Genomic DNA, 119,911 nt, shown 5'->3' on the forward strand with positions numbered 1-119,911 from the left:
TCTGGCCAGGCCAGAGGTCCACCTCGCAAGGACGAGCTCAGCGTGGACCCACGTGGGGCCGAAGGGCACAGTGGTCCTCAGCTGCCCCAGGCCCACCTGGCAGCGCTGGGGTTGGTAGGCACGTGGCTGCGGACCCCCGTCCTCTGGCCTGGCCGGGGGCAAAGGTGGGAAGAGCAGGAGCTGGCATGGGGCACGAGGGGTTTGGACTTGGGGTCCTTCCATCCTCCCAACGTCAACCAACGCCCCCATCAAGCTGAAGAGACACCATGTTTGTCAGGGGTGTGAATGAGATGGGTGGTGGGGACCTCCGCCGGGCACCCCGGCTGCTGTCCGGTACCGGGTGGGCGGTGGGGACCTCCGCCGAGCACCCCGGCTGCTGCCCGGTGCCGGGTGGGCGATGGGGACCTGCCCGGGCGTGGCGGGGGAGCCCCGGGGCTGGTACCCTCCTCCCCGCACGCCGGGTACCCCGGGCGGCGCCCAGGGGGCGCCCCGCCGCAACGCCCTCCGGTGCCGGTGCCGGGGCGGGGCCGGGGAGCGCGGCGCCCAATGGCGCGGCGGGGGCGGGGCTGGCGGTGCGGGAACACCGGGGAGGTGACGGCGAGGCCCCGCCCTTCCCGCGGCTCGCGGGCGCCAGCGGCGAAGATGGCAGAGGGGCGCTGAGCTCCGCGCCGCCGCCCCCCCCCCCCCCCTCCTCCCCCCTCTCCCCGCACTGGTTGGGTGGCTCCGTCGGGGGAGGGCGGTGATTCCCGCTCCGCGTCCGTGCAGGGAGGGCAGCGCCGGCGCCTCTCCGCGGAGCCGCGTGTGATGGTGCGGGCATGGCGCGGCAGCCGGCGGCCGCGGCGCTGCTGAGGCGGGGGGCGGCTGGTCCCGGCCCCGGCGGCGGCGGCGGCAGCCAGCGGGGGCTGCCCCGCTCTCCCGGGCGGCGCTGAGGGAAGGAGGGAGCGGCTCGGCTCGGCTCGGTTCGCCGCCATGCTGCCCGGGGTGGGGGTGTTCGGCACCGGCCTGACGGCGCGGGTGATCGTGCCGCTGCTGAAGGCGGAGGGCTTCGCCGTCAAGGCGCTGTGGGGCCGCACGCCCGAGGAGGCGGAGGAGCTGGCCAAGGAGATGAGCGTCCCCTTCTACACCAGCCGCATCGACGAGGTGCTGCTGCACCAGGACGTCGACCTGGTCTGCGTCAACCTGCCGCCGCCGCTCACCCGGCAGGTCGCCGTCAAGACGCTGGGTGAGTGGGGGGGGACGGGGGGACACGCACGGGGGGCTTCGGGCTCGCCTCGGGTTTTCCCTCAGCTCCGCTGCCCGGTTCGTTGGGGAGGGGGCGGCGGGGGACGGCGCTGCCGCAGCCCGGTGTGGCTTCCCGCCCCCCGGCGTGGGCCCCGGCAGCAGGCAGCCCATCACACCCCGCCCCGGGCAGGGGACGGGGGAACGGGGATTAACAGGAGGGAGGAGTCGTGCTGCCGGCGGGGAGCGGGGCATCGCCAGGGGCACCGGCTCGGCCTCCGGCCCCGGGGAGGGCGGCGGGAAACACGGACAGCGCAGGAAACGGCTTTTTACACCCGAGACCGCAACGGAGATCGCGTAGGAAAGGGAGGGAGGGAGGGAGCGAGGCAGCTGGTAATGGCATAGAGTCAGAGCATGGTTTGGGTCGGAAGGGACCTTAAAGATTATCTGGTTCCATCCCCCTGCCATGAGCAGGGACATCTTCCACCAGACCAGGTTACTCAGAGCTCCATCCAACCTAGCCTTGAACACTGCCAGGGATGGAGCGCCCGCAGCTTCTCTGGGCAACCTGTGCCAGTGCCTCAGCACCCTCATGGTGAAGAATTTCTTCAGCCTCTAAAATCAGGCCATTAAGGAAACGCAGGCAGTGCCCCAAGAACCGTAAGCGTGGTGAAGGCGTCTGTCCGCACGCCTCGCTCGGTGCTGCTGTCTGTGCTTGGAAATGCCGGTCTCTGCGCCGGAGCGCTCGCTTGCCTGCTACCACACGCTTTGGACTTTTTCCTCAAGATACAGCGCTTACGCCAGAAGCCCAACTTGCTTGCCAGGACGGCGTGCGAGTGGATTTGCAGTGCAGAAATATGCATTCCACAAAACATAAAAACCAGGCAGTACGGAGGTAACCAAGTTTTGTGTTTCACACCTGAATTTGGTGACGATCGTGTGCGTTTCCCAGTGATGCTCTTCCAATGGGTGCTGCTCTCGGAAGTGCCACGGCTTGCCCGTGCTCCCGGAGGTAGAGAGAGTCCCACGGGGCTGCAGGCAAGCACGAGATGTCTGGTGGAAGAGCAAAATCTCTGAAATAATAAACACGCACCACTGGTGTGATTTTATTTTCTTTTTTATTCCAGGGGGGTTGAAGTAATATTATGCTTTGTCCCTTTCTGAATATTCGCAACTAAAGAAGAAAAAAAAGCTGTTCCTGAACATGTGCTGAATTTGTGAATGATGCTGACATTTGATGTAGCTGAGATGTTAGTGATAACTTGCTGATGCAATCTGCTAGCAACAGACTGGAGGAAAAAAAAATGTTTTCTCCCTGTTGATTGGTACCGTACCATTCTCAGTTCCCTTTCACCTCTAGTTAATTTGGTTTCCTCTCATTCCCCGGTGTTAGTTACTTGCATGTTGCAGTGGTAGTAAAATGCCTGCGAAAACACATGGAGTGATAAGTAGGGATTAAGCATGTTACCAGGTGATAATGTTCAACATGATAATTTTTTTTAACATATTACTTAAAGGATTGTTATTTACAGAAATATCTCTTGGACTATAAATAACTCTTCCCCAGTTATTTCGGAGTTAAACTTTTACTGTTTGGTTGTTGTTTTTGTGCTGTTTGTTTTTTCTGTTTTGTTGTTTGTTTTTTCATTCAGGCATTGGATCTGTAACAGTGAGAATTCCTGCGTGTTGGTACAGGTGCAAACAGGGGGCTAGAGCAGGGGTTCCTGAACTGCTGAGAGCAACACCTCCCTGCTGGCAGCTCCTGCTCCTGGCCTGCTTGTGCTTCGTGGCTTGGGAGATGCTGTACCAGGGAGTGGTTATTTTGCTTTTATCACTGGATTTTTCTGTTTTGAGGGGAGGAGTGGAACTGCGTCTGGCTGGGGGTTTCAAAATCCTCTGGTAAGCAGGGGCAATGTTGTATAGAATGAGGAAAGCAGAAGATGGAAAAACGTTCCTTACTATGATAAGGAAAGGATGAGAGTCTTCCTTTTTTCAACTCGATTTTTTTGTGGGTGTGGTTTGTTTTTCTGTCTTGAGGTTTCATGCTAGAAGCAGTAGGCAGCAGCTAGCGATAGGACATAGACAGGGATACCAGTGGTTTTGCTCATTGATGGAGGCTTCAGGAGGTCTAAACATGATGCCCTGCACTGCAGCAGAAAAGGCTGAGAAAGATGCGAGCCATGTCTGGCTTCCATGTGAGAGGAGGCGTATCTGGCCTGGGAAGAGACAGGGACCAAATTTCTTTTCTACCTGTATTTTAGTTTCAGTTGGCTGGTTGCCCAAAGCTGCGTTTTCATTTGGGGAGGTTTCATTATTAAAAAGTAAAAGCCTGGGGGGAAGAAGCAGTTGGCGGCATTTCTGTTCCCTGTCTAGAGCTGTGTTTACACTCTGAATTTGCAGCGCGTTGAAATCCACTCCTGCCTGTTCGCGATGCGGACTCCGGAGGTGGAGGTGGGGTGGAACAGGTGTCCCTGCAGCTCTGTTTGACTCGGACCACGCGGTGGGAAAAACTCAGTTGCTTTTTTTTCACCGGTATGTCTGACATGTAAATGTATTGCTGCTTTAAGCATAATTTTGGCGTGGTGGCCCATCAACCACCATTAAAACACCAACGTGTGAATACACACCCCAGCGGAGGAAGTCCCCAGACTGTGGCTTCCTGGAAGCTGGCGGGGGGGGGGTGGGGGGTGGGGGGGGTGGGGAGGAGAAAATGGGAGAAATGCAGCTTTAAACTTGCCCTGTTAACTTTTCCTCTGCTGCGCATCTCTGTTAGAAACAGGGTCCTGAGCTGGGTCTGACTCTGCGTGGCAGTTTTCATAGGCGTTAGGCCGACATTGGGAAGTCTCTGGAACAGACCAAGTTCATGAGTGAGATGAAAACTAGGCTGGTCTGTGTGGTGACCAAAAGCACGAATAAAACCCGTGGCACTTTACGCGAAGTATGCTGATGGCCTCTGTCCCTTCTGTGTGAAAGGAATCAAATTCCCTGTTCGCTTCTACAAAACGGAGCTGATCGACCCGCTCCCTTTCCTGCCTCCGGTCTGTCCCGCTCGCTTAGGAGCTCTTTTGTTTATTGCTGTTTGTACTCATTCCCTGTAGTTGCGGCCACTGGGCGCTTGCATCATGCAAAACGCATGTCCTGACTGACTTTCTGCTTGGTGGTCAAGCAAGATCAATGGTTGAATATTTGGGTAAGCACAGAAAACACTCCAATATTGAATAAGGGTGTTTTCCCTTCTTACTGAGCTGAAAAGTTTGGCATGTGTGCTAGAAGTGGTCTGCTTTTCCTCTGGCCGCATGTGCTGGCAGTACAGTCTGCGCACAGAGGTGTGTTTGCGTACAGGGACAAAGCATGTCACCGGAGTTCCTGTTTGTGGTCAGCATCAGAAGAGTTGCTGGTACAGACAGTGTGACCCTCCACCTAGTTAAAAATTGTCCATGCGTGAGTTTTCACAGTATAATCCCTTCCCCCTTGTTCAATACAAGATGACATTCTTCAGATCCTGAGTGAAATGGCTGCCCACTGTGACTAAATAGCTGCCGCATCAGGTGAAGTGATTCACTGCAGGTGGTGCCGGGAGGTCCTTGATGCCATTTCATGTCTAAGCTGAAGGGGAAGCCAGAGCTATTTCTCAGTTTCTGGTCCTGTTCATGCTTGACTCAAGTCAGCTCGGCTAAAGAGTGTGGCCAGCAGGACGAGGGAGGTTCTCCTTCCCCTCTACACTGCCCTGGTGAGGCCCCATCTGGAGTACTGTGTCCAGTTCTGGGCTCCCCAGTTCAAGAAAGATGAGTAGCTACTGGAGAGAGTCCAGCGGAGGGCTATGAGGATGGTGAGGGGACAGGAACATCTCCCCTACGAGGAGAGGCTGAGGGAGCTGGGCTTGTTCAGCCTGAAGAAGAGAAGGCTGAGAGGGGACCTAATAAATGCTTACAAATATCTGAAGGGTGGGTGTCAGGAGGATGGGGCCAAGCTCTTTTCAGTGGTGCCCAGCGACAGGACAAGGGGCAATGGGCACAAACTGAGGCACAGGAAGTTCCGTCTGAACATGAGGAAGAACTTCTTCCCTCTGAGGGTGACGGAGCACTGGAACAGGCTGCCCAGGGAGGTTGTGGAGTCTCCTTCTCTGGAGATATTCAAGACCCGCCTGGACAAGGTCCTGTGCAGCCTGCTGTAGTTGACCCTGCTTCGGCAGGGGGGTTGGACTAGATGACCCACAGAGGTCCCTTCCAATCCCTAACATTCTGTGATTCTGTGATTTCTGAGGTTCACAGAAGTGTTTCTGGGGAGCAAATGTTCTGCCTTTGGGAAGAGTCAAGTGGCAGATGTTTTGTAAAGCATGTCCCTGGAGATGTTTCCCTTAATTCTGTTTACAGTGGTTTTGCTTACTCTTTAATCTTAAGGACAGGGACGCTGAACTGTGTGCTGAATATTCACTGCACATGTTCACAACCATGTCTACATAGTATTACTTTATTAAATGTTTATATTGTAGTAGCGGCACGTAGTAGGAGTCCCTTCTGCCTGGGGACTATACAGAGTATGACTTTCCCAGCCCTCCAGAGTCTGTTCCTCTTAAGGAGCACTTAAATTTGTTTGCTGACCAGTGCTACTTCTGTATTTGATTGTGGTCATGAGGGAGCATCTTTATTTAGAGTGGAATATGAACTGTACTGCTCAGATCCTTACCTTCCCACCCCTTCCCGGGAAGCACTGGCATCACAGAGACATGCAGTACAGGCCCGCTCTCCAGAATATGTTTGTGAGAACTCCTTGTTAAAGCACTGGCAATGCTATCGCTGGATCTACCTCTGAAGTGGGAGGAACATCAGCTGCAGATTCACAGATTTGATGCAATCTTTAATTTCTGCATTCCTCTGCATTCGTGCAAATCGGGCAGTGGTTACAGAATTGTAGCAGTGGATAGAACTTGGTCCAGAGTTTGTAAAGTGATTAGGATCCTTTGGGATGAGATGGTCTATTAAGGGAAAACATTATCATGATTATTTATTATTAATGGCAATGTAATATTTGTCCTGCAATATTGAGTTTAAATTTGACCTAACAGCAGTGACTTTCAGCAGAACATGCTCTTGTACTTGGAAGGCAGATGACTTTGCAGCATATTAAATGTGAATTACGGTCATCTTACTGCAAAAGAAAAAGTGAGATGAAGTGCTGCCTGTCTTCAATCAGCAGAACTAGCAAAGGCTATGATGCCTTTTTTTGCACAAATTAGAAAGTCCGTGCAAAGAGCCTGCTGGCAGTCGGCTGAAAGTGTTCTTCCTACGTGAGTGATGATGGTATATCACAGAAAATGGTGCCTAGGTCTTCCATCTACTTTTCTCTCTCAGTACCGCAGACCTTGAATTCCAGTATTGTTCCTGTAAAATGCCTACAGAGATACTGTGGGATTTGGCCTCAGACAGTTAAGGTAAAGAGCACTGTTCAGATACTGTTTAAAAAACAAAAAACCCCAGACACCACCACCCCCCGTTTCCTTTCTGGCCTTTAAATCAAAGGCATGTTTTAATTTTTCCGAATTGTCCTTTTCTGTCTGAAAGCGACTGCCAGTTCTGTTGTTGAGGTGGTAGGGTGGCTTGGGAGCCCAGTATGGGTCAGACTTGGGATACTGGGGCACTGAGCTCATAGTGTGATGACGCACCCAAATTTGCCTAGACTCAGAAACAGAAAGTTGCGATTGGAGTGGTTTTGTTAAACCGTGTTAGGCATGAAGACCACCACTGCGATCCTGTATCCAGTTGGGTCAGTTAGTGTTGCTGCAGTTTCCTGCGTACTGTTTTAGAACAGAATGCCCGGCCTTGGGTTTCCCAAAAGGCTGCAAAGACGAGCTGCTGTGTTGCTGTCTCTGGACCAGCGTGGGCAGCTGAAGCGGGACAGGCTGGACCTTTCGAGGACTGCTGCAGGTCTAGTCTTGTGCCCACTCAACTGAAGGCCACAGAGATGTGGAAAGCGGCATCGCTCAAGGTTGGGAAGCTGCCATCCTCTGTCAGAAGTTACCACGGCTGAAAACAAATGTGTGCTCAAGCCCTCAGCTGCCCTGCTTCTCCCTGTGATTTAAATGGCAAAATGTGGCGCTGGAGTATGGATGGCCTCCTTCCATCCTCTCAGCTGCTGGCAGCTTGGACCTTCGGCGCAGGAGCAGCAAAGGAAGTGAGAGGGGTGCTGGCCTCTGCCACTGCCGGTGTTTGATCTGTCACACTTTGTTAGGCAGAGCCCATAGTTAGGGTGGTGATATTTTGATGAGAGATCTGGCTGTCTTCTGAATACATGAGTCAGAGGTGCTCTTACATTTTTTTAATCTTTATGTAGGCAAGTCCTTATGGCCTGTATCTGTTTTGCTGCACTTTGAACACTATGCTTCTTGCACTATTCTGGTCTTAAGTTGGTGTTAGCAATGGTGGCAAATACAACACAGATTTTTTTGTACCATCTGTGGTACTGGAAAAACTCAGCTATTCAAAGACTGGCGCACACTAGCACTGATTCCAGCACAGGTCCTTCCAAAGCATCCTTGTCGGTGTTGACAATGATGCACTGGCATTCGCAGTGCCCTAATGTCTTAATTTGGTGTTGAAAATGGCTGAAAGAGGTAAATAGCTCTTAGGCATGGCTTCTGGTGTGGCTGACGAAGGTTTGACTAATGTGGTGTTAACTAGGAAAGGGCTGGGAAAAATCACCTCCCTTGAACAAAGCAGGCGTTACGGCATTACTGCTAAAGGTGTAGGAATAAGTGTCTAGCCTCATGGCTGTGATGGTGAGGATCACCTCTTGTATTTCTCTTGCTAGCACAGTTGGTAGAGTGGATATCACGTGGACAGCATCTTGTGAAACTTTTTTTTTTTGGTTAAAATGGCACAACTGTGCCGTGGATGCTGTTACACACACAGAAAATGTGTAGCATAGCTTTCTTCTAAGAGAAGAGAGAAGGTCCTGATAAAAAGGTGTATTTATACTGTTAAAGCTGTGCCCAGGCTAAGTATTGCAATTATGCAACTTCTGGAGTAAACTACTGCATCCTGATAACATGAGAAACAGCAGAAAGCAGATCTTTTATTCTTCTTCTTTTTTTTGCACAGCTTTATGCCATCATTCCAGCAGGCGGTGGCCACTGTAACGCCTGCTGTGTGCTGAACTGCCTGATCCCTCTTCAGCAGACCTTCCCTCCCTGACTTTCTGTCTTGCTGCTGGGTTTGGGGATTTGTGCTGCCGAGTGCGTGGTGTAGGTAAGGGGCAGTGGACTTTGAGTGGGAGCTCTGCAGGTGAAGGACTTGCGTCCTGCTTCTGTTCTTCCAGGCTTTGGAAGAACATTAAATAATAGAGGAGTTAAGGAAGAGTGTGTAGACAAATGTAGAGGAAGGAAAATACTCTGGGCAAATAAAATCACTAGATTTTCAAGCTTCCCACTGTTGCCTCTTTTCTCTCTCTCCCCCCCTGCCCTCCCCCCCCCCAAGCCCTCTCATGCCTGAGATAGATTGACACTACACGACAGAGAGATTTGGTGTATAACTCCAGACATGGATAGTTGAGCACAGCACCTGACAGAGGCAGGGCAAAAACTCTGCGAGATGCTAAATACGTCGTTCTGTCCGCTTTTGTTTGAGAGCTAGGTAAATTGCGTTGAAGCATATTACAACTTGCTGTCCTTCTCTTTGTACGTGCTGTAGATTTTGCCTGTTTAGCAATAGTAGTGGCAAAGCACTGGAGATGAAAATGGAGTTAAATTTCTGGGATGACCAAGACTGATGACTTTCACAGGCCACTGCAATGCAACTACACCCTTCACTGTTAATATCAGCTTGCCACAGTATTATCCAGAGTTGCTAGGAATTGTTTTGGTTTCCTCAAACCACCAAAGCAGAAGCATTTACGCCACTGCTTTTTGTTTATTATTCGTATAATAAACTCTTAGCTCAGAAGAGTGAGCTGTCAAAAGTCAGGAGCTTAATTTACAAGGTCAGCGTTCATGCAGGTAAGAAAAAATGACTTCAGGTCTTAAGTCTTGATTTAAACAAATTGATTTAAATGGCCATGTAATTAAACAGGAACAATCCCTTGTGTAGGTTCCCTAAATTGATTTGAGGCCTGGTCTGCACATAGATTTTTGTACCAGTGTAATTATGACTGCAAGGCGTATGATTTCTTTAATGTAATAATTGCTGCGTGGCCATTAGATGTCCAGCTGGTGTGACTGCTGGCATGAACGCTGTTCTGCTGGCATAGTGGCATCTGTATTTGATACAGGTTATTCCCACTCCTGTGCAGGCGTAAATTGTCGGTTGCATATATATTTAGAGCGTTCAGCTGGTGTAAATGTGTCCACGTTACCAGTGTAGTCCAGCTCTAGATGTATTGGTACAGCTGTTCTCTGCATAAAGCTGGTTGATGTCTTAATTTAGGTGGCTTGTTGTTGTGGACACTGGAAGGAATCCAGCGTGGCTTCTGGGTCACTGAGTTTGGAGGCCTTTAGCCAAAAGTCCTCCAAAAGTCTAAAGAGCTTTTCTGTGCTTGTTCAGGAGCTGGCTATGCTGAAAGTGTGGTGGTGAAGAGCAGAGGAGGCTGGGCCTTGCTGTGCTGCGCAGCCAGCACTGACCACCAGTGTCGGGCAAGCCCCGTGCACCTGGCAAGTGGAAGTGTAATTATCCTTGAGCACCAGGGATGCCCCTTACAGCCGCACTGCGCTTCCAGGTGGTGGGACTGGCAGCCAGGACAGCATAAACACCAGGTCTTATTAATACACAAGTCTGACCCACGGAGTAACAGGAGTTTTAGGGCATTGTGGAGGATGAGTTTACCTCCTGTTTTCCTTTGGAAAGAGATAATGGCATCCTTCATTTTAGCCCAGCCAGGGCTAATGATGAAAGCTATTATTTATCAGGTCTAACTCCTAAGTGTGGTGAAGAGCACAGAAAATGAGAACACGGTGTGAGGAGCTGGGCTGGTAGTAATACAAGAATAAGCATAATGATTTAACACAGGGAGTAAAATTACTTTTGTTGTTTGCTATGGTGCTAGAGTTTAACCTCAGGGTGAAAACCGGGTGCTTTCAATTCCATCGCAGCAGCAATCAGCACTTTAGTGAAGCAGATGGAGGTGAAAAAAAGGTAGCAGCTTTGTTTTGCATTCTGATGTTTCCATGGCTTTGATCAGCAATAAAGACCCTTGTTTTGGCACTTCCTTGCAGTGAATGTTTGGCAGTCTTCAGCTCTTCCATCTGGCCATTTTTTGCCAGGAAATGCCCAGAAGGGAGGTCGTCGTTGAATTAAATACTGTCTCTAGGGTACTGGGCTTCACATGGCTAATGAGAAGCCTTAATATAGAGAGCTTTTTCAGAATCCGAATAGAGTCAAGCAAGGAGAGAGAACTACAAAATAGTAGTTACCCTTGCTGTGCTGGAGTCATGCGTCTTAAAAAGGTGAAACTGAAGGCTAGACTGAGCACTCGGAATTCTTTCTCTTGGTGTCTATACATATGCATCACATATAGTTCCATACATGTATAAAAATTAAAAAAAACATTAAGGTGAAAAATACAGAAATTAAAAATTCCTGGAAGTCCCTCCCCTTCCTTCACTTCCTCAGGCCATAAAAGACAATACAGCTGTTACTGTTTCAGGTGGCGGTAGGAAAGGGGAGAGAGAATAGCTCTGAGAACATCTGAAACAGTTGCAGCCAAGCTTGTGCACATTAAAATAAATTCCAGAAACATGCCTGAAAGATGCATGTAAAAGCTCGCATTCTGATCTGCTTGGTCCACTGTAAGCGCAAGTAAAGCTCTACTGGATCAAAGGAAACGGTTGAAATCTATGGTGAAGTTACTGAGAACACATTGCAGCCCGAAAGAAAATCTAACCGCGCCCCAGGGAGAGGAGCCTGGCCTTGCAGATCTGTGTCCTCTCGGCAAAGGCATCTCTGTCAACCGAGGCAATGATTGGTGGGAGTCCTGGGACATGGCTGGACAAACCTTTGCTTACTTCAGTAGTCTCCTTGAAGACAAAATCCCCAGTTCCTTACAGGGAGTATTTGTCAGGCACAGTAATTCATGTAGGTAGGAGTTTGCTTGCAAACAGCTTTCATACCAGTTCATCAAAAAGATCCAAGGATACAGCTACATCTGTGCAATTCCACAGCTCAATACAGTTATGCTTCTATAACAGGTTACGGCAGCATGTCTGCAGCAATAAAAATAAGATGGGAAACATTTGAAGCAGAGGTGCTTTGAAACATTAGCCATAGCCTACAAAAATCTATGGCTAAATGAGTGAGACGGAGCTTGCGGAACTGTTTTGTGACTTGCTTTGAAGGAAGTTGACAATTCAGCGTTGTGAAAGATGCTTTGTCGTTAAACAGTGTGAGATGCCCTGATAAAGACTCGTTTCTCGGGCGGAGCGCTAAGGAGCACTCCCTGAGACTGGTTTGTGGATACAGCATTATCCAAATACATGACAGTGTCCTGAATTTTGTAGCCTTGGTTAATAGGCGGGACTCACTCTTCATCTTGCTGACAAATTCTGCTTTAAAATCTGTGCCGTGAGATGTGTGGTTTGCAGGGGTGACATCTTTGCTCAACTAGCCAATGTAAGTTTGGACGTGGTCTGTCACTGTTGGCATAGCTGGAGAGAACTGTGGACCTGAAATGTAATTCTGGCTATATTTTTTACTGGACTCCACCATCTAGCCATCAGGAAAAAATATTTAGATGCATGATATGCCTAAAATGAGGAGAGTCTACGTTCACAAGCCATCTTGCTTTGATCTCGTAAATGCGGATCTGTTTGGTTGTGAGATTCGATGCTAACCAGCAGACTTATTTATGCCTTTGGTTATAGTGCTGTCTCGCAGCTCTTTGCATAAATTTAATTGTGTTGGTACTGTGGTTGTCATTGTTTGAAGTTGCAGATTTGTTCATGTAGGTGAAGGTGATCCTTCCCAAGGCCTGATGTGCACAGATGTTTTGGCAGCTGTGGAGACCACAGCTGCTGCCATCTGCATGCAGAGCAAGCTGACCCCTCATGTGTCGGGTGGGGACAAAATTGTTGTGTTGTACCCTTGGGGTGTGTTTGAGACTCCTGCCTGCTCTAAGCAAGAGTGGCACGATGGGAATAAGCTTGAGGATTTCTATCCCAAGCTTTCATTCTCCGTAACAGAGATTGTGTGTTTTAATTGGGTTGCACTTACCTGCCTGCCTGAAGCTGCTTTCATCTTGCAGGGTTCCCAAAGGGACAGACTGGGGATGGGGGAGCACAGGGGGATTAAGAGACTTGCTAAAGTTTGTGTGGGGAAACTGATGACAGGGACAGAAGCTGAGTCCTCTGGTGCCTGCTCTTCTCTTTCACCACGAGTCCCGCTGTGGCTGAGTGCTGTTGACCGGATGGTGATGGTGACAAACGCATCTGAGCTGCTGGAGGAGGACCGATCTCTGTCACTCCACGCGGGGCTTTTCCCCAGATGGTTGTGCAGGTGGTCTAAAACCAGGGTGGGAAGAGGAGAGTGGGGACAGTGCAGGGAAACCCGATTCCCTGTTGAAAATAAGCTCTATGCTCCTCTTGTTGGTGTTCATGTTTAACGTGTGCGGGGCAGCTTGTGAAGGAATTGCAAGGACTCCTTGTCCTTGTTTTTGCCAACAAGGCAATTGTTGGAGGGGCTCCCTTCTGTGGGGGAGATTGGTGGCTGGGATTGTGATCCGTGGCTGTGTCGAGTTTGGGGATTGTATCTGGCGTTGAAGTTTCTGTGAGTTATTAATGTCAGTAATCATCTTTCCAGTATTGGAGCTTTATTTAGCAGATGCTACCAAAAAAAAAAAAAATCTTATTAAGCCAGCTTGCTATGAGCAGTGATGGCTCAGCAGCTGGGAGACTTGTGTGTTAATTTTTAATGAAGTATGAAGTTTCTCTTTAGTATATGTTATGGCCCTCAGCGCACTGGGAAATCCCTTGCTTTAGCAAGCGGGCAGGGCCTTTCTGGGCTGCCTGGAGTAACTGCCTTTTGGGAAGATGGACAGTAGCATACACACGTGTAACGTTGGTTGCAGATACAACCTTGAGCATCAGCTTAAGCCAACGTGAGCAGGTTCAGATTTGCAGCTGCTGTTAGGAGGTGCTCAAATGTAAAAAGATACTTAATTTCAGGTCTGGGCACTTTTTCAGCCCTGTGAAGTGCTTGCCTAGGGCCTGCTGCGTTGGGCAGAATCATCCGAGAGCACTGGGTGAAAGCGAGTAGGGTGCTGGTAGTTGCTGGAACTGTCATGTGTCATCTCAGCGTGATCGTGCTTCTAAGGAATTTGTGCTGGATGGAATTGCACTGTATGGGGCCATGTGCAATGTCTTTCCCTTTCTGGCTACATCCGCATTTTAGTGCATCAGTAAATACTGAAGTATGTGAAAACCTTTCCTTTCCTTGGTGCTCAGAAGAAAATTGTGGGGTGATGCTCCAACTGCTGAATCGGATTTTGGCAAATCGTTAAAGGTTCTCTTGGAGAGTCTTAAATGTAATGCAACATGTGTAATATTAACTGGCCTTGTGAGCTCTTTGTTGTAATGAACAAGGGGTGGATTTTGAGGCTTTTGCTTGCTTTGGTGAGGAATTACTCTGACATCTCCCTTTGCTGAAAAGGGCACATGAAAGAATTAACAGCACAGGAGATGCTTCTGCTGTAAGGTTAATTTAATAACATAGAAGTATAAGAAACTGGTTTTTTTACTCCTGAAGAATATGTTTTACCAAGGCACTAAGGACATGGCTTTGGCCCTGTATTGGAGAAAAACTGTGTGTTTTCAGAGTCCTCCTAACAGATAGTACCAGCACTGATAAAGTTTCCTTGTTGCCAGTGTTAGGTGTTTGCACCACAGCTCTGGACCAGGGCAAGAATGATGGATATTTCTAGGTTTTTATAACTGTCTGTCTAGTCTAAGTACACTAGCCTAAATTCCATGTGGATTATGTGGTGCTTACAGCTGGGAACTCTGGAGTGTAGGAACCAAGCAGATCAAATGGATTATACTCTCGTGATTGTAATGAGTGTAAATATGTGTATGTATTCTTTGTCTGTATGTCAGAAATCTCTAGAATAACCTTTGGATGGGCTTGTGCTGCAGCAATAGGCTTGTGAGGTTTCTACAACTGTTAATGCAGGAAAAACAGACTATCATGTTCTTCAAATCCTGCCAGCAAATAAAAATACATGGATTTACAACTGAGTATTGTTCACAGAATACATATCTCTAGTAATAAAATTACCTTTTCAGTCTCTCCCTTCTGTCTTTTTCTCTCTGTTCTTTTATTTCTGGGCTTGCCTGGCACTGTAAAGCCTGTTAGGGCCTGAAACTAATATTGGGGAAATTAAATGTGGGTAACTGTGCTACTTCAATTTGCTCGCAGCAAACAGTGGATGCAGTTTTGTTAAAAAAAAAAAAAAAAAAAAAAAAAAGAGGCCACAGAGAAAGACAAACAGAAAATTACCTTCAGACTGAGACAGACTCTGTAGCTCTGACTGGAGAACTGTGTACCACGAGCCTCTGTTCTGGTTTAATGCAGCTGTGCTGTCCCAGTCTGTAAACCTGTAATTACAGGACTGAGAGATGGAGTGATGTGGACAGTAGTTAGGATATTAATTAAAATACCATGGATTATGTGGGGAACAATATGCCTTACGTGCTTTATTTAAAGGAACTGAAGAATAATTCATTCAAAATGCCGTGAGTTGTCAATCTTGGGTCTGGTTTCATCTTCTTTTGAATGTTCAAGCAACTGTGAATTGCTTCACAGGGTGCAAGACAGTGGAAATTCGGGGCCCTAAGTCAGAACAAGGTATTTATAATCAAATATTTGCTAGGATTAAACTACTGTCAACTGGTCTGTTGCATTTCAGATGTGTAAGCCAGAAAAAAAGACATTGTGGAGTAATCTGAGATTTACCTCTACATTTCCTAGAAGAAATGAATCTTTTGTATTCATGCGGCATCTCCCTGTATGCTCATGCAGCTCAAACTCTTTCCCACAAAAATACAGATACAGTTTGTCTTCTTCATTCCTCCTTGGGATTAAATTACACAGAGGTGAAGCAGGCGAACAACACTTTGGGCAGCTGGGGACTGGAGTCCGTGTGTCTCTGGTTCCCAGTTTCCCAGATCCTATAGCCCTAAACACAGCTGTGAAAATCCTTTTCTCTTGTGCTTTTTCACATCTCGCCCAAAAAGTTTTACAGTGACAAGGAAAACTTTCAACGCCGTTGATAGCTACGGGTTTTGGAGTCCATTGATTTGAAGCTCACCCAACAGTGGTGAGTGATTGGAGGCAGCGTTGGGCTCTTCCAGAACGCAACACGTCATTTGGGCTAGGAGAGGAGGGGGGAGGTGGATGTGTTGTTGCCAGACCTCACCTTGGGCATGTTGCATACCGTTGTCCTCGTGGGCTGCCTTGGTACAGCAGTGGGTGTTTTGGGTAAAGCGGAGGAAGGAGGTTATCTACCTGGGCAGGGCAGGGCCGTGTGATGGCTCATCCCTCTCTCCGTTGGTGAAAAGCGGTGGAATAGATGCAGTTGTCCTGCTCATGAGTGCAGGGATGACACTTACTTGGTGGGAGGCACCCGGGAAGACTCAAGCAGATTTGCCTTCAAGATCAAGTGCTGAAAGATCCGTAGACCCAAAGAACTCACTGACTCTGAAATTTTTGGTCATTCAAAATCTTCTAAATTTGGGCCACAAGAGTCTGATCAGTATTAGGAGTGTGCCAGGGCTCCCAGGCATGACTCTAAATTAACTTCCATGTACGTAAAACGTGAAGATTTGAAAGCCTTCTGATGTGCTACTGGCAGAAAGTCCTCTGTTTGAAGTTGCTTTCTGTCCGGCAGTTACTGTTTTGACCAGAGCTCCCTAAGGAACTTGTCTTCTACTGAACGCAGCAGTACAAGAAATGGAAAGCCAAACTCATTCGCTTGTGTTGCCTTAGAACTTCCACAAGATCGAAAAAAAAGTGTCTAGACCAAGTTTTTTTTAAACAAATACTTTTTCCTTTTTGTGCTGTGGAGTTTGCTTAATGGCTGATGCCCGGTTGCCCGGTTTCATCTTGGAGCAGTTTTTATGGCTAAGCTGTAAATACTGAGAGTGGGGAGAAAGTGGAATTCACGATGGAAATGTGCAGCAGGCCATAGCTGTGCCACGCTGCCACGGCCATCTGCCCAGCAGCAAGCTTTAGGCAAATCGGAGAATATCGTACTGCTGTCTGCGTGGCTGGTTTTCTGACCTTGTTTGGCTTGTTACCTTCATTTGGAAGCAGCACCAAAAAAAGGCGACGTGTGAGGGGAGGAGTAACCTGAGCTGTTGCGTGACTGAAGTCCTGGATTAGGGGTAGAAACCACCAAGGCTTCCCTCTGCCTGGCTTTGCAGGAGCCAGGTGCTTGCTGCAGGTTCCTTGAACATAACCGCAGTGTGGCAAGCCGTGCCCAGCCTTGTGCGAAGCCTCGTGTCGAAAAGGTGGAGCGTTCTTCGCTGTTTCTTGTCTTTGAAAATGCACACTTGAAAACGCCAGATAACATTTGCCTGGAAGAGGAGGATGTGTTTCAGTGCAATGATAAGAGGGGAGGGGCTGCTCTTGGGGGGCCTGAGCGTGAGACACCTCCCTCGTTAGAAATGGGGGGAAAAAAATAGAAGCATACACAAAGTGGAAAGGCACCTGTGATGCTGATGAATTTGTCCTGAAAAAAACAGCTGAATAAAGGCCGGCAGGGGAGGGGATGGGAGAGAGCCGGAGCAGGAGGGAGCGGGTGTTTAATGCAGCGGGCTTGCCAGGAGCGGAAGGGGAAGGAGGGTGTAGCTGGGTGGTTGCAGCTGCATCTCGCCAGCTCCCTGCCCGCTCTCCCTGTTGCCAGCCATGGGCTGCATTCCCCATCTCCCTCCCGCTGCCGGGCTGTGGACCGCTTCCCCAGAAAGGACGGGCAGCGGTCAGCCCCGGGATGTGCTGCGGGGGCTGCCATGGTGGTGGGGGGTCCCCGGCAGCGGGGTGCAGCTGGGAGGAGGGGGCCGAGGCAGGACCTGCAGGAAGGTGTGCGTGGCACCGGGGAAGGGTGAACCTGGGGACGGGCGGGTGCTGGATGGGGGGAAGGAAGACGACGTTGACTGCAGTGGGAGCTGTAACATCTCCACCAGTGAATTAATGAACCTTCCTTGGAAGTGAAAGTGCTCACCATACAGTTTGGTGGTAGAGAAGGTTAAACAGAGAAGTGTGTTCCCTGTACTGTCTCTTCTTCAAGGACGCAGTCAAGGCACTCTCTGTGTGGAGACGAACTTCATAAACCAAGACTCTTGAGTAGAGAAATAAAGCAACGTGTCTGGCACCACTGACTCCACACTGAGTTACCAAGCAGTATTCTGGTCAGGCAGAAAACGCTTTGGGGTCCAAATGCAGCAGCTTACCGAGTACATTGCTGTAATGGTGAAATATGGAAAGTTAGCCTTCCTTTAGAAGAACAAGAAGGCAAAGAGGTCAAGCATGGTTACAGGTTTTTGTTTATTAAACAGAGGTGGTGATTAGCTGTTTCAGCAGCAATAAGCTGTGAGACACTTGGTCAGAGCCTCATTCAGTAACTTCAGCAGTTTGTGCCAAACACAGTAAAATCTGTTTGAAGTGACCTGTGGTGTGTCTGTGTGTGGCATAGCCTCGTGTACTTTCAAGTATGTGAGTTGTCTCCTTCCCAAGTCGGTTGCTGAAAAACACTGTACCCAGGCAGCTGGTGCCACCTAGCCTGAATTCAGCCTGTGTGTAGAAAATGGGTAAAAGTCTGTTTAAAAATCTGGACTTTGATGATTTTTTGGGGGGAGGGCCTCCAGGACAAAGCTTTCTTCGCGTGCTCTGGGAAGGGAACAGCACTGGTCAGAGCTCCGTCAGGGCTTGCTCTCGATTGCTACGCTCATCTCTGTCGCAACCCTGCCATCTGCCTTGTTTTGCTGATGCCACCCAACTCCTCTTAGTGAGGGCCTGAAAGGGTGGGTGTGTGTCAGCCTGACCTGCACTACGATGCTGTCTGGTTTGGCAGTGGTTGGCATGCAGTGTACTTCAGCTGTGCAGCAAGCATTATGGTTAGACGGGCTCAAACTTTTTTGCTGTCACGTTTGAGTGGAGTTAAATGCCCCGATGGTAAACAGATGCTCTTGACAACATCCCTGCAGCCTTTGTCGTTGTTGAGACACAGGCCAAACATTCCTAGTGTGTACAGTACTTGAGTGGACTCTTGGCAGCCCCAGGAGCCCCCAGCCGGTGGCTTGTAGGCTCTGCCAGGTGGAGAGGGAGAGCAAACCAAGTGGTGCTTTCGTCTGTTCAGTGTTGTTTCTTCTGGGTCAGACAAGGCTAAAGGTTATTTGTTGGCTACATGAACAGGCCTCGTATCTGGAGGGGGAGGAGGGGGGAAGAAGAAGGATGTTTAGGTCCTAATGAATCCTTCTTGAAGCTCTTGTTTATTATCAGTCTCCGAAGTGGGAATGCATGACAGAATTCCTCTGCTTTCTCCTTTCCTGGGGCAGTATTTCTGCTTTGTGAATTAAAGGGTATGGCTTCAACCAAAAAATAGCAACAGAAACGCAGCTGTGAGGATGAGTGATGCTTCACCCCAAGAAGGGTTAAAGGTACAGTACAGCGGTGTTGCTCAGCCTGAGGTCTGTGAGATAAGAGAGTCTGCAGATATATACCTTCCTTGAAGTGCAGGCAATCCATCTGCAAGGGGGAGAAATGCACTGAGGTAATATTTCAGGCTTGGCTTAATGTTTGTATGGCTGCAGATGACACAAATGCAGGACCAATGCACAAGACAGCTCCTCTTTCACCCCACCTCCAGAAAAGCCTGGTGGTCCTTGGATTAAAAATTGTTAAGAATGTTTTGCTTGTATGTTTTAGATAATTGTTGTCCATCTCTCGCCCAGTTCACAGCCCACACTGGCATGTTTCTGAATGCTGGGCTTGAAACGGAGAGCTAAGGGAGCTTGACTTGCTTGACTTGGCCCAATGAACAGCTTAGCCTTTTCCTAACATGGCTATTTCTAGAGTTTGCATGACTTTGTATAGTTGAGCTATGTTTTTATTCTCTGGGCTTCTTTTTATGCAAGTTTTTTCTGATGTGAAATGTTTTGGATCAGATGAGATTTAAAAGGAGGAGTTGACACTGCATTTTGAGGCTTGCTTCTGCTATTGCATTGGCTTACTGATTTCATATCCCCTGGGGTCAAACCTCTGGGCTGAGAGCCAGTATTTAAAAAGATTTTTTTGCAGGGTGGAGGAGTATTTTGTAATTTCACCCCCTACGAGTTCACCCTCTCCCTCTTGCACTGCTTGTTCATTATTTCAGATTCCACCTCTACAACATGGAAGAAAAGGCAGTTTTAACCCTTATTGTGATACTTCTGCTTAGAAGGCATTGATGATACTACATGCAGCTTGATCTCCTCCTGACTAATTTTTGAATTGCTAGTACATCCCTGTATGCTGTTAAGCCATCTTTGAACCTCACTGTGTCGCAGCAGTATGCATGAGGAGTAAATCTACTGAAGTCAGTCAAATAGTACCAGCGTGAAACTGGAGCGACCAGAAAATCATGTCTCCTTTCTTCTGGATTATGTATAGCAGAGAGGAGTGAAAGCCTCAAGTCAGCGGAGAGAATTTCGAAGGCAGGTTTTTGATTTACCTACCAAAGAGACTGGCCAAGTATACTGAAAATAATTTCAGAGACCACAAGCTGATTTGAAGTGGGTCCCTGGAGTTGCATAAACAGACAGTGCATTATTCATGAGGTAGCTGAGCGTTTGCACTCCTCCAGCGGACTGGGACATACAGAAATATGCTTGCTTGCTTCACCTGGTTGACTGGGCCTGCTGGGAAGAGTCTACTCTTTGCAGAGTGAAGCAAAGAGCAGGGAAGGCTTCTGGTATAATTAGGCTGATTTGCACTGTGACTCAGGAGTGGTTATGGGAAGCCCATATGAATTCACTTATGACTTGTTAATGCCGTGTTTGTCAAGCAGCAGTCAATGGGGATCAAAAGTCTGAGGCACACAAAAGCACTGCAAAAAGGAAAGACTGCCTAGGCACAAGCGTACCTGTGTGCTAACCCCACGGGCACAAAGGCATCTCATCCTTGTACCTCCTGTATCTCACTCTCAGAGAACAAAAATAACAGTAACTTTCATTAGAAGCTGTTGATCGTGTCCTCCTTCAGTGTGTTTCTGAATCACAACCTTGTACAAAGCATACCTCACCCAGCAGGAATTCAGCAAATCCAGTAACAGGCTTATGACGCTGGATCTGGTGTGGTGTTCCAGCTCAGCTGACTGTAACCTGGCCCGAGAGCAGAGGGCTGTCCTTTGTGCCCATAGCTATGACGTTCATATGGGATGTGTTTGTGGGTGTAGTGCATGGTTTCTTCTTAAAGTGTCTTGTCACAAGGAAGTTAAGTAGACACAGAAACATGGACTTGGAGCACTTGAGGTGGCCACGAAAAAAAGGTACTGATTGGTGGCCATTGCTATTTCCCTTATGCTGTGTTTGTCATTCCTGCAAGTTCCGCTTGTGACTACTTCCTCGGTAGCTGGATTCCTCTCTGATTTGAATCCAGCAACAATGCCAAAATGACATTTTCTTCCTTTCCCATCTTTCACTGCTTACCGTCTGAGCACGGGGACTACAACAGTTGTAATGTTAATGTACCATGAGCGAAACCTAGTAAAAGCACTGTGATCAGGCAGAGAGCAGATCAATTCCTGTCACTTGAATGTACTCTACCAAGTTTTATTTAGGGTTACTTGTGTAGCCGTGGATATTTTAGCTGGCACAGATGTGCAATAATGTTCTTAGTCCCAGGACTGCCCTTTCTTGTAATAGTCACAGTCCATTACAAAGAAATTAGAGTGTTCTGTTAGAGTGAGCTGGCACATTCATGGCATGCTAGAATAACTGGTCATATTGCGTCTTTGGAATAAGCTGCTGTGAATTCGTCATGAAAACAACTACTCAGGTTTGGGTTTGTCTCTGACAGACAGACTCTCTTATTGTGTCATACGTTCATAGCCATATGAGACAGATACAGGTATTGAGGTCATCTACCCCATCTCCTGCACAGAGCAGAGTTGTTTTCCCTACAGTGTATTTTTGTGATCTATCTAATATTAAATATTTTCCGTGGTGGGGATTCCACCACCTTCCTCAGAAGGCTGTAGTTCACATTGATCTCTCTGCTCGAGGAGGTACCTTTTGTAGTCAGGCTATATTGTCCTTCCTTAATTCACTCACTTTATTTCCGTGTAACTCCAACTTTTTAATACCTTAATGAGTTCCCTTCAATCCTTCGTGTCCCATTCTTCAGATTCACATCCACTTCTATTAGAGATTTCTGCATTGGTGTGTCATACCTGTCTTTCAGTGTGATTGATGAAATGATCTCAGTTTACTAATGACTTGCATAATGTTTTGAACTGCATTCAGATGCCATTAAAATGGGTCAAAGGGTTAGACTATCAGCTTAGGAAAGCTTGGAGCTGGATAATTCCCCAATCTGTTTCCGATTTAAGCCCTATCCAAATGGTGTAGTAAAAAGCATAAAAGCTGCTGGTGTGTTGCTGTGGTCGCAGTCTGTCTTCCGGTGTGTGGTCAGACAACCCATCAGAGGATCTAAAGCTGTGTTTAAAGCCTGCAGAGGCAATGCTGAATGTGTCAGCAGTTGCTGTTGTAGAGCTGGATGGATCAGAGACACCTGTTTCCTCGGACCTTTTGTAACGCCTGTGTTGCCGAGGGGTGATGTTCTCACGCTGTGCCGCTACAAGCAGCCTGTGGGTTGTGATGTGCTTTCACACTGTGCTGTATGAAGGTGGTCTGCGCGATGGTGCTGGATCTGGCATGCCTGTTGATCACAGCCGTGTCAGACAGGTAGACAGTAGCTGTGATGTTTCTTTCTCAGCTCTTCAGTGAGCAGCTCAGTCTATTCATTGCAAGCCTGCCAGCAGCTCTTGCCATCCAAGTGGGTGACGTTCTAGCAGTATTTGAGAGCCGGCGGAAAAGGGTGATGATCAGATGCAGCCAGTTAAAAACTAGCATATGCTTTACAGGAGCATTTGTTCTGTATCCTGAGCTGAAGCTGGAATTTCACAGCATCAAGGCAGAACAGTCTCAAGCGGGGAAGATCGTGGCCTTTTGGAAAGCATACTTAAATATTGCACTGAGAGGGCACATAAGCTCTACATTAAGAAATTCAAGGATTTTGCGATGTCAGGAGACCCAGGGGTGAACGCAACCGTTTGAGCGTAGAGATTTTGCTAGTGAACATGTTGAGGGTGTTACAGAAGTACAGCTGGAGTGGGTGGGATTATGTTAAAAGTTAGTATGCCAGTATTAGACCCTAGGGATGTATAGGTGTACTCCCTAGGTTGTAGCGACACATTATAAAACATATGTAAGGTTATAGCTGAGGTGCCACCCCATGGGAGGGCAGGTTGCCTCAGAAGAACCCCTCTCGGATGCTCTGCTGAGCTTTGTGGGACAGTCTCTTCTGTCTCTGGAATGTGCTGTGGGAGACCAATCTCATGACTTAACAAAGTTAGGGTACCCATCCTGTGTCAGTGATCTCAGCTGGCAACTGTCTTCCTCTCAGAAGGGCGACCGAGGGCTGCGTGAGTGTGGAAATTGAAACCCCTGTTCTTTTGGGTATTTGGTCCCTTCTGTATCGGATGCAGTGATGTGAGTGCTGTGGCAGAAACTGTAGCTGCTGTTCTGTTCAGGAGCAGGATATGAGTCTCTGGGGATGTCGGTCTTGTGCTTCCACCGGCCTCAAATTCACAGAACAGTAAAATGCAGTTGTTGTATTATGAGACCCAAATGTAATACATGAAGAATGTGTGGCACATTAAACCCGTCTGGTTCATACAGAAACTCATGTATAATTCACAGTCTTTGTAAATATGTCAGCTTAATTCCTCTCTGGCACCTATCAGCAAGGCTCTGTCTCCCTAGGGTTAGTCAGACCTGACAGCTTCTGAAAGTGGACCCTGAATTGTGTGGCAAATGGTGCTGAACTCTGAGTATTACTGAGTAACAACTGGTTTTGAATCCAGAAAAAAAACCAAAAACGGTTTCATTGTAAGAATTTAAGTTCTTCGTTGTCTCCTTAGTGCAACTTTAAATTTTCATCCTTGTTATGATGGAAAAACCCTTTACTTTCTTAGCAGAGCAGGGTTACATCTAGGCATGCACAGCAACACCAAGCTTTGGTTATCCTTCTCTGACATTACATGTCATTTCTTGAAGTTGGTGGATTGATGTTGTTAGCCATCTGATAGCCCTTTCAGACATTTATTTGTAGCTTAATTAATGTGTGTGATATTTTCCTTCAGACTGTAGCTTATGTGCAGGCTTCTGAGTAGCGGTCACTTGCTAATATATGACAGTACAGAAGGCACAGAAATGTACCACGCCGCAAGGCTCTGGGTGACTGGTTTAGTGCGTGTCCTTTGTATTAACTGAATTGCCTGTACTCTGTGGACAAATTGAGCTGCACTTACGTAAAGCCAGTGAGAGTGCATGAACTTGTGTGTTTGGCGCTTGCAAGCGCTCTTGTTAAGTGACAGCATTGGTCTTTTAAGTAGTCCGTGGAAAGCAGCAGCTTGGTTCAGTCACTGCTACTCAGAAAAAATCAAGTCCCAAATGTACCCTAGGTACTATGAAAATAATGTTAGATAACAACATGTTTTATATAAAATAATGTTAAGTAACAACACGTTTTATTCTGGCTCAGAGACGCTGAGAATTTTGAGCTGTTGGGAGGTAAATTGATAAAACACACTGGTCCGCAGGATGCTAATGTAGCCTGGGCTGGAGCCAACATCTGTAGAAGTCTAAAGGAATTGTCCAGTGGATTTAGCCTGCTTTGGACTGGGTCTTTGGATGAGATTTTCAGAAGCAGTGCGCAGCGCTCAACTCCAGTGGGGGCGGAGAACTCGGCGCTGAGCTTTGCTGGCCTACTGGATTTAACACAGTCTTTGAGTGATTTAAAAGCACTGAGGGGAGGAAAAATAATCTGCATTTTGAAGCCAGATACCGTATGTATTCTCTCAAGAGCTGTTTTTACAAGTGACTTAAACTCAGTTATAAAGCTCTCTTTACCACGTGGCTGATGTGAATTATTTTCCTGCCCGCAGATGTGCCAAACCAGGGGCAGTGAAAGGTGAGTCCGCACTGCTGAGCACAGCGTTTGGCTGGAGCTGGGAGCTCTCGTGGGGCAATTTAATGGCTGCCTTATGAGAGGGGAGCTGGAGCAAGACATTTTAACACCCGGAAGCCCTCCTTAAACTCGATTCCTTTTCCTAAGCTCTGGTTTCTTCTGCTGTCTTCAGGCTGCCATTTATCACATCTTAGCAACCGGTGGAAGTTGTGTGGCTGCCGTCATACCCTGTTGTAGGGTTTCATGGTAGTTCTGTGTTCTCTTTTGAATTCCTGTAATTCCTCTCATTGGGAAACAAAACAAAACCTATCTGTAATAAAAACAAGAACAAGTCTTCCTGCAAATACAACAGCACAAAAGCTGGCTGTGCTTTACCACTGAGGCTATCTGAACCAAGCAGCCTTTCCCGTATCACCTTCAAAGCCCTTGATTTAAGGAAGGGCAGTGATTACTCAATGATTAAGGATAATGGCTATTTACTTTTGGAAACAATGGACTTGATGAACCACCAAAAATGACCTAATTTTCAGAAGTGAATTTGCCTTGGAGCAAACTAGCTGGGTTTGGGATGAAAGTGTGTACATTATCTTCATGAGGTGGTAAAAGTTGTTTTGAGATAAATCACAATGATTTTTTTTTTGTCATCTTGAGGACTGATGTGGCCCCAAGCATGGAAATGTCAGGCTAGAAAACAATACTAGCATTTAAAGTAATGAGCACAGAATGAAAAAAAATTTTTGAAACCTTATAGTGATAAACTCTCAGGCTTGCCTGGCAGCTTGCTAGGTTTTCGTGTGATCACCTACATATGCTAAATGTATAGCTTTGTTTGGTCTGCAGTAGGATTTTACCAGGTATTCACAGAATGGTAGGGTTGGAGGGGACATCTGTGGATCATCTAGTCCAACCCCCCTGCCGAAGCAGGGTCACCTACAGCAGGCTGCACAGGACCTTGTCCAGGTGGGTCTTGAATACCGCCAGAGAAGGAAACTCCACAACCTCCCTGGGCAGCCTATTCCAGTGCTCCATCACCCTCAGAGGGAAGAAGTTCTTCCTCATGTTCAGACGGAACTTCCTATGCTTCAATTTGTGCCCGTTGCCCCTTGTCCTGTCACTGGGCACCACTGAAAAGAGTCTGTGTGGAAAACTGCTCCTCCTGTTTCATAGAATCACAGAACAATTTGGGTTGGAAGGGACCATTAAAGATCACCTAGTCCAACCCTCCTACCATTGGCAGGGACATTGTTCACCAGACCAGGTTGCTCAAAGCGCCATCCAACCTGGCCTTGAACACTTCCAGGGAGGGGACATCCACGTTTAGATGTTTAGACATGTCCACTTAGGTTACAGTGTAGGTAAAACGTGCTGGGACCTGTGTAGGCAAGGATAATAGAGAGGGTATTACTGTACCAATTAATATATTCTTGAAAGATATGGAATACTGGTGGACTTGCTATGTGAGCTGGGTTGAATTATAAACTGGAGGTGGTGGTGGTGGGGTAGCAGAATTATTCCCCTTCTTGTCTCAGTTCTCCTGATAGTCCTTCTGACCTATGTGCCTCTGGAGCTTGAGAGGTATGTGTGGTATCTACAGCCTGAAACAGTGACTACTGCTCTGTTGTAAGCAATTTTTGCATATATATGGATTTATTTCTCAGGGTGTAGTCTGAGATTCACTCCTGACTTCAAGACTGGGAGTAGACTCCTCTCAGGTGAAGAAAGTGTTTGGCCTTTCAGAAGAGGTCTTGTCAGGGTGCGTATCAGAGGTGCAGATATGCATGGCAGAGATGCTGGATGACAGGATCCCGCTGCTGTTCATGATGGTTGCTGTGAAATAATCACTGACAGCTGCATATGAACCTAGTGAAGAAATACTAAAACTATGCAACGGCAAGCAGAAAATCACACAAGATGATCAGAACTGGGCAAAAAAACCCAGACTTTTGAGCCTATGTAGGTGATTCTTTGTAGGCAAGTGACTTGTCAAAAGCCTTATGTGAAAGCACCACAAAAATGGATGTAATCAGGGTATTCCAGGTTTTACGTGCATTTGATAAAATGGGGTGGCTATGCCTTTCACTTTAGCAATTTAGGTTTGCAAGTTTAAGCCTTTTGCATTTTAGGATACCCTAAGCTTGCCTTTTGATGCCCATCTGTCTTCCTCTTGCCTGCGCATGCTTTGCTTTCTCCCCACAGATAACTCCAGATGCATTGCTTGTCAGAGGCAGACAGACATGCTATCATTGCCTGCTGTTGGGCCTCTACTAGAGTACACAGACCCTATATGGTATGTTAATGATATAATGGCAAGAACTGGTATAATATGATATTTGTGGTTTCTGTTTGAAGCAGAAGCCTCCATCAGTACCAATATTTAGCTGTGTAGGGTGACTTGTATTGGAATGTTTTGTTCTTAGATTCTTTGCTTGTTCGCAGGTTTTTTTGCATAAAATGCCCAGTGATTTTACTGGTAGTATATGAGGGTATGAATCTCATTTATGCTGCTGTACTTCCTTCTACTATAAAAATACTTTAAAATGCTTCAATAGTAGGTATATAAATGTTTTAAAGCTGTTTTATACTTAAGGGGATGGAGTGAAGTGGCCTCTGAGCTCTTAAGAATCAAGCTCATAATACTTAATATCTCTGAAGCGGGTTGTACTATTGGCATCCAATAATATGTTCCGATTTATAGGGAATCTGTTCTTCAGTTTGCATTGCAAGCTTAACTTCTGTCAGTAAACTTATTGTATAGGGACATGCTCGTCATTCAGTGCTTGTAGCCTGAATGAGTGAAGCGTCCCCACTTCTGCTGCTGTCTTTGCCCTCCAGGAGACATGTGAAAGGCTTTGGCAGAGCCCATGTTTGGTTTTTTTTTGTAGTTCAATTTTAGATTATTTCAGCATTTATTACCCTTCCTGCTACTGCTTAGTTCAAGTGGAATTACGCAATTCAGCTTGTCTTCTTACAGTGGATGGACTTCTATCACACACGTGGTGTCTCCCACATGCTGATGAACTTCAGCAGATAAAGGATTATTCTTTCCTGGTTAAACACAAGAATTAGATGTTTAATAATACGTATATTGACAGTTTCATTTCACACATAGTTTCCTAAGGGCCTCATGCTGAATCAAAGGCATGATTCTAAACTACAATATGGCTGATTTGGTTGACAAAAAAGCATTGTATAAAAGCAATAACTTTGATCCCTCTCTAGAAAATACAAATGTGTATGTGTATACAAAAAGGGAGGGTATCATCCTTTAAGAATTGTATGCACTTCTGGAGTATATTTTAAACTGTTTTCCTGTAAATGCTTTGTGCAGTTATGGTGGTTGAAGGTGATCTAAGGGCTATGGAAAGACACAGTATCTTCTATTTGATCAACTGATCAAGTCGGGCAAAAAACCCAAGCTTTTAAGCACACGAACCTTTTTTGGTCTTTTATTTTATTTGAGTGTTACAGGAGCCTTAACAAGTGAGACAGATAATGCTGAAACTTCAGCAGACTTTGTATTCTTTCGTTTTATTTTGCATTCTGGGCAGTGAACCATGCTAAAGCTCTTTCCACTTCACTGGTGCACACCGGAAAAGTGTAAATGGGAGCTTATGTAGTTTTGAGCAAACACTGCAGAAAGCTTCCCTTCTGACCCTTTTTACTATTCAGGTTTTGGCCAATGCTGGTAAGTCACCTAAAAGGCTGGTTAATCTGTACTTGGTTTAATGTCTGGACAAGCAGAAATTTCTTGTTGATGATTGGTTATGCTTTTGACATATGTACCATTGCCTCGTTGTAGGACCTTCTTGTACTGTAGGTTTGACCACATCTGAGTGTGGTTCCATCCTGTCAACAGGTTGCAGAAGACAAAGACGACTTTCTCTATACTTCAGGCAGGAGAAATGGCTCTCACATCTCAAGCATTCTGGACCATAGCAACAGAGGGCCCAGGCTGGCAAGTACAAAAGATGGGAGCCCAACAAGAACAGGAACAAAAACAGCATTAGTTTTTCTGCCCTGGCAGCTCAAAACTGTCCCCAAATAGAAGGATGTCTAGTTGGTGCCCTGCGTGCCCCAACCTAGCCAGGCTGGCCATCAGCTGCAGTGAAGCTGCAGTAGCACAGGCATCAGCACACCCTGTGCGAAGTCACCAGGCGTCCTTTGGTCTGTGACAGCCCGTGCTGCTGTGATTTCATTGCTGTTGCTGCTAGAGTAAAACTCACTCAAGTGTGGCAGCGCGTGCAGCATAGTCTGCTTGCAGTATAGACATGACTTTTGGAGAACAGTAGTAAGGTGCTGTCCCCACAGGTATGAGGGAAACATCAAGCATGACTTGCATGACTCCAGAATGTGTTACAACTGCTCACACTTAAAATGGGGACAAAACTTAGAGTAAGGTAGATTAAAGGTGGGAATCCCCATGCAGGCTTTCTTGGTTATTCTCATTCAGGGTGGTGATGCCATATGATGATATTATATATGGGTTTGACTCAATGGGCTAAACTCAGGCTTGATTTTTGTTTAAGCTGTTATGAAACCTGAAATGGTTATACTAACAGAAACAATACTGCTGCAGTTGTATGGTTATAAAGATGGTTTACACCACTGTAGTTTCTTTGTGTAAGAAGAGTGGAATAAACTATGCTAAAATAAAGCATTATATAGATATAATTATTTTCACAACAGACAGACTGGGGAATCTGTGACTGTTTGGGCAAGATTTTAAGAATGACTCCAGAGTTTAGACAATAGTTGTTTTCTGTCTCTGTGGGTGTCTACTAATAAACTAATTTGGGATACTTGTCTTCTAAAATATTTATCTTGCTCTAAAATTTCAGATTTACATTCAAATAGCAAAAGTAGTGGTGTATTTTGTTTGCTTGCTTTTAACTCTTGGCTCTTTTGGTATGCAGGCTGCTTGTAGCCAGAAGAAGCAAAGATGCATGTGGGCCATGTATTAGATCTGCACTGTGTTAACCATACGTTACATGGTACATACGTACAACACATGTTGTTACATGTTACCATCCCATAGTCTGTATGTGTCACATGAGCAGGACTCCGCTGTGCTAGGCACTGTATCAGCACAGAGCAGAAAGCTGATTCTGTTTGAGTGTTCATCTTAGTAGAAATCAATACATAACAGATGGATGTAGATGGTACGTGGGGGAAGTGCAGAGATGACAAGGGCGTAATATTTTTCACAAGCCAGACGTCAGTTCTGATATAGGTGGCACTGAAAAGTGGAGGAGATGAGCAGTAACGGTAGGAAAGGCGGGATGAAGGAAAGCATGAAAACGTTTGTTGGAAAATCTGATAGTTGGGTGATAGCGGAAGGCTTCACAGGACGATCAGAAGCAGAAATCGATGCCTCGGCAGCAAGTGAGGAATGATAGATAGGGTGAGGGTAAGTGATGGGAAGTCTTGAAACCAAAGATAAGCTTATGCTAAAAGCCTTGAATCTGAAGATAAGTTTAATGCAAGAATGTGTGGAGAGAGCTGGTGAAGATGGTGGTGAGTGAGGTGATAATGACAGGCTTGGACTGTGGCCTTTGCTGAACCCTTCTGGGTGGGAGAAACCAAGCTTCTCTTTATTGGGACTGGGGAAAATGATGTTTGAGTCCCTGAGATGTTCAATGCTGGATGCTTGAGAAAGTAAGAACTGCACAGACGCCATGTAAAAAGAACATGCAGGACGTCCTGTCTACCCCTCTGTGTTGACAAAGGCTCAGATAAGTTGTGAATTGAAAGTTCATTTTGTGTTACTAACTACTCTGCTTGCAGGTAGCTCTGTTTGGGAACAACAGATCCGTTTTTCTATTTAGCTAAACCCTTTTCAAGTGAATCTGCAAAGAGGCATGTTTCTGATGTGGAAGAAAAGTGTCCTCAAGCAGAGCTGAGGAAATCGGGAGAAGCTGTTAGGATGAGATCTGTCTCAGCAAGACCTTCAGCATAGTCCAGACGTGTAGACCTAAAAGAAGTGCATGTCCAAGATGACAGCTAGTGATACGGGGCTGAGCTGTGTTGTCCCCAGGATGAAAAGCAAGAGGAGATGAAATTTGATGGGAAGTGAAACATTCCCTTTTACCATGTTGTGCTTGAGCTGAAGGCTGGATGCTGTGGATGTGCTGTCCAACAGACGGGCCAAGAATTTCCCGAGTGCTGAAAGTGAGAAGCCTGGAAATAGTCGTACATCTGTGTGTCATCAGTTCATATACAGTTGAAACTGCTGATAAAATCAGCCAGAGATAAGATGCAGAGGGGGAAGAAAAGCTGTTCAGAATATTGTATGTAACAGCACCACAGAACATGGAAGAGTGTGTTACGGAGGTCATGAATAAAGCAGGAGAAATCAGGTTCGTGCAAGAGTCATACAAATTATGGCTTTTACAGGTCTTGAGAGACAACCTGAACAGTTGTATTAATACTGTTGTAGTATTGTAAGGTCACATTAGTGATGCTGGACGCTGTGTGATTAATACTGTTACAATGTTTGTGTAATAAGGAATATAAGCAATCAATGGTTATATTAGCATTCGAATCTTGGCAAACCATTGAATTAACATTGTGTGTGACAATAACGAGACAAGAACCTTATATGATCAGTAATTGCTCAGTTCCAACACTTCTCACTGCTACCCAGTTACGGAAGAGTGCAATGTTGTTTTGTTGTGTGTTTTTTTTTTTTTAATTCTGAACGATTTCAACAGTAACAAAAATGGGTTTGATATTGTAGATTGATTTTGTTTGTTTGTTTGGGTTTTTTTGTTCCCCTGGCCTCCTAAACTAAATATTTTGGGGAGGGGGTTCAGGAACTAAACAGTGGCTAATGGGGCACTTTTCGTTCTGATTATGTTGCAGATGCCTTGCAAGTAGCTGAAGTTTTTGATTGCCAAAACATCAAAGGAGAAGAAAGGCGGGTAGGAGCAAGGAAAGCTTTTTGCTGAAGACTGAGACATATGTACCTTTTTCACAATGTAAAACCTTGAACGTTTTTGCTGATAGCAGACTTCTGAGGAAATGCAATTTTAGTGTAAAAGCCATATTTCATACTGAAGAAGTAAATAAGCAGATTTTTTGAAAAACGATTTTCAATCAGCCTACACCCAGTTAAAGTACAAGCTTGGCTCTACTTCTGTTTTCAACCTAAGTAGTGTGGTGGTGGTGATGTCTGACACTGTCTGCAGGAAAGGGCTTGTATCTTCATACGGGACGCTGAACAGGGTGCAGCAGCAAGACTTACACTGGGCTTTTCCTGGAGGCTGAGGACTATGAGTGACATAAAAGAGCACAGGTGGCCTAGCAAAGAATTAGGGGCCTTGTGTGGGAGCTGTTGTGTAACAGCAGAAATGTAAGACCATTCTGGGCTGTGGTGGGGAATCCGTGATATTCACTGTGTCCATGGAGAAACCCGGGCCACGTGGCTCAGTTAGCTGTATGGGACCACTGAGGACTCCTCACTGGTATGGCAACATGAGGATTTTTTGGTAGATGGTCCCTATTTACCACTTGTCTTGAAGTTTAAACAATTTTCAGGGTGCGTCTGTGGTGTTTTTACCCTAAATGTTTTTGCCTTGTTGGAGGCAAACCAACCTCCTGCTGGAATGACTGAAGGGTAAAAAAAAAACGCCAAACCACTGTCAAGGAAATAATTGCTGTGATTCCCTCCTTTCTGAGCCTCTTCCCCTATGTTTTCTGCTATCTTGTGTTTAGGAATCCTGCCCACTCCTGCAGTCAGTGGGAGTTTCTGCCCTTAAGAAGTGAGCAGTATAGCACTGTTTTGTTACCCTGTGATTTCATTAAATATTAAACTTTCCAAGAAGTGAATAACCTGTTAGTCAAATATAAACTATAAACATGGCTTGATTCACTATTCTGCTTGTCTGTTTCATGCAAAGCAGGCATAAAGCTGCTGCCATTTTGACAGGATAGCAGTCCGTGCTCTGCTTGATCCATGTCCTGGTATGTGGACCAGTACAATATATAGTATAATCCGGTTGTTAAAGATGGATATGGATGAGTTCCTGAAACAAGGCTGGAGTAGAAACAGAGGATCCATACTTGGAGATCAACAGAGCATATCAAAGTTATTAGATGATGCTTTGCACAAGGAACCTCTCGTCTTACATGATCCCATATTTGCTGCTGGATTTTTGCCTTGGTTTTGCAAGAGTGATCAAGCTCCATTAGGTGTATTAATACCAAATTAGGAATGCTAATGCTAGGTTACCTTACTGCTGTTTGTAATGGGCTTGGTGTAGTTCAGTGTGATCACTGGTGCCCACAGGTGTGACACTTTGATTCTTGTTTTCCTTCCTCTTTCTAATAACCTTTGCCATGTTCTTCCTCTTAGCCTGCTACATCAAACAGACAGATCATGGTTGTAGGGATTCTGGCTGTTTTCTCTCAGAGTACAGAGAATTGTGTTCTAGTTTATTTTTGGTTTTTAAAGGTAAAAAGAAAGGGAAGTGGCTGAATGCTGTTCCCTTTACTGGAGACATGTTCTTGTCTGAGCAAAAAGGTTTGCGGTCCTTTTGAGAAACATTCAGATTGAGTTTGTAGGACTTGCTCCTGGGAATTTATTCTGCAGCTAGATCTTCTCTGCCTCTATAAACCTTACAGAAAGTACTTCTAAACAACTGATTATCACAGAAATTCCTGACTGGTCAAGAAGCAGGAGGGAATTAGCTTTGGGAGAACAGATATTGATCTGTGAAAGCAGAATAATTGCAACAAGCAGTAATTAGTGAAATCACTCTATACTAACTGCCCTTGCATATTTATTATACTGCAGTTGTTGGCAATTTCCCATGTAGTTCTGTCACTAATCTACCATTAATAATGTAGTCTAAACCCATTGGTAGCAAACTAGTCCAGTCATTAACTTTCAGCATCCATTGTTCAGCCTTACTCAACAGTGCCGTGGTAACTTGCTGTTAGTCAAGCTTTTGTGAAACTTTGGCAGTGATTCCTGTGGACTACGGCGGTGGCACCACGTTACGTCCCAAGATTCTCTGAGTCACGTTAAGATTCAGGAAACAACCATATAAATAGAGCTCTCCAAATAGTACCTTTACATCATCATCATGTGTTTCCAGTTGGGGAATGAATACTTCCTCATTCCAGTGGTGATATCACTTTTCCAGACCCTCTCTAAAACTAAATATAGTCATAGAAAGTGTCTCTGCGCATATAAACTAACGTCGTTGAGTCACTCTAAGACCTTCAAGAATTGGAGAGGATAAGCTGTTTCATTCATCACTGACTGTAAGGCAGGATGGCTTCATTGTAATTAGTAAAAAAGGGGAGATACGTTTTTAAAGTTAAAGTGTAAGCTTGGACATCAGTGGTTCTGTTACATATGGACTGGCCTTGCCCAGATGATTCTGTCTGTCTGTCTGTTGGTCCTGAGACTTACAGAATGCTGCCCATTGCTGGGACATCTGGGTACCTTCCGCCTGGAGGAAGTTGCAGAGTCCCCAGGCAGTTTTGTGGCATTTCTGGTATCTTCCATGTCTACAAGCAAAGCTCTATTGACAGTCTCATTTGCTTTTGAAGGGAATAGTGAGGAAGAAGAGGGATCCTTTGGGCATGATTTTTTTTATGATTGCTGAACATGTGCACTCATTTCATTACTCAAAACTCCTGAAGCAACTGTGCTGCAGGCTTCCATGGTAGGCTCTCAAATTCAGAATCATCAAAAATCAGTGGCCACTGCTGAAAGTGGTGAATTCTAACTTTACAGTTTCCCATTCGTTTTAAAAGAGGTATTGGGTAGGAATAAGTGGTATTATAGATAGAATTAAAAATAAGATATGATCAAGTGTTTGCACCCTGTACAAAAGTCAGCAGCATTTATTAAATCAAAAGAACTATGAAGGCTCACGGTAATGAGCAATTCTCCCAACACCTGACCCTTCCATGGTTATAACTGCACATTCCTCTTAGTTCTTCTGTTGTTACTGACCATGATGGAGTCTTGCTAGCTGTTCTTACACTGCAGTTCAATCTCAGAAGGCAAACAATAACCACTGTACACAGACATCACTTCAAACTGAAGGGATGGTTCCCTTCCAATCTTTATATGTAGAAATAAAGAAAGAAAATCACTGTTTAGGCCTGCAATTTGCCAGATGGCCAATCAATCTCAATCCACCTGTAAGCCTCAAAGGGAGCAGCTTTTCCTTCCAGCATGCCTTGCAGTCCCCTTAGGCAATGGATCCCGAGTGAAGGCAGAGGTCCCAGAGGAGTGGTGCTGGGAGTCTAGCTGATCAGTGGCGTTTGGGATAGCAAGCCAGGCAGGGTGGGATGTACCACCAAAAACAAGTTTTCTAATCAGATGAATTGCAGAAAATCACTGTTCTAAGGTTTTTGTCTATACTAGAGGGTTGCACTCTTCTAATTGTATGGTCGGATATTTTGGATCTACGGAAGTGGAAGGCCGCTTCTGAAGTGTTGCACCTTAGCTTGCAGGTGTAAGGACAAATACTTGTGGGAAAAACAACGGGCAGGTGATGCTGAAGTCTTTCCAGCAACAACCAAATGCATCTTGCAGTTACAATTCACGCTTTGGTGAACTGCATTCAGTATGAATCCTTCTCATAATTCATTTGGCTGGCAAATACATATTTTGCAAAGCATATATTTTGATATATGAGGGCATTTCTAATCTCTTTTTTTTTTTCACAGACAGTGGGAGCTCAATCACCAATTTCTAAAATGCTGGCTTTTCAGTTCTGGAAGGTGCCACTTGTCAAGCAGCACAAAGAAGTGCTGCCCATGCTGGCTGAGCCAAGGAAGGGAGTTGTACGCTTGCTGTTGTTATGGGGAAGTTTGTGGGTAGGTAAATGGTAGTTTTCCAAACCAGAATTTGGCATGGTAAAACTAATTTATTCTTCCCCCGAAACAAAAAACCTGTAGAATTGTTACCGCACGTAGTGATTTGTTCTCTCTGAAATCCAGCAGGAAACAAATTGGGAAAAAGCAAACACAGCAGTGTCTTTGCCTGCAGTTCCTGCTTCTCGCTTGCAGAAGCCTTACCAGTGTTTGTGTGTTATCTGGGTGTTGAAGTGAAAATGTCTTCCTCCCCAGCCTTCAGGTTACCCTCACCCTAACAACAACCAGTCTTTGCACTGCCTGAGAAGATCTGCTCTGTGTGAGGCATCAGCTTAGCCCTTCAGGTGCGGAGAGACTGGAAAAGCTTCTTGTGAATGGCCAAGAAATACTGTGCTATAGTAACTAAACAGGGACATGAACGCTGGTGTAAATTCAGCATTGATGTGTCTCCCAGAGAATAAATTTTTATTGTTTCCTTGCCAATGTCCTGCCCTCCAGCCCAGGTAACGCCATAAGCAACTAGCTGCTTTAGGCAGATGTCTGACCTGTATCCAGAAGGGATTCGGGGAGGCTGACGTTCATGTCTTCTGTCTTGTTAAGCTAAACCAGACTGCGCTTAGAGCTTTTGCGTTTTAGCTTGTGGCATTCCCCCTGGTACTCGCCTTCTCTGTCTCCAAGGCGTCACTCATAAAAGGAGACAGCATCTGGTGTGAGCTCAGGGAACACAAATATTTAGGACTCTTATAGTTATCCCTGTTTCTTTTGGTGTGTGTTTGTTCTTTGGAAGCTTTCGTAGGATGCAGGGACTGGCAGGATGTAGAAGCATATGATGTGGTTAGCCCTGGGTTACGGGATCCTTTGTAAAGCGTTTTAGCCTCGAGCGGCATTCATTCTCTTGCCTCCTCTGGCTGTAAGAAGCAGGGAGATTTGCCACAGACCAGGCCAGATTCAGGTCAGTGATCTAAACAAGTTTGTTTTTATTTTCCTGTGCATCCACAGGTTCCTTTAAAGGCCAAAACAACTGCATTTGAAGTGTGTAAATATATATATTCCTTTCTCTGAGAGCTGATGACCTTATTGGGCACAAAGACAGGCCAGGAGGAAATTGTAAGTTAAACAAAATCAGTTAAATTTTAGCACAGAAACACATATCCTGATGCTGAAAGAAAGAAATAGCAGGAAACTTTCCAGCCATTCTTGTGGCCTAGTTTTATCATCAGAACATTTTTGGGGAAGCGCATTCGGAAGAGTCTGTGAAGCAAAGCAGAACTAAATTACTTATCGCCTCGTATCCATGCAGACAATACGTGCTAAATCATCAGGCGATATCTTCTGTCTGTATTTCCAACTAGAGCAGCCTCAGCGTGAGCCCTTCATGCTTCCAGCAAAAGACTTCTGCGAGCAAACCACAGAACAAAACAGCTAAAGAGCCCCTTTCTTCATGCAGCTTTTGGAGAAAATCTTTTGTTTAAACAAAAGGAACAGAGCAGTAGTGCCTGGAAGGACTCAGGCTTCCTGCTGAGATGTAAATCGCTTTTGATTCTGCCTGGGAGATATATTCTGGGAACAGAAATGAGCGAGTTGAGAAGCTGGGAGATGGAAAGAGTGGTTGATGACAACCTTTACATGGTGTGAGAGGCTCTTTCCACCCTGACAGTGCTCCAAAGGGAAGGTGGGTCTCATCCTGTTACGAAGGGGCATGATCTTCTTGGAATTGAGTCAAGTTGGGAAAAACAAGTTAAAAGGCATGCTCTTGGCTGGTGTTTTTGGGTTACCAGCTATTATACTTGCACTGTGTTAGCACATGGGAGCTCAGTGTGAACTCAGTGTATCCTGTGTAGCTCCTTCCTTGGATGGATCACAATCTTACTTGTCCCATTTCTTTGTTGTTTTTAAGATGGCTTTCTTGCCAATGTTGCTGTGTGAAAACCTTGCACGAGCTTTTTGGAGACAGCCTGATAATGCATGCAGTGGCCTCAGGTGCAGAAACAGCAAATGGGAGGAACAAAAAGAAAGGGGAAAGATTTTGTTTGATCTTTTTTTTTTTTGGCTTTTTTTCTCCCCAAGTATGGCACAGATGGTTTCAGCTACCGATCATGATGACAGCAGTGGATCACCATGTCTTCAGGCAGAAGCGGTAACCTTCTGTATGAAGGAATTTCTAAAACCTGGGCTTTCACAGCAGTCCTCCTGCCCACGGTCCTCTGGTGTGGGCAGCTGCCAGTCAGGGCAGGATTTTGTAGGCAAGCCCCAGCGTGTGTGGTGCTGGTTCCCTGTTGATGCTGCGTGACTGGTGGGTGCATCCGTGCTAGCCCTGCTGTAGTCAATGTAGGTAGTAACATGAACAAAGACATAGTAGCGTGGGCTTCATTCAGCCTGGTGTAGCAGGTAGTGCATATAAGCCCAGGCACCTAAGTAGGCTTGTACCCTGGTGGCTACCGGTGATGAAGCCTGCTATGACTTCTTCAGCTGGCAAGTTCAAAGCCTGCGTGGAGGTGGCTGTGTGAAGCCTGGTTACGCGTGCTGTGTAGGCACACCAAGAGGATGGTGCCTGCACAGGAGGGTGCAGGTGTGGTGGTGGTAGAGAGAGGCTACAGCAGTAGTAATTGAAGAGGCAGTGGAAAGTCTCTCTACTGTTCTACCTCACCTACCAGATAGGATAAAACTAACTGAAGAACAACTGTGTTTACTGCGAAGAGACCTCCCATGGATATATTTTGGAAACCGTGATGTTTCTCTGCCTAGAGCAAAGTAAAAAAACTTTTAAATGTAAACATTAAGAGGGGACAGGGTGCTGTCCCCTCTTTTCACTTTATTCTCTTGTAATAGTTGGCTAATTTTCTTACTGACAATATGAAGCTACAGTAGACCTTTAGGGTAAATCAGGAGTAATCCCAAGGAAGTCATTGGTGTTTCTCTGGTGTCCAAGGATCTTAGGGAGCCGTAGGGGCTAATTATTATGTTTCTTTATTCATTCTTCCTGTAAGACACGAAAACAACTACAATCCAAAAATCATGGAGGTTTAAGATGCCGCAAACTAGGATGAATCAGAGTTTTCAAGTTTTGTAGGTCACGCTCTTCTCACTGCTGATTCGGAAGTCCATCTTGTTCTTTGCTGAGGCTAGGGATCTTACCAAATTGGACAGTGAAGTTCATCCTGAACAGTCAGCTTCACATGAATGTTCATATGACCAAATGACACGTGGAGCTGAAGTTTTAAGACCTATTTAGTACATAGGCAGAAAACAAGAAGTAAGACTCAAGGTGGATTTTTTTCCTAATATTTAAGCTGAAGTTCACTTGACGTGGTCTTTTGCAGTCAACTGGACGCCTGCTGACCTATTTCTGCCCCCCAACAGTGTGCCAAAAAGATGAGATACAGATGAGCCTGCTGTAGGTGACCCTGCTTCGGCAGGAGGGTTGGACTAGACGACTCACAGAGGTCCCTTCCAACCCCTACCATTCTGTGATTCTGTGATTCAAGATAGCTAAAGCAAGAGTGAGAAGAGCCAAACTAAATTCTTTCTGTTACTGACGTCAGTCATCACTAGAAGGCCACTAAACATAGAGTAGCTCCTTTATAGGGTGGAGAATGTTAGCTTCATACAGTGCATGTACAAAGGCTTTGCGTGCCAGATGATTATTACAATAGCAAAACAACAATGATGGAGTCGGCGAGGGAACTGCTCCTCCACGTCCTCTGACATCTGTTGAAGTCCCTGCTCAGTGTCCTTCTGCTCTTACTGTTCAGAGCATGTGAGCTGTAGGCCTGGCAGGCATGTTTGTAATTAATGTTTCCAGCGTCATTCTGATGCTGCTTGCTGTGCCACGGAGAACATGTGTTCCCGTGAAGCCGGGCTGTCATGTGGACCGCTCAAGGGTAGCGCTGAACTTTCATCAGGCTACTGCATTATAACCCGGTCTCTCTGCAGAATGATGAAATCAAGCCTGGGTGGAGGAGCGGGTGAGCTGAGATTCTTAGGGTAAAAGCAGATATGAAAAGGGAAGGGCATCAGCGTGTCAGAGGGACCCGCAAAGGGAATTTACCAGGGTTCTTATTGCTGTGAAAGTGGAATAACTGCAAATATATAGTTGTATGAAAGAGTGCTCATCTGCCAGGGAGTTCATTCCCCTGGGACAGGGTAAACAGAAAGACTGTTTATAGCCTTTTTGATGAATATTGGCTGCTGCCATTTTTGGATGCCTGTTATGGGAGACTTTTAGAGCACCCACAGCTGCAAGTGAGGTAATGGACAGTATAGAAATCAATCCCAAATTAAGTCCCCCAAACTACTAGTCACCTAGCAATTGGGCATAAAAAGATAAGGTAAATGCCTAACTGGGTCACACCAAGGTTCACATCTGGCCCTGGATTCTTCTCCAACAGCACCCAAAGAGTGTGCGCAGGAGCCAGGCCCCTGTCTGCAGTCTGCTCCCTTGCACTTTCCTGCATCTGCCACTCTAGGAGGAGCATCCTTGCCTGTTTTCTGTACGGTTTGTTTATGGACCAGTTGTCCTTGGATTTGTCTAATCCCTTTTTGAACCTGCTGATGCTGTCTGCCTGTCACAGATGTTACGGGTCATCACTGTGTCAACACATTCCAGAAATTCACTACAGACTCAGTAGAAATGTACCTTTTATTGATTTTAAATTATTTACTTTTAGTTTCAGTGAGTGCCACCCACATCTAATAATACTGAGTTTAGTGAAAAACAGTTGCATGAGTACCTTATCCACAGGCTTCATAATTTTGTAAACTTTGGTCATATCCCTTGTCAGACTTTCCCTATTTAAGCTGAAGACTCCCAGCCTTTTCAGTCTCTACTGGTAAAGCAGCTCTTCTGTCCCCTTAATTATTGCAGTTGCCTGTCTATGGTACCTTTTCAGCGTCCACTTTGTTGTTCTTTAAATGTAGAAACCAGAAATGCCCCCAGTGCTCGGGAGGCCTGCAGGCTTTGTGCAGATTGAACTTGAAGATGGAGCCAAAGCCCTGCAGAATTCACCGTGCACAAGAACCATCACAGCTGCCAGTTTGAATGTTCGCTGATCACGGAGATGGAAATATATTTGTAAAACACTAAAATTATAACAGCAGTTTGTAATATATTTGACATTTTGTACCATACGTATGAATGGCACATTACAGAAAAACAGAGATAGGGCAGGTCGAAATAACGTAGCACTGCCTCACGCTTTGTGAACAAAATGGTTTAACATATGGTCCCAACCCTGTGAGCGTCTCCAGCTGTGATGCTGCCAAGAACAATGTCATGAATCTGCAGAGCCCGTTCGTGGTAGTAAGCAAGCAGCATGGTTGCCTCTGAACCCACGATGCTTAGGTGTGTACATGCATATGTGCATGTATAGGTAACAGGGGGGGTTTTTTTAAGCCTTGTTGTAATTTGCCAGTGGAAGTGTCAGTGCTTTAAAAAGGCAGACTGAAGGTTGGCTTAATTTCACGGAAAGACTGCAGGAATTTCCCTTTTGTGTACAGAATTGATAGCTGTACTGAGATAATGTTTTACACAGTTTAGGATTAGGAATAGATCTGAAGGTCCCTAAACTTGACCATATCGGTAAGGATTTTTAAATCTGGTGATCTGTTTCATAGTAAGAATTATTTTTGCCAGGCTTTGTTGTGCCATTGTTCCCCTGCAGATGGCCTGAAGGAGTGATTTTGTATAGTAAGGACTATCACTTTTTTGGCGTTGCCCACTGGAACAGTGAAGGAATACCCCGTGTCCTTGCTGTGTGATCAGCTTCGTGTGAGTTTTAACCCCTACATCCTCTGAATGTTGTTTGCATGCTTTGAACCTGGTTAATTGTGTCTTGGTTTTGGTAGGTGGTTTCTTGAAGGCCTTAGAGACCACTGCTCTTGCCAGAGATCAGCTGTGAAGTTTTACCCTTTTGACTTATGCTCCAACGATACCCATGTTTTTTACTGTAAGTTATAAATAATTGACTGTATCAAGTTTGATTTACTAATTAGCAAGGAGAAAACTGAAAGAAGCATTACGTGTGAAAGGCATTGTATTTCTTGTTGACATTCTCAACCCTTTGTGCGTAGGGAGAAGTGACAGTATATATCAATATTTAGTTTGAATTTCAAAGTTTTCTGTCAAGGTGATGGGAGAAGTAATTTACGGATCAATGTTTTGTCCAGTAAACTTTGTCTTATGAATCTGATTTCAAGTGTTTCAAAAAGAGCAGCACATTTTCTAGGATAAATATGGTGTACTTTGGCACATCTTCCATTCATTTTTCTGCAATTTCCCACTTCATTATGAATGATAATCCTTCCAAAAAGCTGCAGTGGCTTTGCTGTGCAGCTGCACTCCGTGTATAAGCAGTTTGGCTGCCTTCCCAAAATGGCACATTTCAACCATGACTGTCATAAAAGCTGCTACCAAGGATTCTAACCATACTGATAGACTTGTGTTTGGACCAGCTTCATTATATTTTGAAGTCAGGTCATATTCAAGAATACTCCTGGCCCCTGGCTACACGGTACAGTAACACTCTGAAATGTCATCTCGTGGGACATCAGCTGTCATTTTTGAGTCATTGAGAAATAAGTTTGATGATATCTACCCAGTCCTTGGTGAAACATTTGCTCATAGGACCATCTGCCCCTTTAATAGAGTTGTCATTTCAGCATCGCTTCAATTTCTGCAGCAGCTGCCCCTTGATAATAAGTCAAATGCGGGGATGTCACAGAGGAGAACAACAGAGCCTGACTGCAGTGCTGTCATTGCCTTCAGCTCGCTCTGCCAGTACATCATCTCCCTAGTTAATGAAATCCTCTTTCTTTGCTTGGTCGGCCCTTCAGATTTCTTCTTGAGCTGTCTCCAGCCAGAGAGGCAAGTCCTGCGGTAGGTCAGACTGGATGCCTTTTTCATGGCCTCCACTTACAGCGAGCACCTTTCTGTGCCTGCTGAGATGTGTTTTTAGCTTGTCTTGGCTAACTCAAATTAACACATTGGCAAAGATATGGGAATTTACTGTTTGCCATGGATTAGCATTTTGAAGTTCTCTTTTTAGGCTTGAGTTTGAACTGATAATCTCGGTTTATTATTAGACTTTCCAGACATCTGCCTTTCAGCGGTTCAAGTGAGCATCCTACAGAACCGCTGCAAATCCACTTTCTGTCCAGTTCGTTGCACTCCAGCACTACTGAGCCCCGCAGTGACCCCCACAGGGCGTGAGGGACTGGGGCTAAGGCTGTGTGCTTTGGGACATAGGCATCTTGTAGGCTGTTTCGCCTGAGTGGAAAAAACAGCGTTTTTATAAACAGTGCCCAGTGTGAGTGACTTTCAACAATGCTTCTCTTACAGGTGTCCTCTGTTACCAGGCGCAAGTGTGCCAAATGAGGCGTTATGAAATAATACAGTGTAGGAGGGGTTGTTCCACTAATTTGCCCATTAGCCTGAAATCTGGGAGGTGCAAATTAACACATCTGTCCTGCTGCTGATTTTCTGCCTCCTTTATACTGGAGGTCTGTCTCAATTAACTGTAGATGATCTCTGTTTAGGCATCTGGTCTAAAAGATATGTATCTAATCTCAACTGCTTACCAAGGCTCTTTGTATGTGGTGGAAACGTAGGCACCATCCTAAAATGTGTGCCTAAATTAGATAGCCTCCTGGCAGTGTATGTTCCTGTTTATTGAGTCCAGAGAAAACCCAGATTATTAGTTTAGACTAAATGCTTAACTTCGTGATGGCAGAAAGGAGCAGAAATGAGTCCAGAGCTTCTAGTCACTCTATGCCTCTCTTTACAGGCTGTACAAATCATTAATGATTATCTGCTGTTTTGCACGATGTTGTGGTTGGTAATGATGAAAGTGCCCAGAGATTTTGTAACTAAGCTATGCAGAAGGGAAACCTGCCCCCGTGTAGGTGGAGGTGACCCAAAAGAAATGACAGTGGCTTCTTTTCAGTGGGCTGTAAGAAGAGAACCATTATTCTCTTCCCAGACAGCTAACTTTATAAAAATTATAAAGTCAAGAGCATAAGCAGCTTTTGTGGCAATAATGACTCCATTTTCTGCTCCCCTATAGTTGAAGTCCTTCACAGGTTTGTGTGTGTGTACTATCTGATCACAAATCGTGTGCTTCCTACTTCCACCCAAGTTTTGGGAGTAAATGAATCCCCCGTTGGTGGTTTTTTTTCTTCGTTCTGTAGTTTTTTCTCTTCTCTGATTAAAGTGCTTCTTTGAGGACCAAGAGGATAAATTACAACAGGGATGGTCTCTTGATTCTCTGATGGTGATTTAGGTGCAGATGGACTCTAGGTACCTCTTCCTCTGATTTCTCATTGTTTTTTTTTCTTTCCCCCCATTCCTCCGTAGAGTCACATGGAAGGCTCTGAGGAGGTCTGCTCTGTGCACGTTGTTGGGTTGCTTTGCTGAGGATTTCTGGCTGCTTTTGGGTCATCTTCCAGGTAGAAGGAGGGTAACAACTGCTTTTCTGGTTGGAGCACTCACTGTGTGTTAATAGAATAGTTAGGCAAGAGTGCCGCATGCACCCTGCCCTTTTGGGATTGTAATAACAATGTATGAGGATCCTCACATACCTGTCTTCTGGGGTTTTGTGAAAAAGACACTGGTGTCTTTCTGTCTTTGAGAAGTGTGGCCAAGTTCATTGGGCCTGGCCGTCAGGGAGCTGGGTATCTACCTGGTCAGAGCTGGCTGTGTGTCCTGCACAGGGGTGGGAGTCATGAGGCTCTCAGACTTCATGTTTGGTCTCATTCAGCCCAGCAAAGTAGGGATGAAGGCATACCGCCAGGTGGTTTAGCTCAGTACTTGCCACTGAAAGGAGTATGAAGGCACTATTCACTATTCACTCTTCCGTCTGAACATGAGGAAGAACTTCTTCCCTCTGAGGGTGACGGAGCACTGGAACAGGCTGCCCAGGGAGGTTGTGGAGTCTCCTTCTCTGGAGATATTCAAGACCCGCCTGGACAAGGTCCTGCGCAGCCTACTGTAGGTGACCCTGCTTCGGCAGGGGGGTTGGACTAGATGACCCACAGAGGTCCCTTCCAACCCGTACTATTCTGTGATTCTGTGATTCTGTGACTATAGCATTGCCTGACGGGTTTTGGCTGTGTGCTTCACTCTACCTGACAACCTGCGAAGACTTCAAGGAACTCACCATGCATGATGACTCGTGTGCCGGATAAGACCTGCTTAGTCACAAGTAGTTGGATTTTCCTTCTACATCAGATTCGTATTGGTTTGGCAGAAACTGACCCACCAGAGCCAGATGCTGTATTCACTCACACACCTGAGGCACTATTTGAGAACAGCTTCACTGGTCTGGAGAAAACCAGGCTGTTTCTTTTAGTGTGAGACCCAGTGTGGAATGATGAGTGGATTTTTGCTTGCTCTATTCTGCTCTACTTTCATCACAAAAACTGTTTTGTTAAAAATTTCCAGTTTGGTTGTAAAAGCCACCCAAGGACTCAGACTTGTGTATCTGCACACTTCTAACCCCAGCAGGGCATGACTTTGGGTAATGGGAACTGCTGGAAACATTTTCCCACTCCTTTGTGTCTGCACTTATTGAGGAAACTGGGGAATGAAGTTAAGAGTTCAAGTGCTTTTCCATAGAAACTTGCTACGCTGGCTTTTGGTTGTGATACAGATATGTCACTTCCCACCAGGCAGTTTGCGTGCTGTGCTGTCCTTGATCCCCTGAGCGGTACTGCCTTCCTCACTGTGAACGGGAGATGTGACACTTCTCGTTTACTCTGAAGTATGTTCCTGGGGGCACATCTCCACCATGTGCTACGTGATGAGAAGGGAAGAGCGTTTTGCCTTGTAGGTGCACATTATGCTCGTGCCGCAAGAGCTGCCTTTAAAGAGGCTGACAGATGTTGTGGCACTCGCACAGCTGGGGTTGTTCTGAAGCTGTGTGTAATGCATGTGAGACCTTCTCCAGGTGTATTACCGTTAAATGTTTTGCACTTTATCTTCCTCAAGAGAACTCCCCTGTGCAAAACAAAACCCCATGGCATGCAGGATAAGTTGGCCATCTGACCTGTGTTGAAGAAAGTTCTACATTTTTTAACTCATTCCCCTTTGCATCTCACTCAGACAGACGCTAATGTCCATTATTAAGGGACACTTTAGACTCCTTGTTTTCATTAAAGTTGTTGATTATGACCTGGTCTGATCTCAGACAGCGTACCTGTACCACCACTACCTTTATCTGCTTCACTGTATTTTGTTATAAGTGCTGGGTCTTTGTCTGGGGCAGGGAGCTGGTGAGTGTGAACTCTAAGCCCTGAGGCTTCCTCCTGTTTTGCTGACTGAATGCTCACAGGATTCTGGTGTTTGGCCACAGACTGAAACGCCCTGTGGCCTGCCATGACCCTGTAACTGCAGAAATCAGCCCTAGAATTTGGCTTCTGATTGTCATTTTTTGTTTTATTTTTTTATTGTATTCCTAATGCAGTGATATATAGGGAGACAAGAGTTTCTGGAAGAGGATTTAGGTCACGCTGAAAGAAACTGCTATTAAATTCCATTGATTTTGTTTTATATAACTGGGACTCTTCTTTGAAGTCCTCCTTCTTCAAATATTTAGTGACACTTTTTCCTCTTTAGCTCAAGGGTCAGTGTCTCCTATTGGCCAATTGTGTGGGTTCCCTTGCCAGCAATACAGAGGTTGCCAGTTGTTTCTTGTCATCTTACCAGGCTTGGCTTTCCACCATGTCTGTAAGCAGTGCTGGAGTATCATATCCAGATGATGGTTCAGCTCCCCACAGCTAGACACTCTCACTGGCTTCCTCTAACAAGCTTTTCTTTGCTGGCTGGGATACTTCTAAGCCCTCCTTGTGTTACTCGAGATGGGTCAGGGAAGGCCATGTGTTCGCATAGCTTTCGGTTTCCTGCTTGTATAGCTCATCTCTTCTCTGCTCGGCACCTTGTGTATTGACCAGCACCCCTGCAATCTGAATCTAAATCCCTTCCTGGTCAGAACAACTGCATTTTCTAGAAGAGTGGAACATCACTTGTGTGTGTCCCTGTCCCGTTGCCCCGCTTTTATTTCTGTGTGTGTATGTCCCGAGATGTGCACTTTATCATCACAGCACATTCTGCGTGTAGTACATTGTACCTGCAAAGGTAAATACGTGCATTGCTGAGCAGCCATAGCTTTTAAGTCATGGGCAGTTTGGATATGTCCTTGAGCTGGAGTCAGACAGTTCTGTGAACAGCAGAACTAATGAAATGTAATTTTCACTTTTTTTCCCTGTGTGGGATTACTGAACACACACAAAAAGTCATCAGGAGACAGATGGTCAAACATACTGGCTTACAAACAAATGTAAAAAATGTGTGATGCCATGAGCTTTGTTTCCTTGTGAAATTCGCGTAATAATGATTCTGTGGCCAGTCCCATCTCACTCCATCTTCAGGGGAAAAAAAAAATACGGAGAATTGAACCTCTGAAGCGCTCTTATGGTCAGGATAGTTTGCAGGTTGCTTGAAAGCTGTTAGGAAATGGGAGCTTTATCGCCTCTCCTGTACTATTCTGTTAGTTTCTTTAGTCTTTGATTCATATCTTCATTGGCTAACCCTGAAGGATTTGAATGAATAAAACTTTACTATAAAATCTGGCATATAACTTAACAATAGATACAGAAATATTTTACCCCAGTTGTTCTTAAAAGGACTGGTAAGTTTAAAAAACAAACAGACTCCAAAAAAAACAAACAAAAACCCCAAAAATGGAGCTGGGGCTGACTTCACCGGTCCTAATGCTCCACCATGAAAAAGGGCCCAGTGTAATGATTTATGAGACCTGAGTTTCATGTAGTTAAAGCGTGCCTAGAAGCCCAGCATTGTAGTGGTGATATTTAATTGTATGCCAAGGAGCTTGTATGCATTGATAGGATCTGGCTTCCAGGACAAACCGTTGTTTGGAGCATGTTCTCGGGGTGAGCAAGGCACACCAAGGGGTTCCTCAGGAGTCCCTGCCCACGCACGTCTCCTCTGGGCCTTTCAGAGGCGTTCAGGTGGCAGAGACAGAGCCGCAATCTTTCTGTGCTCCGCTCGCTAATGCAGCAGAAAAGCTTTGTCCCCTTCCTACGCCCACGTACATCTGCATGCACCAAAGTGTTGAGTGAAGGCTTTAGCCTGTCTTGACTGGCTGCACAGAAGCCGTACATAGCCAGAATTCATGTTTGTATGCATGGGATTTCTCCTTGTCACTACTTCTGATCCCACTGTGAAGTGACAGTGGAGAGGGCAAATGGGGACAAGCAGTTCATGCGGAGGGAAGTGAAGAGAAGAAGCTGTGGGTGATTTTGTGTGGAAAATTAAATTAAACCCTAGCGAGGCAGCTGGAGCAGGGTTTTGCCCAAGCAGGGGGCAGCCAGCCCCTCCTGCTCCCTTGCCCCTGTGATGCCGAGAGTCTTGTTCTCCCTGAGGACACTTTCAGCATGTTATGCAGAGGTGGTCTTCCCTGCGGGCTTTGGTGGAAATGCCAGATAAGTTGCAGTGGCTGTTCGTGACGAATGGATAGCCACAGATGAGACGGGGAATGTCCAGCCTCTCTTTGCTAAAACTGCCCAATCCTGTTGAAATGTTTTGTAGGGAGAAAAAGCCCAGCACTGAAGACAGGACTTCATTGTGTAATTCCTTTGGGGGAAATAAAAAGTGTTTCCAGTGCAGATCCAGTCCCCTGAAGGGACTGCAGATTAATGACGAAGAAGCCTTAGCTGAATTCAGTCGGTGGGAAGTCTTCTCTGGTCATACAAGAAGACAGTCAAAGTTGTTTCAGTTTTAATTGGATATGGTATTACTCTTCCTTTCCTTTCCTAAGGAGCGCTAGGGACTCCTGCCCTTGCAGCCTGGCTGTGAGGTTGTATTGGTGTTCTGTGGCTGACACAGATATCTGGTACTTGGACCTGAGTGTCAGCCTGCGTGGAAACATTCCTGCAGCAAAGCTGTGCCAGGCTGCCTGTGCCTGACTCACTGACATGATCGCCCTTTTGCAACGTGGGCGTACCCCGTGCTCCTCGTACTGCTACATGCCAAGGTCTTTTCCAGCCGGTTAGGGCAACTGGGGGTGAACTTGTGTACTGTGGAGGCCCTTTGGGGAAGGGTGTTGGAGCATGGCTGTGAATGTTATCTCTCTGGACTTTAGTAAGACCTTTGACACCGAATGGGTGTACTCTTTGCTGGATAAAGAACTGACTGAATGGCCGAGCCCAGAGAGTGGTGGTGAATGGAGTTAAATCCAGCTGGCGGCTGGTCATGAGTGGTGTTCCCCAGGGCTTAGTTTTGGGTCTGGTTTTGTTTAATATCTTTATCAATGATCTGGATGAGGGAATTGAGTGCTCCCTCAGTAAGCTTGTGGATGACACCAAGTTGGGCGGGAGTGTCAATCTGCTTGAGGGTAGGAAGGCTCTGCAGAGGGATCTGGACAGGCTGGATCGATGGGCCAAGGCCAATTGTATGGGGTTCAACAAGGCCAAGTGCCGGGTCCTGCACTTGGGGTCACAACAACCCCATGCAATGCTACAGCCTTGGGCGTGAGTGGCTGGAAAGCTGACTGGCAGAAAAAGATCTTGGGGTGCTGATTGACAGCCTACTGAACATGAGCCAGCAGTGTGCCCAGGTGGCCAAGAAGGCCAACGGCATCCTGGCTTGTATCGGGAATAGTGTGGCCAGCAGGAGTAGGGAGGGGATCGTGCCCCTGTACTCGGCACTGGTGAGGCCGCACCTGGAGTACTGTGTCCAGTTTTGGGCCCCTCACTACAAGAAGGACATTGAGGGGCTGGAGCATGTCCAGAGAAGGGCAGCGAGGCTGGTGAAGGGTCTAGAGAACAAGTCTTATGAGGAGCAGCTGAGGGAACTGGGTCTGTTTAGTCTGGAGAAGAGGAGGGTGAGGGGGGACCTTATTGCTCTCTACAACTACCTGAAAGGAGGTTGTAGTGAGGTGGGTGTTGGTCTCTTCTCCCAGGTAACTAGCGATAGGACGAGAGGCAATGGCCTCAAGTTGCATCAGGAAAGGTTCAGATTGGGCATTAGGAAAAATTTCTTTACTGAAAGAGTGGTCAGGCTTTGGAATAGGCTGCCCAGGGAGGTGGTGGAGTCACCATCCTTGGAGGTGTTCAAAAAACATGTAGATGTGGCACTTCAGGACATGGTTAAGTAGGCATGGTGGTGTTGGGTTGGACTTGATGATCATAGAATCATAGAAAGTTTTGGGTTGGAAGGGACCCCTAGAGGTCATCTAGTCCAATCCCCCCGCAGCGAGCAGGGACACTGCTAACTAGATCAGGTTGCTCAGAGCCCTGTCCAACCTGGTCTTGAATGTTTCCAGGGATGGGGCCTCCACTACCTCTCTGGGCAACTCGCTCCAGTGTTTCACCACCCTCATTGTCAAGGATTTCTTCCTTATATCTAGCCTAAACCTACCCTGTTTTAGTTTAAAACCATTACCCCTCGTCCTGTCACTGTTGTCTCTACTGAAAAGATTGTCCCCATCTTTCCTATAGGCTCCCTTTAAGTACTGAAAGGCTGCAATCAAGTCTCCCCGCAGCCTTCTCTTCTCCAGGCTGAACAAGCCCAACTCTCTCAGCCTGTCCTCATAGGAGAGGTGCTCCAGCCCTCGGATCATTTTTGTAGCCCTCCTTTGGACCCACTCCAACAGTTCCATGTCCTTCTTGTGCTGAGGGCTCCAGAGGTGAATGTAGGTTATCTTAGAGGTCTTTTCCAACCTTAATGATTCTGTGATTCTATAGTCCGATGCCTTTGCCATTCTGGCTCAGAGGACAGTGGAGTTGAGACTCTAACCAGCGTCACCAAGCCATATTGTCCCACCACATGCTTCCATGCCTGAGTAAACAGGTTGTTCCTGATGAAGGAGGAGAGGGTTGAGATTAAAACTCCTTACAGTATGCAGTGGAGGTAGCTATAGCTGCCCCCTTGGACAATCAAAGGGATGCTCCATACTCTGAGGTTTTGACATCCTCCTATAAGTAGTGAGGCATGCTTGGTTCCCACCTATTAGGTACCTGATCAGAAGGCTTTTTCTGTCATGCTTCTTGGGAGCACAAATTGCAGTGCTTCTGTCTGTGCACAAGAGTATCTCTTTATAAAGCAAGCCAGGGGCAAGCAGGACGCAGTGGATTGGGGATGTTTTGAGGCAGGAGCCACCAACGTTGTCTGGTATATTCACTGTAGAGAAAGCAGTAACATTGTTTTTAGAGACTATTTGGGCTGGAGGGAATGAACCCCTTGCATCTAGCAAGTAGAAAAGAAACCTGAAAGATACTGTGTTTTCATGCAGTTAGATGGGGAGAACTGGGCAGGAGAGCTCTGCGCTCTCAGTTTCTGCAGGCACCCTCCATCCTCCAAATGGGATCCCCTTCATAATCCCAGTGCTTGGCAGAACAGCATAAGCAAGTGGATAAAAATCACATAACTTTAAAGTTTTGCTAAGCTAAGGTAGCAACAACATGGCTGTTTACATATCTGCATGGGAGTAGCCATTAATCAGACTGTGCACGAGGCTTGTTTGTTTCCTCCTAGGAAGGGCTGCTTTCACACTAATAATTGCCTCCGTGTGAGAGCTGGAGGTGCGCTGCTCTGTCCTTGTCACTGGGAAACAATGTGCTGGAAGCCTAAGCCTGTGGTAGATACGTGCTGTGAATGACAGGTCTTGCTTGCCTCCTTTTAGCTTTTTTCAGTGATTAATGAAATTGTTGGAGGCTTTTTGAGAGAAAAAAAAAAAAATCCTGCTTAAAACTTTTCCTTTCCTCCAGTAGGTCCTTTCGTAATTTTCTATATTCAGTGTAATGTTGTCACCTTTGGAGAACCAGCTTCTTTCTTGCCTCCTTCCATTTGCTGAAGCTAATGTTTCGTTGCCTACCCTCAGATTTTGCTGGGCATCTGACTCGCCTAGGGACCAGATGTGGGTGAATGAAGACATGTTGCAGCCCCGTATTTCGTCTGGATGTGTTCATTGCTGCTTGTGCTTTGGAGGGTTATTTTCATGGCAATGAAAGCTCTTCAGTGAGGCAGTGCACACGCACACTGGAAATGTTTGCTTTCTGTAAATGAAGGGATGCATTAGAGGCTTTTCTGAAATAGAAGCAGAAGAGCAAGAGATCAGCTGGAGATGGCATCGCTTCCTCTCAGCAGAATATTGTGACCAGGTGACCAGATCTTTGTGTTTTGTCAGTTCTCACTGTGGCAGGGATGATTTTAGATGAGCCAAAACAACGGTGACAACAGAAGCCCCGAACCATACAGCTGGGAAGCAAAATAGTCTCTGTAGACTTGGGAGGGCCAGTTTTGTTGAGAACAAACACCACAGATTTTTTCCAAAGGATAGCCCAACTGGATGTGACTCAGAAGGGAACCGTCCAAATTTCTGTGAAGGCCAGTTTCTTTGTGGTGTCACAGAGCCAGCTGAAACCTGCAGTATTGTAAAAACACTGGCGTCAGCACAGGCGTGTGCTTTGTTCACCCTCAAGTGTTGTAGTGTTAAAAATAGTTTTATTAAAGGGAAACCACGCCTGTAGCATAACAGTAAAGTTAAGGCTTGTCCAAGGTAAAGAAATTTGCGTTGCTGTGATGACATCCTATAGAAATGGAAAACTCCTCTCAGATGTGCTGCTGTAGTGCAAAACGGAGCTTGCAGCAGGGAGGCTGTTCCAGTGCGTTGCCACATTTTCTGTCCTTTCAGGACTCAAGGACAAATACTAGCTGCATGATTTAGAAAAAGCATTTTTTGAAACTAAAAACATTTGCAGCAAGCAAAAACTCGCTTAAGGAATCTAAATATCCAGTCAGCGTACAAAATGCATGCAGTCATTGGGCAGCACACGTATGAAATCCCTAAAGATCAAGCAACCTGTTGTCTCCTGGTACTCTGAGCTTCTGGAGATGTGAGCAGCTTGCTACAGCCTCTGCTGTCACACCACCCAGCCCCGGCAGCCCGACAGTCTCTCTGTTCAGATCCACCAAGTTGTGTCTCTTCCAAGGTAGCAGTGCCGATGATGCAAGCAGCACTCAGTACGCACATAACCAAGCTACTCTGGCTGTATTTCCCATGGCAAAGAATCATGACCTTGCCCGTACATTCTCTCATCATCTTTAAGAAGATGGAGACCTATATGCGGGTACTTGCTCAAAAAAGCGAAGGGAAGGAACACGTTTTGAGGGTGGTGAGGCACTGGAACAGGCTGCCCAGAGACGCTGTGGATGCCCCCTCCCTGGCAGTGTTCAAGGCCAGGTCGGATGGAGCTCTGAGCAACCTGGTCTAGTGGAAGGTGTCCCTGCCCATGGCGGGGGGGTTGGAACCAGATGATCTTTAAGGCCCCCTCCAACCCAAACCATTCTATGATTCTATGATGTGCCCTTGGAAGGTAGGGACACATTCAGAAAAATAGCTCAGGTGGTCCAAGTCCTGAAAAACTAACTTTTGACTTGTTTGGAACTTCCCTTGACTTCTGCCTTGGGGGCCAAGCTGGTTATTGCAATGTCCCTGACAGAAAGGCATAGGTTGGTGGGGCAACGCAGCATTTGGTAGGACATGCTTACTGCTGCATTAGAAACACCCCTTCAGTGCATACTACTACTTGTAAAAAGTTCACTGGTAGGCTGATAAGCCTGGGAAACCAAAAAGTTCACGGTCAGGACACTGATGTGGTGCAGGGCACGGCAGCGTGAGCATACAGCACGAGCCTTGAGCCCAGGGCTGGCTGCTGGGCGCTGCCTTTGGCCCGGCCGCCATGCTGCGAGGGCCCTCCGGAGGGCTTGCATGACTGACTGCCTTCTCTCCACACAGGCCTGTTGCTGCTGATGGGTATAACCACGGCCAGGTGGTGTTTCTGTCACATTTTTAAGGAGTTGTTGTCTCAGGACCCTCTCCGGTTCTCTCTACAGGCTGGTGTACGGTGAAATAGCCCGGGATAAATCCAGCCTAAAGCTGATATTTCCCCCTGCCTGCATGGCATCTGCAGTCAAGTGTGTGAAGGCAGGAGAACAAGAGCCTTGTGGGTTTGCTACACGCAAAGTCTCTGGGAAATCTCTGCCCTTGGGTAGTTAGACCAGCACTCCTACTGCTGAGGTCTGGTCTGTGGCTGCCAGCTAAATGGCAATTGCTTTTAACCCAAAAAGCTGAGATACTCCAACAGTCTGCTAAGTGCACGTATGGCTTGCTGTAAAGAAAAGTGGAAATGATGGCAAAATTGGATGGAGAAGCTGAAAGGATGGCGAAATTCCTGCACATGCAGAAAGGTTACGAGGGGAAGAAGAGGTTAGATAACGATTGCTGCTTTTGCCACTTTGACAATATCTGTACCAGGAGAAATCATTGAACTTCTTGACTCCTGTTTCCTCTGTCTTCATAATGGGAGGACGGTACCTGCTTGGCTTCATCAAGTGCTTTGAGATCTGTGGGTGAACCATGATCCATAACTGACCCGTGGCTGCTTTCAGTAATACTGTGGTTACTTGTTGGCTATCCTTGTTCCCTGCAAAGGGATAGTCAGACCCCCAATTTCTGCTGTGACAGGTACAGGTGCAAACTCACAGCTGAGGTGGAAGTAGGTGATGGCACTGAAGGGTCAAAAAGCTCAGGTCCGACATATCCTAGGGAGCCTTCTGTTTGACATACGGGGATTCCCAGTTTGATTTTAATTAGGCTGGGGTCCTAAATGGAAGGGGGAAGAAAGAGGATGGCTTTAATAAATTTACCCCATTCCTAAGCAGCAACAAATGTATGTGTTTGGAATCAGCCCCTCAATGCACAAGACCTGAGTGGCACCCTTGTGTTGCTGGCCACAGAGGGGTCCTCTCAGATGGCCTGTGAGCTTGTGCTCCTTGGCTGGAGTGCAGAGCAAAGCTCTTGCCTAAATCCACACCGACGCAGTCCAATCTGGGTTTCTAATCGTGAAACTTCATCCAGACTGAAGCACATCACAAATAATGCTGACCTCCCAAGGAACGGCCTGTCTGACCTGCATGGAAATTAGTCCTGGTGTAAGATCTGGGACATGATGTTTTACTTAGAGTTGCAGTGGTGTGGCTTCTAATGTGGCTGGTTATGCTGGAATATGGATGACCTACAGAAATGAGCCAAACCACTATAAAGTACTTTTTTATCAGTAAAGCCATATGTGTGCTTGGGGGTGGGGATGGTATGTTTTGTAGTGCATCATTATGAAATAATAAATGAACTGTGTGTAGACATGGACTGAAAAAATGAAGAATCCCAGGCTAGCTTTCCTTCTGTACTTACTGAAGTGTCTTTTGGGTTATTAAAACCCTGGGCTAGATTAAATGATTTTAAAGATACAAGCTTGTTGTTATGAAGCCGCTTGAGATATTGTATGATGTGACTGCAGAGCTATGCAAATTGGAGTCGTTTCCATTTGACATATGGACTGTAATTATTGAAAGCTTTCTTCAAATTTATTTTTTATGTCTGCTGTAGTTAATTCACAATCTCCTTTCAACACTGGCAATTATAATTATTTGCCAAGAGCAAATCCTTGCTAACAAAAATCCAGTTTTCTTTAGCCTGCAGCTTTTCTTTTGATTTCATGATGAGGTACTGTTAATCAGAGGAACCAGTGCTGGCTTCAGAGTATCCAACAGGGCAGAAAAACACTGCACTCAGAAAAAGAAATGCAATTAATTAGCCGAAGCTTCTTTCTAGCATCCCAGCCCTAGGCCTCCTGAGCTGCCTTGTTTGAGTGGAGAGATGCTCTGCGAGAATATCAGTCAGAGTTAACATCTCAATTGGACTTACAGTGAAAACTGTGCCCACTGTGACATTTCTCCTCATGAGTTCTTGCTCGTTCTTCTTCTGTAGGGCCTACAAGTAGAAAATAGAGTGTTTGGGGAAAACAGTGTTATTAGGCTGAACAAAAAAAATCTTTCTAGAGGTGTTTTGCATAAGAATCTGAGCCAAATCTGTGACTGAAATGCAGTAGTTGAAGAGCCTCGCTGCATGCTTTCGTTCAGAAATGAAGCAATTCTTATACGCTTGAAAATGCCTTATCCTTTCTGCCCTGCTTTTCCTTGGAGATAAGCGTGTTATGCAGCTTCTGAAAGGAAATGTAAGTGCAAATGCTTTCTAAGAATTACTGACCTACTTTACAGGTGTTTTATTCTTGGTTGAATCAGATATGCACCTGCAAGAGTGTAGGTAGATGGATAAAAATTACATTTCTTTCACCCACCGCGGCACAGGTCAAGTGCAGGAGAGCTCTCCCCTTTAAGTTTTTACCCCTGGAATATTCCTTCAGGTTCTCCTGGGGCTTCAAAGGGATGAGGTCCTAACATAGCCTTACAGCGAGCTTAGAGCAGCGTAAGGTACGGCAACCTGGGCTGCACTTCTCCCGTAGCAGAAGGTCTGTCTGAAGGTGGCACAGTGAGAAGAGCTACCCACGCTGACCTGTCTTTCCAGTCCAGGTATCCAGCATGTAGCTGGTAAAACAAAGCCTGTTGCGAAGAAGGGCTTGTTTTCTATTGAGTACTTGTGGAGCATCTAGCACAAGAGCGCCCTGGGATTACAGTACAAATGAATCAAAACCAGGTTTTGAGGCTGACGAAGAACATGTCAAGTTGGGCTACCATGATTGACTAGATCCCACCTACCAAACATAATGGGGAAATGTTCCAGCGTTGACATGTTTTCAAGCATATTTTCGGTGGTGCGGAAGAGTCCTGGAGTCTCCGTTGGAGTAAGCCATGGAGAAGCAGAGTGAAATATGGCTTCAGCTGCTTACTCTGGTGTAGCTGCGTCTTGTCCAGTGCACGCTTAGCCAGGCTGAGCGTGAATGGCATTTTCCACGAAACCCTTGCGGGAGGATTAGCCTGCGGATTGACTGCAGACAGGGCAATCTGGCATCCAGGCAGATTGTACCCGATGAGTTACTGCTGTCTGAGTCAGCTGGTTGGGCTGCTGCTGAGTCCTTGGCTCTTGTGTAAGCTGTGCATTCTGGGGAGTAATTAATCAAGCATCCATCTTTCTTATGGACCCAGGTTGGAGCCAGGGAAGCGCAATGTCAGCGTCTCACTTAGAATTGCTGATTCACTTCAATTCATTGTCACTACTGCTTTTCAGAATGGGTTTGTGGCTCCTCTTTAGTGGCACTCTCTGTCAGGAATAAAATATTAACTGGGAAAGTATACCAAAGGCTACTACCTTTTTTGAGGGGGCTTTAAATTTACCTAGAGGTTTCTTGAGAACCTGGTAATTAGGAAGTAGTGTTGGCTGAAAAGTTAACAAAAGTGCAGTTAAACCACAGCTTGCTTATCATCTCTTTGCTGTTGTTCCATTGACTCTGTTGCTCAAAGAGCCAAACCAATGGCCAGTGTGACTCCTTTCATTAAGCGGGTAAATTTGACCTGAAGCTTGCTAAGGCACGATGCCGACTCCCCTGAAAACTCCATTATCAAAATTCTCATTAACTTCAAAACGAGAGTGGGCCTGGCATGGAGGAGCCAGACCCAGTAATGGCTAGGGTGGAGCTATGCTACTCAGCGTTGATGCGGAGAGGTGGGGGTCTTCTATGAGCAGGTATTTTGGCTTGATAGTGTCCCAGCAAAGGGTTTTCATTGTGATCAGCATTTTAATTGAAAATGGCTTGATTTTCTTACGTGAGCCAAACTAACTTACTTTCTTCACCTGTGTATTCTGTGGTCCTGATAACTTGCTATTCGTGGCAAGACATAAAAAGCGCCACTGATCTGAGCAGAGGACTTAGACTGTGAAGCGGAAATGAGAAGCCATGAAGAATCGAGCCATGGTTTCATCCATAAATAATCTTAGGCAAACTTTGACCTACGGAGGTGGAGAAATACTGTCCTGCAGACTGACTATTGTGTATATGCTTTTGTAGTCTTCCAGATCCCGGTGAAATGGCACACCAGAAACGAGCAGATAGAAAAGGCAGCCTTGAGCCCCTTGGGTGGAGGTGGGAGGTTGGTCCAGCCGACCTGTTTTACCTTGACCCCTTTTGCAAAGAGTCTTTTCCCTTCCTCTCTGCTGCGGCCTTTCCTGAGAGCGGAGCAGTTGTGCCAGCCTCTCCGGTCCCGGTGCTGATGCCACTCAGTAAGCAGAGAGGGGATCTGCTGACACAACAAGCATGAAACCACTGAGAGAATGTTCTCCTCCCTAAGACGTGTTGTGCATCCTGACGTTTGTCTGTCCCTGCATAACTTCACATGGCTCTGCAAAATCCGGTTCCATCGCTAGGCACAGACTTAGCTAGGCTCTGGTAGGGTTTGCCCTATAGTTATAAATTGACATTTCCAATGTCTGTAGCTGTATATTTGAAAAAGACCCGATTTGCAGTGTAAGCCTGTACACTCAGGTGTACACAGGACACACAGAGCATGCATGCACTTACTACCAAATGAACGGAGTAACACTGCTCGCCTCCACCTGCCGTGTACTTGTATTATGTATGTGAAAGAGACTCTCTCATGTTCCTGTCTCTACACATGTGTGCATCTGTCTGCCTCTGCTTATATACTAAAGTAAAAATTGGGGGGGGGAGGGGAGAGCATGCAGTTCTCAAAAGCATTCAGTTATGTTAGTGCATCCTAGTCCATAGTTGGGTGCTTTGGTGTCTGTAGTCAGTACAGTATTTGGGAAGATGAGTAATGATTTTAGAATTTATTTTAACCACTCGTATCAGAAAATTAGGTCAAATGCACGCTCCATTCATCCAGCACTGCGGGACTGACACACATTTTTTTTAGCACAGAGAGCCTTCAAACTTCACTGGGCAGAAAAAGAAATAGAAATACTCCAGCTGCAAATACTACAGAGAAATAAGGTTAGGAAAAACGCTGAGAGCAGAGTCTGGGTTAAGTATGTAGTGAAGGTGATGCTTCCAATAACCATCACGTGGCAAGGATCATACTAGAAACTGCAGTGCATCTCACACAAACAGATAGCATCGCTGAATGTTGACTAAAGAAAAACGATCCTGAAATACAAAGTGCAGGGAGAGCAGAGGGTTTGCTGCTCTGCATGGTGATGCCATGTGAGATGCAGATAGGAATCTGACACTGCAACTTGTAGGGTTTGGGGGTTTTTTAAGACTTGGATTTCCTGTCACTTTCCCTGTCACTTGGCTGGCGAGATGCAATTTTTCAGTGTTCGTAAAGCTTCATGAATGCTGCACAAATCTGCCAAAATAATGGCTGCATTAATTACTCAGCAGCATTCGTCTGATGTTTATCTTTTGTCAGTTTTTTATTTAGTACCCAATTACGACTTGCTAGTTTTAATGGGGATAGAAACGGTAGGCAAGAGAAACATAAAGAAAATTAACTCTGATTATCAGCCATAAATTTATCTGACTCAGTAAGCATAAACAATTCTGTGATGGAAAGGCAAGCTTGAAGAAAATTGAACTGCCTGATTTCCTAATCCTCCCAAAGCCTTTACAACAGCTGGGCATTTAGTTGTCAGCTAACACAAAAAGAAACATATTTAAATACAGATAATAATGCCTCAGGAGAATAGAGATCGACCATAGGCTATGATTGCCTTGTGATTTCATTACTGTGGAAGAGGAAGGTATTATAATATACCGGACTGATGGCGGGCATTTTGCTCTAGAAGTTGAATAGAGGGATTGAGAGTAATTGGAACAAATAAAGGACCAAATGCAGAGATTTTCACTGAGTTTTTTATTTAGTCCTAAGATAATGAAAATCCCATTGAAATTAATGAGTTTTTGCTTGCGTAATGTCCAAGTAGAATGGTTTTCGTTGTTTATCTGAGTACATAGTGGGAATCTTTTGATTTTTTTTTCATGCATGGGGAAGTATGCAGCAGGGATGAGACCCTACAGTTTTGATGGGGATTTGAAGATACAAAAATTGAACAGATATTTCAGAAAGCTAGCATGGTTAGTCCCATATACTTTTTCCCAAGAGCAGATGAGAGCATGGAAAGCATCCAAGTAGGGCTCAGGGAGTGTAAGTCTGAGCGTGTTTCAGATGCCTGAACAGATAATCTCCAGCTGGGACCCCTGGAGCATTTCCTTATGATGTGCAAGTAGCTGGTTTGTCAGGGTGTATTTGCACCTTGTCTTTGGATTTCCCAGCAGTTAAAGGTTTTTAAATAGTTAAAAATATACAAAGTGTTACATCTATTTCCGTCTCCAGTGTTGTTATCTGCATAATTGCCTACAGAGAACAGATCAGAATTACATGCCAGGTGGGCTATAAACTAAGCATCAAACTCTAGTCTGTGTTAGGAAAGGGCTAGAGAATTTTGCTTTGCTTTGCAAAGTGTGCTGGCGTACATCGTAACACACAACTTGGCTGCTTTCCTTGCTCTCAAGCACATTGCCTGTGGATTCAGTGATGCGGTTGCTTTGTACTCCCAAATCAAAGCCCACAGCTAGCCAAAACTAACAGATTAAGCAATCAAAAATTCATATGGATGTATTAAAACAAGCTACCTTGGAGTGAGCACGTTGTCAAAATTGTATGGATACATATGGTCTTTGCAGAAGAGGTCATGTAGCATAGAATCTTTGAATATCTCAGGTTGGAAGGGACTTGTAAGGATCATTGAGTCCAACTCTCTGCTTCTCACAGGACTACCTAAAACTTTGTGAAGGAACCCTGAGTCCAACATCAAGGACAAAAGGATTGCATCTATTTCAGAGTGCCTTGAATACTGCTACAGCAGCATTTGTACTTACAGCAACAGACGTGTATGCACAGATGTGGCTCCAGTCCATAACCCTGATGACTACCTCCGTGCAAATAAAAGTTAGTGCCAATATTATTACATAATAAAAATTGATATCACTGTTACAATCTTCTCTCATTCTGATGAACCGTCCTGGTTCTGCCTAGACGGCACTTACTCACCTGCAGGCATTGTTATGATCTCTTGGAGTCAGCAGGGGTGTTTTCCCAGCCTAGGCACCACACCTCAGCAGCTATCTGCAGAGAACCCAGCATCTCTTTTTTTGTTTCAAGACAAACCAGTTCCCTGTTATTTCCATTTCCTTGAATGGTTTTACGGACCTCTAACCCAGGTGAAATCACTTCTGTAAGTATGCAGCTCATATTGACCTTCTTACTCGTTGAGCCTGCTTGTGGTTCTCGAACTGTTTGGCTGAGCTGCGCCTTTCGTTTGCTGGGTGACACCTAAACTGTCGATGGAGATGCTGTTCAACTGTCACCAGCAGCGGCAACCATTCCGTCTTCGCAAGGCGTTTCTTTTTCATTGTGCAGGTAGTCATTTGAGTGAACTTGGGTTTAGCCTATGGTTACAGGGCAGCCAAGGCAGAGGCAGTCACAAACAGCTTTTTTTCCATGTATTTGGATGTTTAGGTTTTTGTTTTCAAAGCAGTTGTGTGGAAAAGAGGTTACATCAGTGAGGATAAACCAGCCGAAAAACTGGAATCACAGTGTGATGCACCAGGGCCAGAAGCTGAGACCCTCGCTGTGGTGGTGGTCTGTGCAGTTGGGCCAGGTGCGTGTTTACTGTATAGAATGTTTCATCTGGTATTTGTGAAGTGCGTCTCATTGCAGTTGACTATGAAATGTAACAGTGCATGTGTTCTTTTGCTTCATAATATTTTGATGCAGAGGAGGAGATGCAGGGTTTGTAAAATCTGTATAAGCCATTGATTTTCTGTGGCCAAATGAGCTGTTGCTTGTGAGCGGGGCGGTGTATTACGCCCTGTGTGCATTCACGGTCTGTTTCAGCTGCGAAGGAAAATATGTGCCTTCAGTCACTGTTATTTTCCTTCACACTTACAACAGACTAGGAATACACACATGCCCTGTTAATATGAATCAGTTCATGAGCTATGACTCATTATCCTATGGTAACATGATTTTTTGCAACAGCTATACATATCTGTGATTAATGATGGTTGCCTTGGCCAATGTTAGAGCTGTGACTGATGCCAATCTTGTTAGGCATTCATCACTCAGATTTATCTCCTTGTCAAAAGTTTTGTTAAATAAGGTTTCCTCAAACAAACATTGTCTTGCCATCAGTTTTCCATCTGGCAGATGTATTGATTGGTAAATGCATTTTTCATGCCACTCAAGGAACTGAGTGACAGATCGTGCACTGAATAGCATAAATACAACCATTGTTCTTGTTATTACTATAATTATTACTATATCATAATATCGACAGCAGCAGCATCTAATAATAGCAGAGACACCTCTATATACCAATAAAAAAATCCACGTTCTAGGTGAAAACACTTTTGAATCACCTGAGTGGTTACTTTTAGGAGGTGGCCCAGAAATTACTCCTCATCTCTCAGAGCAGAGCAGCCTTCTATCAGGTTTTCCACTCCTCATGCTAGAAATGTACATATCCATATTTATTTAGACCATTTTCTGAGGGATTCAAAAGCTTTTCATCACTATGCAGTATGTGATGCACGCATCTCGATGTGTAATGCATCAGAAAATACTATCAGCCCCATAGAACAGCCCATCCCAGCATTACGTTTCTCTCTCCTGATGTACCTCTTGGGCAATAGCTGAACTCACACACATCTCACCATTTTAATGAGAATACTTGTCTTCATCATCCCTTCCTCCTGTCCAGTCTCTGGGTACAGAAGGATGCTTGTTTTCTCTGAAATCTTTCTCCTCCGTTGTTATTTTTCTGCAGAAAAGATGCTAGCAGGGCTCACGTGAAGACTGGACTGAAAGAGAGCCTTTTAGGATGGGCCTCCAAGTGCTGGGGAGGTTGCTGGTGCCATTAGGGTGTGCTGAGCAGCTCCTCTGTGCTGTTTGCGCCAGCCTCTTCCAGCTCCTTCCAGTATCCTTCTTGCCACCTTGTAGCCTCCTTCCTTCCCGCTCCCTCTCCTCTCCCATTCCCTGTCCGTCAGCCACCTTCTCACTTTCCTCTGTGGCACCCCATGCTGCTGCTTGCTCCTCTGGAGTGACTCCAGAAACCCCCTGGCCGGGTTGGGTCCCCCTGGAAGCTCTGGAGCGGAGAGCAGGACTATGGGCTTCGCCTGGCTCCTCCACACGCCTGGGTGGCCAGTCCCTCCCCACTGCTGCAACACCCAGACGAGCTTCATAGTGATGGAGCGTGGTGTCCCTCCAGGCTGTACAGCGGTGTCCTGGCGAGACAGCCAGATGGAAAAAGCACTTTTTGTTGAGGAGACTCCGTGGAACCCGTGCCTGGGTCATCGTGTATATAGTCATCATCTGCTGCTGAGCCGGGAGGGAGCCATTTGTGGAGCTATAATTCAGAGGGGGTACTGCTCACCAGTTGCACTGGTTGAGGAGAGCAGGTCAGAAAATCCTCATTTGTGTTGCCGAAGATTTATGGCTTATCATGCACGTAGCAGGCTGAGCTGGCTGTGCAGCTGCTGTATCTCAGAGACTGAAGAGCCACCCCAGCTATCGTAAGTGAAAATAAATGAACAGTGGCTATACGGGCTGCTTCTGCCTTCGAATTCTGTATTTGCATACAATTTCCAAGAGGCATTCTCAGTGCTGTGTGTCTCTCCTTAGTACATATGTGCTAGAAATGTGGAATAATACCAAACTGGTTTGTTGCAGCTTCGTACAAAAGGGACCGTGACTGTGAGGCTATCCCGAAGGCAGTTCCAATAGAACTTGTGTCGCCTGCTTTTAGTGCTGTGGGTCTCCTGGTCAGTGGTTCAGCGCAGTTACAGCTCAGGTCACTGCTGTTTTCTTCTGGGTTTCTTAGGGAGTCTTTAATTTGAAAAGGAGGGAGCATTACTACCGTCATGACCAACCTCTGTTTTTGTTCCGAGTGTTTAAGTATTGTAATGAGTCTGTGGATAACTGAGCAGATTTTTTGGGGATTCTGGCTGAATTGCAGCCTCCAAATGTTGTATCTTTTGCAAATTTGAAAGAAAGGGATAGAAGGGAATGGTTCAAAGAGCTGTGAGGATTTCTGAAGTCGTTATTACTGAGGGAAAAAAACAATTCTGTATGTTTTTGCATATACCAGAATTCATAGAAATGGAAGGATATTTTGTGAATATCCAGTGGGGTTGCCGTAGTGCTGTCCACTAACATGATTAGTATGGCAAATAGAACTCTGCCTACTATGGGAGTGTGCAAAATACACCGTTCTGCTGACACTCAGCTTCTATCAAACATCATTTTAGCTATAGGGAGCCATGCGCTGGCTCCTATTGCAGTTTCTGAGGTGGTTTCTGTGCAAAACCAGAGTAGATGAAGTATGTACATATGTGCAGAAGAACAAATTGCTGTAAATCAACCATTTAAATAAGAGGTAGTGACTTCTGATTTAAGACCTTTATTTGACTATGGTTTTTGACATATTCCTGAGGAAAGGTCTTTTATCAGTATGGCCAAAATGACAGAAAAAAGTCAGTTAGCCGTTTAACTTAACTTGCTGCTTTTTCTTTGTTGATTTGGGCACATTTATACAAGTAGCTGTATATCTCTGCTTAGTTTTTCAGTGTTACAACGCTGGAAAAATATGAATGAGACACTCTTCATTCATGTATTAGATGATACTACTCTGTATTTGCAAACCATGTCAAACTGCATTAGGATGGAAACCGTGATCTGGTTACAACTAATAATATGTGTGCTAATAATACAGCACACATCATTGCAACGTGTCTTACAAGCCGTAAACAGAACTGAGCGCCAAAGGTGATTTTCCCCCTGATTCTGCATAGGATCCAAAGACAACAACAGCAGCTGCAATGGTTAAAATCTGAGAATAAAAATTTGCCCATATTTATTTACTGTAACCGTATTAATGATAATGTAGATTGTCACCATTTGGAATGTACTTTTGCATTAGCTTATTTTTTTAAAAATAAAAATGTGTTTGAAGAAGATACTATAATCTGATATAAATATTTAAAATCATCCATTTGAAATAACCTGATAAGCATGCTCCTCCACCACTACTGTGTTTGTTGAATTTCTTAGACTGTTCCTTGAATGTTGACAGTTCCTCTGTAGCTTTACAAATGTATTTTTATGCTGACTAAATTAGCTTAGTGCACCAAAACCTTATTTTCCCCTTTCCCTCACCCCGATCCTGACCAAGAGCAATAGGTAGCGACTGCTAACTAATGGATCTTTCTGGTGCCAGTGAAGGTTTTGATTATATGCCCAGACTCCAAATAGAGCCCTTTTTGATTTTCTTGTGGATAGGAGGAGGAGAAAATATTGTACTGGGGCTCATGTCCTGACCTGAACAGATAGAGGACTAGTCTTAATTCAGTTTAGTGATGGAAACTTTTTTTTAATTAGTTTGACTTTTTTATGGGAAAATGTTTCTCTCCTTATTTGAAACAATTAGAGCAGATGGAAAAAAAAAAAAAAAGCTGACATTGCAGGTTTCAGAACTGATGAAACCTGTGCCGGTTACAGTCGCTGTACCCTTCCTGCACTGGGGGCCCAGGAGCTCTGCTCAGTTTTAGGCTGTGCAGCGTGGGGATGTTACAGGGACAAATAAACACGGGCTGCTGGTCGCCAAGGAGCTAGAGCTGTCTGTAAAATGAAGAGCTGCAAACGCCAAGCATTTCAAAATCTTGCTCTAGGCCCTTACTCTTCCCCTGCATTTACATGGAAAAAATTATAACTACTACTGCTACCCTGAACTGTATCTACTCGCTACTCACTTCTGGGCTGTTTGGCTTTCAAAATTATCTCATATCACAAGAGCTTCCTTTTTTCGAAAATGAAGGCTGAGGTTTACAAATAAATCACATGACTTCCTGACAAAAAAAATTCCTGTATGGTAGGTGACAAGCCATTAGATCATGGTTACAATTTGACTTTCCAGCTTAAGGTGCTAGAGAAATCTTCACTCAAATGAATGGTTGCACCAATGACAGCACAGACAAATTTTTTTTCTATTTGCTCAGCTGCTTCTAGAGAGTTGGTTAGACATCTACTTCTTCAGAGAAGATCAGTGCCCTTAAATAACCTTCCTAAAATAAATGCAGATTGGTATCTGCGTTGTTGAGGTTTGGCTTGGGGGAAGTATGCACCCTGGGAGATAAAGAATAGCTAAGATGGACCATTCAGCCCGTAACCTTCCTTGTGAGACACTGAGAGGTGAGAAGACACTAGTGTTAGTTTTGTGATGTGGACCTGCTCTGGAAACTTTGATTCATTTTAAAGAGGAACTAAGCAGTCATCAGATGTTGTGATCTTTCAGTCTTTAGCAACCAAACATAGAAGTCGAATTTTCTTGTGTCATTTTGCTCAAAACCATGTCCTTTCACATTTTTAAGGACTGCTAGAGCGAGTTATACCTAAGTGATTGGCCTAGGGATCAGGTCTATCTAATGGATGGACATCTGCCAACTCCACTGTTACTTGTTTTTTTGTGTTTTCCTGCTGGAGAGAGAAGATAGAGGGGCTCAGGGGAGCAGACCTGTTGGGTCTAAAGTGGTTGCCGCCTTGTGGCCCCATGCCTGTGGGCACAGGTGGCTTACTGGCACCACAGCCCAGTGCCTGCTGATGCAGGTTCTCTGCATGCCTGGCTGGCTGTGCCTGGAGCAGTGGGCCACGGAGCAGGTCCTGGGCTGAAGCCCTGCGTGGCAGCTGTGGGGGAACTTCAGAGAGCCAACTCGCATTGCCGGCAGCTTTGCCAGCAGATGCATTGCCCAACTTCAGCTGTGGAGCTGGGCTGGCCAGGAGTGAGCCTTCCCCTATTCCATGCCAGGCTGGAGAAATCCCACATCATGTCATGTCACATCACGTCACATCGCTTACCACCCAGCTGGCACCGCTCTGTCTCTTGTTGAAGCACAGCCAAGCGGAGAGACTAAGGTGACGGCTGTGCAGAGCCCTCAAAAAGAATGACATGTGCTTAAGTCATTTTTCTTCTTAGTTTTAGCTAAGAACTGAAGAAATCGATACTTAGAAGTGGCCTGATTGAGAACTTGTAGCGTTGTAGACCAGATATCTTGATGCATGTGGAAGGGGTGTGTATTCTTTCATACAATGAGATGTGTTTGCCTCTATTGCTTATCACCACGGACCAATATATTGCGCTTTCTTGCCCAAACAAGCTGTTGGCACTGCCCTATTTTTATGTAATTAACAAAGTTTTTACTGTCTGCTGTGGTGTGATTTTCAAAGATGTGTGAAAGGGCAGAGCGCATTGATAGAATGACAAGTGGTAACATTGATCCTTTTGTAGAGAGTCTTGTCCAAGATTGGGCAGGCTCAGACCCTCACCCCAGGCCAGGAGAAGGGGTCAGCTCCCGGAGGGTGCCCCTGCAGCTCCTGCAGTCAGAGCACGCCTTTGCATGAGCCTCTCCGCGTTGGGAAGGGAGGTTTTTCCTTGCTCGCTGCCCTCTGCTCTGCCTGTCACTGCTTCAGAGAACAGCTTCAAGGGAAGGTCCCTTTCTTCCTGCTCCTTTTGAGAAGGGAGCAGAGGGAGGAGAGCAGAAAACAGTGTTTTGATCTGTCTGTTTCTTATTCTAGTTGCGTAAACACACCAGAGTATTTCTCTAAATTAAATTAAGCAAACCTTTCATGTTCTCTCACTGCTTTGAGAAAGCTAATGTGGCTGCTTGCAGATTTGCAGCTACGGAGAAAACAAAGATCTGTAGTGTGCACAGGTTCGAGTGCTGAGCAGTGCCGTGCTGAAAGAACCTGCACCAGCTTTAATAGACTGTAAAAGCTTTCTGGGCACCAAGCAAAAATCTGCTTAAATCCCCGACGGAGATGAGAGCACAGCATGTATTAGTGTACGCACAGAGACAGGAAGGCTCTCGAAACATTTGCATTTTGGATTTTCTGTAATAAAAAGGTTCAGCCTTTCAATAAAAGGTTGAAATGGTGGAAGGAGTGAGACTCCACCTTTTCTCCATCTCCATACAAATATTTAGAGCTCTGTCCTTTTCTCTGCATGTGTGTCTGACTTACACTGATCCTAATGGCAAATTTTCTTGAAAGCAAGGGATGTAAAAACCCATAGGCTTCTCCTTCATGTTTATAATCATTATTTGGCACTCAGATTGTGACAGTCCCAAGCGTTCCCTGCCCCACATGGTGAAGGACTGACCCCCGCTGTGCACGACACTGAACACATAGCAAAAAAGATTGTCCCCGGGCTGCAGTTCCTCATGAAAGCGGATCCTTTTCCTCATGAGCACGCATGTAGGGCTGCGTATCTTGAGAGATTCGTGCCTGCGCAGACGCCCGATAAAATGCAGCTGGCGCCTGCGAGGCAGAACGATGCGAGCTGAACTGGAGCAGAAAGGGATGCTCGTGGGTCAGCGGTGAACAGGTCTGACGATGGCATAGTAGGTATGGGTTCTTTGCGGGGAGAAATTGCTATTTCAGGAAGGTTTGCCTGTAGGCAAGATTTGCCTGACTAAGCTTTGCTTTATTTTGATAACTAATTTGCCAGACTAAAATCTCTCTGAAAGAGTCTGTGTAACTCAAGGACAATTATATTGGTGATCTGTATCGAGTGACATAGCTGGAGCTACCAGTTAGAGGAATATAGGGCAGGTGGATGAATGCTTTCTCCAGTATCAAACAGATGCAGAAAGAAGTTATTCAGGAGCAGGGAAAGAAGTGCTATAAGGCTGAAAATGTCAACTCTGTAACCAGCAGCAGTCTGTAAAGATGAGAGAAAAGTGAAACAGGAAGATCACGGCCACTGAATAGAGGATTCCTGCCTAATATTACAGGAGAATGAGTATGTCTCTCCTTTTCAAATTATGTAGAAGGTAACTAGGAGCAAGTCGAAGGAAGCTGTTTGCTTTCTTGGCTGTTACTAGATGTGACTGCCACTTCAGTGGTGACAGCCCTCCCTCCAGTTTCAGCTACTCAAATAGCAGCAGACAAAGACTGAGAATAGGCAGTGTGGCTAAGCTGGTTATTGAATGTTTGGACTGTGACCCCCTTCTTCTTCCAGTCGGGCTGTTAAATATTCATGTAAGTGGGCTCAACAGATCCCTGCCATCTGTCTGTCATCCAGACAGCTCCAAAACATGTAAAATTTTATCCTCACAACAGCTCTTTAAAGAAAAAGGGATTTCTCACCTAGCTGAAGGGAAAAGGAATCAAAACACAAAGCGATTTAGTGAGTAACCAGATTTATTCATCTGGACCCTTGCAGACAGGATCCAAATTCAGCTCTTTTAAGTGCCAGGCCCAGCTATAGCCCCAGGCTCTCAAAGCACAGATCATATTTAGTGCTATAAGGTGTTGTACAGCTCACCTAATATTGCTTACTACGCATAAAAACATCTTTGTATGCAACTATAAAGGAAACCGGAGACCCTGTCACTGTGTGCGTGTGGGTACAGAATGAAAGTATTTGATGAGGAGAAATCAATAATAAAATCGTTATTCAGGCATCTCAGCCTGCACTGCATTCAGCTGCACACCTTGGTGGCCACATGAAACAGGATGTCATGCCAGCGTCAGTAAACAGTGTGCCCATATGGGCGATTCTGGGAGGGAGCAGATTGTCACAGCTGCGTTTGACCTGTTTTAGAGCAATCGTGGCTCTCCCTTGGCACTGTGGATGCGCTGCTGACTTTTCAGCAGAGCTGCTTCAAAAAAACGAGTGCCATTGTCAGAACAGCGTGGCATTTTATGAGTGAGAAGCAATTCCTACATTTTAAATCAAGCAACAAGCCCAGTGCTTCTCCCCGCCTTCAGTCAGAGCCTCTTCAACAGTCTGAACGGGAAGGATGAAGGAACAAGACCATTGGGAAGACAAGCCCAGACTTCTCAGCGTATGAACATGAAGTTACTGTGGACGTGAGGTGGTGTGACTCGTGTGCTTCAGAGATTTGAATCTGAAGCTCAGATTCAGCTCTCAGAAGCCCACACACAGGCAGGTTATCACAGAAGAGACGTCTACAAGATAGCCGAGTTGGGGTGGTTGGTTTTGTACCTGCTCCCAGAAGGTGGCAAGTGTGGGGCAGCAATCCACCTTAGGCAGCAATCCACCTTATCATAGCTTACTTTCTTATCTGTCCGGGCCCTCACTTTCTTGCTACTTTTAGGCATGAGTGCATTTTGGAAATAAAAAAGGAATTATTTTCACTGTGGTGCTGAGAAACTGTTACAGGCATTTTGGAAACATGCCAGAGGGGACCTTTCTGCCTTTATATTGAAACGTTTTCTTCTTTCAAAGATCCTTCTGCTTGGCTTAGTATTTAACAGTAGCTTTGAGGCTTTGAGCTTAGTCAATCGATATATTTTTGTTGGTGATTTTTTTTTAAAACTGTTTTTCAGGCATTGGAAAAAACGTCATCTGTGACCGAACGGCGACTCCGCTGGATGCCTTTAGGATGATGACCGCCGCTCACTATTACCCGAAGCTCATGAGCATCATGGGGAACGTTTTGCGCTTCCTGCCAGCTTTTGTGAAGATGAAGCAGCTGATCCAGGAGGGTTACGTAGGGGAGCTGCTGGTGTGTGAGGTGCAGGTTCACAGCGGAAGCCTGCTGGGCAAGAAGTACAACTGGAGCTGCGATGACCTGATGGGAGGTGGGGGCTTGCACTCGGTTGGCACCTACATCATCGACCTCCTCACCTTCCTCACCAGCCAGAAGGCCGTGAAAGTGCACGGGTTGCTCAAGACCTTCGTGAAGCAGACGGACCACATCAAGGGGATACGGCAGATCACCAGCGATGACTTCTGTACGTTTCAGATGGTCCTGGAAGGCGGCGTGTGCTGCACGGTGACGCTCAACTTCAATGTCCCGGGGGAGTTCAAGCAAGACATTATCGTGGTGGGTTCGGCGGGGCGGCTGATTGTAATAGGCACTGACCTCTACGGACAGAGCAACAGCTCTCCGCAGCGGGAGCTTCTGCTCAAGGACTCCACGCCGGTCAGCAACTCCTTACTTCCAGAGAAGGCCTTCAGTGACATCCCATCCCCCTACCTCCGGGGCACCATTAAGATGGTTCAAGCTGTCCGGCAGGCATTTGAGGACCAGGACGACAGGAGGACCTGGGACGGCAGGCCCCTTACGATGGCTGCCACTTTTGACGATTGTCTGTATGCCCTGTGTGTGGTAGACACCATTAAAAAGTCAAACCAGTTGGGGGAGTGGCAGAACATTTCAATCATGACCGAGGAGCCAGAACTGAGCCCAGCATATTTAATCAGCGAAGCCATGCGGAAGAGCAGGATGTCTCTGTACTGCTAGCTCCTCTCAGCTCCTAGGAAAGAATGGGAACCAGACAGCTCTTGAAGGAAATGGTGATTCAGCCCTTGTGAAGGGCTTGGGCATCTTAGAAACAGCTGAGGATACAGGAGGAGGAAATACAGTTGTTTGGATCAACTCAGTCTGTTGGTGGCAAAACGCCAGAGTGGTAAGGTCCTTAGAAATGCCCGAAACAGACAGGAGACTTAAGAGCTGACATAACTTAACTGTTTTAATAACAGTATTAGCTGGCTGATTGGAAAGATATATCATGGACTCATCTCCTGCTTGCAGGTGCTTTAGATTATCCAATTGTGTTTACTGTGAAAGGTTGGGAAGATCCTTTTAGATTTTCCTTACCTACCAGAGGGCTGTGAAGGTACTGTCATGTCGTTAAATTTTCTGTAGTGTCTGACATGAATGGTTCCTACCATGACAGCTGACACCACCGTGCTGTAGTACTACACCTCTAACCAACACACAGAATAACAGGACTTGGTGTGGAAGTGTCGTGTGATACGGAAAATCTTGGCAGCTCGCTTTTCATGTGGCTTGTTAGGAGCTTCTCTGTGTTGGTTTAGCTGGCTGTTTTTTTGTTTAGGTTTGTTTTTAAAGCACAATTAAATAGGAAAATGTGTGGCTTTTAAAACAAAGCGGTCCTCAACGACAGTGCGTATGCCCCAGTATTGGGGGAGGGAGGGTCTTCTGCGAGCTCCCGGTAAGCTTCAGTGTTAACTGCACAGGTTTGCTGATTAAAATGGGTTGTGCAAAACCTTCATGCATGGCAACTGGCACGACGTGGTCGTGACTGTGGGTTTTATTACATGGCTGAACTCAGGCTAGTCTTAGGAAGGTTTACACACAATTTCCTGTGTCTGGGACTGACTTTTGAGTAAATTCATCGTGCATTTTGGTTTTAGGTGGAAAACGGTAGAAATCCAACCCGAAACCATATGATGCTTCAATGGCGGTGTTCTTTTAAACCTTTATCAACTCACACTTGAGAGGTGTGCACTGACAATTAATTTCATATAGCTCAGCCCAGAAGCTTTCACCTCCATCAGGTGGTGAGTGTGAGTGAAAAACAAAAAGGATGAGAAAATTTCCTGTCCATTTCCAGCGATAAAAATGACATAGGACCCCGACCTCTTCACCTCCTTCAAGTGGCCAGCGAGTGGTACTGTAGTAATCATTCCCTGTCATCAGTGCAGAGGTGGACAAACTCTTTTGATATGTTTGCCCTGTTCTTCTTTTTACTGTTTCAGATTGCAGTCTTGAACTAATATATTATTTTGAGAATGTGTCTTGAAAGAATATAGTGAAAGGCACGTGAATATCCCGGTAACGAGGGATACCGCTTTTCTGCATAAAGCTGCTTCAGTGCTTATGTGTTTACAGTGCTAGGTCCTCAGATAGGAAAAAAGTAGAACACAAGCAGATAGCACTATATTATATTAAACTTGAGAAAAACCTTTTCAGGGTTTTTTGTTCATTTTGACTAGGGGAAAGAAGAAAACATTTGCATGAGCAGTAAATTAAAAGAGAAAATATGACCCTTGTTCTCAAGGCCATCACATTAGTGTTGCCATTTTGGGTTAGGAAGAGAACTGTCAGAATAAGTTAGATATTTTTGAAAGCACTTACAGTTTTGCTATTTTTAGGAGCACTAAGAGCTTCTCTAGGGCCTCTCCTACAAATGACTCCGTCTGATTGCTGTATGCTCCTGCCTGTCGTATGCCCAGATTTAGAGCTTCGTGTTTTTGAACAGGAGGACATCAATAGTGTGGTTCATCTTGTCTCACTTTAGCCAGCTGGAAGTCGGGTGTCTTGTCCTGATCAGCTGCGCAAGGACACAGTAGTCAATACAGAGTGAGCTCTCCAAAGGCTGACTCAGTTCATCCTAAGATTAATACAGAAGGAGGTGCCCACTGGAAATCCCCGTCCTCCTCCTCTGCAGAGAATCTTGACTTCTAAATTTTTGGGTGGCTGAAGTTAGGGAACTTGACTCCCACGACCAAATTATTACTGCGTGCTTAATTTTTGAAGAGCATGTTTGTGACCTTTCGTGAAATATTCCCCAAAGTGTAATAGTGTGACTGACGAAGGAATAATGTAATACTGCAAAACCACACCCAAATGGAGAATTGTTTCTATCCATGTTGTTCTGCCAGTTCTAGCAACTGTCTCTGGGGCTGACTGCTGCTGCTGAGACCTCGGGCGAGCTTTCATCATTCCTTCTTGGAAACAGCGCTTGATAAGTTTGGATGCTTTTCCTAAAAATTAATTTCTCTGAGAATTCCTGACATAGTATCTGTGCCAACAGGAATTTCCCATTATAATTGTTGTGGTATACCATACTATCCAGTTCCTCCCCTGAAAAATACACAGAGAAATACAGAAGAGAAAATTTGATCAAGAAATCATCTTTCTCTCTCTCCTGAGAAATGGAGTTAGCCCCACGGGGATCAAGAGAGTTTTCACATAGTAACGCAAAAGCCAGTTATTGAAAATTGTGGCTAGTTGAAGTCACGAGTGCAAGCCCGGTGGATAATTAACCAAGTCTAGTTAAACATCATTCAAAACTGGAACTAAACATGGACCAAAATGTTTGCGACGCTTCTTAGTGGTTTGGCCAGTGTGCTGGAACTGCTCTTCATGTCTTTGCACCTCGTTTTGGTTCACAAATGTTGACAGTTTTTCCTATCTGTATTATCTTTTTTTCTGTGGCTTTCTGGGTTTTGTGATGCCAGCTGGAAGGAGGTACGCTGGAATCCCGTTCCCCACCCCTGCAGTGGACAGTCTCCAGGCGAGACACAGTGTATCGGGATAGTGCTACTGAGCTCAGCCTTTCTGTCCCAGATCCAGAGGTTTAGGTGACAGGCGTCATCCGTCCGCTCTGCAGGCTTACTGATGCCAATAGTGCTGCTTAGCAGGAGGAAAATCTAATGCTCTGGTGACATAGCCAACCACAGTGCTGGCCCCAGAGAGGCAGGCAGAACGTGCAGGGGCAGGCTGGGACCTCCTCTTCTGACGACGACAAAGATCTTAACGCTAGATTTAGGTGAAGTAGTTCCCGAGCTGGGATGGCAGCAGTAACTGCATACGTTCAGGATTGTATGACAGTTTTTCCGTTCTCTAGGAGGTGAAGGTGCTGTGGTATCAAGTGTAAAGATACTAAACTTCCACCTGGCTTAGAGGAGGGAGGAATTGGTTTATTTATAGAATGTGTACTACTATTCTGATAAAGTCTGGAATCTTTCTTGGCAGCATCAAGCCCTCTGCTCTTTTGGTACAGTTGAAAGTACATTGAATTGCCCAAAGTAGTGTCTGGAGTTCACGCTGCATATAAGAATCTGGGCAGCAGATAGCAGAGGTGTGCTTGATTGAACTCAAAAGCGGTACCACACCAGGAAACATATATTTGGAATTGCACTTTTAATGCTGTGCCACAAGGTTTGAGATGAATGCTGCTAGAACTGGTGCAGGCCCAACAGCCAAACTGTGGCTACTGCTGGAATTTACAGTAGCCCCCAAATGAGCTTGTTCATACACGAGGTAAGACATGTTCGTTCCTCTTTCCCAGGGCTGCTGCTGGAGAGCCTCCTTCCTTTGCCATCCGCCTGTGCACATAGGATACTGAACATTATGGTCTGTTGCCAAAGACAGAGCCAAAGGGGAGAGCCCGGGGGCAGCGCTCTGCTGCTCTGCAGGTGTCTGTTCCAGTGCTGGGATGGTCATCCGTGAGAAGATGTCTTATTTTCCATGGGAATTGCATTGGGGTCCGCAGCAGGGGCAGGGCAGCCCTACGCTGTGTGACAGCAGGGCACGACTGAGGTCCTTCGGTGCGCCCAAGGGGAGAGCGGTGAGTGCAGCAGGGAGCGACAGGAAGGTGTGCCTGCGGCCTGGTACCCGGGCACCTGCGCCAACGGGGAGGGCGTGCTGGTGGTGCGGAGGGCGAGGGCTGCACCTCTGGGTTCGGGAGCCGAGAAGGGACCCTGCCCTCGGGGAAGCAGCACCGTCCTGTACTCCTGCTAGATCCCTGCTGGGCTCAGTGGAGTCCTACGTGGAGGCATAACAACTCTGCAAGGGTGTGGGGTTTCCTATATCTAATACCATGTATGTGTTAAATTCGTAGTGCTTCAGCTGCCTAGTTAGAAAATACCAAGTAGAGATGATACATCCTTACCCATGCAGCCAATATGGCGGAGAATCAGGGCATGCATAGAGGAGTTCAGGCTCAGGGCAGGCTGCTGCAGAGTTCATCGTTTGCTTCAGCTGAAAGCATGAGAAATTCCTGCCCAGCCAGCACGGGGCAATCAGAGGCACTCTCCACGTTGCGCTTAGCGTTTCCTTCTTTTGGACAGCTTTCGAATCAGTGACTGTACAAGTGAACCGCTGTCCTGGAAGTTCAGCCATTCAAAAAAGGAGGCCTTTCTGCTGTGCGTAGTCACAGCACAAGGACAATTCCATTTCTCTGTTACCTTTTCTATTTCTTTGTCCGTATAAATGCAGGAAAGACCCAGACAATTTAAAATGATTCATTTCTCTTAAAAAAAAAAAAAAGCACAGATTTTATTTAATGGGTAAAGATAAACATAGTATCTTGATGGTGTCTTTGCAGAGATGACAGAATTTCTTGTTGCTGGGAGTTTTTACATTTGACTTTTATCTATGGCCTTCAATACAAAATATCGTGAATTATGAAGTCTATTCAGTGTTAAGTTCTGTGTTTACAAGGGTTTAAAAGTACCCAGCAGGCTTTTGGCTTTGTGCAGATACTCAACACTGGTGTGATGTTCCAGTGGCCCAGTGATGTACCCCTGAGTACACAGGAAACTCCACACTGGACAGTTTGACCTCTGCAGTGCTCTTTGGGTATCTAGGACTAGTTGTGAAATGGCAGGGTTAGTCAGGACAGCAGTTTCTTGTTGTTGTTGTTAAAGTTGTTACTTGTGGGGAACAAAGTTTGTAAATTTTAGAGATGAAGTATGACTAAATAACAATTGGCAGTCTCATCTACTTTAAATCCTCTCTCTTGAGCTGCTGGATGAAGTCTGGCCAACAAAAACAACTTCCCCTTAACAATGGCTGCCCACTTCCATTTCCTCATGGAAAGAAGATATTTGAAGTAAATGGGACTATACATAATGCTGCATTCATGAGTGGATGTCATAACCTCATGACTTACTGAAGCCAGAGCCCAGGCAAGTAATGACTTTCGAAGCTGCCAAATCAAAGCCTTGGGGTTGGCGAATGAAGGGTATCAGCTTAGGTCAAACCGAAATAGCTTTTATTCAGCATTTTCAGTTAAATGAATAAACAGAATGGCTATGGTCAATCCAAAACTGAACACAAAACATGTTTGTAGAAGGTCATTTACGTTTTTTGGGGGGGGGGATAAAATTCCATTTTTAAAGAATGCTGTTTTGAAATGAAAGTTTAAAAAAATCCTTCTTTTACTATGTTATGGCATGTGTGAAATTAACTGTTTGTTAACTGTGGGTTTTTTTGATTGTTTTTTTGTCGGTTTTTTTTTTCTTCTTTTTTAAGTTCATACTTTAAAAAAATCCTATCCATTAGGTTCAGTGAACGTCCATTAAGGATGTTCAGCGAATTCAGCTGCCCTTGGACAGGTTTGGCTCTGAACCCGCAGCCTCGCAGCGTCATCCAGTGACCCCATTTCTAGCATCTGAATTTGGCCATCTGGGTTTCTTTTGTGTCTTCTTGTGGCAGTGGGCAAACTGGTTCGTCATGTGGAGTTGGCTACAGATAATCAAGATACTTTTTGCAGCAGTGCCAGCTATCATCTTTAGAAGCACTTAACTCTATTAACTTGTTTACCGTGGTTATTGATGACCTCCCAGCCATGTGCTGCCCATTGCTTCCTTTTATTTTTCACACCAGTGTCAGTCTCGCTTCCCTCCCCTTTCTGTTTCCCGTTCCATCGCCAGGCACGAGGCGGGTCTCCCGTGTTTCCCACTGAGCTCGCGCTCAGTCTGTGTTACGCGTGGCATACAGGGTGGCTAACCTACTTGAAGTATCTTTTAACACAGATTCGTTAAAGAATATGGTAACACCACAACTGCTCAAGTATGTGGCATAGCGAACGCCCAGCCGGGGCAGGAATCCAAGCTCCTTGCTATGCTGTGCTTCACAAGCGACATTCACTGTTTCTCCATGTACTGGTTTTCTTTCATTTGATTCTGAAAATGAGAATATGTTCAGTTTGTTGCTGTGTCAATATTAAGTATATATTTATTGTTTTTTCAGACATACGTACATATATATAAATGCTATATATATAATGTCAATGCATGGACATATGTACAGTAGATATTTTAAAGAGCTATTTATCAAGAAAAGTAAGTGTTATAAGTAAACAGAGATTATATTTTATATATTATGTAGATAGCAAAAACAAAAAAGTGGTTAAATTATAGTAGGACTTTTGGGGTTGGGGGGGCGGGGTTGGAGGAACGGGCAAGGGCTGGCTCTAGCATTTTAAATAGCCAAACTACTTTGTACGGAAGCTGCCTGTTGTGCCTCTCGGCTGCAATATCTGTTTGGTTCTTCTTCTGGAAGATGATGTGCATTGTTACTTTTACATTGCTTGGGGAATGTAGTTAGTTTTTTCTCAGCCAACTGGTATGTGCTGCTTAAAACATGGTTTCCTGCTGTTCTGCATATTTGCATCGATGGAATAAAAGGATCTTAACTGGCAAATAAAGACGTAAAAGGATATGATCTCAGCTGTCCGTCATTTTTCCCTACATTTGTATGGGGGGGGAGGGTAATAACCATCACCTTTGCCTGGTTTCTGGCTAGCTTGTTAAATTCAGCACACTGGCGTAAAATACACGGGCTTTGTGCTTGGGGGTGGGGATTGTGATGGAGGGAGAGAAAGAAGAAGGTTTAACACTAAGCTGTCTGCAGGTTTAATGTCATGAGAAGGACCGAACTAACTGGAGTGCCTGCTGTGTCCTGAGGAGACCGTTGGTTTTATTGCCAAGGGATGCAGTTAGGTCTGGTGGCATGGCAAAACAGGGACATTGGACATCCCTGCTGAGCACAGCCTGGAGATCCTCTCTCCTGGATTTCCTTTCTCTCCGGGATCCCTTCTCTCCTCCTTTCTCCAGCACAGCCTGGAGATCCTCCCCCCACCTCCCCACCAGTGTCCTGGGATGCCTCTGCCTTCCCTGTCCTCCGCTCCCTCCAGTGACATCCCTACGCCTGCCCAGCCCTTGCTCCCACCCGCCAGGAGCTGTCAAGTCTCCTGCTTACCCTGGTGCTGCTCTTCTCCCTTGCGTGTGGTGCCTCATCATCACTGTAAGGAGCGTGTTGCTCCAGCCCCTGTGATGGTGGAGAAAACCGCGCCTGAGTACGAAGCAGAAGGTAGTATGAAGCAGTGGGAAGTTCTAGGTTCTGAGGAAAGATTTATTGCCTCTGTGATCTATTTGTAGAAATGACAGAGCGTTTCCTATGTTGCTTTTTCTGTTTTACAGCAGAGCACACAGATGTTGGATTCTACTCATGTCAATGCTCACTCGTTTCCCAGGCTCTGCGAAAGTACAGCACGTCTGAGGCACAGATCTGTGAAGGGATGGGAAATCATCATCACTTACAATGCACACTCCCCTCAGAACACATGATCTCGTGAAGTGAACTGTATATTTATTATATATATAAAAAGTTGCAGAGTGGGTATAGCATTTACTTCATCCCAGAAATGCAGTGCGTTAAAAATTTCTACAACTACTGTTGCAGCTATCATACTTTAAAGATGTACCAATGTTTCTATACACACAAAATACATTTTTATCAGTTTTAATATACATTATTGTGGACAAAAATATAAGGCAAGGAAGTAACAGTGCCCAGGCCTTCAGGAATTGTATTTTAATGTTTGCCTTGCCCTCATGAGCAAATGTAGTATAACCTTGCTCAGGTTTCCAGATCACTGTCTCTAACTTATCAATTAGGCACCGAAATAAACTAGGGCTAAATTTTATGGTATATCCTTTCCCATCAAATTCATAGTAAAACAAAGCCTACTTCTATTTCAAGGGTTGAAACACAGAAATCTTTGGAAAACTGCACCTAGGGGAGCAATTACAGTGAAGGAGTGTCAGAGATACAGTGGGATTATTAGTACACAGTTACAGCACACAATGTATAACTGTATAGGTAAGTGCAAATGCAAGAGCGAGTATAAACATTCCACACTAATGAGGCTACATAAATGCTAGGGTAAACATTTTCAAATGTGGGTCAGCATAGTGAGGCACTTAACTGTGGATTTATGAACTCCAGTAAGAGTTCTGCTTTTAAAATAAACTGCAAAGATGTGGGTGAGGGGCAAAACCTCTTGCCATTTTCCATAATTTTTGAAGAACCAAGGCTTCCACAGCTCCCCTGGCTTGCTCTGCTGTTTTCTGGAGCCTCTATTGATTAGCAGCTATGTAGTAAAAACAATGGGTGGCTTGTAGCCATAAATATTAATCAAAAGAATGTTAAATGCATTGCATTGTTGTCTTTGGGAATTAAGAGTTTGCTGGGCCAGGGGTTGTTAAAAAGTGCTGCTGTGCCAACGAGAAGACGCACTCCATGTCTTTGTTACTGATTCCTGTCGGGCGGCGGAAAGCCGCGGAGCTCTTTGTGTCGCTTGCTGTGCCAGTGGAAGACTCACATTTCAGAGTGGACAAATGCGATGCACGCAACCACGGGGCTTTTTGCCCCACCTAATGCTCCAAAGCAGTTCAAATGGGGGTGAGACAGCACGGCCCTTCCTAAAGCAGCCTCCCCTGGGGCTGGAGGCTGGGGGAATGGCCACCGCAGCCCAGCAGCACTCCGGTGCCTCTTGCGTGGCCTGCTCAGGCCCACGTGCCTGTGCTGGTCACGGCTGCAGCCAACATGCTCAACATGGAAGGAGGAAATCTCCATCAGGTGTCCCCAGCGGGCAGCCCTTGGAGTCACCAGACTTGTCACCTGTCCCCCAGCACTAGTCTGGTACCAGCTAGTACTTGTCTCCGGCACACGCTGCCTTTTGTAATACGTTTTCCGCTTGGGACTGCTCTGACTAGTGAATTTAGCCCCCAAACCTGGGTGTGGCACCGAATCTTTGCTATAAAATGAGTAATGGTGGCAATTTACTCGGAGCTGCAGCTCCATGAGCAGTTGCCGAGGGATGAGGCAGGGCTGCCGACAAGCGCGGGGCACCAGTCCTTGCTCTTGTCCCCAACTGCTTGCTCCTGCCCTCCCCGAGTACTGGCACTGGGGAGCCTGTGTGCAGCCGTCTGGCTAACGTGATCGTGGATTTAGCTGAAAACTAACATTTTTTTACTGGGTTAGTTTTCAAGCAGATCAGTTCCCTGATCTGAGTCACTGTCAACAGCAATTTATGCCAGATCACTTTAATAGTGGAATATAAATAGAAACCAGGCCTGCTGACTGCCAGAAATGTGCTTTTTCCAGCAGATCAAAGAGTCAGCTGAGTAACTGCAGAATAATAAACAGGACCAAAAGAAAAGGGGATGGATAGAGGAAAACAATTTTTAAAGTTCTGCATTTCCATACAAAAGGATATGCATGTAAGCAAATGTTTCCAAAGAAACCAGAGGCTCTCTCCTCCAGACATGGAAGTGATGTCTACACAGATTCTTAGAGCCTTTCAGAGTTCTGCTCCAATCTGTTTTAAGAACTCTGCCTTTCACAGTTAATCACATCTTGCAGATGAAAGGCTTTTACAGAAATTATTGTACTGTATCCAGGCTGTGATGACAGCCTCGGAATGCAACTGGCTTTGTCACTTGTGCAAGTAAGTTTTACGTAGCGCTTCAGCCAAACCTGAAAAAGCTCAGACCTGCACTTCAGACTCTGAGAATGCAGAAATAGTTGGAAATGGAGCTTGACTTGTAGCATAGCTCATTTTCTTTGTTGTCTTTTTCTCCCATCGCTATCCCTAAATTGCTAGATTTTATTTTTTTTACACTTCAGTGGTGCTAGTTGTCGGATCGTCTGGAAGTATTTGTGATGAAAACAGGCCTTACACTACCGACATGACAAGCTCAAGAAGGAAGGTAATCAGAAAGAGAGTGAAAGTCAGGACCAGAATAAAAAAAGCAGATTCACAAGAAACAAGAATGTCCCTGGGCGCTGACAATTGACTGTTGAGTGTCAAGTTGACAAAATGTCCCAAACATGATTCTTGTCTTAGATCAATTTATATTCTTCTATATCATTTCTGTGACACAGTTAGGACGTTAGCACGCAGCAGAGACTACTCCCACCAAGCAAGCCGCTTGTAACCACCTCTTTTGGAGACTATGAAATTAATAACAGGGCCATGGCCATTCTGTGCCAGCTGGCCTTAGTGCCGGAGGGTGGTCCTGGGTGCTTCATCTCGTGCTGCGGATGTAGCTGTGAGTTGAGAACTGATTGGCAGAATGGAAGGATGTTGGTATTACAGAACTAGTGAGTTCAAAATCTCTGTCACACTGAGAAGAAATTTGGGTATAAACTGTGCTGAGCTGTTTCAGCACAACATCTTTTGTTAAAATGGACTGTTTTCCCATTCAATTTTCTATGCCTTTTGCTCGCAGTCCCTTGACAGCAGAAAGAACTTTGTGGGGGATGCCCTGCCCTTTCAGCCACAGACCTTGCCAGCTGGGAGTAATTCCTGTTGTTCAGGCCTACGCAAGGAGCAGGGCCTCTGCGGAGGAGAAGGGACTGAGTCACCTGCTGAATCGACGGAGCTCACAGCTATCCACCCGCATTTGGCCAGCTCCGCCTGTGCTGCTTCACACGCATGACACGCCTCATAAACATTAACGAATCCCCACAAAATGAGCTGTAGCGATCATTCCCGTTTCACAGCTGGCAAGTTGGAGGCAGAGTGGATCACTCTTTAATGAATTTCTCTTTCCTGTGAATTTCCTACCTGGATTATTAGGTTTGCTTTCTCCCAGTGGCTGAACCCATCACTCAAAATGCCACTGTCAGAGTGCCCTCCAAATGTCTACGGTAATAGAAATTTCTCATTCGAGACCAGTTACAAGCTCAGGTCATTATGGAATTTCAGCTTACTTGGAAATACTCTTACAAATAGTAAATTTTAAAATAATTTTTATTTACTTGCAGCTTCTAACTTTTTCTTTTAAAAAGGCATTTTTTGCTAGATTTTCCTTCCTTTATGGACTAAGTGGTCTGATCTATCTAGCTTTAGAAAAGGATTTTAAAACTAGTGCTGGAAAATTTGAAATTACATGCTGTTATTTTAATTTATATAGTGATATTTGCATTTATAATAGGATCTCACTGGCTTTAGAAAGGAGGTACATACCATTACCTTCACCTTGTCTTTGGAAAACTAGACACAGAACAGCAAATTATGCTGTCCAAGGCCATGCAGAGAAAGTCCATGACAGCCAGATAACTAAATCCTGCTGCTTTAATTTCTAGTTCCCTTTAAATAGTTCTTAAACCTAATATAATTCTCATTCATTATAATGAATATAATTAGTCATATATAATTAATGCCTAATATGCTGATGCAGTTTGTGAATGCCAAATTAGCTAGTGTTGTCTGCACAGCCCAAGTTCAAATTCATCAGTTTAGAAAAGCGCTAGCAACACCAAAGCCAATACCAACAGCTTTATCTAAATGAATACATTATGCGTAATTCCATCTATGGAGGGGAAGGTGAGAGACACTGCACTCTGCATGCATTGATTTTAAAACCAAGCTGATGAAACTAGCACCAGATCTATGTGCTGACCAGAAAATTGCTAAAATAACTAATCATCAGCCTGAAGAAGTCCATGTCACTTAGCACAAAAGTACACTTCTGTTGTGCGTTTCGAGAAAGGATGTTAGAGGAGTATATTTGCCTGCACCCTATAGTTCCCACTGCTCAGTTTGGGAAGGCTTTCTGGTCCAAAACCCTTCAGAGAACACTCCTGTGAGTACCCGCTGGCAAGTTCTCAATGGTAACGGCTGCAAATCATTACCTGGAGAGGCAGAAGATAATCATCCTAGTGTAATTCGGGAATCTATGAGGTAAACTGTGCTGTGATTTTTACAGCTTTCCACTATTCTGCACACCACCAACCAGAAAGCAGAACTCTGATAGTACCTTTAACGGCTATGGGAATGCAGACCTAGAAGTCTGTCAGAAAATCAGTCAGGAGAGAGCTGGAGACTACTTGGTCCTATCACAAAATAAACAACAGTTCACTGTTCCAGCTTAACAGCTTGTCTTCATGTATTAAAACAAGCCTCCAACCCGTGACTGATATAATTTAGTCATTAATTAGTTGCTGCTCAATCCTTTAAACGAATGCGCTAGCAAAGCCCTCCGAGCTCTATGGAGATCAAAAGCCTGCTTGTACAAGGCTCCCCTCCCCCTGGGTAGGCAGTGTTCCTGAAAGAAGGTGATGAAGTGACAAATTCTGCTTTGGAGGTACACGTGCTGTGTCTGCTGTGTTGCTTCGGCTGGGTCTGATCCTTTCACCCTTACATCAGTGGTCCCAGTGAAGCCACTGGGTTAGGCTCTTGCCTTTGGGCATAAGAGCCATGAACTTCTTTCCATGGCCAGATGTGCAAGCAGGGAGCCGGGTGCTGTTCTCGGCGCAGGCCCTGGTCGAGGAGGCTGGACATGGTGAGCAATGTCCGGTCAGTTTCTGCAGTCCTGGCTGTTGAAATGATGCCTGGAAACTCTGGCTCGGCTCGGCTCGCTTCAGAGGGTGTCTTGTTCAAATATGCCTGGGGACTGAAACAAACTGTCGCCGTCTCCATCCTGGGTCACAGGACGCAAGAGGAGTAAAAAACCTTGCAACTCCTTCAGTCCACTGCACGGTGCCGTTTGCCCAGGCCCTAAGGTTTTGGGGATACTTGGCTAGTGGGGAATACAGGACCTAACTACCGTACCCAGCTTGTGACATAGAATTTGCCTCTGGGCGTATCGATGGCTTTGATACAAGGAGAAATACTGCAGAGACTGAAACCCGTTCCTAACTCCTACTTGCTTTCTCATTTTGTGGCACGTACCCGCATATTGCCACAATTTTTGCTCGGTCTCTAACCATATGTAGTGATCATAATAACTATACTTTATCCATATACACGATCTCTTGGTTAGGATTCTCAGGGTGTATCATCTAGTTTTCCCACCGTACAAACTGACCAATCTTTCTCTCATTGTCACTTCTCAATTAAAGAGTGACAAAACTGAGATAAGACTGTTCGGGACTATTTATTAATTATTGTGTAGTGCCCCAAATGTGCCATGCTCACTGACAGCACAAAGCAGGTTTTTGATGCTATTTAAAAACTTGCGACCCTTTTCCAGACAAAACCATCAATCTTATCTTTAACACAGCTGCTAATCAGGTTGGTAGAAGAATAATTAGAGCAGGCACAGTTGAAATCTGAGGTTAAGCAACAAATCGAAGTTATGACTAGAATACAGACGACGTTATCCTGAAAAATCACTAACATAATATGAAAAAAAATCCTATTTCCTTTACGTTTGGAGCAAGCAACTGCAATTTGCTATTTTCTTCGTAATTGTCTTGCAGTTTCTGTATATCTGTGCAGACAAAAGCATGTCACCTCTGAAGTGCTCTCACTCTCTAGCAGGATGAGAAAAGAGAAGTAGGACACATTTGAACTCAGCTTTCCAAGTTCAGCCACTCTTTATGCTGTTTTCAGCCCCACGAACCTTTTCCTTGCTGTCACCTGGGGATGCGCATTCCTGAGTACAGAGACAGTGTTTGGTGTGCTTGGAGACAGACCTGCCTGTTGCGCTGTCATGCTAAAATGAAACGCTGAATTCCCTTTTGCTGCCAAACAGTTTTAGGATATTAGTACCCTAGAGTGTTATTTTTTTTCTCAACTCACTTCAGCAAGGGATTAAATTGTGAACACTTAAAGGTCCAATATTTGCATTCTTTTCTCAGGTAGAATGTAAACAGCAGAGTGGTTCTGTTTTGGCCAGGAAACGGGGCCAAGCTTTTCTCGATCTGCTGATGCTCATAATGAAAAGGTTATGTGAGTGTGTAAGTAAATTGTTAACACAGCCCTACTCACCATCTGGAACTATTCATGCTGCTGAAGAAACAGGAGATGGTATCTTAGAAAGCTGAAATGCCCAAACTTGTAACTCCTTGCCTGAACATCAATCATTTCCTATTGCGATAGGAACAAGGGCCAGTGCATTAGCAGGCTGAAAGTACACACTGGTTTTGATACACTGTGAAGATATTATCAGGCAAGTGTATTTAAAAAAAAAAGGAAAGCGCATGTTCAGTTGGTTCAGAGCAAATGAAACCCACCTGAAACCTGTATGTACTTTTTGTATGTTACCACATGTGTTCTAATGCCATGCAAATATGGACCTCCATGCTGCATAAAATTGACATTCCATTGCTTTGGATTTTCATCTTCTTTTGATACATTCATATAGCAAGGTGTGCTTCCAATAATCATCTGTAATTCCACTGATAGATCAGTCATACAGGGGAGACAAAACCCCAAAACACTTTCCAAGAGCCATAATATTCAGCAGCATGTCACTTCCATAAAATTATTCCAACTTTAATAGCAAAAGCATGGTTCTTTGTTAAGAGCCATGGACACAATGCAGTTTGTATTTTGTAATAAAAACCATTAGCAATGCCTGTTTGGCTTCCTTCTCATGTGTTTTTGTATGTCAGTGAGTAATTCAGTTGTGCAATACAAACATACCACTACAAAATCACAAGATCCCTTAAGCAATCTGGACGCCCACAAGTCCATGGGCCCCGATGGGATGCACCCATGAGTGCTGAGGGAGCTGGCGGATGTCATTGCTGAGCCACTCTCCATCATCTTTGAAAGGTCCTGGAGGACAGGAGAGGTACCCGAGGACTGGAGCCAGTGTCACTCCAGTCTTCAAAAAGGGCAAGAAGGAGGACCCAGGGAACTACAGGCTGGTCAGCCTCACCTCCATCCCGGGAAAGATGATGGAGCAACTCATTTTAGAGGTCATTATTAAGCAAGTGGAGGAAAAGAAGGTTATAAGGTGTAGTCAGCATGGATTCACCAAGGGGAAATCATGCCTGACCAATCTGATAGCTTTCTACGATGGCGTGACTGGCTGGGTAGATGAAGGGAGAGCCGTGGATGTTGTCTACCTCGACTTCAGCAAGGCTTTGGACACAGTCTCCCATAACATCCTCCTAGGGAAGCTCAGGAAGTGTGGGCTGGATGAGTGGTCGGTGAGGTGGATTGAGAACTGGCTGAATGGCAGAGCTCAGAGTGTTGTCATCAGCGGCTCAGAGTCTAGTTGGAGGCCTGTAACTAGTGGTGTCCCTCAGGGGTCAGTGCTGGGCCCAGTCTTATTCAACTTCTTCATCAATGACCTGGATGAAGAGCTAGAGCGTACCCTCAGCAAGTTTGCTGATGACACCAAACTGGGAGGAGTGGTGGATTCACTAGCAGGCTGTGCTGCCATCCAGCGAGACCTGGACAGGCTGGAGAGTTGGGCAGAGAAGAACCTGATGAGGTTCAAAAAGGGCAAGTGCAGGGTCCTGCACCTGGGGAGGAACAACCCCATGCACCAGTACAGGCTTGGGGCGGACCTGCTGGAGAGCAGCTCTGCGGAGAGGGACCTGGGAGTGCTGGTGGACGACAGGTTAACCATGAGCCAGCAGTAGTCCCGTTGCCAAGAAGGCCAATGGGATCCTGGGGTGCATCAAGAGGAGTGTGGCCAGCAGGTCGAGGGAGGTTCTCCTTCCCCTCTACTCTGCCCTAGTGAGGCCCCATCTGGAGTACTCTGTCCAGTTCTGAGCTCCCCACTTCAAGAAAGATGAGGAGCTACTGGAGAGAGTCCAGCGGAGGGCTACAAGGATGATGAGGGGACTGGAGCATCTCTCCTATGAGGAGAGGCTGAGGGAGCTGGGCTTGTTCAGCCTGAAGAAGAGAAGGCTGCGAGGGGACCTTATAAATGCTTATAAATATCTGAAGGGTGGGTGTCAGGAGGACGGGTGTCAGGCTCTTTTCAGTGGTGCCCAGTGACAGGACAAGGGGCAATGGGCACAAGCTGAAGCAGAGGGAGCTCCATCTGAACAGGAGGAAGAACTTCTTCCCTCTGAGGGTGACAGAGCCCTGGAACAGGCTGCCCAGGGAGGTTGTGGAGTCTCCTTCTCTGGAGATATTCAAGACCCGCCTGGACAAGGTCCTGTGCAGCCTGCTGTAGGTGACCCTGCTTCAGCAGGGGGGTTGGACTAGATGACCCACAGAGGTCCCTTCCAATCCCTAACATTCTGTGATTCTGTGAAATGCAAAGACAGTAATACTCAAAGTCACAGAGTAAAATGAGAGACAGTATGCTAGCAGCGTACTAATTAGTTTGGCTCTGCTATCTCAGATAATCCCAAGCCAATTCCAAACCTGTTCCCCTTTTATCTTTTAGGTGTGCTACCTTTTTTTATTTTATTGCACCTTAAGAATTTCAATGTTTAGGTTATCATGGTTTGGACAAATGCCTAGGAAGATTTTATTGACTAATGATGTATTTATCAATTTATTTTGTTATAAGCATGGTCGTCTGCTTGCTGATTGACACCTGCAGCTATTCATGATGAAATTCTGCTTTCACTTACAAAGGCAACAAAGAGATTCCATCGGTAGGAATGAAGATAGTTTATGTTGCTAGGCAAAGGAAAATATGGTCATCGTTTGGTTTATGAAAATGTAAAATTTCTTAAATGAAATATTTAAGTAACGAGTCATCTGTGTGCTTTGTAACATTGATTTACGGCATGTAGAGTCATTTAGCCATTTCCATGCAGGTGCATGTAAAAGGGGATTTATAAAGGAATAAGGTTGTTAAAGTCCAAGTCTGTGTAGGGCTCTCTTCCAAAGAAGTTGTATTAGCCATCTTTTTTTGACTGTGTATGTGTCACCACATAATAATCATTGTAGTCATTAGCAGTTCATGCTAAGCCTGTGCTTTTAATTTCATTTACATTTTGAAAAGTCTTGAATTATATTCTTTAGTTCATTTCCTAGTGACCTAAACATAATGCCGGCAGTCATATTTACAACTGACTTTGGCTGGGATCCCACTATAACCTGTTATATATGTGTTAGAAAAAGTTTACAGACACCATTAAGAAAAACTGTGTGTATAAGTAAGATGATTGAGAAACTTTCTGTATGTGGGGTTTAGAAACTTCACTAAGGGGAACGCATTAATTTTATTGTTTTTCAGGACAAGTATTGTTTTTATGCTGCATTTGTATGCAGCTAAATCTTTTAGACCCTAATATTGATCAGGAACTTTTAGCAATGCCATGCTTGTTCTCATTAATACAATGCAAATCCACAGCACAGTGTCTGGTAGCTCAACTCCTTAAAATATTTCTGTATCTGCTGTACCGCTAAAATAAATTGTGCTAGCTTCAGCCTTTTTTAGAGCACTACTGTAGCTATGTAATAGATCTTGACAAGGCCAAAAATAAATAATTAAAAATTATAGCAATTTGATTGAATTTCAGCATCTGTTTTCTGAACCTTGCGATACTGGTTAGCGCCCAACAGCACCAAACAGAGCTCATCCTGAGACAAGGGCCACCTAGCGATAAAAGACTTGGTGGAGTTGAAGAACCTAAACATGACAGAAAATGGCACCAGCCTGCCACCTGCTGCTGTACAGAGTTACTTCACGAAACATCTTTAGAATCATGGAATCTTTGGAAAAGACCTCTCAGATCATCAAGTCCAACCATCAACCCAACACCACCACGCCTCTAAACCATGTCCCGAAGTGCCACATCTACACGTTTTTTGAACACCTCCAGGGACAGGGACTCCACCACTTCCCTGGGCAGCCTGTTCCAATGCCTGACCACTCTTTCAGTAAAGAAATTTTTCCTAATGTCCAACCTAAACCTCCCCTGATGCATCTTGAGGCCTTGCACTGGCTCAGCAAGAACCCCTCCTGGGGTTCCACAAAAGCCTGGTCCTTCTGCAGCAGCGTGCTTTGCCCTTGGCATTGTAAAAGCATTGGGTGGGATTAAAATCACAGGATGTTCTGTGCATTTAAAAACAGGCCACTTAACCCAAGAAGCTGTCTCGGAGGGCTCCTGTGCTGTGAAACCTTGGTGTTGCTAACTCAGGTGTTCGATGGTCTCCTGCCACGTTTCTGCTCCTGGAAAGGGGCCATGAGCTGAAAACTCAGCTGCTATTAAAAGCAGCTGCCTAGTCCTTGCAGTCGTGCAGTTAAAGGCTGGCAAGATCTCAAAAATCTGAATAAACCCAAAAAACTCCAAATAAACCCACACCATTAGCTTGATGTCACATGGTTTTGGCAGCATGGGTTGATTTTTGCGTGTTGCCTTCCAACGGTAAGATCCAGGTCCTTTCCCCGTTCTGAGGGGTGGGGGTTTGAGCATCAAGCACTTTTGTTCCCAAGCATTAGAGTAGACAGTTTTGGAAAACGCACTTAGCTTCCTGGAGATTATTCAAAGTAAAATATCCCTAGGTGGGCCAAAGCGCTAACGCATCCCAATTCTAGCAAACAGTACGGTTGCAGGCACTCTCATTCTTTGCTATTCCTCATGGGCTCACAGCGCTAAGGGAAAGAGTTATTCCCTTGCTGAGTGCTACCGGTGGGTTTTGTGCAGCACCGTACTTCCCGGATCACTGCTGTGTATTAAACTCCACGCCGGGCACGGCCTGTCCCGCCAGCACGCCCAGGCCTGCGGTGCCAGCGTGAGGCAGGCGCCTGAGGGACGCTGCCGTTCTCCTCTGGCAGCCCCCGCCGCAGCAGAAGCTGCTCCGTGAGGCGCGGGGAGGAGCAAGGCGGAGCAGCCGGCGCGTCCCGAGCGCTGAGGAGCAGAACAGCCGCGGTGCGTGAGGGACCGGGCAAACCTCCCCGCACGCTCTGAGAGGCGGCCGCCCGCCCCGCCCCGCCGCTCAGCACCCAGCGCCCCGCCCTTCCGCGCCGCCGGGGCGGGGCGGGGCGAGGCCTGCGCATGCGCCCGAGCCCTGGGGCCGCGCCCGGCTGCCGTAGGTGCTGGGGGGCGGCGGTGGGGTGCCGGTTCTTGGGGGGGGGGGGGGGGCTGTCTGTGTGTTTGTCTGTCACCGGGCCCACTCTCACCCCTTCCCCGAGCCCCTGCCCTTCCCCAGGGCCTCCCGGTCGCCTCAGCTCCCGGCGCGGCTCTGCCCTGCCCCGAGGTGGCGGGTGACACGCCCCCCCCCCAGCCAGTCCCGCCGCTCCCCGCGGGGGCTCCGGTGGGGACCCGCTGCCCCAACGCACCCCTGTTTTCCCTCGGAATGTAACGGGGACGAAGCATTGCAGCCCGGATCGGTGGCGGGGGTGGCAGGGGGGGTCAGTGGGCCGGCGGCGGCTGCGCCCGGAGCTCGGCTCGGTGTGGGGGGGGCAGGGCCTGGGCGCGGGGTGCGGGCCGCAGCTCTGCCCTTGACCGAGCGGCTGTGCTGCACTGCTCCTCTCGGAGTCACCGGGGGCGGGGGGGGGGAATGCAGTAGTGTTGTGAAAAGTGCTGTTAGGGTGGAAGAGGCGTTAGTCTCTGAAGACAGGGTGAGTTAACTGCGGGCTTTCATACGGAACGCTCAGTGAGCTGGCTAGGGATTGACTTTCCCCCTTCCTTTTTCCAGTTTATCGGTGGTACCTGTAACGAGTGCAGCATTGGTTGGGTTGCCTAACGTGAACATACATGTCCTAAATTTGGAGTGAGGGAGGAAACAGCATTCCTCCTTTTGTCCGGAGTAAATCAAATGTCCTGCTGCTATAGCGATAGTTTAAAGTTATTAAAATAGCATTCCTTTCTTACAGATCACGCTGTTCTTTTTCAAATGATCTTTATTGTTTCTGTTCTGTGGCTGTACTGTCAGCTTTCCTCAAGTGGTATGGGCTAAATTTTTTCTAAATAGCACATACTAAATTCAGATTGAAAAAAAATTTCAAGTGTTTTAAATGTAGTTGAATGTCAGTAGCGTCAGAAATCTGCTTTTAGACACGGCTGCAGTGTAAGTAGTAAAGACAGGTGACTGGAACCTCAAATGCAAACTATGTGAATTTCACTGTCATTTTTGTAAGCACACAGCTCCAAGTAGTATAAATATTTTTATACATATAAATACATATAAATATTTTTATACAGATATTTTTATATATATTGCAAGTAGTATAAATATTTTTCCTCTGGGTTTGAGATAGTAGTTGACCGAGCTCAGAAAGCGTTAATTTAATGCAATCCTTTGCTGCATTATATATTTCTGGCTGATCTTGGCCCTGATTCTACAAATTGCTAAAAATGGACTTAATTTGAAATGCAAATAGGCGTAGTGGATGTACAAATTTAAATTTCACAGAACCACAGGATGGTAGGGGTTGGCAGGTACCTCTGTGGATCATCTTATCCAACCCCCCTGCCGAAGCAGGGTCACCTACAGCAGGCTCCACAGGACCTTGTCCAGGTGGGTCTTGAATATCTCCAGAGAAGGAGACTCCACAGCCTCCCTGGGCAGCCTGTTCCAGTGCTCCATCACCCTCAGTGTGAAGCAGTTCTTCCTCTGCGTTCTTTGCAAAGTTGTGGCCTTTGTTTATATCTGCAAATGCTCTGCTCCTGCTGTGTGCTTTGGTTCAGCAAGGAAAAGAAGAATTTAACTGGAAAAGCTGTTCAATGCATAGTTTTGCTTGTCACTGTAAACAAACGATTTTTCTCCAAATTTTGCTGCTGTCGCTGGGCTTAAAAGTTAAGATTGTTTTTAGTCCTTTGAGTTACAAAACCAAACTTTCTTATACTTGCAAGCGTGCAAAGGGAGAGAGAATTGGTGTTTAGCAGGTTGAACTGAATTGAAATGTCAGTTATGTTTGTTATGAACCACAGAGTACTCACTGCAATTTACCATTGTTTCCAGTATAGGGATGAGACATTTGTTTCTTTTTAGTGCTGGAATGACAAGCTCAAGCCTGTGGCTGTTACAGCACCTGATAACAATGTGAATGTTTAATTCAAATCTGCAACTTTAGAACAAACCTACCTACCTAGCCTTGCTCTTGCCTGTCACCCCTGTGCTACTGAGGCCAACATTGGCTTGCCGTTGCTGCTGGTTACCTTGTCCGGTGAGTATGAAACCTGATTTTACTTATCTGAGTAACAGTTGCACTTGATTAGGGTTTCTGTAGCCAAAATTTTGTCAGACTCTTATTTGTATTTTTTATATTGGTTTTGAAATATGCGATATCACATAAAAGACTATGTATATCTCCATTTTTTTTTTCAGCTTTTTGAGAAGTAGTGTAATTTACTACAGGAGTAAAAAAAATATATATCCCTGTACCTTGTTTGGAAATTGGATATCTTTAGACCTTGTTTAGATCCAGTTATTTTTATCATTGACTATGTTAGCATATGATGAAAACAATCTTGGAAGATTTTAATATTCTGTAGGGTTTATTAATACTAGAGAGACATAGGCAGTCAGCTTTTATCAATGTGCAAAAGTACTTGACCTTAACACAAAAGGAATGTATTCTTGGGAGTCTTAAGGGGAATTGCTGTTTCTCCAGAAGGAATCAATCATGGCTGATGACTCTCAGAGAAACTTTCGCTCAGTGTATTATGAAAAAGTGGGATTTCGTGGAGTTGAAGAAAAGAAGTCACTGGAAATTCTATTGAAAGATGACCGGTTGGGCAAGTTGATTTCACTGTCTCATCTGTTACTTTGGTGATTTGGGGCTGGGGAGGGAATAATAGAAAATGTTTACCTGCTTTGCTTAGTACTCATTTAAGTTTTGCATCTTTTACCGCTGATCTGTCAGTTATTACAAGCAGTTCTTTGAGTTTCAAAGATTTTAAAATCTGATTTTTAAAAACTATTAGATTTGTCTGCTTGCTTTTTTCTTTTCTTTCTTCTCTTGTTCTCTGTGCCCAAGAAACTAAAAGTTTTTTAATGAAAACAGTTTTAATCTGAAAATGTATTGTCTCATGCTGTTAATTCTATCTAACCTCAAAACAGTGAAGATTTTGTTACTGCTGTTGGTCCCTGAGGAGTGCCACATCTCTAACAGAGCAGAAAGATAAATGTAGTCCCTTTAACAAAGCCCTTAATTGTTTTGATGTAGCAACACAAGTTACAAAATGTGTATAAAAATAGTACAGTTTCTTTCTGGTGAAACCTAGGGTAGCTACAGTTTTATTGTAAATCAAACCAACATACAGTTTCTGGGGCACGTTCTCTTCTCAATTGGTGAAAAGTATTTGTCATATTTAGGTAGATCAGAGACTCAAAACTATTGATAATTATAATGAAATTTACCGTATTTTTGTTTTCCTCTTTATTTCTCTACAGATATTGAGAAGCTTTGCACATTTAGTCAAAGATTTCCTCTCCCATCCATGTATCGTATACTGGTGTGGAAGGTGCTTTTAGGTATGAAACATGACATCTGTGATCCTCTGTAGAAATGAGTATGTAGGAAAATGTATTTTTTTTTTTTTCTTTTTTTCTTTAGAGAGTTAATGACATGGATTATTCTGTACTACTTTGTCTACTGATACATGTTTAGGCTATTTTGTTTCCACCTAGGATGCACAATGGCAATTATAAAACAATATTCCATGCACAGTTTTTGATAACTTTTGCTGAAGTGCACCTTGAAGAATGTATTTCTATATGTAGCTGTGTAACACTATCCGAAGTAAATTTACAAAATGAATTTGAAAGGTGGATTATAATAAGTCATTGATACCTGATAAGATACTCAGTTATGTTGCTAAAATAGCAGACAATGAAGTATAGCTGTTATTAAGCTTAAATAAACTGGGCAAGGTATGGAATTGGTATTTATTCTAAAGAGAAGCTTTGTGTTTTATAAAATCTTGGTTTCTTCTGGCTTTAAGTGGTATTTACCATTGAAGAAGTTAGGCCAGAGACAAATTATGGTGTTCCTGGAAACCACAGAAAAACATAAATAAATTCTGTTTGCCTTGAAGTGCATTGGTCAGATGGCTAATTCAAGAGTACTAATGACTTTGCAGTAACTGGTTAAGTGTGTTGGGTTTACTAGACGTGAAGTTGTGTTACTTGGAGACAGGAGGGGTTGTGGAGGGACCAGGAGGTCTGACCCTTTCAAGGTATCTGGAGAGTTTGCCTTAGGGTTGCTGTGTGCAAAGAAACACCGCCAGGTACATAATCTGACTGAATCTCTGGAAGAGAAAAGTGATTTACCATACTGTTGGTGGTGGAGTATTGTGCCACTCATGAAAAACTTGAGTGTGGCTCCCGTACTGAGTCTTGTATTACCAAGGCTGTGCTGGCAGAAAGGGTGCTGATAGCTGAAGTGTTGTTTCATCAGAGAGAGACCAGCAGCATCAGTCTGAAGGTTGGCTTGGAAGCTGCTGTCTTTCGCTGTCTGTGAACTATCCTACTACTTTGTCCTTTGGCTCTCCAGAATATGGGCTACAGATCCCATAAATCTCTCTTGCATGAAGATTTTGGCATGTGGTTCAGAGACAGGAAGATTGGCGACTCCTACTTCAGACTGAGTATTAAAAAAAAAAAAAAAAATTCTCTGTTTTAGGATGTTTATCTGTCTTAGGCCATGCCATCATCAGCAATTTTCAAGTAAATGTCTTCTGTTTCCTTTCATGGTCTTCATGTTCCACTACAGTATTTGGAGTTTGAAATAATGTATTAAAAGGTTTTATCTGAGTTTTAAACAATCTTTTAAAATTTTTCTTTCTTCTCATTTTCCTTCCAATTTTCTATGATTTAAAAAGTGTGGCTTCATATTCTTGATTATTTGGATTTGTAAGCCTTTTTTGGGAGACGTAGTAAATGAACAGTGCGTGGAAGAGGCAAGGTCTAATTACAAAACTTCAAGTTCTTGGTATTGATCATTGAACTAACACAGTAATCCTACTTGATAAAAGCATTTGCCAAGAGTACTAAATTTAGGATGAAAAAGATCCTGGGCCCTAGTGAAGTAGTCAGCATCCCTTAAAATATTAGTAGTGGGAAATACAGTGTAGGAGATTTGGACAAGTGACTTAGAAGACCCTTCAGCCAAGATTGTAATAGCAAAATACAGTCTCTTGGGAAATTTGTAGCTCACTGTAGAGCCAGTGGTGTATGTCTGACTGTTTTAGGCAGGATGATTTGTGAATCATACGATAACACAAAACCCCTTCTGAATTAACCATATGGAAAATTACACTGAATTTTTTTTTTTAAGGATTTTGTATTTTAAACCCAGAATGATTTATTTCGTGTACACATTCTGTCATTCTGTTTACTCCTTGGGTAAACAGAGGTATAAGGACTTCTTTTCTGCTGCATCTCAGTACTAACACTCATTAGAAGAGCCGGTATTCAGAATGGCAGTGCAAAATACCTCTCTCTAAATGATTGGAACAACAGTCCATTTCTGGTGGGAGGTGTTACATCTCCCCTAAATAAAGTGAATAGTTTAATAAGAGGGATTCTATCCTGTCAGCAAAATTACCACAGACACATACCAAGGTTTGATGCTGTCCCAGGTTACATGGTGTTTCAGCGGTGTCTCTGTTAACTTCCTGTTCAAGTGTGACTCGTGGTGGTTTCTAGACATCCTTGTGTCGTTTAAGCTTCATTTCTGTCTGCTGTATTTGAGGAAAGCAGTTGGCAGTATGTACATACAAAGTCATGATGTTGGCTCTGTTGCTGCATAAAGTGAAAAATGTCATGCTCTGTCCTAGCTTTTGGAATGCAGACAGATGTGCAGTTGGAAAATAAAAGAAAATTTTCTGTCTGTTGCGCGTGTTACTAAACCTCAGCCGTTTCATGGTTTAACACTTGGCGGGAATATTCTTTTCTTCAATGAGAGATAAAAGCAGCAAGTAGTCTGCTGGAGAACTGATTTTTGTGGAGTACTTTGTTCTCATGTGTTTCTACAATGTGAAAAATTCTGCTCCAGTAGTGAAATGGAAGTTGTTTGTTTGGTGGTCTTTTTTTTTTTTTCTCCTTTGGCGTATGTAAGATCTTAGTTCTGTTCTTAGCCTGTGACAGTTTTGTGAACATCAGTGCATGGCAAGATTGAGTCTTGAGCGAGGGGAAAGATTGCATGAAATGTCAAGCATAATTTCTGGAGATTTTAAATAGTTTAATTTTCTTTGTGTCTCTGTTTTTTTTTCCGCTTTTTTATTTTTCCTCCTAGGAAACCAGAAAAAAATACTTACGTTGTGCTAAGAAAGTTAAAAACGTTAACTTGCAAAGTGTTTGGGTGGTATTTTTAAGTTTTAATCTGTAACTGAACTTCTGTGATTGATTTACTTCTGAATGTTGTTTTAGAGAGGATTAATCTGTATGACATAGTGAATCAAGAATTGTCTGGGAGAGATCTAACAGTAAACAAATAATAATGGAATGTACAGTACCTTTGAATTAGTTCATTGCATGTATATATATTCTCTGGTCATCTCAGGAAAGTGTAGAATTTGAGAACGTGAACAGCTAATGTATATAAATATCATTCTGCATCCACATTATTTTCAAAATAAATGGAAGCTGGGCACAAATATGCAACTTGTACTGTATTAAAAACTACATGTAGGTATAAATAAGTAACAAGATTCATAACTGAAAGATAAAGAAAGATTGTTGGAGAGAGTAAACAAATTATTTTTCATCTATCCCAACAATGACATCTCTTATCAGCACACCCACATGATATACAAAAGAGTTAGCGTTCATTTGCTGAAAACCATGTAGAACTTAAGAAACGATAGTCTAAGGGTAGATTTTTGCCTATGCTCAGTTAACATACTAAATTTGCTTTTATAAATCTAATACTAAAGTGTTTTGTTGGTCCATTGGCTTCCAGTTTTTTAGAGTTTTCTCTCTGTATTCTTTGATCAAATTTATAAACAAACTGCAGTGCTGAGTCCTACATTTCTGTAGGCTGGAGTTGTAGCAGGAATTAAATTCAGGCAGAGCTCTTGAAAAGGGAGTTTGAGTGCTCTGTTTTTTCTCTTTACAGTGGCTTATCTTTTTCTTCTGATTTCTTTTTTTTTTTTCTTCCCCCAAGGAATTATTCCTCCTCACCATGAATCTCATGCTTTGGTGATGAAGTACCGGAAGGAGCAGTACTGGGATATACACCATGCGCTTCGTGTAATTCGTTTTATCAATGATTCTACCCCACAGGTAGACGTTTTCCTCCGCATACATCAACTGGAATCAGGAAAATTGCCTCGAAACTTGGCTTTTCCATTGGTCAGTTGTCATTTTAATAGTCTTTTAAATACAGTTTTTTTATTTAACTTTGAACTATAAACCTGTGAGAAACAGAGCGGCAAGTAGCCCCACAAATGCACCTAGATAGACAAAGTAAGGTGAATGGAAAACAGAGAAGTACTAGTATAAAATAATGGATTTTAGTCAGTGCTTTTCTCTTTTTCTTCCCCTAAGTACTTATGTAAGATTTTATGCCTTAAAATCTCTTTTGTGTATTTTGCCTGCTAGGCTTCAAGCCTTTTGTACTCTAGCACACTTCAATTTCTTTATAGCACTGAAATCAAAATGATGTAATCTTATTGGAGCTCTTAGCTCCTTAAATGTCCTGGAACGAGGATAATTCAGAGCCAGTACAAGCAATGATCTATTGCAAATTACATTGTATTTTTAAATTATTTGTTTTTAAATCTGGACTTTTAATGTGTTGACCTCCTTTTTCTGTTAGTCTGAACTGTTGCCGGCTTCTGTCAGGTAATGCATGTACTCTGTGGTTTACAGTGTACTCACATGTGGGTTAACAAGTCTATGTTCTGATGAGAAGTTTATAGTGTGGTGATGAAAACAGTGTGTGGGTGTTATGTATAAGCCTCTGTGAGACAGGAGGTGATGAAAGGAGCCATGGGACTTCATGAAGTGGATTTTATCCTGTATTTAATGTTAATTTATCCATGTTCACTCTAGCCCAGCTTACTTGGTTATTTTTCATCTGTAGTAACAAAATTTAACATAACAAATTAAAAATTTAAAAATAAAAAAAAAAGTTAAACATAAAGTTAACATGGAAAATCCAGTAAGATTTTGAACTAGAGGACTGTATACAGCTTTCTCTTGTTGGAGGAGGGAGGGTGGTTTTGTGCTGTTATCATTGCCTAGGAACGTGGCCATCCTACCCTGCAAGTTTCCTGCAGAGAGATTTCCTTGATCTTGGCATGTGACGCAGTGGGTTGAAGATTCATGCCTTCTAGACCAGAGTCACTTTCTAAGCAAGTGTTTTGTCAGTGCATCATAGAGTACTAGCCACTGTCAGTACTATGATGGGGCTTAATAGAGATGGTGTTTTAACAAACCCACAGTTACTAGTGCTGCAACTTGTGTTTGTTTTGATGCAGAAAGCATCTGTTCTTTTTTTATGCCAGCCTGTTTTCAGTGCAGTCACTGTCCCCTTATGCTTACAAGAGGTTACTGCTGGTAGTAATGCGGATGTTTTATTGTGGAGGCAGACGGAGTATAAAGGTGATGTTGGATTGGTCTAAATATTTTGAAATGTTCGAGTTACAAATCACAGAAGTCTGCTAAATATGTTTTGTGCATCTGAAAGCAGAGGGTTTAAGTAGGATATATGTGTATTGCAGCAGTCTATGTAGCTGAGGCATATCCCAGTAATAATTAGACAGTCCACGTGTTTTGTATGAGTTGTAATCTGTGCAAAAGTCTGTGATAAGATAGCTTACTGCTACTGAGGGTTACAGTAGATCAGACTGTGGCTACACATCTGGCTTGTTACCCAGCCTCCTGATGTGGTCGCTACTGCGGCGTAAGGAATGCTGTGAGAAACAGTGCAAATACAGAGCCTCTCCTTGTGCATCTTCCCTGTTTAGAGACTTCCTGAGCTAGCTGTTGGCGTGAGATCTTGTTGGTTTAGAGATAGCTCGCCTCCATCTGCCCTGTCTGCATTCATACCATTAATTGTGGTTTAGGCATGCTGATACTTCTGTTAGGAAAGTATATCCTCTGGGGAAAACAAGATGGCGTGCCCATCACGTGCTTCTGGTATTGTGGGGAAGAAGATACTCCTCACCTGGAAAAGATATTTGTGTATAGGAAGATGCTTATCTCAAACCAAATGATTTTGTGTATATTCAAGGTAGGCATACAGCTCATGGCTACATTATTTTTTCAGTAACTAACATCCATGGCAAAGGTGTTTGAGGGGCCTGTTTGGCCCTTAGCAAGAAATAGGATGAAAAATTGTGCTGCTATGCAGTATAAAAATTTGGAGCACAGCAATAGGAATATGGCTGCCGTGTTAGGATGTAGTATTATCTCATTTGAGAATATTTAAGAACTTTTAATTAGAGTTATTCCAGACTCCTGTTGTACGTTTTGGTTTTAAAAGCAAGACGAGCCTTATTTGTTCTGCTTTAATAGGTATCTGTCACCATCATGCAGCTGCTGCCCAGTGTTTTATTTATGAATGTCAGAGCAGCTCTTTATGTGTGTTGATTCCAGTTTGTTTTCCCAAATAGCAGGAAAAAGGAGTATAAGCATAATTTAAAGAGATGGTCCAATACTTCTATGTAGTTAGTTAAATTTTTGGCTTTGTTTACCAGGAACCTGAAGATGAAGTGTTTCTTGCTATTGCTAAAGCAATGGAGGAAATGGTGGAGGATCCTATAGAATGCTATTGGCTTGTCAGTTGCTTTGTGAATCAGCTGAACAGCAAGCACAAAGATTCATTACAACAACTGGTAAGGAAAAAATAGTTTGGTTTTTCTTCTTTTTTTTTTGTGAGGAGAGCTCTGAAGGAGAGAGGAGGAAGTCATGGAAAGGATGAGAACTTTGAGAGTCACAATGTATGGAGACAACTGGAGCATCAGAGGTGACATCCTTGGATTCTGTTCCACCAACTGTTCTGAGAAAATGGGAGGAGTGATTCTTGTGTTGTGATTGTGCTGTCCTACAATGCTGTCTAACATAACATTAGAAATTGTTTTTGTTTGCTACACTAGTTTTCAATTACATCTTATTTTTTTTAGCTTAGCTAAAGCTTACGTAGTATCTGGTTGAATTATATTTCTCACAAATTGGTCACTGAAGAATTTTCTTTATTTTAAACAATTGAAGATGTCACAGAGTTAAGGACATCTCAATGATTGTCTGCTACTTTTTAGGCTGCATCTCTGACATCCATATGCTGCCCATTGGATGACAGACATAATTGTTTTGCTTTATAAATGGAGCAGGGTACTATATTCTTCAGAAAAACAGTATGTTGCAAATTAAGTTATAATAAAAAGTGGAACAGAGTTCTTGAGGCACTGAGCATTTAAATGCTCTCATAGAATATTAATTTTGAATTTCTGTCGTGCTGGTTCATAAATGTAAAATTTGATTGTAAAGAGAATGCATACTTATAAAAATTTGCTTTATTGTACAAAACCTTTTGTAATTCTTCAAATAGTCTGAACAGATAAGAAACATTTTAGTTAACAATACCCACAGAGTTGAAAGTATCTGAGTACCTGTGCCCTAGCAATCGCTGAGTGAAGGTTTGTTGCCGAAAATTATGCATGTCCATTGTTATTCTGTTGGAACTAAGAAATCCTTTTTAAACCTACCTCCCAGGTTTATGCTGGAAGTGATACATAAAATTATACCAATTTCTGTAATTCCTTTTGAAGGACAGAGGAGGATTTTTAAAGAAAGTATGTGCTCTCACTACATAGGGAGTGCCAAGCGTCTCCCTCCCTAAGTCTTTGTTTTAATATGAACATCGTACCAAGACAATGTCAGAAAATAGACAGAGGAAGTGGCTTTTTTTTGTTTGACAGCTGAAGTCATTAGACATTTGCCTAATTATGGCAGAAACCATAAAGGCACTCCTGACTTTATGAAAATGTAAATTGGGTTGCATTAGAATTTAAACAAAACACGAATTATCCACATTTTTAAGCTCTACTTTATGCTGTTCTGTCAGCCTTTCTAAATACTTTTGATTTTTAAACAAGAAATCAATGTCCATCTTTTAATGTATTGCACAGGGATTTACTCTCAGGATTGATTTTTCTGGGTTTTGCTGCATTGTGTGTAATTTTTTTGATGTGTGCTAAGGCGATTAGATTTGAGGTGAATGAAACTCAGTTGTACTTGTGAAGGTTGCAGTAATTAGTGCAGGTTTAATCTCTGCATTGCCTTAAGCTCTCAAATAGCTCCTTGCATTAGGGAATACTGCATAGTTTGGAAGTTCTGCTAGTGGTCAGCAATTTAAGGAACCTGGGGTTGGTTGTTTAGTAAAGCACTTAATTAGCTAATTGCAAAAATCAGCAACACTTGTGTTTTGGAACATCATGGTTTTAGTTAAAATAATGCAAGTTCATTATTTTAACGTTATTTTCTGCTAATTTTTTTTTTTTAAGACACTTCTTGCCTTACAGTGTGTGTTAACTCACATCAGAGTACCCTCTGTAGTTACCTAAAATTTTCCGATTCATTTCTCAGCCAAAAATTCTGGAGCAGTATTTGAACATTGAGGATAGCAGACTCCTGACACATCTGAAAGCATGTGCTGCAATGAGCAAACTCCCTTATGATCTTTGGTTTAAAAAGTGTTTTGCAGGCTGTTTACCGGAGTCCAGTTTACAGAGGCAAGTTCTCTTTTTTTCTTTCTGTTTGTAATTACATAGTAGCTTTAGCTTTTTGTCATCACTACCAGGCAAAGAACTTTCCTTGCTTTAAGATTATGGAGTTAACTTTATTGCTGACTTGGAAATGATAAAATTGGATTTGATTCCACTTGTTACTGATGCAAGATAATCTCCGTGTGATAATTTCTCGCATTAAAATTAAAAATGGATGGAGTTAAATATAGCAGCTGATTCTGTTAGACACTTAATGCCTCCTGGGATTTAAAACTCAGAATTCCCTCTTAGCGATAGATAGCTGAATAATAGTCAGTTTTTAGGGTTTTTAACCAAAATCCTTGCTTAGGGAGTGATCATGGTACTGCATTATCATTAGATAAAAAAGATTTGGTGAAATGTGTACTGGTTTCGGCTGGGATAGAGTTTTAAATTTCTTTGCAGTAGCTTGTGTGGGGCTGTGTTTTGCATTTGTGCTGAAAATAGTGTTGATAACACAGGGATGTTTTCGTTACTGCTGAGCAGCACTCACACAGAGTCCAGGCCCTTTCTGCTCCTCAGGCTGCCCCACCAGTGAGCAGGCTGGGGGTGCATGAGGAGCTGGGAGGGGACACAGCTGGGCCAGCTGACCCCAGCTGACCAAAGGGATGTCCCATACCATACGACATCATGCTCAGCAATAAAAGCTGGGGTGGAGGCTGGTGGGGGGCCGCTGTCTGGGGGCTGACTGGGCATTGGTTGATTGGTGGTGAGCAACTGTTTTCATTTGCATCACTTGTCTTTCTTGGTTTTTATTTTCCTCTCTCCTTGTTTTTTTGCCCTCTTTTCCTGACAATTTAAAAAAATTATTATTATTTCTTTTTAATTACTAGACTGTTTTTATCTTGACTTATTAGTTTCTTTCTTGCTTTTACCCTTCCGATTCTTTCCCTGTCCCACTGAGGGGGAAGTGAGTGAGTGGCTGTGTGGTGCTTAGTTGCTCGCTGGGGTTAAACCATGACAGAATGTTTAGTTTAAAAGGTACTAGGGCAGGTTGAGTATTACAACGTTAATGAAATAGTGCATTATACCGAGATTCTACGGTTAGAAATAGGTAGTCCAGCTTTTAAAAGGGCAAAATTCTTGTGCGTGGCTCTTCACTGAAGGGCCTTTGAAATGAAGCTTGTATGATTTCTCTAGTTCTGCTACCTCTGAGAACTCTTGGAGAGCAGAAAATTCCAGCTAGATGTAGAGAAACATATCCTTTCTGCATTAACGAGAGTTGCTAATAGCAGGAAGTGGCACAAAGAAAACGATGGTTTCGTTTTCAGCTGCCTGAAAATTTTGAGAAGTAACAAGGTTCAAGGGAAGTTTTACCCAGCACCTCCGGGACATCCGTGGCTGGAATTGGTACCTAGCATGGAAACAGAGTGCTTTGCAAATTGCTCTGTGTAAAATGCTTTACAGTGATAAAGGTGATCATAATCTGAATAATGAATGCAATCTTGCTTGTTTATCTGAAACTTCACATTTCGTGAAGGTAAGTGGGAAACAGCTGTTTTAAAATATGTTTTATTTGCCCTTACGAAAATAAGGGTTTTTTCTGGAACAAGCTAGAACATTAGAAATCACGCTCTCTAGTCCTGTTGTATCGTGGTCTTTGAGGTTCTGTATGTTTTACTGTTGGCAAAGAATATGTCTGAGAGAAAACAATTTTTTGAACTAAAACTGAAGGATCTCAGGGTAGACCTTTAGGTGTTATGCTGTGTGCAGCATGGTAATTGTTACATGGCAAGTTCTCCACATCACGGAGCTATAAGGCTGCAAAATAGTGATCTTTGTGTAGTGGTTGTGTGTGATTACTACTTTTATGGCTACAGAAATTATATAAGCGTGTATAAGAAGTTTGTTTCATCCCTAGAAGCGATTGAACCCACGTGGTTTGCCTGCATCTCTATTTCATATTTACATTTGTAAATTACTTTCAGCACATAATGATTGACCTTGTTTCAGTGTGCTTTCTGTATATGAAACTTAATGCCTTAAACTACTGTCAGTAGAAGTGACTGCTCTACCTGGGACTTGCCGGTCTCTTGAGCCCTTTTTTTCTGTAGGCTGCTGTGATCTGAAGTAGCCTTTGTGCACCACTGCATTAGGAACCTCTTCGCATGTCTTCTAGGAGGTATTTTTATTTACAGCTTATGTGATTTAATTTTGCTACTACGTCTTATGGCTGAGCACTAGAACTGAAAGAGGAATTTGCATCAGAGCAGTTTTGCTATTGGAAGATTTGGGGTTTTTTTAAATTTCTGTTGAAAATTGGAATATTTTATGGAGCTGCGTCATCTTCATAGTGTAAAAAAAAATCTAAAACAAGAATTTTGATTTCATATTTTATCTTAGACTCTTTAGTTTCGAACTTTTAGCATTTTAAATCAGTTCATTTATATGAGATATTTTATCTAGTTAGTGTACTGTTTAGCAATATCATATACTGTTTTCCCTTACTGAAACAGAATATTTTAACGACCCGAAATTTTTAAAATACTTTTTTGTTTTTTCATGGAAAAGGTCAAAATATTGGCTTTTTCTTGCTAGTTTAGGTTTCTGAATTATTCAGTTGTAATCATAATGGCCTCATTTTCTAAGGAAATAACATACTTCATGGGTAGCGTGTGACAGATGAACTTAATTAATGCTTGGAGATTCAGTTTGGATTAGAATCTAGAAGCCCGAATGCTTATCTGAAATGTTTCCAAATGGCAGTGTTGGAACTGCCAAGAATTCTCCGATTCTCCTGTGAGTTGTACTTACTTTTTGTCAAGTGAAAGATGATCTGAGCTCAGTCTTTTATGATTTAATTTAACTTATGATTTAGTACTGTATTTCTTAGAGAGGTTTCTTGTTTTCTATAAATTGTAGTCTTCTCTTCCAGGCAGCTAAATCTAAATCTAATGGTTTACTTTTTTTCTTTAACGTTCACAAGATTTGTATATGCTGTGCAGAAATTTTATGCAGTAGTGGTGAGATGTAGTTGCATAATACCAGCTTTACTCCTGACCTGCGTTGCTGCTCAGTATAAAGACTGTTTTATAGCACACTTCTAGTTATACCATAGGTAAAATTTATGCATCAGTTTAATTTAAATGGGCTTGGAAAATGTGTAAAGACAGGTTTCTTGTAGAAGCTTTTCCTTTGAGCTTATGCAGTGTCATTGCTTGCCCAAATAGAATGGACATACTATGCGACAAACTTCTGAACAAACCTCTTAAAGGTGCCAACACTGGTAAAAAGAGGAGCAGACTGACTGTTTCGAAGGCACTGTGTCCTCAGGGCTCTGTATCGCACCTGAATATGGACAGGGTGCTGCTTGGAACGTGAACCAGGCTGTAGCAGAGGCTCGAGAGGGACAGAAAGGCTTACTGAAAGTCTCTGAAACAGGGAGAGAACTGCATCACACCTTTGTTTTTATACTCACCATTGCCCTATTTGCTCGATTTCTGCAACGGCAGACCTGGTCATCTGCTCAGCAAGCCCCGCGTGTGGAGAGCTTTCAAGCAGTGCTGTGTGGGCCCTCAGCCGGAGAGCCCTGCTGTTGAAGCTTGGTGTCCCCGTTGCCACTTCAGCTCTACAGGCACTTTGGCTGCCAGTTTATTCCAGCACTGTCACTGGAGATGATCCAGCTACAACAGCAGTAGTGCAGCTTTGCAGATACAATTGTGAATAAGCCAGAAATTTTTTATGGCCCAGTGTTGCCAGTCACGTATCATGCCCCTGACTAATGTTGTTTGTATTCTGCACTGAAGGCTTGGTATTAGCAGGGCTTCAGTAAGCTGATGGGGTGGTGTTAGGTTATTGGCCTCTGGTAACTTGTTTGTGGCAAAGTATTTGGTAGTTCTCAAATCTTATGACTGCCTTTCAAACTGGTACTGCCACCTGTATTAACATATGGCTTCTGTAGTTTTACATATGTGATCTCCATGTCCTGCATAAATTACACCTAGTGGGAAAAATGTCAGTAATTTGTTAGTGGACACAACAGAAATATGAAAAACGCCTTAAATTTACTATGGAATGGGAGGGCATAAGAATGTGCGTGTAGGCTACTACTAAAGAGAAACTTAAGTCAGTTTGCCTTTGTCTAGATAATTGAGCTGCTTCCCAGCTCTGGAGACGACTGGGCACCAGATCATGGCATAAGGTCAGGATGAGGCTTGTGGGTGCCTCATCCTGTCCCGCCATGCCCAGTTACTGTTGGAAGGACACCCAGAAATGCAGGCAGAGGAGCAAGCTTTGGTTCTCTTTAAACATCTCTGGCCTGGAGGACTGGAACCAGGGAATAAGGTCGAGTGTGCTTACCCTGCAGCCTGGGGGGAAAAGCTGCAAAATTAATGATAATATTTCAGAAAAAGAGAAAGCAGCAATGCTGTGATGCTTTTTGTATAATACTGCACTGTAGCAGTTGAGGAACCTCAGCAACTGCCTTGAGAATGCCATACCTTCACACACATGCACAGAGTAAGTCGTATTGTGCGTACAGGAAAAGATGAATGAAGAGTGAATGGCTGCGTTGGCATAATCCTTGCTTCCTGTTTCTTTTTATATTTCCTTTGTGTTTTTTACTACTGTTTCACTGTTCAAGAAATACCTGCAAGAGTGCTCGTGTGGTTAATTGAATACTGTTGTATTTCACAGAGGATGGTAATCACAGAAAAGTGAAAGTAGAATACGTATGTTATTAGGGAGATAAAGTTTATGAAGGCTGCTAGATTTGAATCAAATCATCAAAATACGCGTTTCCTTGAAACTGCTGTGGGTTTTTTCCATTCTAAGTAAACACTTTTTGACACAGTTTATGTTGCTATTCCTGGCTCTGCTGGTACAGGCAAGGTGCTGACCGCTGGTCTGTTTATCACAGTGTCATGCAGTCATTCCCCTGGTGCTGTCGCTGGTGGAGTTGCATTGAGAGTGACAATAGCTGGCAATGTTAAGGGGAAAAATACTGCAGCAGACGCAGCTGGTTAATGCTGACATCTCATCCACTTTACTATGCATCCTCTTCCAAAATTTGTTAGACACTGGTGATTTAGATACTGCATCTGTTTTGCCATTGTTAAAACATTTGTTATGGAATCAGACTAAATAATGCAGGAAAACCTTAGAGTGTTTTCTGAGCATGAAATGTAACCTACCGTAACGTAATTATGGAGGCTGAAGTCAGGAGACTTGGATGCAAAATAGAGAAAGAAGGCTGGGTATTTTATATTTGGATTAGCAAGCTTGTATTTGAATTAACATGAGCTTTAAGATGAACTTTAAAAATTCTTTCCTGTTTTTGAGGTCTGCTACTCTCTGTGTTGTCATTCAGAATTACAGTTCTGCTGCCCCTGAAACACATGGGGGGTTGTGCTTGGGTTCTAAACAGGCACTTTTGTGAAGGAAAATGTATTGGAAGTGAACAGGGATGACCTGTACAGTGTGGGACAGGAATGTGGTCTCTCTCTTCTCGTAGCCTTGCTTAAAGCTTCTAGACCTGACTTCAGCGTCAGTGCAGTATTTACAGCGATCACTTGTCCTGGAATGTTCGAACCGCAAGGGAAGCAGTGAGATTTTCATTTTTGATTATTTATTGTTCCTGCCCGTATGGGAATTATATTGATTTTTTAATCATAGCAAGACAGGGAATTAAAACTGAATTGCAAAAGGGAAAGAAATTGGCAATGCATTTTTTTCCAATCTGTCCATATGGGATTTTTGTTTGTTTCCTTCTTTTGTAAGAATAGTCCTGAGGATTTTACATATTCTTTTCCTGATTTCTTCACTATAAGATAAATTCTAGTCTAATTTTGTTTGATGAATGGAGAGATTGTGAAAATAGTGTCAAAAAAGTTATTTGAATAGAAGGTTAAGTAACTGACAACTCACCTGAGTCACAGCGCGAAAAATAAGCACTGTGTAGCAGCAGCAGCCGTTCCATGTTAGGAGTTACAGAAGCTTTTCACAAAGAATCACGGAAGGGTTGAGGCTGGCAGGGAGCTCTGGAGGTCATCTGGTCCCACCAACCCCCCTGCTCAAGCAGGGTCCCCTAGGGCTGTCCAGACGGCCTTTGGATGTCTCCCAAGGAGGGAAACTCTACCACCTCTCTGGGCAGCCTGTGCCAGTGCTTAGTCACTCACATGGTGAAGAAGTGTGCCCTGATGTTCAGAGGAGACCTCCTGTGTTCCATTTGTGCCCGTTGCCTCTGGTCCTGTCACTGGGCACTGCTGAGGAGAACCTGGCTCCATCTTCTTTGCACCCTCCCTGCAGGTATTTATAGACATTAACAGATCTCCCCTGAGCCTTCTCTTCTCCAGGCCGAACAGCCCCAGCTCTCTCAACCTTTCCTCATGTTCCAGTCCCTTAACCATCTTCATGGCTCTTTGTTGAACTCTGACTTCTTAGGTCCTACTTGTTTAAAGGTGTGATACCGACTCTTCAATTCAGCTGTCGAAGTTCATGTTATGCCTGCGTTGTGTTCTCCTGGCACTCCAGGCCAAAGGGCAAGCTCTTCTGAGAGAGAAGGTCATAGAAGAACTGAGTTATCTTTGGAAGAAGCATACCCATAGATCCAAGCTTGAGTGGGCTGCAGAAGATGGTTAATGTTACTGTATTCAGAGATTATGGAGGATGCCATGTGGTCTTTGTCCCCCATGTTTTTCATTGGAGGGAGAAACACTTTTAACAAGTACCCAGAAGGAGGAAGAACAGTAATCCTCAGAAAGTCTTCCTGACACAGCTCTTAAAATTCAAGAACTAAAAATAATGCAAGCCCGTAAAAGCTGCCATCTGACAGATGGTTTCACACTGATTTTGGATAATCTTTCATCCCAAGTCTGTTGAGTTGGGCCTGAGATAGAGCTGCTGGCTGAAGGGTGGTTTCAGATTGTTGCAGGCTGTTTTGGTAGTGTGGATCCGTTTTACTATTCATTGAAGTTCTGTTGCTGAAGTACTTGCAGACTTTGGAGGCCTGCCCTTCGGGTTTTGTTAAAACTGTGAGGTCCAGGTACAGTTTCATACAGGTGGTAGGAGTGCTTAGGTGATTCTGAGAGAGTCTCTGCACGGTGGGATGGATTGAAAGACTTAGTAGTTGTTCCTTGTGTCTGATTTAAAATTATATCCTGCTGATGTATCATATTTATATCTCATACAGCAATGACCTGGAATATTCAATAGCTCCTTGAGATGTAGTAGTTCAATATTACACGCTTTTGAATTTTCAGCTACTTAATTGTTTGAAGAGTGTCTTTATTAGCCATGCTAATAAAGTTTGTTTCCTTTTTTGCACTAGGAAAAATTCTCACCTTTACCATACACTGCAGAATAGTTGTCACGGTTGAGACTGTTGAAACAAGAATTGCTTTTCGTGTTTGGGCTTGTACACAGTCCCATTTCTCAACAAGACACACCGTATCAATACATTACTGCTTGCCATCACTCTGCTCTGTACAGATTTAGGAGTTGATAAAATGTCTTTTACCCTGACCTGAATTATTCAGAAAAATAATCTGAAAAAAGGTGATTGTACAAAGGCTGTTCTAGCAGAGAAATAAGAAGATAGGCACTACAATAATGTGATTTCTTTTCATTTTTTGGTAGAGTTTGGGACAAAGTTATTAGTGGTTCCTGCAAGATTCTCGTTTTTGTTGCTGTGGAGATATTATTAACCTTTAAAATGAAGATACTAGCACTGAATACTGCAGAAAAGATCACACAGTTTTTGGAAAATGTAAGTACTATGTTGTGCTTTGCATTACCTTTTGTGGTTTATAAAAGTGTGTTTCAGCCTTAAAGACATCTGCCGGTTGCAAACATACCATAAGATACTGTCACGTTACTTCCTGAGAATAGCGTAGTGAAGGTGGAGAGAGAATGCTCAGGGATGAGAATAATAGTTTTTTTCTATCAGGAGGTAAGCCTTTCATAGAAGGAAATGATTTTTAGGCTTTAGGGAATGTTGCCCATGTTTGTACATATTTGACAATATTCCTTGTGATACTGAAGGTTTTTTTTCTGTGACAGTAAGTGCAGATGAGGTTAGGTTAATTTTTCTGGAAGCTCCTTACAGGGTTGGTTTCTGGCACCTTTTTTGTTTGTTGCCTGAGTGTGAATCTATAGACTCAAGGTATGTCTTCTGTTGATGTAAGGATAGGATCATGAGCCTGAACCTGAAATTTCTTTCTGTGAATAGAAACGAGCGTCACAGCAGGGCTGTATGATCCCAGTGTAACCTAGGTTAGTTAGATTAGATGGGTCTGTGGTCATGGATGGCCAGTATGAGTTCTGCCTGATGTCAGGTTAGGGATGCATGAAGCGTGACATGCCTGGGTGGTCATGGTACTGTTTTGTAAAGAAAACCTTTTTGTCTAAGACCTGGAGGTAACATGGTGCATGTAGGGATGCACGTGACTGAGGGATATTGGGTTGGTAGGGCAGGGAGATGGGATTCTAGTTTTGTTTTCTTTTTTTATGAAGAGATAAAATCTGAAGTGGAAATTCAAAATCTTTATTTGAAACAAACCAGTTCAAATAAAGTACTCTGACAAGGCATTTTGCCCTGATCTTTTGTAGATTCCTCAAGATAACACTGATGCTATTGTCAGCAAAGCTGTTGATCTGTGGCGCACACACTGTGGGACTCCAGCACACTCAGTCTGAGAACTTTCTTCGCTTATGGCAGCTTGGGGGGGAAAAAAAGACCTTTGCAAAGACATTTTACCACTCTTCCCCCATCCTGATGTGATGTTCTTCATTTCCTCTTCTATGTAAAGATGCTATTAAAGCAGCTAATAGTATAGTGATCAATATGTAAATATTTTTCAGTAAATACAGATGGAACCAAGATACCTAGCGGCGGTGTGATCATGTCCAGAGTGTTCCTTGGCCAGCCAGCTACAGTATTCTGATTGCACACTGTGCTCTCTGGCTTTTGGGGAAGTAAATCTAACGCTTGAAGCAAGGTAAATAGACTTACTTGTAATTTTAAAATGTTTTTGTATGCCAGCTTATACTTGATAGTAGTTACTATTTGGAGGTGTTTTTAGGGTGAATTTACTAAATGTTAGTCTGTGGAACTCTTTGGTGAACAAGCCTGCCTTTGCTAGATATGTAAATGTACCCTATTCATACTGTAAATTTTCAGGTAAATGTTCTGGAAGAGGCTTCACAAGTTTGAGGTAGAGGACATCACAATGACCAGGGATGACATGGTTTTCTGAAGTGTCTTAAAATACTTTCTTTTGTCTGTTGGCCAGCTCTCTATGGCTGTACCTTCTCCTTTGTACTTCATAGAATGAGAGAATGGTTTGGGTTGGAAGGGACCTGCAGAGGTCATCTAGTCCAACCCCTTTGCCATTGGCAGGGACATCTTCAACTCAGTCAGGTTGCTCAGAGCCCCGTCCAACCTGGCCTTGAATGTTCCCAGGGATGGGGCCTCCACTGCCTCACTGGGCAACCCGTTCCAGTGTTTCACCAGCCTCACTGGAAAAATCTTTTTCTTATATCCAGTCAAATCTCCCGTCCTTTAGTTTAAACCATTACTCTTTTTCCTGTCACAACAGGCCTTGCTAAAAAGATTGTCCCCATCTTTCCTATAGGCCCCCTTTAAGTACTGGAAGGCTGCTATAAGGTCTTCCCACAGCCTTCTCTTCTCCAGGCTGAACAGCCCCAACTCTCTCAGCCTGTCCTCACAGGACAGGTGCTCCAGCCCTCGGATCATCTTTGTGGCCCTCCTCTGGACCCGCTCCAGTAGCTCCATGTCCTTCCTGTGCTGAGGGCTCCAGAGCTGGATGCAGGACTCCTGGTGAAGTCTCAGCAGAGCAGAGTAGAGGGGCAGAATCACCTCCCTCGACTTGCTGGCAACGCTGCTTTTGATGCAGCCCAAGATACGGTTGGCCTTCTGGGCTGCGAGCGCACATTGGTGGCTCATGTCCAGCTTTTCATCCATCAGGACTCCCCAGTCCTTCTTCGCAGGGCTGCTCTCAATCCCTTCATCCCCCAGCCTGTCTTGATAGCGGGGTTTGCCCCGACTCAGGTACAGGACCTTGCATTTGTCCTTGTTGAACCTCATGAGGTTCACACAGGCCCACTTCTTGAGCTTGTCCAGGTCCCTGTTCTTGTGGTGTGTCTGCTGCACCACTCAGCTTGGTGTCCTCTGCAAACTTGCTGAAGGTGTGCTCGATTTTGCTGTTGATGTCATTGATGAAAATATTAAACAAGACCGGTCCCAGTACGGACCTTTGAGGGACACCACTTGTCACTGGTGTCCATTTGGACATCAAGCCGTTACCACTACCCTCTGGCTGCGACCTTCCAAACAATTCCTTAGCCACCGAATGGCCCACCCATCAAATCCATATCTCCCCAATTTAGAGAGAAGGATGTTGTGGGGGACCGTGTCAAAGGCTTTACAGAAGTCTAGATAGATGACACCCATTGCTTTTCTCTTGCTCACTGATGCAGTCACTTCATCATAGAAAGCCACTAGATTGGTCAGGCAGGACTCGCCCTTGGTGAAGCCATGCTGGCTGTCTCAAATCACCTCCCTGGCCTCCATGTGCCTGAGCACAGCTTCTAGGAGGATCTGTTCCATGATCTTCCCAGGCACAGAGATGAGGCTGATGGATCGGTAGTTCCCAGGGTCCTCCTTTCTACCCTTTTGAAAAATGGGCACGATGTTTCCCTTCTTCCAGTCACCAGGGACTTCACCTGGCTGCCATGACTTTTCAAATATGATGGAGACTGGCTTGGCAACTACATCAGCCAGTTCCTTCAGCACTCTGGGATTCATCTCGTAAGGTCCGATAGACTTATGCCTGTTCAGGTTCCTCAGGTGGTCACGAACCTGATCTTCCCTTAGAGTGGGAGGGGCTTTACCACCCTGGTCCCCATCTTGTGGTCCGCATGCGGCGGGCTGCCCAGCTGGAAAGCAGCCAGGGAAAGGGGACTATGCTGCTGCTCTCGAGCACAGGCTTCCTTCCCACTCTTCCAGATCCGGCCTTGGTCCTGGCATTTCTTCTCTGCTTGGAAAGGACCCATCTTTGGCACATGCTCAACAGAAAGATGCCAGGTGGCTGAGAGGACACTGTGTTTGTCTAGCTTGGAGGAAAAGAGGCTAAGAGGCGACCTCATTGCTCCCTACAGCTTCCTGAGGAGGGGACATGGAGAGGGAGGTGCTGATCTCTTCTCCCTGCTGGGATCCAGCAACAAGATGTGTGGGAATGTGTCGAAGAGGCATCAGGAGAGGTTTAGACTGGTCTTTAGGAAGCATTTCTTTACCACCTAGAGAGGTGGTCAATGTCCCATGCCTGTCAGTGCCCTAGAAAGAGGCATTTGGACAATGCCCTTCGTTGTATCCTTGAACTTTTGGTCAGCCCTGGAGTGCTCAGTCCCTGCCAATTGGAGCTACTCGATTCGATTCCTTTACACCTCTGCTCATTGTTTTGCAATCTGGAACTACTTTGTTAGCATTAGGCAGGTGAGAAAACAGAATTTTTTCAAGGTAATTCTGCGAAACAGTCAGGTTAACGTATCAAGATCTCTGTATGCAGGTCAGCCTTCTAGGAGTGTCCCACTGAACTAGCAAGACTGAATTTTCCAACGTGAAGGAAAGCACGGTGAGGAAGCGCGCTTTCTGGCTTGCAAATTGAACGGTTAGAAAAACTTGGGGGTGGGGGGAAGTATGTGGATGTGCGTGGATGGACAGGACCGGGGTATCAATATTTTCTGGAGGAAAAGAATGGGATTTTTCAAAACCAGTATTGCCTGAACTGTTACTATTCACCTGCTGAGAAGGGCTGGGCTAACGCCGGGTGCTCCTGACATCACCCACAACTTCTGCCCAGACAGGACAGAAATTCAGTGACACGCACAAAGGGCCTGGAGGTTTTAGCAAAGTTTCCAAAACCCAGGTGGACAGGAGAACAAAGCGATGGGTTCTGATGTCACCGTGTCCCGATCAATGGCTTCTGTTGTCACCAAGGGATGGACTGAGATGTCTGCAAGTGATGGACTTTGATGTCACCTAGTGATGGATCGTGATGTCCCCAAGAGACAGATGGTGACCAGGCTTCCCTTGCTGCTTAGAACGGGGCGCCCAGCCCCACCCAGCCGGCTTCTGCCTGGACTCCAGTCCAGCAGTTTGTGAGGTTTGGAGTGTTGAGCGAGGCCTTGGTGCTGGTGCCATCCTTGGCGAGCTGTTCCTTGCAGCTCTCTGTGCCTGAGCCCAGAGCCATTGAAGGATTATCCCTGGCCCTGCCAGCTTCAGGCAGCTGGGGCACCCAGGAGCCACGCTTGCAGCAGCAGAGGTGAGCTGGGGGGGAAACCTCACCCTGGGCGGCTGGCAGGGTTTCCTCCTTGAGGGACCTGAGCACTTCTTCCACCCCTCCCCGCCCTGGCCAGTGACTGTGGCCCCTCTTCCTTTTCTAGCGCAACACTGGCTGCTGCAGCGCCGGCAAGAGGGAGCGGCTTGACATCCCCAGCCGACCGCAGCCAGTGGAGAGCATGGCCAGGGAGCTGGAGGACTGCTGTCCCGTCTGCCTGGGCAGCTGGGAGGAGGCCAGCTTTGCCATGCCATGCCTCCACTGCTTCTGCTATGCTTGCATCCTGCGGTGGGCTGAGAACAAGCCCTAGTGCCCCCTCTGCAAGAGGGGCATGCACTCCATCTTGCACTCGGTGCGGGTGGATGATGACTACCAGGAGCACATCCCCACACCCTCCGTGCCATCATCAGGCGTTGTCGGCCAGGCGCTCCCAGTGACCCAGATGATGATGACCACCAGGACTGTGGATCACCCCAATGGTGGGCTGCTGAAGAGGTGTCCGGGCATCCTGTGAACAACCTCCAGCCCCCCAGCTGGCTGAATGCTTTCCAGGCCCACCCAATGCTCCTCCAGACCCTGCAGTCCTGGGTCTATCCAGGAGATGGGGGAGACCTTTGGCAACGGGCTCTTACAGGCAGCCGTGGGGGAGGACACTGTCACGGCCATCCACGGGATGGACACAGAGCTGCCGGTCTGGATGCTGGGGGTCTTCCTCTAAAACCCTGGTGCCCCTGGCCTTGCTGCCTCCTGAGGAGGGTCTCCCAGCCCCGGCTCAGCCCTCTGTGGCAGCTCTGCCAGATCCAGTGTGGATGAGCTCCTGGGCATCTCATCCACTGCCCTTGCTGGGAGTCCTGGCAGCCACCGCTTGGCTCCTGCTGCCATCCCCGCGGAGCCCGTGGAGCCCCAGGAGGAGCCGGGGGAGGCTGTGCCCGGGCCCTCCGCTCCTGGCCGGGGCAGGAACCACTCCCCTGGGTGGCCACGGCAACCCCCAAAGAGGAGGACCGGCAGGTCTGAGGGCTCTCCAGCCACAGAGAGGCCAACACGGCGTCAGTGACCCTGGAGGGTGTCTCAGGGGATGGCCACAGCAGGACTGGCCCATCCGCTGGGTCCTTTGCCGGCCCTCAAGGGCTCCCAGCCCCCCCCCCCGGTCCAATTATCCTAATAAAAGAAGTGCGTGACAACTACAGGGAAAGTCTCAGTGTTAATAACAGTGCAGGGGGCGTTGCTGTCCTCGCCCTTTTTTGCTGCTGGGAGGGGTGGGATGTTAATGGTGAGGGGTCCTTCTATGCGTGCCAGCTACTCCTTTGTAGGAGAGGTGTTCCAGAAAGGTGGATCTGTCCTATCCTAAAATGTGACTTTGGGCAGGTATGGAGAAAATCAGTGTGACGAGTCAATGGAATTCAGAATTGTAGGCCAGTAATAAACAATGCTTCTGTTGAATGCTTGGCTCAAAGTTGTTGTAATTTGATTCTTGTTTGGTTGGGATTTAAAAATAGATTTAATACAGAAAGGTAATTTGTGATGTAAGTAAAAGTGATTAGCCATAGTAGATTAGTCCTCCAGTAAATGAATCTTTTTTTCTTGCAAAAGTGTAAAATTCTATTTCTACATCTTGCATAGACCAGGGAATTGTATATAAAAATGTGTTGCTTAGGTGTTACTTGACTCAAATTGGTGCTTAGTATGGCAAGTGCCAAGTAGGCTCATTGCACTTGGAAGAGTATGTTTAGCTTGCACTCTGTGTAGTGCAGACTTGAAATGCTTTATAAACTTTTGTTTTAAACTAGGTCAGGTTTACTTTCCAATGCATTAGCTGGAGAAGCATGGAGGCCAGGTTACTCCTAAAAACCTCGGTAGTTGATCTATGCTGGATTCTGAGCTGCTGCTGTTAGTGTTCCTGAAATGCCTGAGTTTCCCCAGTTCAGAAAAAGCTTGTGTCTGCTTTGAAAGCCGTTGCTGTGTCCGCATTGTCGTGTAAGCCATTGAGTAAGCTCCATTTAGGAGCCTCTTTTCCTAGCGTAGGCGTGAGAGCTGGCTACCGTGGCTAGGAAGGAGCACACACATTCTGTGAGCAACAGCACGGCATTCTGTAACACGCAGTGCACAAGTTTTTCAGAGAAACGGTGGCCACAGGTAATGGACTGAAAGATGACCCGTTTGAACCTTTTTCCCTCAGGCTGCACAGCTGATTGACAAAACCCCCGAAGTTACAAATGCCTTATTCAGGCCTTTACACTGCAGGTTACTTGGTCATTAAAAAAACAAGCGCTGCGGACACTGAAGGTGTTTAGCAGTTGCGGTGCTCAAAGGGAATCAATAACTCATATTCTTTGAAGGGAGATGCACTGAATCGGGATTAGAAGTGCCAGTTAGTGTCACTGCTTCCAGGCTTGCCAGTGAGTCTTCTTCCAATCACTACTTGACTGAAGGCTCCAGGTATTTTTTTTGGTTTAGTTTTTAATTTAAAAAATCCTTTCTCTATCAATGGGCGGGCCCCGGAGCTGCACAGACGAGAGACAGAGATCTGCATTTGCAGAATCACGGAAGGGGTTGAGGCTGGCAGGGAGCTCTGGAGGTCATCTGGTCCCACCAACCCCCCTGCGGAAGAAGGGTCTCCTAGAGTTGGTTGCCCAGGACAGTGTCCTTGAGGCTTTTGGATGTCTCCAAGGAGGAAGACTCCGCCAGCTCTCTGGGCAACCTGTGCCAGTGCTTGATCACCCTCACAGTAAAAATCTTCCTGTTTCCACATGAGCAACAGTAATTTTACTTATGTGATTTTACATATGTGGGGTGGAGCCTCAAATGCTGCTCCACTTCAATGTCAGCTGAAGTTTTTGTGCAGCTTTCTCAGTTTCATGTACAAAGAAAGATCAGGAGTGTTTCTTCAATGGAGTGTGTTGTTTATTCTGGGCTATGCTGAAGGAGCCGAGTTCTCTAGAGAGCAGATAGTGGTTTAACTTCCACTGATCAGGTAAGAGACATTTGTGCATGTCTTAATGGATCCATTTCCAGGCTTTCACGGTGGGTTGATGAGGGATACAGTTTGTGCAGAAAACTTAACTGAATTCACCAAAGACTGAAAGTATGAATCTGGCTAACTTATGCTCAGTTAATTTTTGGTGATGTCTGCTCCGTTTAACATAATGCTGTAGCTCAGAGGCCTGCTTCCCAAGAGAGCAGGAGAAGAACAGAATGTGAGCTTTCACTGTCCCCAGCGTGTGATGATCAGGGTGAAGTTGAGGCAAGATACCTTTAAAGCCCCAGCCTCCATCAGAGTCTACCATTTGGGAAGCCTCGGTCTCTGCCTCCAGCAGTTGAGGTCAGCCTGGAGTTGGGCATGTGTGGCTGACTGTTGCTTCTCAACCTCTTGAACAAAGACACTGCCATAGTTGTAGTGTCCACAGGCGCTGTCAGTGGGCAGTCCGAGCTTGGTTGTTTATCTGCTATGGACTACTAGTTCCTTACACAGATTGTTTTGAAGTTGCACATAGTTGAGCCTAAGTAATGCAGGGAAGGGATTGCCTTTGCCATATGTTTTTTGTTAGCTCTGTGTCATTCATGAGGAGTGTGGTAACGAGTCATCTGATGGTCATTGTTCCCTGAGAAGCCTGAAAATGTGATATTTATTTACATTATTTGTCCTTGACTGGCTGAGTATGTAACTGCTTACTGCATGTTTGTTTGTTCATATAGAACTAGCTGCTAAGAGTGGTTTTTGGGTTTGTTTTTTTATTCCTTCTTTTTTTCCACGGAGACAACGGAAACAACACTGAAGCATTCACTTTGGAGAGTGAAAGCTCCCCCTTCAAGCTCCCCCCCTTGCCAAATATCTTCATGGGCTTTGCAAACAAGAAAAATAAGCTTAATCTGGTGCAGTTCTCCCCTCAAGCAGTACTTTCTCTCCAGAGAGGGTCAGAGCAATGCCACGTGTCTGGGCTCTCCAGGCACGCACCAGTTCTTTTCCAGCTGACATCCAAATGGGATGGAAACTCCAGATAAGAAAAGTAATGGCAGATGTCAGAGGATGGTGCCTGAAAAGTGATGAATGACTTTAACTCTAGTAAGGGGCCTGAGCGTATGGAAAGAAAAGCAGGAGAGCATGGAGACAAAAGTGGCTGAAATACAGCACTTCAGAGGCTGGTAAAGTGACAGTGATACAGCGCAAGTTTCTGTGGATAGGAGATTGACGTCCTTCGCCCCATGGGAGACGTGGGACAACTTCAGTTGCAGATGACCTCTTTCTGAACACCAGATCTCCCACCACGCAGCACGACTTTACTGAAAAGCCAAGCTTTTATTCATTCTGCCACTCGGGGAAGAACTTTGTGAGCAATTTTGCACAGTTTGCAGGCAGTGCTTGCCAGCATGGGTGTAGGATGGCGTTGCACCATCTGTGCCTTGGCCTGGCAGCTGTTAATGGATGCTTGTGATGGGCATACGCGCGGCAGCAGCCGTCAGCTTGCACTGCTCAGACACAGGGCAGCCTCGTTGTCCCACGCAGAGCAACTCTGTGGTGCAACCAGGGCATGGCCACGCTGTTGCTTTCGGGCCTGGGAGCCTTGATCTGAGGAGCAAAGGGGAGAAATGGGGGTGAGGAAGATGATGGCAAAGCACTGAGTGCTTAGCCAGGCACTGCCGAGCGGCAGAGCATGTTCTTGCATGGGTGGCCGTGTGCCCGCACGCTGCCCAGTGAGCGCTCTGCTGGGCTCTGGTTTGGCAGCATCAGGCTTCCAGTGCCTTTGTGGGATTTCCTCAGTGGGCTCAGCATGTTTCCCTTTCTCCTTCCCCCCCGCGAAAATAACCAGACGCCCAGTGGCCTTTATTTTGGACTGAAGATTAGCTCTTGGGCACGTGTGCGCATGGATGTGTGTATGGATCTGGCTTCTGCATTCTGAACTGGTGGCTAAATAGCTGTGCCTGGCTCCTACCTCTCCGGGTTAATGGATCCACGGACGTGAAACACAGACACTCACCAAACAGACGCTAAAATACAGATTGTTGTATCTGACATCCCATTAACAGGGAATGTTGTAAGAGAGTGACTGCAGGGTGCACCTGGCTGTCGGTCGTTCTGTGGGCTGCCTCTCCTAAGTTTTGAAGCAGTGGGTAAAGGGAGCACAAATGCTATTGCTGAGCTGGTCACCAGGGGCTGCCTGTTTAATGGAGAATTGATTTTTTTTTTCCCAGGCCTCCTCTTTGTTTCCTGCCCAAAGACGGCATTAGATTGCAATTTGATTGCCAGTAATTACATGGACTTCAGTGAAGACACACATCTCTTTCCTTAGAGCAGTTTTATGAAATGCTTCGGTTAAAACATGAAACTACAGCCCTTGTGCAGGGGGGTCTCGGTGCAGGAGACTGGGCTGTGTGCTCACAGTCCCCGTACAAAAAGTAATCCTCACCAACGTTTTTTTGTTTTAAAGCATAGAAATTGCTGGATGTAAGCAAAACAATACATAAGGATATAAGCAAAATACTAGATAATGCTGCTATGGAGGCTGTAGCTAGTTGTGAGGGAAGGAGATCTTTCGTCAAAAACTGGGGTTATTATTTTTTACTTGATTTATTTATCTAAACTTCACTGGATAGCTACAATATTGTTGGCTGCCAGAATGGAAATATATACAAACACACGCAAAGATTGTAAGGAGGTCAGTGAAAACTTACCCAAATGGCAACAAACAAACAAAGCCCACTACCAGAGTTTTGATCGTGTTGTGTCTCCACAGCAGCAATGGAGAGGAGCAGAATTTGGTCAGTTAGAGTACATGGACCTTTCATTTTTGTGTAATTGGAAGCCTTTGGGTGCATCGGGGAGGGGAGCTGCTCCCACCTGCCAGTTACAGCGAGGATGCTGGGTGCTGGGTGTCTCTTTGGGGTCAAAATTTTTGCACCATGGATTACAAGAACTAAACAGCCTAAGCAGAGCTGTCAGCTTCTGTGCTTTCTGCAGAATGCTAGTGAGGCTGTGTGAAGGTACATGCTTATTCTTGTAAGGAAGATTTTTTCCCTCCCCTTTTCACTACATGGAGGCTGCAGCCTGCACCTGAAATGCTGTGCAACCCCTGGAGCTACTCGGGGAAAAGGAAATTAAAAAAAAACAACTCACAAGATGAAAAGGTGACATGGAAGTAGCAGGATGTCTTAAGTATGGCTCCTCTGCTGAACAGCACTAGCACCTGCTGGTACTGCTCGGTGGCAGTTTCTCTAACCACATGGTGCCGTGTCTTAGACAAAGACCTGTGAACAGGGCAGGGAGAGCAGAATGGGCGATCAGGGGACTGGATTAGGGGACTGGAGCATCTCTGCTACAAGGAAAGGCTGAGGGAGCTGGGCTTGTTTAGCCTGGAGAAGAGAAGGCTGAGAGGGGACCTTAGAAATGCTTATAAATATCTCAAGGGTGGGTGTCAGGAGGATGGGGCCAGAGTCTTTTCAGTAGTGCCCAGTGACAGGACAAGGGGTAACGGGCACAAACTGAAGCAGAGGAAGTTCCATCTGGACATGATTTTTCACTTTGAGGGTGACAGA

The 119,911-nt window shown here is 45.0% G+C and overlaps 2 protein-coding genes across 23 annotated transcripts; both read left to right on the top strand.

The window, feature by feature from the left end:
• The first annotated feature begins 664 nt into the window (after positions 1-664).
• On the top strand, positions 665-77,139 carry GFOD1 (Gfo/Idh/MocA-like oxidoreductase domain containing 1). 3 transcript variants are annotated; one of them, XM_075416909.1, is made up of 2 exons: positions 665-1,222; positions 69,490-77,139. In XM_075416909.1, the coding sequence occupies exons 1-2, from the start codon at positions 970-972 to the stop codon at positions 70,407-70,409; spliced, it is 1,173 nt and encodes a 390-aa protein (XP_075273024.1). In that variant the 5' UTR covers positions 665-969; the 3' UTR covers positions 70,410-77,139. The 3 variants fall into 3 exon arrangements, with proteins under 3 accessions (XP_075273024.1, XP_075273026.1, XP_075273025.1); XM_075416911.1 differs by lacking the exon at positions 665-1,222 and adding an exon at positions 1,877-2,113; XM_075416910.1 differs by lacking the exon at positions 665-1,222 and adding an exon at positions 31,287-31,342.
• A 12,254-nt stretch (positions 77,140-89,393) lies between these two features.
• Positions 89,394-114,567, top strand: TBC1D7 (TBC1 domain family member 7). Of its 20 annotated transcripts, none has more exons than XR_012763505.1 (11): positions 89,411-89,457; positions 91,363-91,537; positions 91,985-92,108; positions 92,767-92,847; positions 96,482-96,669; positions 99,021-99,158; positions 100,909-101,054; positions 108,663-108,792; positions 109,635-110,023; positions 112,613-112,678; positions 112,911-114,567. XR_012763505.1 is itself a non-coding variant. In XM_075416915.1 (9 exons), the coding sequence occupies exons 3-9, from the start codon at positions 91,997-91,999 to the stop codon at positions 109,719-109,721; spliced, it is 882 nt and encodes a 293-aa protein (XP_075273030.1). In that variant the 5' UTR covers positions 89,394-89,457; positions 91,333-91,537; positions 91,985-91,996; the 3' UTR covers positions 109,722-114,567. The 20 variants fall into 20 exon arrangements, 9 of the variants coding, with proteins under 9 accessions (XP_075273030.1, XP_075273029.1, XP_075273027.1 ...); XR_012763509.1 differs by having other exon boundaries at positions 113,044-114,567; XR_012763499.1 differs by having other exon boundaries at positions 109,635-113,368; positions 113,490-114,567.
• The last annotated feature ends 5,344 nt before the right edge of the window (positions 114,568-119,911 follow it).

Source organism: Opisthocomus hoazin, chromosome 3 (assembly GCF_030867145.1).
Source record: "Opisthocomus hoazin isolate bOpiHoa1 chromosome 3, bOpiHoa1.hap1, whole genome shotgun sequence".
In the NCBI taxonomy this organism is placed as follows: Eukaryota; Metazoa; Chordata; class Aves; order Opisthocomiformes; family Opisthocomidae; genus Opisthocomus; species Opisthocomus hoazin.

Excerpts from the sequence above, each read along its gene's own strand:
- GFOD1 (XM_075416909.1), top strand. The coding sequence starts at position 970 with ATGCTGCCCGGGGTGGGGGTGTTCGGCACCGGCCTGACGGCGCGGGTG. Across the intron at positions 1,223-69,489 it reads GGTCGCCGTCAAGACGCTGG|GCATTGGAAAAAACGTCATC; the intron begins GTGAGTGGGGGG and ends ACTGTTTTTCAG.
- TBC1D7 (XM_075416915.1), top strand. The coding sequence starts at position 91,997 with ATGGCTGATGACTCTCAGAGAAACTTTCGCTCAGTGTATTATGAAAAA. Across the intron at positions 99,159-100,908 it reads AAGATTCATTACAACAACTG|CCAAAAATTCTGGAGCAGTA; the intron begins GTAAGGAAAAAA and ends TTCATTTCTCAG. Across the intron at positions 108,793-109,634 it reads TCACACAGTTTTTGGAAAAT|ATTCCTCAAGATAACACTGA; the intron begins GTAAGTACTATG and ends GATCTTTTGTAG.